This window comes from Hyperolius riggenbachi, chromosome 7 (genome assembly GCF_040937935.1).
Source record: "Hyperolius riggenbachi isolate aHypRig1 chromosome 7, aHypRig1.pri, whole genome shotgun sequence".
In the NCBI taxonomy this organism is placed as follows: domain Eukaryota; kingdom Metazoa; phylum Chordata; class Amphibia; order Anura; family Hyperoliidae; genus Hyperolius; species Hyperolius riggenbachi.
In genome coordinates, this window is record NC_090652.1 from 4,644,472 (window position 1) to 4,788,650 (window position 144,179).

Here is a 144,179-nt window from a genome sequence, read left to right on the forward strand (position 1 = left end):
CAATGCTATATAGTGTGGCTGAGCCGTGTACACAGAGTGGCATTAAACACAATGCTATATAGTCTGCTATATAGTCACCCCGAACAGGGTGATGTTCTGCAGAACCCAAACAGTGGCAAACACTGTTCGCCCAACACTACTGGGAGGGAACGCAGATTTTAGTACCTAAACACACGATACAACATGTTTTCCGGGGTCGGACTCTGAGGCACATACAGATGGTCCCGATCATCATCCTCATCATACAACTCTTCTCCTGAGTCTGACCCACCCACCACCTCTGCCACCCCAACATCCCCAGACACAGACCCCTCATCGTCCTCAACATTAACTTGGGATGCTGGCCTGAGCCAGACCTCCTCCTCCACATCAGGCCCCATCATCTCCTCAATGGCAGCCCTCATTAATCGCTCTGGCGACGGACTGATGGACACAACGTTCTCCTCCGGGGAGGGCTGCTGCTGACCACTGGCTGCTGGGGTGGATGTTATAGCTTGCGTGGGGCGTTGGCTGTTGCTGTTGTTGGGAGTGCTGCTCACAGCGGAGGTCTCTGGGGAACTCATGTTGAGCTCATATAGTGGTTGACGGTGAGTGGAGTATTACTGATCCCAGCAATATACACACTGACTGGCAGAGTACGCAATGCTATATAGTGTGGCTGAGCGGTGTACACAGAGTGGCAGTAAACACAATGCTATATAGTCTGGCTGAGCGAGCGGTGTACTACTGTTCCCAGCAGAATCAGAGTGGCAGTAAACAATGGTATATAGTCTGGCTGAGCGGTGTACACAGAGTGTCAGTAAACAATGGTATATAGTCTGGCTGAGCGAGCGGTGTACTACTGTTCCCAGCAGAATCAGAGTGGCAGTAAACAATGGTATATAGTCTGGCTGAGCGAGCGGTGTACTACTGTTCCCAGCAGAATCAGAGTGGCAGTAAACAATGGTATATAGTCTGGCTGAGCGGTGTACACAGAGTGTCAGTAAACAATGGTATATAGTCTGGCTGAGCGAGCGGTGTACTACTGTTCCCAGCAGAATCAGAGTGGCAGTAAACAATGGTATATAGTCTGGCTGAGCGGTGTACACAGAGTGTCAGTAAACAATGGTATATAGTCTGGCTGAGCGGTGTACACACAATGCTATATAGTCTGCTATATAGTGTCAGTAAACAATGGTATATAGTCTGGCTGAGCGAGCGGTGTACTACTGTTCCCAGCAGAATCAGAGTGGCAGTAAACAATGGTATATAGTCTGGCTGAGCGGTGTACACAGAGTTTCAGTAAACAATGGTATATAGTCTGGCTGAGCGGTGTACACAGAGTGTCAGTAAACAATGGTATATAGTCTGGCTGAGCGGTGTACACAGAGTGGCAGTAAACACAATGCTATATAGTCTGGCTGAGCGAGCGGTGTACTACTGTTCCCAGCAGAATCAGAGTGGCAGTAAACAATGGTATATAGTCTGGCTGAGCGGTGTACACAGAGTGTCAGTAAACAATGGTATATAGTCTGGCTGAGCGGTGTACACAGAGTGTCAGTAAACAATGGTATATAGTCTGGCTGAGCGGTGTACACAGAGTGGCAGTAAACACAATGCTATATACTCTGGCTGAGCGAGCGGTGTACTACTGTTCCCAGCAGACACAGAACAGTAAACAGAATGCTATATAGTGTGGCTGAGCGAGCGGTGTACCACTATTCCCAGCAGACACAGAACAGTAAACAGAATGCTATATAGTGTGGCTGAGCGAGCGGTGTACCACTATTCCCAGCAGACACAGAACAGTAAACAGAATGCTATATAGTGTGGCTGAGCGAGCGGTGTACCACTATTCCAAACAGACACAGAACAGTGAACAGAATGCTATATAGTGTGGCTGAGCGAGCGGTGTACCACTATTCCCAGCAGACACAGAGTGGCAGTAAACAGAATGCTATATAGTGTGGCTGAGCGAGGTACACAGAGTGGCAGTAAACAGAATGCTATATAGTGTGGCTGAGCAAGCGGTGTACTACTATTCCCAGCAGACACAGAGTGGCAGTAAACAGAATGCTATATAGTGTGGCTGAGCGAGGTACACAGAGTGGCAGTAAACAGAATGCTATATAGTGTGGCTGAGCAAGCGGTGTACTACTGTTCCCAGCAGTGACACAATGACAGGGGGGACCCTGGCTAGCGTGGCTGGAGCGCGAACTACCCTGCCTGCCTACCCAAAGCTAAACCCACAGACAAATGGCGGAGATATGACGTGGTTCGGGTATTTATTTACCCGAACCACGTGACCGTTCGGCCAATCAGAGCGCGTTCGGGTCCGAACCACGTGACCCGTTCGGCCAATCACAGCGCTAGCCGAACGTTCGGGGAACGTTCGGCCATGCGCTCTTAGTTCGGCCATGTGGCCGAACGGTTTGGCCGAGCACCGTCAGGTGTTCGGCCGAACTCGAACATCACCCGAACAGGGTGATGTTCTGCAGAACCCGAACAGTGGCGAACACTGTTCGCCCAACACTAGCCAGAACTAGGCTGACTCCCGGGTGTACATTTCAGTGGTACGGAGGCCAGAACTAGGCTGACTCCCGGGTGTACATTTCAGTGGTACGGAGGCCAGAACTAGGCTGACTCCCGGATGTACATTTCAGTGGTACGGAGGCCAGAACTAGGCTGACTCCTGGATTTACATTTCAGTGGTACTGGAGACCAGAACTAGGCTGACTCCCAGATGTACATTTCAGTGGTACGGAGACCAGAACTAGGCTGACTCCCGGATGTACATTTCAGTGGTACTGGAGACCAGAACTAGGCTGACTCCCAGATGTACATTTCAGTGGTACGGAGGCCAGAACTAGGCTGACTCATGGATGTACATTTCAGTGGTACGGAGGCCAGAACTAGGCTGACTCCCGGATGTACATTTCAGTGGTGCGGAGATCAGAACTAGGCTGACTCCCGGGTGTACATTTCAGTGGTACGGAGACCAGAACTAGGCTGACTCCCGGATGTACATTTCAGTGGTACTGGATACCAGAACTAGGCTGACTCCCGGATGTACATTTCAGTGGTACGGAGGCCAGAACTAGGCTGACTCATGGATGTACATTTCAGTGGTACGGAGGCCAGAACTAGGCTGACTCCCGGATGTACATTTCAGTGGTACTGGCGACCAGAACTAGGCTGACTCCCGGGTGTACATTTCAGTGGTATGGAGGCCAGAACTAGGCTGACTCATGGATGTACATTTCAGTGGTATGGAGGCCAGAACTAGGCTGACTCCCGGATGTACATTTCAGTGGTATGGAGGCCAGAACTAGGCTGACTCCCGGGTGTACATTTCAGTGGTACTGGAGACCAGAACTAGGCTGACTTCTGGGTGTACATTTCAGTGGTATGGAGGCCAGAACTAGGCTGACTCCCAGGTGTACATTTTAGTGGTACTGGAGACCAGAACTAGGCTGACTTCTGGGTGTACATTTCAGTGGTACTGGAGACCAAAACTAGGCTGACTCCTGGATGTACATTTCAGTGGTACTGGAGACCAGAACTAGGCTGACTCCCGGATGTACATTTCAGTGGTACGGAGGCCAGAACTAGGCTGACTCATGGATGTACATTTCAGTGGTACGGAGGCCAGAACTAGGCTGACTCCCGGATGTACATTTCAGTGGTACGGAGATCAGAACTAGGCTGACTCCCGGGTGTACATTTCAGTGGTACGGAGACCAGAACTAGGCTGACTCCCGGATGTACATTTTAGTGGTACTGGAGACCAGAACTAGGCTGACTCCCGGATGTACATTTCAGTGGTACGGAGGCCAGAACTAGGCTGACTCATGGATGTACATTTCAGTGGTACGGAGGCCAGAACTAGGCTGACTCCTGGATGTACATTTCAGTGGTACTGGCGACCAGAACTAGGCTGACTCCCGGGTGTACATTTCTGTGGTATTGAGGCCAGAACTAGGCTGACTCATGGATGTACATTTCAGTGGTATGGAGGCCAGAACTAGGCTGACTCCCGGATGTATATTTCAGTGGTATGGAGGCCAGAACTAGGCTGACTCCCAGGTGTACATTTCAGTGGTACTGGAGACCAGAACTAGGCTGACTTCTGGGTGTACATTTCAGTGGTATGGAGGCCAGAACTAGGCTGACTCATGGATGTACATTTCAGTTGTACGGAGGCCAGAACTAGGCTGACTCCCGGATGTACATTTCAGTGGTACGGAGATCAGAACTAGGCTGACTCCCGGGTGTACATTTCAGTGGTACGGAGACCAGAACTAGGCTGACTCCCGGATGTACATTTCAGTGGTACTGGAGACCAGAACTAGGCTGACTCCCGGATGTACATTTCAGTGGTACGGAGGCCAGAACTAGGCTGACTCATGGATGTACATTTCAGTGGTACGGAGGCCAGAACTAGGCTGACTCCCGGATGTACATTTCAGTGGTACTGGCGACCAGAACTAGGCTGACTCCCGGGTGTACATTTCAGTGGTATGGAGGCCAGAACTAGGCTGACTCATGGATGTACATTTCAGTGGTATGGAGGCCAGAACTAGGCTGACTCCCGGATGTACATTTCAGTGGTATGGAGGCCAGAACTAGGCTGACTCCCAGGTGTACATTTCAGTGGTACTGGAGACCAGAACTAGGCTGACTTCTGGGTGTACATTTCAGTGGTATGGAGGCCAGAACTAGGCTGACTCCCAGGTGTACATTTCAGTGGTACTGGAGACCAGAACTAAGCTGACTTCTGGGTGTACATTTCAGTGGTATGGAGGCCAGAACTAGGCTGACTCATGGATGTACATTTCAGTGGTATGGAGGCCAGAACTAGGCTGACTCATGGATGTACATTTCAGTGGTACTGGAGACCAGAACTAGGCTAACTCCCGGATGTACATTTCAGTGGTATGAAGGCCAGAACTAGGCTGACTCTCAGGTGTACATTTCAGTGGTACTGGCGACCAGAACTAGGCTGACTCCCGGATGTACATTTCAGTGGTACTGGAGACCAGAACTAGGCTGACTCCTGGATGTACATTTCAGTGGTACGGAGGCCAGAACTAGGCTGACTCCCGGGTGTACATTTCAATGGTATGGAGGCCAGAACTAGGCTGACTCCCGGGTGTACATTTCAGTGGTATGGAGGCCAGAACTAGGCTGACTCCCGGGTGTACATTTCAGTGGTATGGAGGCCAGAACTAGGCTGACTCATGGTTGTACATTTCAGTGGTACGGAGGCCAGAACTAGGCTGACTCATGGATGTACATTTCAGTGGTACGGAGGCCAGAACTAGGCTGACTCCCGGGTGTAAATTTCAGTGGTACGGAGACCAGAACTAGGCTGACTCCCGGATGTACATTTCAGTGGTACGGAGGCCAGAACTAGGCTGACTCATGGATGTACATTTCAGTGGTATGGAGGCCAGAACTAGGCTGACTCATGGATGTACATTTCAGTGGTACGGAGGCCAGAACTAGGCTGACTCATGGATGTACATTTCAGTGGTACGGAGGCCAGAACTAGGCTGACTCCTGGGTGTACATTTCAGTGATACGGAGACCAGAACTAGGCTGACTCCCGGATGTACATTTCAGTGGTACTGGAGACCAGAACTAGGCTGACTCCCGGATGTACATTTCAGTGGTATGGAGGCCAGAACTAGGCTGACTCATGGATGTGCATTTCAGTGGTATGGAGGCCAGAACTAGGCTGACTCATGAATGTACATTTCAGTGGTACTGGAGACCAGAACTAGGCTAACTCCCGGATGTACATTTCAGTGGTATGGAGGCCAGAACTAGGCTGACTCTCAGGTGTACATTTCAGTGGTACTGGCGACCAGAACTAGGCTGACTCCCGGTTGTACAGTTCAGTGGTACTGGAGACCAGAACTAGGCTGACTCCTGGATGTACATTTCAGTGGTACGGAGGCCAGAACTAGGCTGACTCCCGGGTGTACATTTCAGTGGTATGGAGGCCAGAACTAGGCTGACTTCCGTGTGTACATTTCAGTGGTATGGAGGCCAGAACTAGGCTGACTCCCGGGTGTACATTTTAGTGGTACGGAGGCCAGAACTAGGCTGACTCATGGATGTACATTTCAGTGGTACGGAGGCCAGAACTAGGCTGACTCCCGGGTGTACATTTCAGTGGTACGGAGACCAGAACTAGGCTGACTCCCGGATGTACATTTCAGTGGTACGGAGGCCAGAACTAGGCTGACTCATGGATGTACATTTCAGTGGTACGGAGGCCAGAACTAGGCTGACTCATGGATGTACATTTCAGTGGTACGGAGGCCAGAACGAGGCTGACTCATGGATGTACATTTCAGTGGTACGGAGGCCAGAACTAGGCTGACTCCCGGGTGTACATTTCAGTGATACGGAGACCAGAACTAGGTTGACTCCCGGATGTACATTTCAGTGGTACTGGAGACCAGAACTAGGCTGACTCCCGGATGTACATTTCAGTGGTACTGGAGGCCAGAACTAGGCTGACTCCCGGGTGTACATTTCAGTGGTACGGAGGCCAGAACTAGGCTGACTCCCGGGTGTACATTTCAGTGGTACGGAGGCCAGAACTAGGCTGACTCCCGGGTGTACATTTCAGTGGTACGGAGGCCAGAACTAGGCTGACTCCCGGATGTACATTTCAGTGGTACGGAGGCCAGAACTAGGCTGACTCCTGGATTTACATTTCAGTGGTACTGGAGACCAGAACTAGGCTGACTCCCGGGTGTACATTTCAGTGGTATGGAGGCCAGAACTAGGCTGACTCATGGATGTACATTTCAGTGGTACGGAGGCCAGAACTAGGCTGACTCCCGGATGTACATTTCAGTGGTACGGAGATCAGAACTAGGCTGACTCCCGGGTGTACATTTCAGTGGTACGGAGGCCAGAACTAGGCTGACTCCCGGATGTACATTTCAGTGGTACTGGCGACCAGAACTAGGCTGACTCCCGGATGTACATTTCAGTGGTATGGAGACCAGAACTAGGCTGACTCCCGGGTGTACATTTCAGTGGTATGGAGACCAGAACTAGGCTGACTCCCGGGTGTACATTTCAGTGGTATGGAGACCAGAACTAGGCTGACTCCTGGATGTACATTTCAGTGGTACTGGAGACCAGAACTAGGCTGACTCCCGGATGTACATTTCAGTGGTATGGAGACCAGAACTAGGCTGACTCCTGGATGTACATTTCAGTGGTATGGAGACCAGAACTAGGCTGACTCCTGGATGTACATTTCAGTGGTATGGAGACCAGAACTAGGCTGACTCCCGGATGTACATTTCAGTGGTACGGAGGCCAGAACTAGGCTGACTCATGGATGTACATTTCAGTGGTACGGAGGCCAGAACTAGGCTGACTCCCGGATGTACATTTCAGTGGTACGGAGCCCAGAAGTAGGCTGACTCCCGAATGTACATTTCAGTGGTACGGAGGCCAGAACTAGGCTGACTCCCGGATGTACATTTCAGTGGTACGGAGGCCAGAACTAGGCTGACTCCCGGATGTACATTTCAGTGGTACGGAGGCCAGAACTAGGCTGACTCCCGGATGTACATTTCAGTGGTACGGAGGCCAGAACTAGGCTGACTCCCGGATGTACATTTCAGTGGTACTGGAGACCAGAACTAGGCTGACTCCCGGATGTACATTTCAGTGGTACTGGAGACCAGAACTAGGCTGACTCCCGGATGTACATTTCAGTGGTACGGAGACCAGAACTAGGCTGACTCCCGGATGTACATTTCAGTGGTACTGGAGACCAGAACTAGGCTGACTCCCGGATGTACATTTCAGTGGTATGGAGACCAGAACTAGGCTGACTCCCGGGTGTACATTTCAGTGGTACGGAGGCCAGAACTATGCTGACTCCCGGGTGTACATTTCAGTGGTACGGAGGCCAGAACTAGGCTGACTCCCGGATGTACATTTCAGTGGTACGGAGGCCAGAACTAGGCTGACTCCTGGATTTACATTTCAGTGGTACTGGAGACCAGAACTAGGCTGACTCCCAGATGTACATTTCAGTGGTACGGAGACCAGAACTAGGCTGACTCCCGGATGTACATTTCAGTGGTACTGGAGACCAGAACTAGGCTGACTCCCGGATGTACATTTCAGTGGTACGGAGGCCAGAACTAGGCTGACTCATGGATGTACATTTCAGTGGTACGGAGGCCAGAACTAGGCTGACTCCCGGATGTACATTTCAGTGGTACGGAGATCAGAACTAGGCTGACTCCCGGGTGTACATTTCAGTGGTACGGAGACCAGAACTAGGCTGACTCCCGGATGTACATTTCAGTGGTACTGGCGACCAGAACTAGGCTGACTCCCGGGTGTACATTTCAGTGGTATGGAGGCCAGAACTAGGCTGACTCATGGATGTACATTTCAGTGGTACGGAGGCCAGAACTAGGCTGACTCCCGGATGTACATTTCAGTGGTACGGAGATCAGAACTAGGCTGACTCCCGGGTGTACATTTCAGTGGTACGGAGGCCAGAACTATGCTGACTCCCGGGTGTACATTTCAGTGGTACGGAGGCCAGAACTAGGCTGACTCCCGGATGTACATTTCAGTGGTACGGAGGCCAGAACTAGGCTGACTCCTGGATTTACATTTCAGTGGTACTGGAGACCAGAACTAGGCTGACTCCCAGATGTACATTTCAGTGGTACGGAGACCAGAACTAGGCTGACTCCCGGATGTACATTTCAGTGGTACTGGAGACCAGAACTAGGCTGACTCCCGGATGTACATTTCAGTGGTACTGGCGACCAGAACTAGGCTGACTCCCGGGTGTACATTTCAGTGGTATGGAGGCCAGAACTAGGCTGACTCATGGATGTACATTTCAGTGGTACGGAGGCCAGAACTAGGCTGACTCCCGGATGTACATTTCAGTGGTACGGAGATCAGAACTAGGCTGACTCCCGGGTGTACATTTCAGTGGTACGGAGGCCAGAACTAGGCTGACTCCCGGATGTACATTTCAGTGGTACTGGCGACCAGAACTAGGCTGACTCCCGGGTGTACATTTCAGTGGTATGGAGGCCAGAACTAGGCTGACTCATGGATGTAAATTTCAGTGGTATGGAGGCCAGAACTAGGCTGACTCATGGATGTACATTTCAGTGGTACTGGAGACCAGAACTAGGCTAACTCCTGGATGTACATTTCAGTGGTATGGAGGCCAGAACTAGGCTGACTCTCAGGTGTACATTTCAGTGGTACTGGTGACCAGAACTAGGCTGACTCCTGGATGTACATTTCAGTGGTACGGAGGCCAGAACTAGGCTGACTCCCGGGTGTACATTTCAGTGGTATGGAGGCCATAACTAGGCTGACTCCCGGGTGTACATTTCAGTGGTATGGAGGCCAGAACTAGGCTGACTCCCGGGTGTACATTTCAGTGGTATGGAGGCCAGAACTAGGCTGACTCATGGTTGTACATTTCAGTGGTACTGGAGACCAGAACTAGGCTAACTCCCGGATGTACATTTCAGTGGTACGGAGACCAGAACTAGGCTGACTCCCGGATGTACATTTCAGTGGTACTGGCGACCAGAACTAGGCTGACTCCCGGTTGTACATTTCAGTGGTACTGGAGACCAGAAATAGGCTGTGTCGAGATTTCCGTATGGCGGAATATCGTTTTTCCAATAAACTGAACCGTACATGATCAAATAGGAATAAAATCTAATATTTCCTTCCCCTAAGGTACAGAAGACAAAGACTTTCTGATGATCATGGTTATTATAGTTAACTTAGGTGCATTGAATATTTAGAAATATATATGGCTTATTTTAATATATCCCGTAATGCTGAATTGCACAATCTGGGTCTCTAAAGTGAGGTTAGCTATTAGTAACAGGCAGTCAGCTGATGTGCTATTTACAATAGGTAATCCCATTCACCTTACTTGAACAATGAAAGAGATAAATCTTAACTGGTTTTGTTTAAGGGTGGACTAATATCTGTATACAATGGCTCAAACCTGGCTACATTGAATGCATAAGAAGCCTTGAATGGGGGTTTGTGTTTCACAATGTTTGTGGTTCCAAAGGTTACTGAGTTTTAAAACAAAAACAAGACTTAGGAAAAATATACTGGGTTGCTGCCAATGATTTTCATATTAAAGAAGCATAAAGCTATCTTATAATTCTCCATCGATTCAGAATGCAGACAGCACATATATGTATTATGACATATCAATTGAGAATGTTACCTGTATTTTTCTTATAGCTGGACAAACCAGTCATAATATGAAAATGTGTATGTGTTAATATAAAGATTCTCGGAATGAATATATCCAGAACAGTATGGAAATGCTATATATGTTTATCCTTGTTGCATTTTAGACCATCATATTAATGGATAGAGATATAAAACTTTGCTAACATGCGCAATGTGTTATAATGAAAGATCTATGGTAATTTTAAATATGCCACTATAAATTATGTCTTTAATTTACATAGCACCTTAAAAATGCGATTAGTTATCCAACAGCACCTCCAGAGGATGAAATCCAGGATTACACTTGGGTTAAAGATTAGTTATAGGAAACTCCCACTGATCACTCCCACTGCCTTGTGATAGGTTGGAAGATTTAATCCCCTGGGCAGGACCATAGGTAGTGAGGGGAATAAGATGAGAGGGGGCATTCAATGAGGATCGACCATCAGCAGATCTGAGCAGACCAGAACATTAGGGATCCATGCCATCTGAATGATCGCAAGCAGCCACGCCTAAAGGAATACGCCCCAGAGGCCATCTTGGTGACTATACTTGAACCCAGTTATAAATTTTTCTTTTTAGTCATATGGCTTATCACAGCACGAATATCTGAACTTTTGATTTATTGACAATTGTCTTTCTTAGTTTATAGTCATTTATAGCCAAAGGGAGTGGGCTCTTCCAGTGCACAGGAATTGCCCTTTCCATATATTTGATAAAACCCATTCAGTGGGAATCTTTTCTTTAGATAAACACAATCAATCGTTCAAGAATCGCTGACTGTGAATACCATAACTTGTTTTGGATAAAAGCGCTAGATATTTCAAGCTACCTCCTCTAAGTATTGATATTTTGATATTTTGCCGCAGTATGTGCAGGCCACGCCTAGCAAGGTCTAGGATGACTCAATAGATATTTTATTCCAAAATTATATATATGTTACCCGCTCGCTTTGTGTAGTAACACAGACCAGCGGAGGTTAAAGTGAAGACAGAAGTAAAATTCCTGTCATTTATAGTTTATTGCATATCAATTGTGGGGCAACGCCCAGTCGTTATATCCACTGAGTCATCCTAAATTTGTCACAGTGAATGGTATAGCTGACATCAGTCATTTTATTTTGGATAGCGCATTTTGATTTTGACTGCGCAATTTTGATTTTTGATAGCGCCATTTTGATTTTAATAGCAGCCATTTTGTTTTTGATAGCCACCATCTTTTTTTTGATAGCCGCCATCTTGTTTTTAGTAACCACCATTTTGTTTTCGATCAATTCAGCCATCTTGTCTGCACAAATTCTGTGGTAACATGGCCGGCAGCCATATTTGATGAATCATAGCTCTGCATTGCATTTGAATTGACTGCTAATGGTTTAAGTCTTTTGCTTATTGGTAAATGCGTATAACCTTTTGATTGTTTTACTGAAATTGTATGATCCAGCTCATGGCTCATTATAAGGATAATCTTATGAGTCTTGTTTTAAATCAATAATGCAATTTTATATTGTTTTGATATTGTAATATTTATTTGATATTAAATTAATATTTTTACAAATTGGTCTACGTTTACATGTTTAAACCAGTACTTGGAAAAACCTCGAAAAACGAGCTCACACAGTTAGGCGTGTGTTTGTATTTTTAGCTCCTCCCATTTTTTTTCCAGGAGCATTACATTTTTTTTTATATTTATTTTTAACGATTAATACAAACATTGACAAAACGCCCGACAGCTGACTCCTGGATGTACATTTCAGTGGTATGGAGGCCAGAACTAGGCTGACTCCCGGGTGTACATTTCAGTGGTATGGAGGCCAGAACTAGGCTGACTCCCGGGTGTACATTTCAGTGGTATGGAGGCCAGAACTAGGCTGACTCATGGATGTACATTTCAGTGGTACGGAGGCCAGAACTAGGCTGACTCCCGGGTGTACATTTCAGTGGTACGGAGACCAGAACTAGGCTGACTCCCGGATGTACATTTCAGTGGTACGGAGGCCAGAACTAGGCTGACTCATGGATGTACATTTCAGTGGTACGGAGGCCAGAACTAGGCTGACCCATGGATGTACATTTCAGTGGTACGGAGGCCAGAACTAGGCTGACTCATGGATGTACATTTCAGTGGTACGGAGGCCAGAACTAGGCTGACTCCCGGGTGTACATTTCAGTGATACGGAGACCAGAACTAGGCTGACTCCCGGATGTACATTTCAGTGGTACTGGAGACCAGAACTAGGCTGACTCCCGGATGTACATTTCAGTGGTACTAGAGGCCAGAACTAGGCTGACTCCCGGGTTTACATTTCAGTGGTACGGAGGCCAGAACTAGGCTGACTCCCGGGTGTACATTTCAGTGGTACGGAGGCCAGAACTAGGCTGACTCCCGGGTGTACATTTCAGTGGTACGGAGGCCAGAACTAGGCTGACTCCCGGATGTACATTTCAGTGGTACGGAGGCCAGAACTAGGCTGACTCCTGGATTTACATTTCAGTGGTACTGGAGACCAGAACTAGGCTGACTCCCAGATGTACATTTCAGTGGTACGGAGACCAGAACTAGGCTGACTCCCGGATGTACATTTCAGTGGTACTGGAGACCAGAACTAGGCTGACTCCCGGATGAACATTTCAGTGGTACGGAGGCCAGAACTAGGCTGACTCATGGATGTACATTTCAGTGGTATGGAGGCCAAAACTAGGCTGACTCCCGGATGTACATTTCAGTGGTATGGAGGCCAGAACTAGGCTGACTCCCAGGTGTACATTTCAGTGGTACTGGAGACCAGAACTAGGCTGACTTCTGGGTGTACATTTCAGTGGTATGGAGGCCAGAACTAGGCTGACTCCCAGGTGTACATTTCAGTGGTACTGGAGACCAGAACTAAGCTGACTTCTGGGTGTACATTTCAGTGGTATGGAGGCCAGAACTAGGCTGACTCATGGATGTACATTTCAGTGGTATGGAGGCCAGAACTAGGCTGACTCATGGATGTACATTTCAGTGGTACTGGAGACCAGAACTAGGCTAACTCCCGGATGTACATTTCAGTGGTATGAAGGCCAGAACTAGGCTGACTCTCAGGTGTACATTTCAGTGGTACTGGCGACCAGAACTAGGCTGACTCCCGGATGTACATTTCAGTGGTACTGGAGACCAGAACTAGGCTGACTCCTGGATGTACATTTCAGTGGTACAGAGGCCAGAACTAGGCTGACTCCCGGGTGTACATTTCAATGGTATGGAGGCCAGAACTAGGCTGACTCCCGGGTGTACATTTCAGTGGTATGGAGGCCAGAACTAGGCTGACTCCCGGGTGTACATTTCAGTGGTATGGAGGCCAGAACTAGGCTGACTCATGGTTGTACATTTCAGTGGTACGGAGGCCAGAACTAGGCTGACTCATGGATGTAGATTTCAGTGGTACGGAGGCCAGAACTAGGCTGACTCCCGGGTGTAAATTTCAGTGGTACGGAGACCAGAACTAGGCTGACTCCCGGATGTACATTTCAGTGGTACGGAGGCCAGAACTAGGCTGACTCATGGATGTACATTTCAGTGGTATGGAGGCCAGAACTAGGCTGACTCATGGATGTACATTTCAGTGGTACGGAGGCCAGAACTAGGCTGACTCATGGATGTACATTTCAGTGGTACGGAGGCCAGAACTAGGCTGACTCCCGGGTGTACATTTCAGTGATACGGAGACCAGAACTAGGCTGACTCCCGGATGTACATTTCAGTGGTACTGGAGACCAGAACTAGGCTGACTCCCGGATGTACATTTCAGTGGTATGGAGGCCAGAACTAGGCTGACTCATGGATGTGCATTTCAGTGGTATGGAGGCCAGAACTAGGCTGACTCATGGATGTACATTTCAGTGGTACTGGAGACCAGAACTAGGCTAACTCCCGGATGTACATTTCAGTGGTATGGAGGCCAGAACTAGGCTGACTCTCAGGTGTACATTTCAGTGGTACTGGCGACCAGAACTAGGCTGACTCCCGGTTGTACAGTTCAGTGGTACTGGAGACCAGAACTAGGCTGACTCCTGGATGTACATTTCAGTGGTACGGAGGCCAGAACTAGGCTGACTCCCGGGTGTACATTTCAGTGGTATGGAGGCCAGAACTAGGCTGACTCCCGTGTGTACATTTCAGTGGTATGGAGGCCAGAACTAGGCTGACTCCCGGGTGTACATTTTAGTGGTACGGAGGCCAGAACTAGGCTGACTCATGGATGTACATTTCAGTGGTACGGAGGCCAGAACTAGGCTGACTCCCGGGTGTACATTTCAGTGGTACGGAGACCAGAACTAGGCTGACTCCCGGATGTACATTTAAGTGGTACGGAGGCCAGAACTAGGCTGACTCATGGATGTACATTTCAGTGGTACGGAGGCCAGAACTAGGCTGACTCATGGATGTACATTTCAGTGGTACGGAGGCCAGAACGAGGCTGACTCATGGATGTACATTTCAGTGGTACGGAGGCCAGAACTAGGCTGACTCCCGGGTGTACATTTCAGTGATACGGAGACCAGAACTAGGTTGACTCCCGGATGTACATTTCAGTGGTACTGGAGGCCAGAACTAGGCTGACTCCCGGATGTACATTTCAGTGGTACTGGAGGCCAGAACTAGGCTGACTCCCGGGTGTACATTTCAGTGGTACGGAGGCCAGAACTAGGCTGACTCCCGGGTGTACATTTCAGTGGTACGGAGGCCAGAACTAGGCTGACTCCCGGATGTACATTTCAGTGGTACGGAGGCCAGAACTAGGCTGACTCCTGGATTTACATTTCAGTGGTACTGGAGACCAGAACTAGGCTGACTCCCAGATGTACATTTCAGTGGTACGGAGACCAGAACTAGGCTGACTCCCGGATGTACATTTCAGTGGTACTGGAGACCAGAACTAGGCTGACTCCCAGATGTACATTTCAGTGGTACGGAGGCCAGAACTAGGCTGACTCATGGATGTACATTTCAGTGGTACGGAGGCCAGAACTAGGCTGACTCCCGGATGTACATTTCAGTGGTACGGAGATCAGAACTAGGCTGACTCCCGGGTGTACATTTCAGTGGTACGGAGACCAGAACTAGGCTGACTACCGGATGTACATTTCAGTGGTACTGGATACCAGAACTAGGCTGACTCCCGGATGTACATTTCAGTGGTACGGAGGCCAGAACTAGGCTGACTCATGGATGTACATTTCAGTGGTACGGAGGCCAGAACTAGGCTGACTCCCGGATGTACATTTCAGTGGTACTGGCGACCAGAACTAGGCTGACTCCCGGGTGTACATTTCAGTGGTATGGAGGCCAGAACTAGGCTGACTCATGGATGTACATTTCAGTGGTATGGAGGCCAGAACTAGGCTGACTCCCGGATGTACATTTCAGTGGTATGGAGGCCAGAACTAGGCTGACTCCCGGGTGTACATTTCAGTGGTACTGGAGACCAGAACTAGGCTGACTTCTGGGTGTACATTTCAGTGGTATGGAGGCCAGAACTAGGCTGACTCCCAGGTGTACATTTTAGTGGTACTGGAGACCAGAACTAGGCTGACTTCTGGGTGTACATTTCAGTGGTACTGGAGACCAAAACTAGGCTGACTCCTGGATGTACATTTCAGTGGTACTGGAGACCAGAACTAGGCTGACTCCCGGATATACATTTCAGTGGTACGGAGGCCAGAACTAGGCTGACTCATGGATGTACATTTCAGTGGTACGGAGGCCAGAACTAGGCTGACTCCCGGATGTACATTTCAGTGGTACGGAGATCAGAACTAGGCTGACTCCCGGGTGTACATTTCAGTGGTACGGAGACCAGAACTAGGCTGACTCCCGGATGTACATTTTAGTGGTACTGGAGACCAGAACTAGGCTGACTCCCGGATGTACATTTCAGTGGTACGGAGGCCAGAACTAGGCTGACTCATGGATGTACATTTCAGTGGTACGGAGGCCAGAACTAGGCTGACTCCTGGATGTACATTTCAGTGGTACTGGCGACCAGAACTAGGCTGACTCCCGGGTGTACATTTCTGTGGTATTGAGGCCAGAACTAGGCTGACTCATGGATGTACATTTCAGTGGTATGGAGGCCAGAACTAGGCTGACTCCCGGATGTACATTTCAGTGGTATGGAGGCCAGAACTAGGCTGACTCCCAGGTGTACATTTCAGTGGTACTGGAGACCAGAACTAGGCTGACTTCTGGGTGTACATTTCAGTGGTATGGAGGCCAGAACTAGGCTGACTCATGGATGTACATTTCAGTTGTACGGAGGCCAGAACTAGGCTGACTCCCGGATGTACATTTCAGTGGTACGGAGATCAGAACTAGGCTGACTCCCGGGTGTACATTTCAGTGGTACGGAGACCAGAACTAGGCTGACTCCCGGATGTACATTTCAGTGGTACTGGAGACCAGAACTAGGCTGACTCCCGGATGTACATTTCAGTGGTACGGAGGCCAGAACTAGGCTGACTCATGGATGTACATTTCAGTGGTACGGAGGCCAGAACTAGGCTGACTCCCGGATGTACATTTCAGTGGTACTGGCGACCAGAACTAGGCTGACTCCCGGGTGTACATTTCAGTGGTATGGAGGCCAGAACTAGGCTGACTCATGGATGTACATTTCAGTGGTATGGAGGCCAGAACTAGGCTGACTCCCGGATGTACATTTCAGTGGTATGGAGGCCAGAACTAGGCTGACTCCCAGGTGTACATTTCAGTGGTACTGGAGACCAGAACTAGGCTGACTTCTGGGTGTACATTTCAGTGGTATGGAGGCCAGAACTAGGCTGACTCCCAGGTGTACATTTCAGTGGTACTGGAGACCAGAACTAAGCTGACTTCTGGGTGTACATTTCAGTGGTATGGAGGCCAGAACTAGGCTGACTCATGGATGTACATTTCAGTGGTATGGAGGCCAGAACTAGGCTGACTCATGGATGTACATTTCAGTGGTACTGGAGACCAGAACTAGGCTAACTCCCGGATGTACATTTCAGTGGTATGAAGGCCAGAACTAGGCTGACTCTCAGGTGTACATTTCAGTGGTACTGGCGACCAGAACTAGGCTGACTCCCGGATGTACATTTCAGTGGTACTGGAGACCAGAACTAGGCTGACTCCTGGATGTACATTTCAGTGGTACGGAGGCCAGAACTAGGCTGACTCCCGGGTGTACATTTCAATGGTATGGAGGCCAGAACTAGGCTGACTCCCGGGTGTACATTTCAGTGGTATGGAGGCCAGAACTAGGCTGACTCCCGGGTGTACATTTCAGTGGTATGGAGGCCAGAACTAGGCTGACTCATGGTTGTACATTTCAGTGGTACGGAGGCCAGAACTAGGCTGACTCATGGATGTACATTTCAGTGGTACGGAGGCCAGAACTAGGCTGACTCCCGGGTGTAAATTTCAGTGGTACGGAGACCAGAACTAGGCTGACTCCCGGATGTACATTTCAGTGGTACGGAGGCCAGAACTAGGCTGACTCATGGATGTACATTTCAGTGGTATGGAGGCCAGAACTAGGCTGACTCATGGATGTACATTTCAGTGGTACGGAGGCCAGAACTAGGCTGACTCATGGATGTACATTTCAGTGGTACGGAGGCCAGAACTAGGCTGACTCCTGGGTGTACATTTCAGTGATACGGAGACCAGAACTAGGCTGACTCCCGGATGTACATTTCAGTGGTACTGGAGACCAGAACTAGGCTGACTCCCGGATGTACATTTCAGTGGTATGGAGGCCAGAACTAGGCTGACTCATGGATGTGCATTTCAGTGGTATGGAGGCCAGAACTAGGCTGACTCATGGATGTACATTTCAGTGGTACTGGAGACCAGAACTAGGCTAACTCCCGGATGTACATTTCAGTGGTATGGAGGCCAGAACTAGGCTGACTCTCAGGTGTACATTTCAGTGGTACTGGCGACCAGAACTAGGCTGACTCCCGGTTGTACAGTTCAGTGGTACTGGAGACCAGAACTAGGCTGACTCCTGGATGTACATTTCAGTGGTACGGAGGCCAGAACTAGGCTGACTCCCGGGTGTACATTTCAGTGGTATGGAGGCCAGAACTAGGCTGACTTCCGTGTGTACATTTCAGTGGTATGGAGGCCAGAACTAGGCTGACTCCCGGGTGTACATTTTAGTGGTACGGAGGCCAGAACTAGGCTGACTCATGGATGTACATTTCAGTGGTACGGAGGCCAGAACTAGGCTGACTCCCGGGTGTACATTTCAGTGGTACGGAGACCAGAACTAGGCTGACTCCCGGATGTACATTTCAGTGGTACGGAGGCCAGAACTAGGCTGACTCATGGATGTACATTTCAGTGGTACGGAGGCCAGAACTAGGCTGACTCATGGATGTACATTTCAGTGGTACGGAGGCCAGAACGAGGCTGACTCATGGATGTACATTTCAGTGGTACGGAGGCCAGAACTAGGCTGACTCCCGGGTGTACATTTCAGTGATACGGAGACCAGAACTAGGTTGACTCCCGGATGTACATTTCAGTGGTACTGGAGACCAGAACTAGGCTGACTCCCGGATGTACATTTCAGTGGTACTGGAGGCCAGAACTAGGCTGACTCCCGGGTGTACATTTCAGTGGTACGGAGGCCAGAACTAGGCTGACTCCCGGGTGTACATTTCAGTGGTACGGAGGCCAGAACTAGGCTGACTCCCGGGTGTACATTTCAGTGGTACGGAGGCCAGAACTAGGCTGACTCCCGGATGTACATTTCAGTGGTACGGAGGCCAGAACTAGGCTGACTCCTGGATTTACATTTCAGTGGTACTGGAGACCAGAACTAGGCTGACTCCCGGGTGTACATTTCAGTGGTACGGAGGCCAGAACGAGGCTGACTCATGGATGTACATTTCAGTGGTACGGAGGCCAGAACTAGGCTGACTCCCGGGTGTACATTTCAGTGATACGGAGACCAGAACTAGGTTGACTCCCGGATGTACATTTCAGTGGTACTGGAGACCAGAACTAGGCTGACTCCCGGATGTACATTTCAGTGGTACTGGAGGCCAGAACTAGGCTGACTCCCGGGTGTACATTTCAGTGGTACGGAGGCCAGAACTAGGCTGACTCCCGGGTGTACATTTCAGTGGTACGGAGGCCAGAACTAGGCTGACTCCCGGGTGTACATTTCAGTGGTACGGAGGCCAGAACTAGGCTGACTCCCGGATGTACATTTCAGTGGTACGGAGGCCAGAACTAGGCTGACTCCTGGATTTACATTTCAGTGGTACTGGAGACCAGAACTAGGCTGACTCCCGGGTGTACATTTCAGTGGTATGGAGGCCAGAACTAGGCTGACTCATGGATGTACATTTCAGTGGTACGGAGGCCAGAACTAGGCTGACTCCCGGATGTACATTTCAGTGGTACGGAGATCAGAACTAGGCTGACTCCCGGGTGTACATTTCAGTGGTACGGAGGCCAGAACTAGGCTGACTCCCGGATGTACATTTCAGTGGTACTGGCGACCAGAACTAGGCTGACTCCCGGATGTACATTTCAGTGGTATGGAGACCAGAACTAGGCTGACTCCCGGGTGTACATTTCAGTGGTATGGAGACCAGAACTAGGCTGACTCCCGGGTGTACATTTCAGTGGTATGGAGACCAGAACTAGGCTGACTCCTGGATGTACATTTCAGTGGTACTGGAGACCAGAACTAGGCTGACTCCCGGATGTACATTTCAGTGGTATGGAGACCAGAACTAGGCTGACTCCTGGATGTACATTTCAGTGGTATGGAGACCAGAACTAGGCTGACTCCTGGATGTACATTTCAGTGGTATGGAGACCAGAACTAGGCTGACTCCCGGATGTACATTTCAGTGGTACGGAGGCCAGAACTAGGCTGACTCATGGATGTACATTTCAGTGGTACGGAGGCCAGAACTAGGCTGACTCCCGGATGTACATTTCAGTGGTACGGAGCCCAGAAGTAGGCTGACTCCCGAATGTACATTTCAGTGGTACGGAGGCCAGAACTAGGCTGACTCCCGGATGTACATTTCAGTGGTACGGAGGCCAGAACTAGGCTGACTCCCGGATGTACATTTCAGTGGTACGGAGGCCAGAACTAGGCTGACTCCCGGATGTACATTTCAGTGGTACGGAGGCCAGAACTAGGCTGACTCCCGGATGTACATTTCAGTGGTACTGGAGACCAGAACTAGGCTGACACCCGGATGTACATTTCAGTGGTACGGAGACCAGAACTAGGCTGACTCCCGGATGTACATTTCAGTGGTACTGGAGACCAGAACTAGGCTGACTCCCGGATGTACATTTCAGTGGTATGGAGACCAGAACTAGGCTGACTCCCGGGTGTACATTTCAGTGGTACGGAGGCCAGAACTAGGCTGACTCCCGGGTGTACATTTCAGTGGTACGGAGGCCAGAACTAGGCTGACTCCCGGATGTACATTTCAGTGGTACGGAGGCCAGAACTAGGCTGACTCCTGGATTTACATTTCAGTGGTACTGGAGACCAGAACTAGGCTGACTCCCAGATGTACATTTCAGTGGTACGGAGACCAGAACTAGGCTGACTCCCGGATGTACATTTCAGTGGTACTGGAGACCAGAACTAGGCTGACTCCCGGATGTACATTTCAGTGGTACGGAGGTCAGAACTAGGCTGACTCATGGATGTACATTTCAGTGGTACGGAGGCCAGAACTAGGCTGACTCCCGGATGTACATTTCAGTGGTACGGAGATCAGAACTAGGCTGACTCCCGGGTGTACATTTCAGTGGTATGGAGACCAGAACTAGGCTGACTCCCGGATGTACATTTCAGTGGTACTGGCGACCAGAACTAGGCTGACTCCCGGGTGTACATTTCAGTGGTATGGAGGCCAGAACTAGGCTGACTCATGGATGTACATTTCAGTGGTACGGAGGCCAGAACTAGGCTGACTCCCGGATGTACATTTCAGTGGTACGGAGATCAGAACTAGGCTGACTCCCGGGTGTACATTTCAGTGGTACGGAGGCCAGAACTAGGCTGACTCCCGGATGTACATTTCAGTGGTACTGGCGACCAGAACTAGGCTGACTCCCGGGTGTACATTTCAGTGGTATGGAGGCCAGAACTAGGCTGACTCATGGATGTACATTTCAGTGGTACTGGAGACCAGAACTAGGCTGACTCCCGGATGTACATTTCAGTGGTATGGAGACCAGAACTAGGCTGACTCCCGGGTGTACATTTCAGTGGTACGGAGGCCAGAACTAGGCTGACTCCCGGGTGTACATTTCAGTGGTACGGAGGCCAGAACTAGGCTGACTCCCGGATGTACATTTCAGTGGTACGGAGGCCAGAACTAGGCTGACTCCTGGATTTACATTTCAGTGGTACTGGAGACCAGAACTAGGCTGACTCCCAGATGTACATTTCAGTGGTACGGAGACCAGAACTAGGCTGACTCCCGGATGTACATTTCAGTGGTACTGGAGACCAGAACTAGGCTGACTCCCGGATGTACATTTCAGTGGTACGGAGGTCAGAACTAGGCTGACTCATGGATGTACATTTCAGTGGTACGGAGGCCAGAACTAGGCTGACTCCCGGATGTACATTTCAGTGGTACGGAGATCAGAACTAGGCTGACTCCCGGGTGTACATTTCAGTGGTATGGAGACCAGAACTAGGCTGACTCCCGGATGTACATTTCAGTGGTACTGGCGACCAGAACTAGGCTGACTCCCGGGTGTACATTTCAGTGGTATGGAGGCCAGAACTAGGCTGACTCATGGATGTACATTTCAGTGGTACGGAGGCCAGAACTAGGCTGACTCCCGGATGTACATTTCAGTGGTACGGAGATCAGAACTAGGCTGACTCCCGGGTGTACATTTCAGTGGTACGGAGGCCAGAACTAGGCTGACTCCCGGATGTACATTTCAGTGGTACTGGCGACCAGAACTAGGCTGACTCCCGGGTGTACATTTCAGTGGTATGGAGGCCAGAACTAGGCTGACTCATGGATGTAAATTTCAGTGGTATGGAGGCCAGAACTAGGCTGACTCATGGATGTACATTTCAGTGGTACTGGAGACCAGAACTAGGCTAACTCCTGGATGTACATTTCAGTGGTATGGAGGCCAGAACTAGGCTGACTCTCAGGTGTACATTTCAGTGGTACTGGTGACCAGAACTAGGCTGACTCCCGGATGTACATTTCAGTGGTACTGGAGACCAGAACTAGGCTGACTCCTGGATGTACATTTCAGTGGTACGGAGGCCAGAACTAGGCTGACTCCCGGGTGTACATTTCAGTGGTATGGAGGCCATAACTAGGCTGACTCCCGGGTGTACATTTCAGTGGTATGGAGGCCAGAACTAGGCTGACTCCCGGGTGTACATTTCAGTGGTATGGAGGCCAGAACTAGGCTGACTCATGGTTGTACATTTCAGTGGTACTGGAGACCAGAACTAGGCTAACTCCCGGATGTACATTTCAGTGGTACGGAGACCAGAACTAGGCTGACTCCCGGATGTACATTTCAGTGGTACGGAGGCCAGAACTAGGCTGACTCATGGATGTAAATTTCAGTGGTATGGAGGCCAGAACTAGGCTGACTCATGGATGTACATTTCAGTGGTACTGGAGACCAGAACTAGGCTAACTCCTGGATGTACATTTCAGTGGTATGGAGGCCAGAACTAGGCTGACTCTCAGGTGTACATTTCAGTGGTACTGGTGACCAGAACTAGGCTGACTCCCGGATGTACATTTCAGTGGTACTGGAGACCAGAACTAGGCTGACTCCTGGATGTACATTTCAGTGGTACGGAGGCCAGAACTAGGCTGACTCCCGGGTGTACATTTCAGTGGTATGGAGGCCATAACTAGGCTGACTCCCGGGTGTACATTTCAGTGGTATGGAGGCCAGAACTAGGCTGACTCCCGGGTGTACATTTCAGTGGTATGGAGGCCAGAACTAGGCTGACTCATGGTTGTACATTTCAGTGGTACTGGAGACCAGAACTAGGCTAACTCCCGGATGTACATTTCAGTGGTACGGAGACCAGAACTAGGCTGACTCCCGGATGTACATTTCAGTGGTACTGGCGACCAGAACTAGGCTGACTCCCGGTTGTACATTTCAGTGGTACTGGAGACCAGAAATAGGCTGTGTCGAGATTTCCGTATGGCGGAATATCGTTTTTCCAATAAACTGAACCGTACATGATCAAATAGGAATAAAATCTAATATTTCCTTCCCCTAAGGTACAGAAGACAAAGACTTTCTGATGATCATGGTTATTATAGTTAACATAGGTGCATTGAATATTTAGAAATATATATGGCTTATTTTAATATATCCCGTAATGCTGAATTGCACAATCTGGGTCTCTAAAGTGAGGTTAGCTATTAGTAACAGGCAGTCAGCTGATGTGCTATTTACAATAGGTAATCCCATTCACCTTACTTGAACAATGAAAGAGATAAATCTTAACTGGTTTTGTTTAAGGGTGGACTAATATCTGTATACAATGGCTCAAACCTGGCTACATTGAATGCATAAGAAGCCTTGAATGGGGGTTTGTGTTTCACAATGTTTGTGGTTCCAAAGGTTACTGAGTTTTAAAACAAAAACAAGACTTAGGAAAAATATACTGGGTTGCTGCCAATGATTTTCATATTAAAGAAGCATAAAGCTATCTCATAATTCTCCATCGATTCAGAATGCAGACAGCACATATATGTATTATGACATATCAATTGAGAATGTTACCTGTATTTTTCTTATAGCTGGACAAACCAGTCATAATATGAAAATGTGTATGTGTTAATATAAAGATTCTCGGAATGAATATATCCAGAACAGTATGGAAATGCTATATATGTTTATCCTTGTTGCATTTTAGACCATCATATTAATGGATAGAGATATAAAACTTTGCTAACATGCGCAATGTGTTATAATGAAAGATCTATGGTAATTTTAAATATGCCACTATAAATTATGTCTTTAATTTACATATCACCTTAAAAATGCGATTAGTTATCCAACAGCACCTCCAGAGGATGAAATCCAGGATTACACTTGGGTTAAAGATTAGTTATAGGAAACTCCCACTGATCACTCCCACTGCCTTGTGATAGGTTGGAAGATTTAATCCCCTGGGCAGGACCATAGGTAGTGAGGGGAATAAGATGAGAGGGGGCATTCAATGAGGATCGACCATCAGCAGATCTGAGCAGACCAGAACATTAGGGATCCATGCCATCTGAATGATCGCAAGCAGCCACGCCTAAAGGAATACGCCCCAGAGGCCATCTTGGTGACTATACTTGAACCCAGTTATAAATTTTTCTTTTTAGTCATATGGCTTATCACAGCACGAATATCTGAACTTTTGATTTATTGACAATTGTCTTTCTTAGTTTATAGTCATTTATAGCCAAAGGGAGTGGGCTCTTCCAGTGCACAGGAATTGCCCTTTCCATATATTTGATAAAACCCATTCAGTGGGAATCTTTTCTTTAGATAAACACAATCAATCGTTCAAGAATCGCTGACTGTGAATACCATAACTTGTTTTGGATAAAAGCGCTAGATATTTCAAGCTACCTCCTCTAAGTATTGATATTTTGATATTTTGCCGCAGTATGTGCAGGCCACGCCTAGCAAGGTCTAGGATGACTCAATAGATATTTTATTCCAAAATTATATATATGTTACCCGCTCGCTTTGTGTAGTAACACAGACCAGCGGAGGTTAAAGTGAAGACAGAAGTAAAATTCCTGTCATTTATAGTTTATTGCATATCAATTGTGGGGCAACGCCCAGTCGTTATATCCACTGAGTCATCCTAAATTTGTCACAGTGAATGGTATAGCTGACATCAGTCATTTTATTTTGGATAGCGCATTTTGATTTTGACTGCGCAATTTTGATTTTTGATAGCGCCATTTTGATTTTAATAGCAGCCATTTTGTTTTTGATAGCCACCATCTTTTTTTTGATAGCCGCCATCTTGTTTTTAGTAACCACCATTTTGTTTTCGATCAATTCAGCCATCTTGTCTCCACAAATTCTGTGGTAACATGGCCGGCAGCCATATTTGATGAATCATAGCTCTGCATTGCATTTGAATTGACTGCTAATGGTTTAAGTCTTTTGCTTATTGGTAAATGCGTATAACCTTTTGATTGTTTTACTGAAATTGTATGATCCAGCTCATGGCTCATTATAAGGATAATCTTATGAGTCTTGTTTTAAATCAATAATGCAATTTTATATTGTTTTGATATTGTAATATTTATTTGATATTAAATTAATATTTTTACAAATTGGTCTACGTTTACATGTTTAAACCAGTACTTGGAAAAACCTCGAAAAACGAGCTCACACAGTTAGGCGTGTGTTTGTATTTTTAGCTCCTCCCATTTTTTTCCCAGGAGCATTACATTTTTTTTTATATTTATTTTTAACGATTAATACAAACATTGACAAAACGCCCGACAGCTGACTCCTGGATGTACATTTCAGTGGTATGGAGGCCAGAACTAGGCTGACTCCCGGGTGTACATTTCAGTGGTATGGAGGCCAGAACTAGGCTGACTCCCGGGTGTACATTTCAGTGGTACGGAGGCCAGAACTAGGCTGACTCATGGATGTACATTTCAGTGGTACGGAGGCCAGAACTAGGCTGACTCCCGGGTGTACATTTCAGTGGTACGGAGACCAGAACTAGGCTGACTCCCGGATGTACATTTCAGTGGTACGGAGGCCAGAACTAGGCTGACTCATGGATGTACATTTCAGTGGTACGGAGGCCAGAACTAGGCTGACCCATGGATGTACATTTCAGTGGTACGGAGGCCAGAACTAGGCTGACTCATGGATGTACATTTCAGTGGTACGGAGGCCAGAACTAGGCTGACTCCCGGGTGTACATTTCAGTGATACGGAGACCAGAACTAGGCTGACTCCCGGATGTACATTTCAGTGGTACTGGAGACCAGAACTAGGCTGACTCCCGGATGTACATTTCAGTGGTACTAGAGGCCAGAACTAGGCTGACTCCCGGGTTTACATTTCAGTGGTACGGAGGCCAGAACTAGGCTGACTCCCGGGTGTACATTTCAGTGGTACGGAGGCCAGAACTAGGCTGACTCCCGGGTGTACATTTCAGTGGTACGGAGGCCAGAACTAGGCTGACTCCCGGATGTACATTTCAGTGGTACGGAGGCCAGAACTAGGCTGACTCCTGGATTTACATTTCAGTGGTACTGGAGACCAGAACTAGGCTGACTCCCAGATGTACATTTCAGTGGTACGGAGACCAGAACTAGGCTGACTCCCGGATGTACATTTCAGTGGTACTGGAGACCAGAACTAGGCTGACTCCCGGATGTACATTTCAGTGGTACGGAGGCCAGAACTAGGCTGACTCATGGATGTACATTTCAGTGGTACGGAGGCCAGAACTAGGCTGACTCCCGGATGTACATTTCAGTGGTACGGAGATCAGAACTAGGCTGACTCCCGGGTGTACATTTCAGTGGTACGGAGACCAGAACTAGGCTGACTCCCGGATGTACATTTCAGTGGTACTGGAGACCAGAACTAGGCTGACTCCCGGATGTACATTTCAGTGGTACGGAGGCCAGAACTAGGCTGACTCATGGATGTAAATTTCAGTGGTACGGAGGCCAAAACTAGGCTGACTCCCGGATGTACATTTCAGTGGTACTGGCGACCAGAACTAGGCTGACTCCCGGGTGTACATTTCAGTGGTATGGAGGCCAGAACTAGGCTGACTCATGGATGTACATTTCAGTGGTATGGAGGCCAGAACTAGGCTGACTCCCGGATGTACATTTCAGTGGTATGGAGGCCAGAACTAGGCTGACTCCCAGGTGTACATTTCAGTGGTACTGGAGACCAGAACTAGGCTGACTCCCGGATGTACATTTCAGTGGTACTGGCGACCAGAACTAGGCTGACTCCCGGGTGTACATTTCAGTGGTATGGAGGCCAGAACTAGGCTGACTCATGGATGTACATTTCAGTGGTACGGAGGCCAGAACTAGGCTGACTCCCGGATGTACATTTCAGTGGTACGGAGATCAGAACTAGGCTGACTCCCGGGTGTACATTTCAGTGGTACGGAGGCCAGAACTAGGCTGACTCCCGGATGTACATTTCAGTGGTACTGGCGACCAGAACTAGGCTGACTCCCGGGTGTACATTTCAGTGGTATGGAGGCCAGAACTAGGCTGACTCATGGATGTAAATTTCAGTGGTATGGAGGCCAGAACTAGGCTGACTCATGGATGTACATTTCAGTGGTACTGGAGACCAGAACTAGGCTAACTCCTGGATGTACATTTCAGTGGTATGGAGGCCAGAACTAGGCTGACTCTCAGGTGTACATTTCAGTGGTACTGGTGACCAGAACTAGGCTGACTCCCGGATGTACATTTCAGTGGTACTGGAGACCAGAACTAGGCTGACTCCTGGATGTACATTTCAGTGGTACGGAGGCCAGAACTAGGCTGACTCCCGGGTGTACATTTCAGTGGTATGGAGGCCATAACTAGGCTGACTCCCGGGTGTACATTTCAGTGGTATGGAGGCCAGAACTAGGCTGACTCCCGGGTGTACATTTCAGTGGTATGGAGGCCAGAACTAGGCTGACTCATGGTTGTACATTTCAGTGGTACTGGAGACCAGAACTAGGCTAACTCCCGGATGTACATTTCAGTGGTACGGAGACCAGAACTAGGCTGACTCCCGGATGTACATTTCAGTGGTACGGAGGCCAGAACTAGGCTGACTCATGGATGTAAATTTCAGTGGTATGGAGGCCAGAACTAGGCTGACTCATGGATGTACATTTCAGTGGTACTGGAGACCAGAACTAGGCTAACTCCTGGATGTACATTTCAGTGGTATGGAGGCCAGAACTAGGCTGACTCTCAGGTGTACATTTCAGTGGTACTGGTGACCAGAACTAGGCTGACTCCCGGATGTACATTTCAGTGGTACTGGAGACCAGAACTAGGCTGACTCCTGGATGTACATTTCAGTGGTACGGAGGCCAGAACTAGGCTGACTCCCGGGTGTACATTTCAGTGGTATGGAGGCCATAACTAGGCTGACTCCCGGGTGTACATTTCAGTGGTATGGAGGCCAGAACTAGGCTGACTCCCGGGTGTACATTTCAGTGGTATGGAGGCCAGAACTAGGCTGACTCATGGTTGTACATTTCAGTGGTACTGGAGACCAGAACTAGGCTAACTCCCGGATGTACATTTCAGTGGTACGGAGACCAGAACTAGGCTGACTCCCGGATGTACATTTCAGTGGTACTGGCGACCAGAACTAGGCTGACTCCCGGTTGTACATTTCAGTGGTACTGGAGACCAGAAATAGGCTGTGTCGAGATTTCCGTATGGCGGAATATCGTTTTTCCAATAAACTGAACCGTACATGATCAAATAGGAATAAAATCTAATATTTCCTTCCCCTAAGGTACAGAAGACAAAGACTTTCTGATGATCATGGTTATTATAGTTAACATAGGTGCATTGAATATTTAGAAATATATATGGCTTATTTTAATATATCCCGTAATGCTGAATTGCACAATCTGGGTCTCTAAAGTGAGGTTAGCTATTAGTAACAGGCAGTCAGCTGATGTGCTATTTACAATAGGTAATCCCATTCACCTTACTTGAACAATGAAAGAGATAAATCTTAACTGGTTTTGTTTAAGGGTGGACTAATATCTGTATACAATGGCTCAAACCTGGCTACATTGAATGCATAAGAAGCCTTGAATGGGGGTTTGTGTTTCACAATGTTTGTGGTTCCAAAGGTTACTGAGTTTTAAAACAAAAACAAGACTTAGGAAAAATATACTGGGTTGCTGCCAATGATTTTCATATTAAAGAAGCATAAAGCTATCTCATAATTCTCCATCGATTCAGAATGCAGACAGCACATATATGTATTATGACATATCAATTGAGAATGTTACCTGTATTTTTCTTATAGCTGGACAAACCAGTCATAATATGAAAATGTGTATGTGTTAATATAAAGATTCTCGGAATGAATATATCCAGAACAGTATGGAAATGCTATATATGTTTATCCTTGTTGCATTTTAGACCATCATATTAATGGATAGAGATATAAAACTTTGCTAACATGCGCAATGTGTTATAATGAAAGATCTATGGTAATTTTAAATATGCCACTATAAATTATGTCTTTAATTTACATATCACCTTAAAAATGCGATTAGTTATCCAACAGCACCTCCAGAGGATGAAATCCAGGATTACACTTGGGTTAAAGATTAGTTATAGGAAACTCCCACTGATCACTCCCACTGCCTTGTGATAGGTTGGAAGATTTAATCCCCTGGGCAGGACCATAGGTAGTGAGGGGAATAAGATGAGAGGGGGCATTCAATGAGGATCGACCATCAGCAGATCTGAGCAGACCAGAACATTAGGGATCCATGCCATCTGAATGATCGCAAGCAGCCACGCCTAAAGGAATACGCCCCAGAGGCCATCTTGGTGACTATACTTGAACCCAGTTATAAATTTTTCTTTTTAGTCATATGGCTTATCACAGCACGAATATCTGAACTTTTGATTTATTGACAATTGTCTTTCTTAGTTTATAGTCATTTATAGCCAAAGGGAGTGGGCTCTTCCAGTGCACAGGAATTGCCCTTTCCATATATTTGATAAAACCCATTCAGTGGGAATCTTTTCTTTAGATAAACACAATCAATCGTTCAAGAATCGCTGACTGTGAATACCATAACTTGTTTTGGATAAAAGCGCTAGATATTTCAAGCTACCTCCTCTAAGTATTGATATTTTGATATTTTGCCGCAGTATGTGCAGGCCACGCCTAGCAAGGTCTAGGATGACTCAATAGATATTTTATTCCAAAATTATATATATGTTACCCGCTCGCTTTGTGTAGTAACACAGACCAGCGGAGGTTAAAGTGAAGACAGAAGTAAAATTCCTGTCATTTATAGTTTATTGCATATCAATTGTGGGGCAACGCCCAGTCGTTATATCCACTGAGTCATCCTAAATTTGTCACAGTGAATGGTATAGCTGACATCAGTCATTTTATTTTGGATAGCGCATTTTGATTTTGACTGCGCAATTTTGATTTTTGATAGCGCCATTTTGATTTTAATAGCAGCCATTTTGTTTTTGATAGCCACCATCTTTTTTTTGATAGCCGCCATCTTGTTTTTAGTAACCACCATTTTGTTTTCGATCAATTCAGCCATCTTGTCTCCACAAATTCTGTGGTAACATGGCCGGCAGCCATATTTGATGAATCATAGCTCTGCATTGCATTTGAATTGACTGCTAATGGTTTAAGTCTTTTGCTTATTGGTAAATGCGTATAACCTTTTGATTGTTTTACTGAAATTGTATGATCCAGCTCATGGCTCATTATAAGGATAATCTTATGAGTCTTGTTTTAAATCAATAATGCAATTTTATATTGTTTTGATATTGTAATATTTATTTGATATTAAATTAATATTTTTACAAATTGGTCTACGTTTACATGTTTAAACCAGTACTTGGAAAAACCTCGAAAAACGAGCTCACACAGTTAGGCGTGTGTTTGTATTTTTAGCTCCTCCCATTTTTTTCCCAGGAGCATTACATTTTTTTTTATATTTATTTTTAACGATTAATACAAACATTGACAAAACGCCCGACAGCTGACTCCTGGATGTACATTTCAGTGGTATGGAGGCCAGAACTAGGCTGACTCCCGGGTGTACATTTCAGTGGTATGGAGGCCAGAACTAGGCTGACTCCCGGGTGTACATTTCAGTGGTACGGAGGCCAGAACTAGGCTGACTCATGGATGTACATTTCAGTGGTACGGAGGCCAGAACTAGGCTGACTCCCGGGTGTACATTTCAGTGGTACGGAGACCAGAACTAGGCTGACTCCCGGATGTACATTTCAGTGGTACGGAGGCCAGAACTAGGCTGACTCATGGATGTACATTTCAGTGGTACGGAGGCCAGAACTAGGCTGACCCATGGATGTACATTTCAGTGGTACGGAGGCCAGAACTAGGCTGACTCATGGATGTACATTTCAGTGGTACGGAGGCCAGAACTAGGCTGACTCCCGGGTGTACATTTCAGTGATACGGAGACCAGAACTAGGCTGACTCCCGGATGTACATTTCAGTGGTACTGGAGACCAGAACTAGGCTGACTCCCGGATGTACATTTCAGTGGTACTAGAGGCCAGAACTAGGCTGACTCCCGGGTTTACATTTCAGTGGTACGGAGGCCAGAACTAGGCTGACTCCCGGGTGTACATTTCAGTGGTACGGAGGCCAGAACTAGGCTGACTCCCGGGTGTACATTTCAGTGGTACGGAGGCCAGAACTAGGCTGACTCCCGGATGTACATTTCAGTGGTACGGAGGCCAGAACTAGGCTGACTCCTGGATTTACATTTCAGTGGTACTGGAGACCAGAACTAGGCTGACTCCCAGATGTACATTTCAGTGGTACGGAGACCAGAACTAGGCTGACTCCCGGATGTACATTTCAGTGGTACTGGAGACCAGAACTAGGCTGACTCCCGGATGTACATTTCAGTGGTACGGAGGCCAGAACTAGGCTGACTCATGGATGTACATTTCAGTGGTACGGAGGCCAGAACTAGGCTGACTCCCGGATGTACATTTCAGTGGTACGGAGATCAGAACTAGGCTGACTCCCGGGTGTACATTTCAGTGGTACGGAGACCAGAACTAGGCTGACTCCCGGATGTACATTTCAGTGGTACTGGAGACCAGAACTAGGCTGACTCCCGGATGTACATTTCAGTGGTACGGAGGCCAGAACTAGGCTGACTCATGGATGTAAATTTCAGTGGTACGGAGGCCAAAACTAGGCTGACTCCCGGATGTACATTTCAGTGGTACTGGCGACCAGAACTAGGCTGACTCCCGGGTGTACATTTCAGTGGTATGGAGGCCAGAACTAGGCTGACTCATGGATGTACATTTCAGTGGTATGGAGGCCAGAACTAGGCTGACTCCCGGATGTACATTTCAGTGGTATGGAGGCCAGAACTAGGCTGACTCCCAGGTGTACATTTCAGTGGTACTGGAGACCAGAACTAGGCTGACTTCTGGGTGTACATTTCAGTGGTATGGAGGCCAGAACTAGGCTGACTCCCAGGTGTACATTTCAGTGGTACTGAAGACCAGAACTAGGCTGACTTCTGGGTGTACATTTCAGTGGTACTGGAGACCAGAACTAGGCTGACTCCCGGATGTACATTTCAGTGGTACGGAGACCAGAACTAGGCTGACTCATGGATGTACATTTCAGTTGTACGGAGGCCAGAACTAGGCTGACTCCCGGATGTACATTTCAGTGGTACGGAGATCAGAACTAGGCTGACTCCCGGGTGTACATTTCAGTGGTACGGAGACCAGAACTAGGCTGACTCCCGGATGTACATTTCAGTGGTACTGGAGACCAGAACTAGGCTGACTCCCGGATGTACATTTCAGTGGTACGGAGGCCAGAACTAGGCTGACTCATGGATGTACATTTCAGTGGTACGGAGGCCAGAACTAGGCTGACTCCCGGATGTACATTTCAGTGGTACTGGCGACCAGAACTAGGCTGACTCCCGGGTGTACATTTCAGTGGTATGGAGGCCAGAACGAGGCTGACTCATGGATGTACATTTCAGTGGTATGGAGGCCAAAACTAGGCTGACTCCCGGATGTACATTTCAGTGGTATGGAGGCCAGAACTAGGCTGACTCCCAGGTGTACATTTCAGTGGTACTGGAGACCAGAACTAGGCTGACTTCTGGGTGTACATTTCAGTGGTATGGAGGCCAGAACTAGGCTGACTCCCAGGTGTACATTTCAGTGGTACTGGAGACCAGAACTAAGCTGACTTCTGGGTGTACATTTCAGTGGTATGGAGGCCAGAACTAGGCTGACTCATGGATGTACATTTCAGTGGTATGGAGGCCAGAACTAGGCTGACTCATGGATGTACATTTCAGTGGTACTGGAGACCAGAACTAGGCTAACTCCCGGATGTACATTTCAGTGGTATGAAGGCCAGAACTAGGCTGACTCTCAGGTGTACATTTCAGTGGTACTGGCGACCAGAACTAGGCTGACTCCCGGATGTACATTTCAGTGGTACTGGAGACCAGAACTAGGCTGACTCCTGGATGTACATTTCAGTGGTACAGAGGCCAGAACTAGGCTGACTCCCGGGTGTACATTTCAATGGTATGGAGGCCAGAACTAGGCTGACTCCCGGGTGTACATTTCAGTGGTATGGAGGCCAGAACTAGGCTGACTCCCGGGTGTACATTTCAGTGGTATGGAGGCCAGAACTAGGCTGACTCATGGTTGTACATTTCAGTGGTACGGAGGCCAGAACTAGGCTGACTCATGGATGTACATTTCAGTGGTACGGAGGCCAGAACTAGGCTGACTCCCGGGTGTAAATTTCAGTGGTACGGAGACCAGAACTAGGCTGACTCCCGGATGTACATTTCAGTGGTACGGAGGCCAGAACTAGGCTGACTCATGGATGTACATTTCAGTGGTATGGAGGCCAAAACTAGGCTGACTCATGGATGTACATTTCAGTGGTACGGAGGCCAGAACTAGGCTGACTCATGGATGTACATTTCAGTGGTACGGAGGCCAGAACTAGGCTGACTCCCGGGTGTACATTTCAGTGATACGGAGACCAGAACTAGGCTGACTCCCGGATGTACATTTCAGTGGTACTGGAGACCAGAACTAGGCTGACTCCCGGATGTACATTTCAGTGGTATGGAGGCCAGAACTAGGCTGACTCATGGATGTGCATTTCAGTGGTATGGAGGCCAGAACTAGGCTGACTCATGGATGTACATTTTAGTGGTACTGGAGACCAGAACTAGGCTAACTCCCGGATGTACATTTCAGTGGTATGGAGGCCAGAACTAGGCTGACTCTCAGGTGTACATTTCAGTGGTACTGGCGACCAGAACTAGGCTGACTCCCGGTTGTACAGTTCAGTGGTACTGGAGACCAGAACTAGGCTGACTCCTGGATGTACATTTCAGTGGTACGGAGGCCAGAACTAGGCTGACTCCCGGGTGTACATTTCAGTGGTATGGAGGCCAGAACTAGGCTGACTCCCGTGTGTACATTTCAGTGGTATGGAGGCCAGAACTAGGCTGACTCCCGGGTGTACATTTTAGTGGTACGGAGGCCAGAACTAGGCTGACTCATGGATGTACATTTCAGTGGTACGGAGGCCAGAACTAGGCTGACTCCCGGGTGTACATTTCAGTGGTACGGAGACCAGAACTAGGCTGACTCCCGGATGTACATTTCAGTGGTACGGAGGCCAGAACTAGGCTGACTCATGGATGTACATTTCAGTGGTACGGAGGCCAGAACTAGGCTGACTCATGGATGTACATTTCAGTGGTACGGAGGCCAGAACGAGGCTGACTCATGGATGTACATTTCAGTGGTACGGAGGCCAGAACTAGGCTGACTCCCGGGTGTACATTTCAGTGATACGGAGACCAGAACTAGGTTGACTCCCGGATGTACATTTCAGTGGTACTGGAGACCAGAACTAGGCTGACTCCCGGATGTACATTTCAGTGGTACTGGAGGCCAGAACTAGGCTGACTCCCGGGTGTACATTTCAGTGGTACGGAGGCCAGAACTAGGCTGACTCCCGGGTGTACATTTCAGTGGTACGGAGGCCAGAACTAGGCTGACTCCCGGGTGTACATTTCAGTGGTACGGAGGCCAGAACTAGGCTGACTCCCGGATGTACATTTCAGTGGTACGGAGGCCAGAACTAGGCTGACTCCTGGATTTACATTTCAGTGGTACTGGAGACCAGAACTAGGCTGACTCCCAGATGTACATTTCAGTGGTACGGAGACCAGAACTAGGCTGACTCCCGGATGTACATTTCAGTGGTACTGGAGACCAGAACTAGGCTGACTCCCAGATGTACATTTCAGTGGTACGGAGGCCAGAACTAGGCTGACTCATGGATGTACATTTCAGTGGTACGGAGGCCAGAACTAGGCTGACTCCCGGATGTACATTTCAGTGGTACGGAGATCAGAACTAGGCTGACTCCCGGGTGTACATTTCAGTGGTACGGAGACCAGAACTAGGCTGACTCCCGGATGTACATTTCAGTGGTACTGGATACCAGAACTAGGCTGACTCCCGGATGTACATTTCAGTGGTACGGAGGCCAGAACTAGGCTGACTCATGGATGTACATTTCAGTGGTACGGAGGCCAGAACTAGGCTGACTCCCGGATGTACATTTCAGTGGTACTGGCGACCAGAACTAGGCTGACTCCCGGGTGTACATTTCAGTGGTATGGAGGCCAGAACTAGGCTGACTCATGGATGTACATTTCAGTGGTATGGAGGCCAGAACTAGGCTGACTCCCGGATGTACATTTCAGTGGTATGGAGGCCAGAACTAGGCTGACTCCCGGGTGTACATTTCAGTGGTACTGGAGACCAGAACTAGGCTGACTTCTGGGTGTACATTTCAGTGGTATGGAGGCCAGAACTAGGCTGACTCCCAGGTGTACATTTTAGTGGTACTGGAGACCAGAACTAGGCTGACTTCTGGGTGTACATTTCAGTGGTACTGGAGACCAAAACTAGGCTGACTCCTGGATGTACATTTCAGTGGTACTGGAGACCAGAACTAGGCTGACTCCCGGATGTACATTTCAGTGGTACGGAGGCCAGAACTAGGCTGACTCATGGATGTACATTTCAGTGGTACGGAGGCCAGAACTAGGCTGACTCCCGGATGTACATTTCAGTGGTACGGAGATCAGAACTAGGCTGACTCCCGGGTGTACATTTCAGTGGTACGGAGACCAGAACTAGGCTGACTCCCGGATGGACATTTTAGTGGTACTGGAGACCAGAACTAGGCTGACTCCCGGATGTACATTTCAGTGGTACGGAGGCCAGAACTAGGCTGACTCATGGATGTACATTTCAGTGGTACGGAGGCCAGAACTAGGCTGACTCCTGGATGTACATTTCAGTGGTACTGGCGACCAGAACTAGGCTGACTCCCGGGTGTACATTTCTGTGGTATTGAGGCCAGAACTAGGCTGACTCATGGATGTACATTTCAGTGGTATGGAGGCCAGAACTAGGCTGACTCCCGGATGTACATTTCAGTGGTATGGAGGCCAGAACTAGGCTGACTCCCAGGTGTACATTTCAGTGGTACTGGAGACCAGAACTAGGCTGACTTCTGGGTGTACATTTCAGTGGTATGGAGGCCAGAACTAGGCTGACTCATGGATGTACATTTCAGTTGTACGGAGGCCAGAACTAGGCTGACTCCCGGATGTACATTTCAGTGGTACGGAGATCAGAACTAGGCTGACTCCCGGGTGTACATTTCAGTGGTACGGAGACCAGAACTAGGCTGACTCCCGGATGTACATTTCAGTGGTACTGGAGACCAGAACTAGGCTGACTCCCGGATGTACATTTCAGTGGTACGGAGGCCAGAACTAGGCTGACTCATGGATGTACATTTCAGTGGTACGGAGGCCAGAACTAGGCTGACTCCCGGATGTACATTTCAGTGGTACTGGCGACCAGAACTAGGCTGACTCCCGGGTGTACATTTCAGTGGTATGGAGGCCAGAACTAGGCTGACTCATGGATGTACATTTCAGTGGTATGGAGGCCAGAACTAGGCTGACTCCCGGATGTACATTTCAGTGGTATGGAGGCCAGAACTAGGCTTACTCCCAGGTGTACATTTCAGTGGTACTGGAGACCAGAACTAGGCTGACTTCTGGGTGTACATTTCAGTGGTATGGAGGCCAGAACTAGGCTGACTCCCAGGTGTACATTTCAGTGGTACTGGAGACCAGAACTAAGCTGACTTCTGGGTGTACATTTCAGTGGTATGGAGGCCAGAACTAGGCTGACTCATGGATGTACATTTCAGTGGTATGGAGGCCAGAACTAGGCTGACTCATGGATGTACATTTCAGTGGTACTGGAGACCAGAACTAGGCTAACTCCCGGATGTACATTTCAGTGGTATGAAGGCCAGAACTAGGCTGACTCTCAGGTGTACATTTCAGTGGTACTGGCGACCAGAACTAGGCTGACTCCCGGATGTACATTTCAGTGGTACTGGAGACCAGAACTAGGCTGACTCCTGGATGTACATTTCAGTGGTACGGAGGCCAGAACTAGGCTGACTCCCCGGTGTACATTTCAATGGTATGGAGGCCAGAACTAGGCTGACTCCAGGGTGTACATTTCAGTGGTATGGAGGCCAGAACTAGGCTGACTCCCGGGTGTACATTTCAGTGGTATGGAGGCCAGAACTAGGCTGACTCATGGTTGTACATTTCAGTGGTACGGAGGCCAGAACTAGGCTGACTCATGGATGTACATTTCAGTGGTACGGAGGCCAGAACTAGGCTGACTCCCGGGTGTAAATTTCAGTGGTACGGAGACCAGAACTAGGCTGACTCCCGGATGTACATTTCAGTGGTACGGAGGCCAGAACTAGGCTGACTCATGGATGTACATTTCAGTGGTATGGAGGCCAGAACTAGGCTGACTCATGGATGTACATTTCAGTGGTACGGAGGCCAGAACTAGGCTGACTCATGGATGTACATTTCAGTGGTACGGAGGCCAGAACTAGGCTGACTCCTGGGTGTACATTTCAGTGATACGGAGACCAGAACTAGGCTGACTCCCGGATGTACATTTCAGTGGTACTGGAGACCAGAACTAGGCTGACTCCCGGATGTACATTTCAGTGGTATGGAGGCCAGAACTAGGCTGACTCATGGATGTGCATTTCAGTGGTATGGAGGCCAGAACTAGGCTGACTCATGGATGTACATTTCAGTGGTACTGGAGACCAGAACTAGGCTAACTCCCGGATGTACATTTCAGTGGTATGGAGGCCAGAACTAGGCTGACTCTCAGGTGTACATTTCAGTGGTACTGGCGACCAGAACTAGGCTGACTCCCGGTTGTACAGTTCAGTGGTACTGGAGACCAGAACTAGGCTGACTCCTGGATGTACATTTCAGTGGTACGGAGGCCAGAACTAGGCTGACTCATGGATGTACATTTCAGTGGTACGGAGGCCAGAACTAGGCTGACTCCCGGGTGTACATTTCAGTGGTACGGAGACCAGAACTAGGCTGACTCCCGGATGTACATTTCAGTGGTACGGAGGCCAGAACTAGGCTGACTCATGGATGTACATTTCAGTGGTACGGAGGCCAGAACTAGGCTGACTCATGGATGTACATTTCAGTGGTACGGAGGCCAGAACGAGGCTGACTCATGGATGTACATTTCAGTGGTACGGAGGCCAGAACTAGGCTGACTCCCGGGTGTACATTTCAGTGGTACGGAGGCCAGAACTAGGCTGACTCCCGGGTGTACATTTCAGTGGTACGGAGGCCAGAACTAGGCTGACTCCCGGATGTACATTTCAGTGGTACGGAGGCCAGAACTAGGCTGACTCCTGGATTTACATTTCAGTGGTACTGGAGACCAGAACTAGGCTGACTCCCGGGTGTACATTTCAGTGGTATGGAGGCCAGAACTAGGCTGACTCATGGATGTACATTTCAGTGGTACGGAGGCCAGAACTAGGCTGACTCCCGGATGTACATTTCAGTGGTACGGAGATCAGAACTAGGCTGACTCCCGGGTGTACATTTCAGTGGTACGGAGGCCAGAACTAGGCTGACTCCCGGATGTACATTTCAGTGGTACTGGCGACCAGAACTAGGCTGACTCCCGGATGTACATTTCAGTGGTATGGAGACCAGAACTAGGCTGACTCCCGGGTGTACATTTCAGTGGTATGGAGACCAGAACTAGGCTGACTCCCGGGTGTACATTTCAGTGGTATGGAGACCAGAACTAGGCTGACTCCTGGATGTACATTTCAGTGGTACTGGAGACCAGAACTAGGCTGACTCCCGGATGTACATTTCAGTGGTATGGAGACCAGAACTAGGCTGACTCCTGGATGTACATTTCAGTGGTATGGAGACCAGAACTAGGCTGACTCCTGGATGTACATTTCAGTGGTATGGAGACCAGAACTAGGCTGACTCCGGGATGTACATTTCAGTGGTACGGAGGCCAGAACTAGGCTGACTCATGGATGTACATTTCAGTGGTACGGAGGCCAGAACTAGGCTGACTCCCGGATGTACATTTCAGTGGTACGGAGCCCAGAAGTAGGCTGACTCCCGAATGTACATTTCAGTGGTACGGAGGCCAGAACTAGGCTGACTCCCGGATGTACATTTCAGTGGTACGGAGGCCAGAACTAGGCTGACTCCCGGATGTACATTTCAGTGGTACGGAGGCCAGAACTAGGCTGACTCCCGGATGTACATTTCAGTGGTACGGAGGCCAGAACTAGGCTGACTCCCGGATGTACATTTCAGTGGTACTGGAGACCAGAACTAGGCTGACTCCCGGATGTACATTTCAGTGGTACGGAGACCAGAACTAGGCTGACTCCCGGATGTACATTTCAGTGGTACTGGAGACCAGAACTAGGCTGACTCCCGGATGTACATTTCAGTGGTATGGAGACCAGAACTAGGCTGACTCCCGGGTGTACATTTCAGTGGTACGGAGGCCAGAACTAGGCTGACTCCCGGGTGTACATTTCAGTGGTACGGAGGCCAGAACTAGGCTGACTCCCGGATGTACATTTCAGTGGTACGGAGGCCAGAACTAGGCTGACTCCTGGATTTACATTTCAGTGGTACTGGAGACCAGAACTAGGCTGACTCCCAGATGTACATTTCAGTGGTACGGAGACCAGAACTAGGCTGACTCCCGGATGTACATTTCAGTGGTACTGGAGACCAGAACTAGGCTGACTCCCGGATGTACATTTCAGTGGTACGGAGGCCAGAACTAGGCTGACTCATGGATGTACATTTCAGTGGTACGGAGGCCAGAACTAGGCTGACTCCCGGATGTACATTTCAGTGGTACGGAGATCAGAACTAGGCTGACTCCCGGGTGTACATTTCAGTGGTACGGAGACCAGAACTAGGCTGACTCCCGGATGTACATTTCAGTGGTACTGGCGACCAGAACTAGGCTGACTCCCGGGTGTACATTTCAGTGGTATGGAGGCCAGAACTAGGCTGACTCATGGATGTACATTTCAGTGGTACGGAGGCCAGAACTAGGCTGACTCCCGGATGTACATTTCAGTGGTACGGAGATCAGAACTAGGCTGACTCCCGGGTGTACATTTCAGTGGTACGGAGGCCAGAACTAGGCTGACTCCCGGATGTACATTTCAGTGGTACTGGCGACCAGAACTAGGCTGACTCCCGGGTGTACATTTCAGTGGTATGGAGGCCAGAACTAGGCTGACTCATGGATGTAAATTTCAGTGGTATGGAGGCCAGAACTAGGCTGACTCATGGATGTACATTTCAGTGGTACTGGAGACCAGAACTAGGCTAACTCCTGGATGTACATTTCAGTGGTATGGAGGCCAGAACTAGGCTGACTCTCAGGTGTACATTTCAGTGGTACTGGTGACCAGAACTAGGCTGACTCCCGGATGTACATTTCAGTGGTACTGGAGACCAGAACTAGGCTGACTCCTGGATGTACATTTCAGTGGTACGGAGGCCAGAACTAGGCTGACTCCCGGGTGTACATTTCAGTGGTATGGAGGCCATAACTAGGCTGACTCCCGGGTGTACATTTCAGTGGTATGGAGGCCAGAACTAGGCTGACTCCCGGGTGTACATTTCAGTGGTATGGAGGCCAGAACTAGGCTGACTCATGGTTGTACATTTCAGTGGTACTGGAGACCAGAACTAGGCTAACTCCCGGATGTACATTTCAGTGGTACGGAGACCAGAACTAGGCTGACTCCCGGATGTACATTTCAGTGGTACTGGCGACCAGAACTAGGCTGACTCCCGGTTGTACATTTCAGTGGTACTGGAGACCAGAAATAGGCTGTGTCGAGATTTCCGTATGGCGGAATATCGTTTTTCCAATAAACTGAACCGTACATGATCAAATAGGAATAAAATCTAATATTTCCTTCCCCTAAGGTACAGAAGACAAAGACTTTCTGATGATCATGGTTATTATAGTTAACATAGGTGCATTGAATATTTAGAAATATATATGGCTTATTTTAATATATCCCGTAATGCTGAATTGCACAATCTGGGTCTCTAAAGTGAGGTTAGCTATTAGTAACAGGCAGTCAGCTGATGTGCTATTTACAATAGGTAATCCCATTCACCTTACTTGAACAATGAAAGAGATAAATCTTAACTGGTTTTGTTTAAGGGTGGACTAATATCTGTATACAATGGCTCAAACCTGGCTACATTGAATGCATAAGAAGCCTTGAATGGGGGTTTGTGTTTCACAATGTTTGTGGTTCCAAAGGTTACTGAGTTTTAAAACAAAAACAAGACTTAGGAAAAATATACTGGGTTGCTGCCAATGATTTTCATATTAAAGAAGCATAAAGCTATCTTATAATTCTCCATCGATTCAGAATGCAGACAGCACATATATGTATTATGACATATCAATTGAGAATGTTACCTGTATTTTTCTTATAGCTGGACAAACCAGTCATAATATGAAAATGTGTATGTGTTAATATAAAGATTCTCGGAATGAATATATCCAGAACAGTATGGAAATGCTATATATGTTTATCCTTGTTGCATTTTAGACCATCATATTAATGGATAGAGATATAAAACTTTGCTAACATGCGCAATGTGTTATAATGAAAGATCTATGGTAATTTTAAATATGCCACTATAAATTATGTCTTTAATTTACATATCACCTTAAAAATGCGATTAGTTATCCAACAGCACCTCCAGAGGATGAAATCCAGGATTACACTTGGGTTAAAGATTAGTTATAGGAAACTCCCACTGATCACTCCCACTGCCTTGTGATAGGTTGGAAGATTTAATCCCCTGGGCAGGACCATAGGTAGTGAGGGGAATAAGATGAGAGGGGGCATTCAATGAGGATCGACCATCAGCAGATCTGAGCAGACCAGAACATTAGGGATCCATGCCATCTAAATGATCGCAAGCAGCCACGCCTAAAGGAATACGCCCCAGAGGCCATCTTGGTGACTATACTTGAACCCAGTTATAAATTTTTCTTTTTAGTCATATGGCTTATCACAGCACGAATATCTGAACTTTTGATTTATTGACAATTGTCTTTCTTAGTTTATAGTCATTTATAGCCAAAGGGAGTGGGCTCTTCCAGTGCACAGGAATTGCCCTTTCCATATATTTGATAAAACCCATTCAGTGGGAATCTTTTCTTTAGATAAACACAATCAATCGTTCAAGAATCGCTGACTGTGAATACCATAACTTGTTTTGGATAAAAGCGCTAGATATTTCAAGCTACCTCCTCTAAGTATTGATATTTTGATATTTTGCCGCAGTATGTGCAGGCCACGCCTAGCAAGGTCTAGGATGACTCAATAGATATTTTATTCCAAAATTATATATATGTTACCCGCTCGCTTTGTGTAGTAACACAGACCAGCGGAGGTTAAAGTGAAGACAGAAGTAAAATTCCTGTCATTTATAGTTTATTGCATATCAATTGTGGGGCAACGCCCAGTCGTTATATCCACTGAGTCATCCTAAATTTGTCACAGTGAATGGTATAGCTGACATCAGTCATTTTATTTTGGATAGCGCATTTTGATTTTGACTGCGCAATTTTGATTTTTGATAGCGCCATTTTGATTTTAATAGCAGCCATTTTGTTTTTGATAGCCACCATCTTTTTTTTTGATAGCCGCCATCTTGTTTTTAGTAACCACCATTTTGTTTTCGATCAATTCAGCCATCTTGTCTCCACAAATTCTGTGGTAACATGGCCGGCAGCCATATTTGATGAATCATAGCTCTGCATTGCATTTGAATTGACTGCTAATGGTTTAAGTCTTTTGCTTATTGGTAAATGCGTATAACCTTTTGATTGTTTTACTGAAATTGTATGATCCAGCTCATGGCTCATTATAAGGATAATCTTATGAGTCTTGTTTTAAATCAATAATGCAATTTTATATTGTTTTGATATTGTAATATTTATTTGATATTAAATTAATATTTTTACAAATTGGTCTACGTTTACATGTTTAAACCAGTACTTGGAAAAACCTCGAAAAACGAGCTCACACAGTTAGGCGTGTGTTTGTATTTTTAGCTCCTCCCATTTTTTTTCCAGGAGCATTACATTTTTTTTTATATTTATTTTTAACGATTAATACAAACATTGACAAAACGCCCGACAGCTGACTCCTGGATGTACATTTCAGTGGTATGGAGGCCAGAACTAGGCTGACTCCCGGGTGTACATTTCAGTGGTATGGAGGCCAGAACTAGGCTGACTCCCGGGTGTACATTTCAGTGGTACGGAGGCCAGAACTAGGCTGACTCATGGATGTACATTTCAGTGGTACGGAGGCCAGAACTAGGCTGACTCCCGGGTGTACATTTCAGTGGTACGGAGACCAGAACTAGGCTGACTCCCGGATGTACATTTCAGTGGTACGGAGGCCAGAACTAGGCTGACTCATGGATGTACATTTCAGTGGTACGGAGGCCAGAACTAGGCTGACCCATGGATGTACATTTCAGTGGTACGGAGGCCAGAACTAGGCTGACTCATGGATGTACATTTCAGTGGTACGGAGGCCAGAACTAGGCTGACTCCCGGGTGTACATTTCAGTGATACGGAGACCAGAACTAGGCTGACTCCCGGATGTACATTTCAGTGGTACTGGAGACCAGAACTAGGCTGACTCCCGGATGTACATTTCAGTGGTACTAGAGGCCAGAACTAGGCTGACTCCCGGGTTTACATTTCAGTGGTACGGAGGCCAGAACTAGGCTGACTCCCGGGTGTACATTTCAGTGGTACGGAGGCCAGAACTAGGCTGACTCCCGGGTGTACATTTCAGTGGTACGGAGGCCAGAACTAGGCTGACTCCCGGATGTACATTTCAGTGGTACGGAGGCCAGAACTAGGCTGACTCCTGGATTTACATTTCAGTGGTACTGGAGACCAGAACTAGGCTGACTCCCAGATGTACATTTCAGTGGTACGGAGACCAGAACTAGGCTGACTCCCGGATGTACATTTCAGTGGTACTGGAGACCAGAACTAGGCTGACTCCCGGATGTACATTTCAGTGGTACGGAGGCCAGAACTAGGCTGACTCATGGATGTACATTTCAGTGGTATGGAGGCCAAAACTAGGCTGACTCCCGGATGTACATTTCAGTGGTATGGAGGCCAGAACTAGGCTGACTCCCAGGTGTACATTTCAGTGGTACTGGAGACCAGAACTAGGCTGACTTCTGGGTGTACATTTCAGTGGTATGGAGGCCAGAACTAGGCTGACTCCCAGGTGTACATTTCAGTGGTACTGGAGACCAGAACTAAGCTGACTTCTGGGTGTACATTTCAGTGGTATGGAGGCCAGAACTAGGCTGACTCATGGATGTACATTTCAGTGGTATGGAGGCCAGAACTAGGCTGACTCATGGATGTACATTTCAGTGGTACTGGAGACCAGAACTAGGCTAACTCCCGGATGTACATTTCAGTGGTATGAAGGCCAGAACTAGGCTGACTCTCAGGTGTACATTTCAGTGGTACTGGCGACCAGAACTAGGCTGACTCCCGGATGTACATTTCAGTGGTACTGGAGACCAGAACTAGGCTGACTCCTGGATGTACATTTCAGTGGTACAGAGGCCAGAACTAGGCTGACTCCCGGGTGTACATTTCAATGGTATGGAGGCCAGAACTAGGCTGACTCCCGGGTGTACATTTCAGTGGTATGGAGGCCAGAACTAGGCTGACTCCCGGGTGTACATTTCAGTGGTATGGAGGCCAGAACTAGGCTGACTCATGGTTGTACATTTCAGTGGTACGGAGGCCAGAACTAGGCTGACTCATGGATGTACATTTCAGTGGTACGGAGGCCAGAACTAGGCTGACTCCCGGGTGTAAATTTCAGTGGTACGGAGACCAGAACTAGGCTGACTCCCGGATGTACATTTCTGTGGTACGGAGGCCAGAACTAGGCTGACTCATGGATGTACATTTCAGTGGTATGGAGGCCAGAACTAGGCTGACTCATGGATGTACATTTCAGTGGTACGGAGGCCAGAACTAGGCTGACTCATGGATGTACATTTCAGTGGTACGGAGGCCAGAACTAGGCTGACTCCCGGGTGTAAATTTCAGTGGTACGGAGACCAGAACTAGGCTGACTCCCGGATGTACATTTCTGTGGTACGGAGGCCAGAACTAGGCTGACTCATGGATGTACATTTCAGTGGTATGGAGGCCAGAACTAGGCTGACTCATGGATGTACATTTCAGTGGTACGGAGGCCAGAACTAGGCTGACTCATGGATGTACATTTCAGTGGTACGGAGGCCAGAACTAGGCTGACTCCCGGATGTACATTTCAGTGGTATGGAGGCCAGAACTAGGCTGACTCCCAGGTGTACATTTCAGTGGTACTGGAGACCAGAACTAGGCTGACTTCTGGGTGTACATTTCAGTGGTATGGAGGCCAGAACTAGGCTGACTCATGGATGTACATTTCAGTTGTACGGAGGCCAGAACTAGGCTGACTCCTGGATGTACATTTCAGTGGTACGGAGATCAGAACTAGGCTGACTCCCGGATGTACATTTCAGTGGTATGGAGGCCAGAACTAGGCTGACTCCCAGGTGTACATTTCAGTGGTACTGGAGACCAGAACTAGGCTGACTTCTGGGTGTACATTTCAGTGGTATGGAGGCCAGAACTAGGCTGACTCCCAGGTGTACATTTCAGTGGTACTGGAGACCAGAACTAAGCTGACTTCTGGGTGTACATTTCAGTGGTATGGAGGCCAGAACTAGGCTGACTCATGGATGTACATTTCAGTGGTATGGAGGCCAGAACTAGGCTGACTCATGGATGTACATTTCAGTGGTACTGGAGACCAGAACTAGGCTAACTCCCGGATGTACATTTCAGTGGTATGAAGGCCAGAACTAGGCTGACTCTCAGGTGTACATTTCAGTGGTACTGGCGACCAGAACTAGGCTGACTCCCGGATGTACATTTCAGTGGTACTGGAGACCAGAACTAGGCTGACTCCTGGATGTACATTTCAGTGGTACAGAGGCCAGAACTAGGCTGACTCCCGGGTGTACATTTCAATGGTATGGAGGCCAGAACTAGGCTGACTCCCGGGTGTACATTTCAGTGGTATGGAGGCCAGAACTAGGCTGACTCCCGGGTGTACATTTCAGTGGTATGGAGGCCAGAACTAGGCTGACTCATGGTTGTACATTTCAGTGGTACGGAGGCCAGAACTAGGCTGACTCATGGATGTACATTTCAGTGGTACGGAGGCCAGAACTAGGCTGACTCCCGGGTGTAAATTTCAGTGGTACGGAGACCAGAACTAGGCTGACTCCCGGATGTACATTTCTGTGGTACGGAGGCCAGAACTAGGCTGACTCATGGATGTACATTTCAGTGGTATGGAGGCCAGAACTAGGCTGACTCATGGATGTACATTTCAGTGGTACGGAGGCCAGAACTAGGCTGACTCATGGATGTACATTTCAGTGGTACGGAGGCCAGAACTAGGCTGACTCCCGGGTGTACATTTCAGTGATACGGAGACCAGAACTAGGCTGACTCCCGGATGTACATTTCAGTGGTACTGGAGACCAGAACTAGGCTGACTCCCGGATGTACATTTCAGTGGTATGGAGGCCAGAACTAGGCTGACTCATGGATGTGCATTTCAGTGGTATGGAGGCCAGAACTAGGCTGACTCATGGATGTACATTTCAGTGGTACTGGAGACCAGAACTAGGCTAACTCCCGGATGTACATTTCAGTAGTATGGAGGCCAGAACTAGGCTGACTCTCAGGTGTACATTTCAGTGGTACTGGCGACCAGAACTAGGCTGACTCCCGGTTGTACAGTTCAGTGGTACTGGAGACCAGAACTAGGCTGACTCCTGGATGTACATTTCAGTGGTACGGAGGCCAGAACTAGGCTGACTCCCGGGTGTACATTTCAGTGGTATGGAGGCCAGAACTAGGCTGACTCCCGTGTGTACATTTCAGTGGTATGGAGGCCAGAACTAGGCTGACTCCCGGGTGTACATTTTAGTGGTACGGAGGCCAGAACTAGGCTGACTCATGGATGTACATTTCAGTGGTACGGAGGCCAGAACTAGGCTGACTCCCGGGTGTACATTTCAGTGGTACGGAGACCAGAACTAGGCTGACTCCCGGATGTACAATTTAAGTGGTACGGAGGCCAGAACTAGGCTGACTCATGGATGTACATTTCAGTGGTATGGAGGCCAGAACTAGGCTGACTCATGGATGTACATTTCAGTGGTACGGAGGCCAGAACGAGGCTGACTCATGGATGTACATTTCAGTGGTACGGAGGCCAGAACTAGGCTGACTCCCGGGTGTACATTTCAGTGATACGGAGACCAGAACTAGGTTGACTCCCGGATGTACATTTCAGTGGTACTGGAGACCAGAACTAGGCTGACTCCCGGATGTACATTTCAGTGGTACTGGAGGCCAGAACTAGGCTGACTCCCGGGTGTACATTTCAGTGGTACGGAGGCCAGAACTAGGCTGACTCCCGGGTGTACATTTCAGTGGTACGGAGGCCAGAACTAGGCTGACTCCCGGGTGTACATTTCAGTGGTACGGAGGCCAGAACTAGGCTGACTCCCGGATGTACATTTCAGTGGTACGGAGGCCAGAACTAGGCTGACTCCTGGATTTACATTTCAGTGGTACTGGAGACCAGAACTAGGCTGACTCCCAGATGTACATTTCAGTGGTACGGAGACCAGAACTAGGCTGACTCCCGGATGTACATTTCAGTGGTACTGGAGACCAGAACTAGGCTGACTCCCAGATGTACATTTCAGTGGTACGGAGGCCAGAACTAGGCTGACTCATGGATGTACATTTCAGTGGTACGGAGGCCAGAACTAGGCTGACTCCCGGATGTACATTTCAGTGGTACGGAGATCAGAACTAGGCTGACTCCCGGGTGTACATTTCAGTGGTACGGAGACCAGAACTAGGCTGACTCCCGGATGTACATTTCAGTGGTACTGGATACCAGAACTAGGCTGACTCCCGGATGTACATTTCAGTGGTACGGAGGCCAGAACTAGGCTGACTCATGGATGTACATTTCAGTGGTACGGAGGCCAGAACTAGGCTGACTCCCGGATGTACATTTCAGTGGTACTGGCGACCAGAACTAGGCTGACTCCCGGGTGTACATTTCAGTGGTATGGAGGCCAGAACTAGGCTGACTCATGGATGTACATTTCAGTGGTATGGAGGCCAGAACTAGGCTGACTCCCAGATGTACATTTCAGTGGTATGGAGGCCAGAACTAGGCTGACTCCCGGGTGTACATTTCAGTGGTACTGGAGACCAGAACTAGGCTGACTTCTGGGTGTACATTTCAGTGGTATGGAGGCCAGAACTAGGCTGACTCCCAGGTGTACATTTTAGTGGTACTGGAGACCAGAACTAGGCTGACTTCTGGGTGTACATTTCAGTGGTACTGGAGACCAAAACTAGGCTGACTCCTGGATGTACATTTCAGTGGTACTGGAGACCAGAACTAGGCTGACTCCCGGATATACATTTCAGTGGTACGGAGGCCAGAACTAGGCTGACTCATGGATGTACATTTCAGTGGTACGGAGGCCAGAACTAGGCTGACTCCCGGATGTACATTTCAGTGGTACGGAGATCAGAACTAGGCTGACTCCCGGGTGTACATTTCAGTGGTACGGAGACCAGAACTAGGCTGACTCCCGGATGTACATTTTAGTGGTACTGGAGACCAGAACTAGGCTGACTCCCGGATGTACATTTCAGTGGTACGGAGGCCAGAACTAGGCTGACTCATGGATGTACATTTCAGTGGTACGGAGGCCAGAACTAGGCTGACTCCTGGATGTACATTTCAGTGGTACTGGCGACCAGAGCCGGCCTTTGGGGGGGGCAAGTGGGGCGGTCGCCCCAGGCCCCGCGCTTGAGGAGGCCCCGCGCACCGCCATTCAGAGCCGGCCTAATTTAATATTTATTGCTGGCTGCTGCGGCGGCAGCAGACGCCGATCGCACTGACCTGATGCGCTTCCTTCCTGTATAGGCTGGAGCGCATCGGCATTTCCTCCTCTGCCCGGCTGCTGGCACCCAGCGAGTGACGTCACGAATGACGTCATATCCATGCGCAGAGAGAGCGCTCCCCGTGGCAGCTGCAGCCCGACCTAGAGCCGACCAGGACTGAGAGTCTGAGAGACTCACTGAGCGAGCCACTGTCTGCAGCAGCCGCCGGACGTATTGCAGAGCAGAGGCCAGGGGACTCAGCTGAGGCACAGCAGATACTGTCCGGTAGGTAGGATTATTTGAGGGGTACATGATTTGGGCGGGGCACTGGGGCTGGCTGGGGGAGCATTATTGTTATTAGTTATGCACTGGGAACTATTTATACTAACTATATACTGGGCGCTGTACTAGCTATATACTAGGCACTGTACTAACTATATACCGGGCACTGTACTAGCTATATACCGGGCACTGTACTAACTTTATACCGGGCACTGTACTAGCTATATACCGGGCACTGTACTAGCTATATACCAGGCACTGTACTAGCTATATACCGGGCACTGTACTAGCTATATACCGGGCACTGTACTAGCTATATACCGGGCACTGTACTAGCTATATACCGGGCACTGTACTAGCTATATACTAGGCACTGTACTAGCTATATACCGGGTACTATACTAGCTATATACCGGGCACTGTACTAGCTATATACCGGGCACTGTACTAGCTATATACTGGGTGCTGTGCTAGCTATATACTGGGCGCTATACTAGCTATATACTGGGCACTATACTAGCTATATACTAGGCGCTGTACTAGCTATATAGTGGGCGCTATACTAGCTATATACTAGGCACTATACTAGCTATATACTGGGTGCTGTACTAGCTATATACTAGGCGCTGTACTAGCTATATACTAGGCGCTGTACTAGCTATATACTGGGCGCTATACTAGCTATATACTGGGCGCTATACTAGCTATATACTGGGCACTATACTAGCTATATACTGGGCGCTGTACTAGCTATATACTGGGCGCTATACTAGCTATATACTGGGCACTATACTAGCTATATACTGGGCGCTGTACTAGCTATATAGAATAATTAAAATATGTAATGTAATCAAATAGCGAATGGTAGTACCATTGTTTTTTATATTGGTTGGCTTAGTGGCCTTTACCGAACGTAATTGTTTTCAAACAATAATAGTAAGGCGTACTGCATTAAAGGCGGACAAGCCCATGAACGTGGCGATACGGTATATGGCCTACACTTATGGCTCTAGGCCCCGCATGTGACACTCGCCCCAGGCCCCGCATACTCTAAGGCCGCCTCTGCTGGCGACCAGAACTAGGCTGACTCCCGGCTGTACATTTCTGTGGTATTGAGGCCAGAACTAGGCTGACTCATGGATGTACATTTCAGTGGTATGGAGGCCAGAACTAGGCTGACTCCCGGATGTACATTTCAGTGGTATGGAGGCCAGAACTAGGCTGACTCCCAGGTGTACATTTCAGTGGTACTGGAGACCAGAACTAGGCTGACTTCTGGGTGTACATTTCAGTGGTATGGAGGCCAGAACTAGGCTGACTCATGGATGTACATTTCAGTTGTACGGAGGCCAGAACTAGGCTGACTCCTGGATGTACATTTCAGTGGTACGGAGATCAGAACTAGGCTGACTCCCGGGTGTACATTTCAGTGGTACGGAGACCAGAACTAGGCTGACTCCCGGATGTACATTTCAGTGGTACTGGAGACCAGAACTAGGCTGACTCCCGGATGTACATTTCAGTGGTACGGAGGCCAGAACTAGGCTGACTCATGGATGTACATTTCAGTGGTACGGAGGCCAGAACTAGGCTGACTCCTGGATGTACATTTCAGTGGTACTGGCGACCAGAACTAGGCTGACTCCCGGGTGTACATTTCAGTGGTATGGAGGCCAGAACTAGGCTGACTCATGGATGTACATTTCAGTGGTATGGAGGCCAGAACTAGGCTGACTCCCGGATGTACATTTCAGTGGTATGGAGGCCAGAACTAGGCTGACTCCCAGGTGTACATTTCAGTGGTACTGGAGACCAGAACTAGGCTGACTTCTGGGTGTACATTTCAGTGGTATGGAGGCCAGAACTAGGCTGACTCCCAGGTGTACATTTCAGTGGTACTGGAGACCAGAACTAAGCTGACTTCTGGGTGTACATTTCAGTGGTATGGAGGCCAGAACTAGGCTGACTCATGGATGTACATTTCAGTGGTATGGAGGCCAGAACTAGGCTGACTCATGGATGTACATTTCAGTGGTACTGGAGACCAGAACTAGGCTAACTCCCGGATGTACATTTCAGTGGTATGAAGGCCAGAACTAGGCTGACTCTCAGGTGTACATTTCAGTGGTACTGGCGACCAGAACTAGGCTGACTCCCGGATGTACATTTCAGTGGTACTGGAGACCAGAACTAGGCTGACTCCTGGATGTACATTTCAGTGGTACGGAGGCCAGAACTAGGCTGACTCCCGGGTGTACATTTCAATGGTATGGAGGCCAGAACTAGGCTGACTCCCGGGTGTACATTTCAGTGGTATGGAGGCCAGAACTAGGCTGACTCCCGGGTGTACATTTCAGTGGTATGGAGGCCAGAACTAGGCTGACTCATGGTTGTACATTTCAGTGGTACGGAGGCCAGAACTAGGCTGACTCATGGATGTACATTTCAGTGGTACGGAGGCCAGAACTAGGCTGACTCATGGATGTACATTTCAGTGGTATGGAGGCCAGAACTAGGCTGACTCCTGGGTGTACATTTCAGTGATACGGAGACCAGAACTAGGCTGACTCCCGGATGTACATTTCAGTGGTACTGGAGACCAGAACTAGGCTGACTCCCGGATGTACATTTCAGTGGTATGGAGGCCAGAACTAGGCTGACTCATGGATGTGCATTTCAGTGGTATGGAGGCCAGAACTAGGCTGACTCATGGATGTACATTTCAGTGGTACTGGAGACCAGAACTAGGCTAACTCCCGGATGTACATTTCAGTGGTATGGAGGCCAGAACTAGGCTGACTCTCAGGTGTACATTTCAGTGGTACTGGCGACCAGAACTAGGCTGACTCCCGGTTGTACAGTTCAGTGGTACTGGAGACCAGAACTAGGCTGACTCCTGGATGTACATTTCAGTGGTACGGAGGCCAGAACTAGGCTGACTCCCGGGTGTACATTTCAGTGGTATGGAGGCCAGAACTAGGCTGACTTCCGTGTGTACATTTCAGTGGTATGGAGGCCAGAACTAGGCTGACTCCCGGGTGTACATTTTAGTGGTACGGAGGCCAGAACTAGGCTGACTCATGGATGTACATTTCAGTGGTACGGAGGCCAGAACTAGGCTGACTCCCGGGTGTACATTTCAGTGGTACGGAGACCAGAACTAGGCTGACTCCCGGATGTACATTTCAGTGGTACGGAGGCCAGAACTAGGCTGACTCATGGATGTACATTTCAGTGGTACGGAGGCCAGAACTAGGCTGACTCATGGATGTACATTTCAGTGGTACGGAGGCCAGAACGAGGCTGACTCATGGATGTACATTTCAGTGGTACGGAGGCCAGAACTAGGCTGACTCCCGGGTGTACATTTCAGTGATACGGAGACCAGAACTAGGTTGACTCTCGGATGTACATTTCAGTGGTACTGGAGACCAGAACTAGGCTGACTCCCGGATGTACATTTCAGTGGTACTGGAGGCCAGAACTAGGCTGACTCCCGGGTGTACATTTCAGTGGTACGGAGGCCAGAACTAGGCTGACTCCCGGGTGTACATTTCAGTGGTACGGAGGCCAGAACTAGGCTGACTCCCGGGTGTACATTTCAGTGGTACGGAGGCCAGAACTAGGCTGACTCCCGGATGTACATTTCAGTGGTACGGAGGCCAGAACTAGGCTGACTCCTGGATTTACATTTCAGTGGTACTGGAGACCAGAACCAGGCTGACTCCCGGGTGTACATTTCAGTGGTATGGAGGCCAGAACTAGGCTGACTCATGGATGTACATTTCAGTGGTACGGAGGCCAGAACTAGGCTGACTCCCGGATGTACATTTCAGTGGTACGGAGATCAGAACTAGGCTGACTCCCGGGTGTACATTTCAGTGGTACGGAGGCCAGAACTAGGCTGACTCCCGGATGTACATTTCAGTGGTACTGGCGACCAGAACTAGGCTGACTCCCGGATGTACATTTCAGTGGTATGGAGACCAGAACTAGGCTGACTCCCGGGTGTACATTTCAGTGGTATGGAGACCAGAACTAGGCTGACTCCCGGGTGTACATTTCAGTGGTATGGAGACCAGAACTAGGCTGACTCCTGGATGTACATTTCAGTGGTACTGGAGACCAGAACTAGGCTGACTCCCGGATGTACATTTCAGTGGTATGGAGACCAGAACTAGGCTGACTCCTGGATGTACATTTCAGTGGTATGGAGACCAGAACTAGGCTGACTCCTGGATGTACATTTCAGTGGTATGGAGACCAGAACTAGGCTGACTCCCGGATGTACATTTCAGTGGTACGGAGGCCAGAACTAGGCTGACTCATGGATGTACATTTCAGTGGTACGGAGGCCAGAACTAGGCTGACTCCCGGATGTACATTTCAGTGGTACGGAGCCCAGAAGTAGGCTGACTCCCGAATGTACATTTCAGTGGTACGGAGGCCAGAACTAGGCTGACTCCCGGATGTACATTTCAGTGGTACGGAGGCCAGAACTAGGCTGACTCCCGGATGTACATTTCAGTGGTACGGAGGCCAGAACTAGGCTGACTCCCGGATGTACATTTCAGTGGTACGGAGGCCAGAACTAGGCTGACTCCCGGATGTACATTTCAGTGGTACTGGAGACCAGAACTAGGCTGACTCCCGGATGTACATTTCAGTGGTACGGAGACCAGAACTAGGCTGACTCCCGGATGTACATTTCAGTGGTACTGGAGACCAGAACTAGGCTGACTCCCGGATGTACATTTCAGTGGTATGGAGACCAGAACTAGGCTGACTCCCGGGTGTACATTTCAGTGGTACGGAGGCCAGAACTAGGCTGACTCCCGGGTGTACATTTCAGTGGTACGGAGGCCAGAACTAGGCTGACTCCTGGATTTACATTTCAGTGGTACGGAGGCCAGAACTAGGCTGACTCCTGGATTTACATTTCAGTGGTACTGGAGACCAGAACTAGGCTGACTCCCAGATGTACATTTCAGTGGTACGGAGACCAGAACTAGGCTGACTCCCGGATGTACATTTCAGTGGTACTGGAGACCAGAACTAGGCTGACTCCCGGATGTACATTTCAGTGGTACGGAGGCCAGAACTAGGCTGACTCATGGATGTACATTTCAGTGGTACGGAGGCCAGAACTAGGCTGACTCCCGGATGTACATTTCAGTGGTACGGAGATCAGAACTAGGCTGACTCCCGGGTGTACATTTCAGTGGTACGGAGACCAGAACTAGGCTGACTCCCGGATGTACATTTCAGTGGTACTGGCGACCAGAACTAGGCTGACTCCCGGGTGTACATTTCAGTGGTATGGAGGCCAGAACTAGGCTGACTCATGGATGTACATTTCAGTGGTACGGAGGCCAGAACTAGGCTGACTCCCGGATGTACATTTCAGTGGTACGGAGATCAGAACTAGGCTGACTCCCGGGTGTACATTTCAGTGGTACGGAGGCCAGAACTAGGCTGACTCCCGGATGTACATTTCAGTGGTACTGGCGACCAGAACTAGGCTGACTCCCGGGTGTACATTTCAGTGGTATGGAGGCCAGAACTAGGCTGACTCATGGATGTAAATTTCAGTGGTATGGAGGCCAGAACTAGGCTGACTCATGGATGTACATTTCAGTGGTACTGGAGACCAGAACTAGGCTAACTCCTGGATGTACATTTCAGTGGTATGGAGGCCAGAACTAGGCTGACTCCCGGATGTACATTTCAGTGGTACTGGAGACCAGAACTAGGCTGACTCCTGGATGTACATTTCAGTGGTACGGAGGCCAGAACTAGGCTGACTCCCGGGTGTACATTTCAGTGGTATGGAGGCCATAACTAGGCTGACTCCCGGGTGTACATTTCAGTGGTATGGAGGCCAGAACTAGGCTGACTCCCGGGTGTACATTTCAGTGGTATGGAGGCCAGAACTAGGCTGACTCATGGTTGTACATTTCAGTGGTACTGGAGACCAGAACTAGGCTAACTCCCGGATGTACATTTCAGTGGTACGGAGACCAGAACTAGGCTGACTCCCGGATGTACATTTCAGTGGTACTGGCGACCAGAACTAGGCTGACTCCCGGTTGTACATTTCAGTGGTACTGGAGACCAGAAATAGGCTGTGTCGAGATTTCCGTATGGCGGAATATCGTTTTTCCAATAAACTGAACCGTACATGATCAAATAGGAATAAAATCTAATATTTCCTTCCCCTAAGGTACAGAAGACAAAGACTTTCTGATGATCATGGTTATTATAGTTAACATAGGTGCATTGAATATTTAGAAATATATATGGCTTATTTTAATATATCCCGTAATGCTGAATTGCACAATCTGGGTCTCTAAAGTGAGGTTAGCTATTAGTAACAGGCAGTCAGCTGATGTGCTATTTACAATAGGTAATCCCATTCACCTTACTTGAACAATGAAAGAGATAAATCTTAACTGGTTTTGTTTAAGGGTGGACTAATATCTGTATACAATGGCTCAAACCTGGCTACATTGAATGCATAAGAAGCCTTGAATGGGGGTTTGTGTTTCACAATGTTTGTGGTTCCAAAGGTTACTGAGTTTTAAAACAAAAACAAGACTTAGGAAAAATATACTGGGTTGCTGCCAATGATTTTCATATTAAAGAAGCATAAAGCTATCTTATAATTCTCCATCGATTCAGAATGCAGACAGCACATATATGTATTATGACATATCAATTGAGAATGTTACCTGTATTTTTCTTATAGCTGGACAAACCAGTCATAATATGAAAATGTGTATGTGTTAATATAAAGATTCTCGGAATGAATATATCCAGAACAGTATGGAAATGCTATATATGTTTATCCTTGTTGCATTTTAGACCATCATATTAATGGATAGAGATATAAAACTTTGCTAACATGCGCAATGTGTTATAATGAAAGATCTATGGTAATTTTAAATATGCCACTATAAATTATGTCTTTAATTTACATATCACCTTAAAAATGCGATTAGTTATCCAACAGCACCTCCAGAGGATGAAATCCAGGATTACACTTGGGTTAAAGATTAGTTATAGGAAACTCCCACTGCCTTGTGATAGGTTGGAAGATTTAATCCCCTGGGCAGGACCATAGGTAGTGAGGGGAATAAGATGAGAGGGGGCATTCAATGAGGATCGACCATCAGCAGATCTGAGCAGACCAGAACATTAGGGATCCATGCCATCTGAATGATCGCAAGCAGCCACGCCTAAAGGAATACGCCCCAGAGGCCATCTTGGTGACTATACTTGAACCCAGTTATAAATTTTTCTTTTTAGTCATATGGCTTATCACAGCACGAATATCTGAACTTTTGATTTATTGACAATTGTCTTTCTTAGTTTATAGTCATTTATAGCCAAAGGGAGTGGGCTCTTCCAGTGCACAGGAATTGCCCTTTCCATATATTTGATAAAACCCATTCAGTGGGAATCTTTTCTTTAGATAAACACAATCAATCGTTCAAGAATCGCTGACTGTGAATACCATAACTTGTTTTGGATAAAAGCGCTAGATATTTCAAGCTACCTCCTCTAAGTATTGATATTTTGATATTTTGCCGCAGTATGTGCAGGCCACGCCTAGCAAGGTCTAGGATGACTCAATAGATATTTTATTCCAAAATTATATATATGTTACCCGCTCGCTTTGTGTAGTAACACAGACCAGCGGAGGTTAAAGTGAAGACAGAAGTAAAATTCCTGTCATTTATAGTTTATTGCATATCAATTGTGGGGCAACGCCCAGTCGTTATATCCACTGAGTCATCCTAAATTTGTCACAGTGAATGGTATAGCTGACATCAGTCATTTTATTTTGGATAGCGCATTTTGATTTTGACTGCGCAATTTTGATTTTTGATAGCGCCATTTTGATTTTAATAGCAGCCATTTTGTTTTTGATAGCCACCATCTTTTTTTTGATAGCCGCCATCTTGTTTTTAGTAACCACCATTTTGTTTTCGATCAATTCAGCCATCTTGTCTCCACAAATTCTGTGGTAACATGGCCGGCAGCCATATTTGATGAATCATAGCTCTGCATTGCATTTGAATTGACTGCTAATGGTTTAAGTCTTTTGCTTATTGGTAAATGCGTATAACCTTTTGATTGTTTTACTGAAATTGTATGATCCAGCTCATGGCTCATTATAAGGATAATCTTATGAGTCTTGTTTTAAATCAATAATGCAATTTTATATTGTTTTGATATTGTAATATTTATTTGATATTAAATTAATATTTTTACAAATTGGTCTACGTTTACATGTTTAAACCAGTACTTGGAAAAACCTCGAAAAACGAGCTCACACAGTTAGGCGTGTGTTTGTATTTTTAGCTCCTCCCATTTTTTTTCCAGGAGCATTACATTTTTTTTTATATTTATTTTTAACGATTAATACAAACATTGACAAAACGCCCGACAGCTGACTCCTGGATGTACATTTCAGTGGTATGGAGGCCAGAACTAGGCTGACTCCCGGGTGTACATTTCAGTGGTATGGAGGCCAGAACTAGGCTGACTCCCGGGTGTACATTTCAGTGGTACGGAGGCCAGAACTAGGCTGACTCATGGATGTACATTTCAGTGGTACGGAGGCCAGAACTAGGCTGACTCCCGGGTGTACATTTCAGTGGTACGGAGACCAGAACTAGGCTGACTCCCGGATGTACATTTCAGTGGTACGGAGGCCAGAACTAGGCTGACTCATGGATGTACATTTCAGTGGTACGGAGGCCAGAACTAGGCTGACCCATGGATGTAAATTTCAGTGGTACGGAGGCCAGAACTAGGCTGACTCATGGATGAACATTTCAGTGGTACGGAGGCCAGAACTAGGCTGACTCCCGGGTGTACATTTCAGTGATACGGAGACCAGAACTAGGCTGACTCCCGGATGTACATTTCAGTGGTACTGGAGACCAGAACTAGGCTGACTCCCGGATGTACATTTCAGTGGTACTAGAGGCCAGAACTAGGCTGACTCCCGGGTTTACATTTCAGTGGTACGGAGGCCAGAACTAGGCTGACTCCCGGGTGTACATTTCAGTGGTACGGAGGCCAGAACTAGGCTGACTCCCGGGTGTACATTTCAGTGGTACGGAGGCCAGAACTAGGCTGACTCCCGGATGTACATTTCAGTGGTACGGAGGCCAGAACTAGGCTGACTCCTGGATTTACATTTCAGTGGTACTGGAGACCAGAACTAGGCTGACTCCCAGATGTACATTTCAGTGGTACGGAGACCAGAACTAGGCTGACTCCCGGATGTACATTTCAGTGGTACTGGAGACCAGAACTAGGCTGACTCCCGGATGTACATTTCAGTGGTACGGAGGCCAGAACTAGGCTGACTCATGGATGTACATTTCAGTGGTACGGAGGCCAGAACTAGGCTGACTCCCGGATGTACATTTCAGTGGTACGGAGATCAGAACTAGGCTGACTCCCGGGTGTACATTTCAGTGGTACGGAGACCAGAACTAGGCTGACTCCCGGATGTACATTTCAGTGGTACTGGAGACCAGAACTAGGCTGACTCCCGGATGTACATTTCAGTGGTACGGAGGCCAGAACTAGGCTGACTCATGGATGTAAATTTCAGTGGTACGGAGGCCAAAACTAGGCTGACTCCCGGATGTACATTTCAGTGGTACTGGCGACCAGAACTAGGCTGACTCCCGGGTGTACATTTCAGTGGTATGGAGGCCAGAACTAGGCTGACTCATGGATGTACATTTCAGTGGTATGGAGGCCAGAACTAGGCTGACTCCCGGATGTACATTTCAGTGGTATGGAGGCCAGAACTAGGCTGACTCCCAGGTGTACATTTCAGTGGTACTGGAGACCAGAACTAGGCTGACTTCTGGGTGTACATTTCAGTGGTATGGAGGCCAGAACTAGGCTGACTCCCAGGTGTACATTTCAGTGGTACTGAAGACCAGAACTAGGCTGACTTCTGGGTGTACATTTCAGTGGTACTGGAGACCAGAACTAGGCTGACTCCCGGATGTACATTTCAGTGGTACGGAGACCAGAACTAGGCTGACTCATGGATGTACATTTCAGTTGTACGGAGGCCAGAACTAGGCTGACTCCCGGATGTACATTTCAGTGGTACGGAGATCAGAACTAGGCTGACTCCCGGGTGTACATTTCAGTGGTACGGAGACCAGAACTAGGCTGACTCCCGGATGTACATTTCAGTGGTACTGGAGACCAGAACTAGGCTGACTCCCGGATGTACATTTCAGTGGTACGGAGGCCAGAACTAGGCTGACTCATGGATGTACATTTCAGTGGTACGGAGGCCAGAACTAGGCTGACTCCCGGATGTACATTTCAGTGGTACTGGCGACCAGAACTAGGCTGACTCCCGGGTGTACATTTCAGTGGTATGGAGGCCAGAACTAGGCTGACTCATGGATGTACATTTCAGTGGTATGGAGGCCAAAACTAGGCTGACTCCCGGATGTACATTTCAGTGGTATGGAGGCCAGAACTAGGCTGACTCCCAGGTGTACATTTCAGTGGTACTGGAGACCAGAACTAGGCTGACTTCTGGGTGTACATTTCAGTGGTATGGAGGCCAGAACTAGGCTGACTCCCAGGTGTACATTTCAGTGGTACTGGAGACCAGAACTAAGCTGACTTCTGGGTGTACATTTCAGTGGTATGGAGGCCAGAACTAGGCTGACTCATGGATGTACATTTCAGTGGTATGGAGGCCAGAACTAGGCTGACTCATGGATGTACATTTCAGTGGTACTGGAGACCAGAACTAGGCTAACTCCCGGATGTACATTTCAGTGGTATGAAGGCCAGAACTAGGCTGACTCTCAGGTGTACATTTCAGTGGTACTGGCGACCAGAACTAGGCTGACTCCCGGATGTACATTTCAGTGGTACTGGAGACCAGAACTAGGCTGACTCCTGGATGTACATTTCAGTGGTACAGAGGCCAGAACTAGGCTGACTCCCGGGTGTACATTTCAATGGTATGGAGGCCAGAACTAGGCTGACTCCCGGGTGTACATTTCAGTGGTATGGAGGCCAGAACTAGGCTGACTCCCGGGTGTACATTTCAGTGGTATGGAGGCCAGAACTAGGCTGACTCATGGTTGTACATTTCAGTGGTACGGAGGCCAGAACTAGGCTGACTCATGGATGTACATTTCAGTGGTACGGAGGCCAGAACTAGGCTGACTCCCGGGTGTAAATTTCAGTGGTACGGAGACCAGAACTAGGCTGACTCCCGGATGTACATTTCAGTGGTACGGAGGCCAGAACTAGGCTGACTCATGGATGTACATTTCAGTGGTATGGAGGCCAGAACTAGGCTGACTCATGGATGTACATTTCAGTGGTACGGAGGCCAGAACTAGGCTGACTCATGGATGTACATTTCAGTGGTACGGAGGCCAGAACTAGGCTGACTCCCGGGTGTACATTTCAGTGATACGGAGACCAGAACTAGGCTGACTCATGGATGTACATTTCAGTGGTATGGAGGCCAGAACTAGGCTGACTCATGGATGTACATTTCAGTGGTACGGAGGCCAGAACTAGGCTGACTCATGGATGTACATTTCAGTGGTACGGAGGCCAGAACTAGGCTGACTCCCGGGTGTACATTTCAGTGATACGGAGACCAGAACTAGGCTGACTCCCGGATGTACATTTCAGTGGTACTGGAGACCAGAACTAGGCTGACTCCCGGATGTACATTTCAGTGGTATGGAGGCCAGAACTAGGCTGACTCATGGATGTGCATTTCAGTGGTACTGGAGACCAGAACTAGGCTGACTCCTGGATGTACATTTCAGTGGTACGGAGGCCAGAACTAGGCTGACTCCCGGGTGTACATTTCAGTGGTATGGAGGCCAGAACTAGGCTGACTCCCGTGTGTACATTTCAGTGGTATGGAGGCCAGAACTAGGCTGACTCCCGGGTGTACATTTTAGTGGTACGGAGGCCAGAACTAGGCTGACTCATGGATGTACATTTCAGTGGTACGGAGGCCAGAACTAGGCTGACTCCCGGATGTACATTTAAGTGGTACGGAGGCCAGAACTAGGCTGACTCATGGATGTACATTTCAGTGGTACGGAGGCCAGAACTAGGCTGACTCATGGATGTACATTTCAGTGGTACGGAGGCCAGAACGAGGCTGACTCATGGATGTACATTTCAGTGGTACGGAGGCCAGAACTAGGCTGACTCCCGGGTGTACATTTCAGTGATACGGAGACCAGAACTAGGTTGACTCCCGGATGTACATTTCAGTGGTACTGGAGACCAGAACTAGGCTGACTCCCGGATGTACATTTCAGTGGTACTGGAGGCCAGAACTAGGCTGACTCCCGGGTGTACATTTCAGTGGTACGGAGGCCAGAACTAGGCTGACTCCCGGGTGTACATTTCAGTGGTACGGAGGCCAGAACTAGGCTGACTCCCGGGTGTACATTTCAGTGGTACGGAGGCCAGAACTAGGCTGACTCCCGGATGTACATTTCAGTGGTACGGAGGCCAGAACTAGGCTGACTCCTGGATTTACATTTCAGTGGTACTGGAGACCAGAACTAGGCTGACTCCTGGATTTACATTTCAGTGGTACTGGAGACCAGAACTAGGCTGACTCCCAGATGTACATTTCAGTGGTACGGAGACCAGAACTAGGCTGACTCCCGGATGTACATTTCAGTGGTACTGGAGACCAGAACTAGGCTGACTCCCAGATGTACATTTCAGTGGTACGGAGGCCAGAACTAGGCTGACTCATGGATGTACATTTCAGTGGTACGGAGGCCAGAACTAGGCTGACTCCCGGATGTACATTTCAGTGGTACGGAGATCAGAACTAGGCTGACTCCCGGGTGTACATTTCAGTGGTACGGAGACCAGAACTAGGCTGACTCCCGGATGTACATTTCAGTGGTACTGGATACCAGAACTAGGCTGACTCCCGGATGTACATTTCAGTGGTACGGAGGCCAGAACTAGGCTGACTCATGGATGTACATTTCAGTGGTACGGAGGCCAGAACTAGGCTGACTCCCGGATGTACATTTCAGTGGTACTGGCGACCAGAACTAGGCTGACTCCCGGGTGTACATTTCAGTGGTATGGAGGCCAGAACTAGGCTGACTCATGGATGTACATTTCAGTGGTATGGAGGCCAGAACTAGGCTGACTCCCGGATGTACATTTCAGTGGTATGGAGGCCAGAACTAGGCTGACTCCCGGGTGTACATTTCAGTGGTACTGGAGACCAGAACTAGGCTGACTTCTGGGTGTACATTTCAGTGGTATGGAGGCCAGAACTAGGCTGACTCCCAGGTGTACATTTTAGTGGTACTGGAGACCAGAACTAGGCTGACTTCTGGGTGTACATTTCAGTGGTACTGGAGACCAAAACTAGGCTGACTCCTGGATGTACATTTCAGTGGTACTGGAGACCAGAACTAGGCTGACTCCCGGATGTACATTTCAGTGGTACGGAGGCCAGAACTAGGCTGACTCATGGATGTACCTTTCAGTGGTACGGAGGCCAGAACTAGGCTGACTCCCGGATGTACATTTCAGTGGTACGGAGATCAGAACTAGGCTGACTCCCGGGTGTACATTTCAGTGGTACGGAGACCAGAACTAGGCTGACTCCCGGATGTACATTTTAGTGGTACTGGAGACCAGAACTAGGCTGACTCCCGGATGTACATTTCAGTGGTACGGAGGCCAGAACTAGGCTGACTCATGGATGTACATTTCAGTGGTACGGAGGCCAGAACTAGGCTGACTCCTGGATGTACATTTCAGTGGTACTGGCGACCAGAACTAGGCTGACTCCCGGGTGTACATTTCTGTGGTATTGAGGCCAGAACTAGGCTGACTCATGGATGTACATTTCAGTGGTATGGAGGCCAGAACTAGGCTGACTCCCGGATGTACATTTCAGTGGTATGGAGGCCAGAACTAGGCTGACTCCCAGGTGTACATTTCAGTGGTACTGGAGACCAGAACTAGGCTGACTTCTGGGTGTACATTTCAGTGGTATGGAGGCCAGAACTATGCTGACTCATGGATGTACATTTCAGTTGTACGGAGGCCAGAACTAGGCTGACTCCCGGATGTACATTTCAGTGGTACGGAGATCAGAACTAGGCTGACTCCCGGGTGTACATTTCAGTGGTACGGAGACCAGAACTAGGCTGACTCCCGGATGTACATTTCAGTGGTACTGGAGACCAGAACTAGGCTGACTCCCGGATGTACATTTCAGTGGTACGGAGGCCAGAACTAGGCTGACTCATGGATGTACATTTCAGTGGTACGGAGGCCAGAACTAGGCTGACTCCCGGATGTACATTTCAGTGGTACTGGCGACCAGAACTAGGCTGACTCCCGGGTGTACATTTCAGTGGTATGGAGGCCAGAACTAGGCTGACTCATGGATGTACATTTCAGTGGTATGGAGGCCAGAACTAGGCTGACTCCCGGATGTACATTTCAGTGGTATGGAGGCCAGAACTAGGCTGACTCCCAGGTGTACATTTCAGTGGTACTGGAGACCAGAACTAGGCTGACTTCTGGGTGTACATTTCAGTGGTATGGAGGCCAGAACTAGGCTGACTCCCAGGTGTACATTTCAGTGGTACTGGAGACCAGAACTAAGCTGACTTCTGGGTGTACATTTCAGTGGTATGGAGGCCAGAACTAGGCTGACTCATGGATGTACATTTCAGTGGTATGGAGGCCAGAACTAGGCTGACTCATGGATGTACATTTCAGTGGTACTGGAGACCAGAACTAGGCTAACTCCCGGATGTACATTTCAGTGGTATGAAGGCCAGAACTAGGCTGACTCTCAGGTGTACATTTCAGTGGTACTGGCGACCAGAACTAGGCTGACTCCCGGATGTACATTTCAGTGGTACTGGAGACCAGAACTAGGCTGACTCCTGGATGTACATTTCAGTGGTACGGAGGCCAGAACTAGGCTGACTCCCGGGTGTACATTTCAATGGTATGGAGGCCAGAACTAGGCTGACTCCCGGGTGTACATTTCAGTGGTATGGAGGCCAGAACTAGGCTGACTCCCGGGTGTACATTTCAGTGGTATGGAGGCCAGAACTAGGCTGACTCATGGTTGTACATTTCAGTGGTACGGAGGCCAGAACTAGGCTGACTCATGGATGTACATTTCAGTGGTACGGAGGCCAGAACTAGGCTGACTCCCGGGTGTAAATTTCAGTGGTACGGAGACCAGAACTAGGCTGACTCCCGGATGTACATTTCAGTGGTACGGAGGCCAGAACTAGGCTGACTCATGGATGTACATTTCAGTGGTATGGAGGCCAGAACTAGGCTGACTCATGGATGTACATTTCAGTGGTACGGAGGCCAGAACTAGGCTGACTCATGGATGTACATTTCAGTGGTACGGAGGCCAGAACTAGGCTGACTCCTGGGTGTACATTTCAGTGATACGGAGACCAGAACTAGGCTGACTCCCGGATGTACATTTCACTGGTACTGGAGACCAGAACTAGGCTGACTCCCGGATATACATTTCAGTGGTATGGAGGCCAGAACTAGGCTGACTCATGGATGTGCATTTCAGTGGTATGGAGGCCAGAACTAGGCTGACTCATGGATGTACATTTCAGTGGTACTGGAGACCAGAACTAGGCTAACTCCCGGATGTACATTTCAGTGGTATGGAGGCCAGAACTAGGCTGACTCTCAGGTGTACATTTCAGTGGTACTGGCGACCAGAACTAGGCTGACTCCCGGTTGTACAGTTCAGTGGTACTGGAGACCAGAACTAGGCTGACTCCTGGATGTACATTTCAGTGGTACGGAGGCCAGAACTAGGCTGACTCCCGGGTGTACATTTCAGTGGTATGGAGGCCAGAACTAGGCTGACTTCCGTGTGTACATTTCAGTGGTATGGAGGCCAGAACTAGGCTGACTCCCGGGTGTACATTTTAGTGGTACGGAGGCCAGAACTAGGCTGACTCATGGATGTACATTTCAGTGGTACGGAGGCCAGAACTAGGCTGACTCCCGGGTGTACATTTCAGTGGTACGGAGACCAGAACTAGGCTGACTCCCGGATGTACATTTCAGTGGTACGGAGGCCAGAACTAGGCTGACTCATGGATGTACATTTCAGTGGTACGGAGGCCAGAACTAGGCTGACTCATGGATGTACATTTCAGTGGTACGGAGGCCAGAACGAGGCTGACTCATGGATGTACATTTCAGTGGTACGGAGGCCAGAACTAGGCTGACTCCCGGGTGTACATTTCAGTGATACGGAGACCAGAACTAGGTTGACTCCCGGATGTACATTTCAGTGGTACTGGAGACCAGAACTAGGCTGACTCCCGGATGTACATTTCAGTGGTACTGGAGGCCAGAACTAGGCTGACTCCCGGGTGTACATTTCAGTGGTACGGAGGCCAGAACTAGGCTGACTCCCGGGTGTACATTTCAGTGGTATGGAGGCCAGAACTAGGCTGACTCCCGGGTGTACATTTCAGTGGTATGGAGGCCAGAACTAGGCTGACTCATGGTTGTACATTTCAGTGGTACGGAGGCCAGAACTAGGCTGACTCATGGATGTACATTTCAGTGGTACGGAGGCCAGAACTAGGCTGACTCCCGGGTGTAAATTTCAGTGGTACGGAGACCAGAACTAGGCTGACTCCCGGATGTACATTTCAGTGGTACGGAGGCCAGAACTAGGCTGACTCATGGATGTACATTTCAGTGGTATGGAGGCCAGAACTAGGCTGACTCATGGATGTACATTTCAGTGGTACGGAGGCCAGAACTAGGCTGACTCATGGATGTACATTTCAGTGGTACGGAGGCCAGAACTAGGCTGACTCCTGGGTGTACATTTCAGTGATACGGAGACCAGAACTAGGCTGACTCCCGGATGTACATTTCAGTGGTACTGGAGACCAGAACTAGGCTGACTCCCGGATGTACATTTCAGTGGTATGGAGGCCAGAACTAGGCTGACTCATGGATGTGCATTTCAGTGGTATGGAGGCCAGAACTAGGCTGACTCATGGATGTACATTTCAGTGGTACTGGAGACCAGAACTAGGCTAACTCCCGGATGTACATTTCAGTGGTATGGAGGCCAGAACTAGGCTGACTCTCAGGTGTACATTTCAGTGGTACTGGCGACCAGAACTAGGCTGACTCCCGGTTGTACAGTTCAGTGGTACTGGAGACCAGAACTAGGCTGACTCCTGGATGTACATTTCAGTGGTACGGAGGCCAGAACTAGGCTGACTCCCGGGTGTACATTTCAGTGGTATGGAGGCCAGAACTAGGCTGACTTCCGTGTGTACATTTCAGTGGTATGGAGGCCAGAACTAGGCTGACTCCCGGGTGTACATTTTAGTGGTACGGAGGCCAGAACTAGGCTGACTCATGGATGTACATTTCAGTGGTACGGAGGCCAGAACTAGGCTGACTCCCGGGTGTACATTTCAGTGGTACGGAGACCAGAACTAGGCTGACTCCCGGATGTACATTTCAGTGGTACGGAGGCCAGAACTAGGCTGACTCATGGATGTACATTTCAGTGGTACGGAGGCCAGAACTAGGCTGACTCATGGATGTACATTTCAGTGGTACGGAGGCCAGAACGAGGCTGACTCATGGATGTACATTTCAGTGGTACGGAGGCCAGAACTAGGCTGACTCCCGGGTGTACATTTCAGTGATACGGAGACCAGAACTAGGTTGACTCCCGGATGTACATTTCAGTGGTACTGGAGACCAGAACTAGGCTGACTCCCGGATGTACATTTCAGTGGTACTGGAGGCCAGAACTAGGCTGACTCCCGGGTGTACATTTCAGTGGTACGGAGGCCAGAACTAGGCTGACTCCCGGGTGTACATTTCAGTGGTACGGAGGCCAGAACTAGGCTGACTCCTGGGTGTACATTTCAGTGGTACGGAGGCCAGAACTAGGCTGACTCCCGGATGTACATTTCAGTGGTACGGAGGCCAGAACTAGGCTGACTCCTGGATTTACATTTCAGTGGTACTGGAGACCAGAACTAGGCTGACTCCCAGATGTACATTTCAGTGGTACGGAGACCAGAACTAGGCTGACTCCCGGATGTACATTTCAGTGGTACTGGAGACCAGAACTAGGCTGACTCCCAGATGTACATTTCAGTGGTACGGAGGCCAGAACTAGGCTGACTCATGGATGTACATTTCAGTGGTACGGAGGCCAGAACTAGGCTGACTCCCGGATGTACATTTCAGTGGTACGGAGATCAGAACTAGGCTGACTCCCGGGTGTACATTTCAGTGGTACGGAGACCAGAACTAGGCTGACTCCCGGATGTACATTTCAGTGGTACTGGATACCAGAACTAGGCTGACTCCCGGATGTACATTTCAGTGGTACGGAGGCCAGAACTAGGCTGACTCATGGATGTACATTTCAGTGGTACGGAGGCCAGAACTAGGCTGACTCCCGGATGTACATTTCAGTGGTACTGGCGACCAGAACTAGGCTGACTCCCGGGTGTACATTTCAGTGGTATGGAGGCCAGAACTAGGCTGACTCATGGATGTACATTTCAGTGGTATGGAGGCCAGAACTAGGCTGACTCCCGGATGTACATTTCAGTGGTATGGAGGCCAGAACTAGGCTGACTCCCGGATGTACATTTCAGTGGTACTGGAGACCAGAACTAGGCTGACTTCTGGGTGTACATTTCAGTGGTATGGAGGCCAGAACTAGGCTGACTCCCAGGTGTACATTTTAGTGGTACTGGAGACCAGAACTAGGCTGACTCCCGGGTGTACATTTCAGTGGTACGGAGACCAGAACTAGGCTGACTCCCGGATGTACATTTTAGTGGTACTGGAGACCAGAACTAGGCTGACTCCCGGATGTACATTTCAGTGGTACGGAGGCCAGAACTAGGCTGACTCATGGATGTACATTTCAGTGGTACGGAGGCCAGAACTAGGCTGACTCCTGGATGTACATTTCAGTGGTACTGGCGACCAGAACTAGGCTGACTCCCGGATGTACATTTCTGTGGTATTGAGGCCAGAACTAGGCTGACTCATGGATGTACATTTCAGTGGTATGGAGGCCAGAACTAGGCTGACTCCCGGATGTACATTTCAGTGGTATGGAGGCCAGAACTAGGCTGACTCCCAGGTGTACATTTCAGTGGTACTGGAGACCAGAACTAGGCTAACTTCTGGGTGTACATTTCAGTGGTATGGAGGCCAGAACTAGGCTGACTCCCAGGTGTACATTTCAGTGGTACTGGAGACCAGAACTAAGCTGACTTCTGGGTGTACATTTCAGTGGCACTGGAGACCAGAACTTGGCTGACTCCTCCTGGATAGAGGTGTACCGAACGGTTCGCCGGCGAACGGTTCCAGGCAAACATTGGGGGTTCGCGTTCGCCTGCGCCAGGCGAACTTTTCCGGAAGTTCGATTCGCCCCATAATGCACTATGAGGGTCAACTTTGACCCTCTGCATCACAGTCAGCAGGCACATTGTAGCCATTCAGGCTACAGTAAGCCCTGGAGCCCCACCCCCCCTTATATAAGGCAGCCTCCGGCGGCCATTACAGTCACTCGTGTGCCTGCTAGAGAGAGGAAAGGGACAGCTGCTGCAGACTTTTTCTCTTAGGGACAGATTAGTTAGGTTCTAGGCTGCTTTGCTTGTTCCTGACTGATTAATATTGCTTTAAAGCACCCAGCAACAGCTCTTTTCAGAGCTCAACCTGTACATTTTTTTTTCTGACACTTTTGTTGCATGCACAGCCTTGCTAATTGATAGTGTGTGTGCCACTGCCAGCAGCCCAGCACATTCAGTGACTGACTGCCTGTGTGTGTGACAGGGAGCTGCACATTGTACTACCCAGTACTGCATATACCCCAGTACCTGTTGTGAACCCAGCTCACTGCATCTAACTACCCAGTACCTGTTGTGTTTACTTAACCCACCTCATCACTGCATATACCTAGCTTTGTGTTGAGTGAACCCAGCTCACTGCATCTAAGTCTAACTACCTGTTGTGTTGAGTGAGAACCCACCTCACTGCATCTTAAGTACCTTTACTGTATACTGTTCAGTGAACCCAGCTCACTGCATCTAACTACCCAGTACCTGTTGTTTACTTAACCCACATCATCACTGCATATACCTAGCGTGGTGTTGAGTGAACCCAGCTCACTGCATCTAACTACCTGTTGTGTTGAGTGTGAACCCACCTGGCCACCTCACTGCATCTAACTACCTGTTGTGTTGAGTGAGAACCCACCTCACTGCATCTTAAGTACCTTTACTGTTGAGTGAACCCAGCTCACTGCATCTAACTACCTGTTGTGTTGAGTGTGAACCCACCTGGCCACCTCACTGCATCTAACTACCTGTTGTGTTGAGTGAGAACCCACCTCACTGCATCTTAAGTACCTTTACTGTTGAGTGAACCCAGCTCACTGCATCTAACTACCTGTTGTGTTGAGTGAGAACCCACCTCACTGCATATAGCTAGCATACCCCCGAGATGGACAAAATGGACAAACCAGGTAGAGGAAGAGGTAGAGGCAGACCCAGAGGAAGGCCACCAGGCACCGGCAGGTCTGTGGCTGTGCGAGGTGGTGTTGCTGTGATTTCATGCGGACCTGCCCCAAAATACAGTGCTCAGAAGAAGGCACGTGCCATCACTTCCCAAAATCGTGAGGAGGTGATTGAGTATTTAACACAGAACACCTCATCTCCCGCAGCCACCAGCGCTGCAACAAGCACCACATCCGCTGCATTTGACACTTCGCAGGAGTTATTTGGTGGTGGTGGTGAAATCACTGATTCCCAGCCACTACTGCAACAACAACAAGAAGGTGCAGGTACACCACCTCATACGTCTGAGTTAGGTGGCGATAGTATGGACGTAACGTGTGTGGATGGGGATGATGGTGGACCACCTGAAGTTGGTGCACTTGAGGAGGTGTCTGAGGAAAGCGCAGCTGGCCAGGAGGATTATGATGACGATTATACGGATACCACATATGTTCCCGGTAGAGGAGATGACCAGGGGGACAGTTCAGAGGAGGAGTCAGAGAGGAGTAGGAGGAGACGACTCCATGATAGAAGCAGAGGGAGCTCGTCCTCAGAAACAGCTGGGGGCAGTGTCCGGTGCCATGTATCGCCAGCTATGGCCAGGGAGCACACATGCCCTTCAACGTCAGCTGCTGCTGATGCCACCGTAGCGCCATCACCCCAGGGGGCCTCAGCGGTTTGGAAATTTTTTCACGTGTGTGTCTCAGATCGGAGCAAAGCCATCTGTTGTCTCTGCCAGCAAAAATTGAGCCGTGGAAAGGCCAACTCTCACGTAGGGACAAGTGCCTTACGAAGGCACCTGGAGAGAAGGCACAAACAGCTATGGCAAGAACACCTGAGTAAAAGCAGCACTCCTCAAAAGACAAGCCAAACTCCTTCTCCTCTTCCTCCTTCAGGTGCATCGTCTTCATCCACTTTCTCCCTTGCACCTTCACAGCCACCCTCCTCCACACCGCCTCTTCCCTTGAGCGGTTCCTTCTCCTCTGCCCACAGCAGTACCCAGCTGTCCGTGAAGGAAGTATTTGAGCGGAAGAAGCAAATGTCTGCCAGTCACCCTCTTGCCCGGCGTCTGACAGCTGGCGTGGCGGAACTATTAGCTCGCCAGCTATTACCATACAAGCTGGTGGAGTCGGAGGCTTTCCGTAAGTTTGTGGCCATTGGTACACCGCAGTGGAAGATACCAGGCCGCAATTATTTTTCTCAAAAGGCCATACCCAAACTGTACCGTGCAGTTGAGAGGCAAGTGGTGTCATCTCTGGCACACAGCGTTAGGTCAAGGGTCCACCTGACCACGGATGCCTGGTCTGCCAAGCACGGGCAGGGCCACTACATTACATACACAGCCCATTGGGTCAACCTGGTGACCGATGGCAGCAAGCAGGGAGTACGTGGCTGCGCAGAGGACCGACTTGTCACACCTCCACGGCTTGCAGGCAGGCCTCCAGCCACCTCCTCTCCACCTGCTATCACCGCTTCGCTGTCGTCATCCTCCTCCTCCTTGGCTGGTGCCGCCATCTCCTCCCCAGCTACACAGCCCCAGCACCCCAGGGCCTATGCTGCATGCCAGGTGTGACGGTGTCATGCAGTGTTAGACATGTCTTGCCTGAAAGTGGAGAGTCACACTGGAGCAGCTCTCCTGGCTGCTCTTAACAAACAGGTGGAGCAATGGTTGACCCCGCACAAGCTTGAGATCGGCAACGTGGTGTGTGACAACGGCAGCAATCTCATTGCTGCGTTGAATTTGGGAAAGCTGACACACATACCCTGCATGGCACATGTGCTTAATCTGGTTGTGCAAAGATTTGTGTCCAAGTACCCAGGCTTAGAGGACGTCCTGAAGCAGGCCAGGAAGTTGTGTGGGCATTTCAGGCACTCTTACAAGGCCATGGCACGCTTTGCAGAGATTCAGCGTAGAAACAACTTGCCGGTGAGACGCCTGATTTGCGATAGCCCGACTCGCTGGAATTCCACCCTGCTGATGTTCTCTCGCCTGCTAGACCAGGAGAAAGCCGTCACCCACTACCTGTATCATTACAGTACAAGGACACAATCTGGGAGGATGGGGATGTTGTGGCCCAACAACTGGACACTGATGCGAAATGCATGCAGGGTCATGGAGCCCTTTGAGGAGGTGACCAAACTGGTGAGTCGCGATGAGGGCACCATCAGCGACTTGATCCCCTACGCCTACTTCCTGGAGCGTGCCGTGCGTAGAGTGGTGGATACAGCTGTGGAGGAGCGTGAACAAGAAGAGTTAGGGCAGCAGGATTCATTGGAGCCATTTACACACGAACCCGATGTTTCCACAACACCGGCGGCAGCACAGAGGGGGGAGGAGGAGGAAGAAGAGGAGTCGTGTGGGGAAGGAGAGGAGTCAGACTCTAATGATGGTGATGATGAAGAAGGTGTTTCTGTGGAGGAGGAAGAGGCGGCGGAAGGAGAACAACCGCGGCAGCCATCACAGGGGGCTTCTGCTGCTCCACGTTCCCGTGGTATTGTTCGTGGCTGGGGGGAGGAAGAGGAGTTGCGTCCCGTCACTGAGGAAGAGCATGAGGAGATGGAGAGTACCTCTGCATCCAGCTTTGTGCAGATGTCCTCTTTCATGTTGTCCAGCCTGTTGAGGGACCCCCGTATCAAAAAACTCAAGACGAATGACCTGTACTGGGTGGCCATGCTACTAGACCCTCGGTACAGGCACAAAGTGGCGGACCTCTTACCAACTCAACAAAAGGCGGAAATGATGCAGCACTTGCAGAACAAGCTGTCGATGATGCTTTACAATGCGTTTAAGGGTGATGTGGCTGCACAACGCAATCAAGGTACCACTGGCAGTAACCCTCCTATACCAAGTCCACGCAGGCAAGAACAGGACGCTCCAGCGATCTCAGGGTGATGTCGGACATGCGGACGTTCTTTAGTCCAACTCCTCACCATAGTCCTTCCGGATCCACCCTCCACCAACACCTGGACCGGCAGGTAGCCGACTACCTGGCCTTGAGTGTGGATGTAGACTCTGCGAAAAGCGACGATGAACCCTTGGACTACTGGTTGCGCAGACTTGACCTGTGGCCAGAGCTGTCCCAATTTGCCATACAACTCCTCTCTTGCCCTGCCGCAAGCGTCCTGTCAGAAAGGACCTTCAGTGCAGCTGGAGGCATAGTTACTGAGAAGAGAAGTCGCCTAAGTCACGACAGTGTTCAGTACCTGACCTTTATCAAAATGAATGAGGAATGGATCACGGAGGGCTACTGCACGACCGAAGACTAAGTCAGTCCACTCCCCACACACAGCATCTCTGCCTGCAGGCCGCTTGACTGCCTTCTCCGCCACTACCAACAGGGTCCAGGACTCTAGGCGGATTCCTGAATTTTTAAGGCCGCTGCTAGCAGCGGCCGCTACACTAATTTTTCTGGTGCGTGTACATGTGCCCATCCCCCTTCGTGATCATTACCTTGCCGCGGTGAAGGGGCTTGCGCATCACAATGAAGCAATGACCGCCGGCTATTTGAGTGTCTCGGGTGGGGGTGGCACACAAAAGATATTAAGGTCGTTGCTTCATTGTGGTCAGACCAAATTTGATCAGCTGGAAAGTCACTGTTCTGTCATTCAGCTACATCAGCCGGGCAAGCATATGGGCTGAAAAGCCACCATCACCTGCACTCTCGTCACGGTGCGCACCAGTCCAGCACGGCCGTCACTACACAAACGGCTGTTTGCAGTCACTGCATACCTTTCACTGCATCTGTGACTGCACATTATACCTGGCAGTCAGTGCATAACTTGCACTTGAATGGATACACTTTCAAACAATTTAAAAATACAACCATCTAAACTTTCAAACAATTTAAAAATACAACCATCTAAACTTTCAAACAATTTAAAAATACAACCATCTATCATTTTCAAAAAATTTAAAAAAAAGGGCAAAAAAACTTGCCCTCCGTAAAACATTCCTGGCAAATGCTTTCGACTTGGTTTGTCTTCCGCTGGCTCAAGGGTCCATCTGACCACAGATGCCTGGTCGGCAAAGCACGGTCAGGGCAGCTACAGCATGGGTCTCAGCAGGCTCCCACTTCTGGTCGGAATCCAACCTTCATTCCCCGCAGTGACAATGGCAGACTTGCCCTCCATAACGGATTCCCGTTAAAGGATTTAAAGTTAGTTCATTTCAATTAGGGCCGCAAAAGGTCCTCCTGAGTCCTGTATTGTTATTTTTGGTCACTACCTCGGGGCGGGCGTGCATGCCTGCCTGCTTCCCTCCTTGCCTGGATGTGTGGTGGTAGACGTTGATCAGGCTCCAACTCCGGAACGCAATACAAGAGGGAGCTCGTCCTCAGAATCAGCTGGGGGCAGTGTCCGGCGCCATGTATCGCCAGCTATGGCCAGACAGCCAACATGCCCTTCAACGTCAGCTGCTGATGCCACCGTAGCGCCATCAGCCCAGGGGGGCTCAGCGGTTTGGAATTTTTTTCACGTGTGTGTCTCAGATCGGAGCAACGCCATCTGTTGTCTCTGCCAGCAAAAATTGAGCCGTGGAAAGGCCAACTGTCACGTAGGGACAAGTGCTTTACGAAGGCACCTGGAGAGAAGGCACAAACAGCTATGGCAAGAACACCTGAGGAAAAGAAGCACCCCTCAAAAGACAAGCAGCGGAGAACAACCGTGGCAGCCGTCACAGGGGGCTTCTGCTGCTCCACGTTCCCATGGTATTGTTCGTGGCTGGGGGGGAGGAAGAATGGATACACTTTTAAACAATTTAAAAATACAACCATCTAAACTTTCAAACAATTATACAACCATCTAAACTTTCAAACAATTTAAATATACAACCATCTATCATTTTCAAAAAATTTAAAAAAAAGGGCAAAAAAACTTGCCCTCCGTAAAACATTCTTGGCAAATGCTTTCGACTTGGTTTGTCTTCCGCTGGCTCAAGGGTCCATCTGACCACAGATGCCTGGTCGGCAAAGCACGGTCAGGGCAGCTACAGCATGGGTCTCAGCAGGCTCCCACTTCGGGCCGCAATCCAACCTTCATTCCCCGCGGTGACAATAGCAGACTTGCCCTCCATAACGGATTCCCGTTAAAGGATTTAAAGTTAATTCATTTCAAATACACAGCAGGGCCTCGAAAGTCCGCCTCCTGTATTGTTATTTTTGATCACTACCTCGGGGCGGGCGTGCATGCCTACCTGCTGCCCTCCTTGGATGTGTAGTGGTAGCCGTTTCTCAGGCTCCACACCGGATTCCATCCCTCATTTCCCGGCCATTACCCGAGGTCACAAATGACAGACTTGCCCGCCTCCATATGATTCTCGTGAAAGGAATGTGGTGTCATCTTTGCCCGCCATAACTGGTTCTCGTTAAAGGATTTAAAGTACATTCATTTCAAATACACAGCAGGGCCTCGAAAGTCCGCCTCCTGTATTGTTATTTTTGGTCACTACCTCGGGGCGGGCGTGCATGCCTACCTGCTGCCCTCCTTGGATGTGTGGTGGTAGCCGTTTCTCAGGCTCCACACCGGATTCCATCCCTCATTCCCCGGCCATTACCCGGGGTCACAAATGACAGACTTGCCCGCCTCCATATGATTCTCGTGAAAGGAATGTGGTGTCATCTTTGCCCGCCATAACTGGTTCTCGTTAAAGGATTTAAAGTACATTCATTTCAAATACACAGCAGGGCCTCGAAAGTCCTCCTCCTGTATTGTTATTTTTGGTCACTACCTCGGGGCGGGCGGGCGTGCATGCCTGCCCGCTGCCCTCCTTGGATGTGTAGTGGTAGCCGTTGCTCAGGCTCCACACCGGATTCAAACCTCTCATTCCCCGGCCATTACCCGGGGTCACAATGGCAGACTTGCCCGCCTCCACAGGATTCTCATTGTAGCGGTACTGAACAAGTACACAGCAAGTAGAAAATGTAAATTAAAAACAAAACGTAAGCTTTTTAACAATGCCATGGAAAGTTGAGAAGGAAGTCACACATTACCTGACATCACTGAGTGAGGAAGAGCAATCACGCCATGTTGCGCAGTAGTCCAGCATGGCCGTCACTACACAAACAGCTGTTTGCGGTGCGTTACACAGTGAGTCTGGTCTGTGAAGTGTGAAGCAGTACTCTAATTACACTACCTGATTGATGTATACACATGCAAGATGTTGTAAAGCACTTTAGGCCTGCAATTTAGCATTCAATGTGATTTCTGCCCTTAAAACGCTGCTTTGCGTCACATCCAGATTTTTCACCGGGACTTTTTGTCATGTATCCCACTCCGCCATGCCCCCCTCCAGGTGTTAGACCCCTTGAAACATCTTTTCCATCACTTTTGTGGCCAACATAATTTTTTCTATTTTTCAAAGTTCGCCTCCCCATTGAAGTCTATTGCGGTTCGCGAATTTTTCCGCGAACCGAACCTTCTGCGGAAGTTCGCGAACCCGGTTCACGAACCGAAAATCGGAGGTTCGCGACATCTCTACTCCTGGATGTACATTTCAGTGGTACGGCAGCTCAGGTGACGTAGAGTGACTAAGCAATTTGTCAAAAACAGAGACGGATGAAGATGTAATAGGGCCTTCGGGTAGGTAGTTGATATTAGGCCTCCTTGTGGTCTTTTTGGTAAGATGAAGTGGAGAGGGGATAGAGAAGGTGTCAGGTGGGCCCCTTGACACCCACTAGGCCCCAGGCACCTACCTAGGTTGCCTGGTGGATGATCTTTCTCTGGTTAAAAACCTGTTTTGTGCAAAAACCTGTTAGAATTAGAAACAAGAGAAAGGGTTTTATGAACCAGAAAAAAATGACTGTGTAAAAGGGATGATGACCAGTTCCCCTGGAAATAATTAAAAAGGAACTGTAGTGAAAATAACAAAAAGAACATTTTCTTTTTCTTTTTCTTTTTACTACATTAATTTATAAAATATTTAGTCAGTGTTTGGTGCCTCATAGATGCCAATGTAAATACTGGCTAAAGGGCACCTACTCTGTGATTTGGGTGCATGGTGCACCTGATAGCATGGTCGGCGGTAAATAGGGTAAAAAGGAGTTTCAGTATACGATCAGCTACTGTAATTATGGTGAAGAAAACATTCTCTTCTCTGCTTACAGTCACACTGAATCCTGCTTAAAATCCTTTCTGCTGCCCTTGCTCCCTTAATATGGATTGAAAGACAATTTATGAAGCTAGCTATGCCAATGGGCATGTAACTGATAACCTTCCCAGAAAAGTGTAACTAGAGATGGCCCGAACCTCCGATTTTCAGTTTACGAAAGGGTTCGTGAACCTACCGCGACAGTTCGGTTCGCGCGAACTTTTGCGAACCGCCATAGACTTCAATAGGGAGGCAAACTTTGAAAACTACTGAGGCGAACTTTGAAGCCGACTGAGTGTTAAGTGGGGTGCCAGAATCAGAGCAGGAGGAGGAAGATATGTCATGCTTCCGTGTGGAAGCTGAGAAAGATGAGGTGTTCTGTGTTAAATAGTCAACTACATCCTGACAATATTGGGGGTTGATGGCACGGGCCTTCTTCTGAACACTGTACTTTGGTTGAGGGCCGAACGAAATCCAGACAGCGCGATCTCGAACAGACCTGCCAGGTGGCCTGCCTCTGCCTTTTGTTTTGTCCATATTGAAGGGGGGGGGGGGTGAAGTGAAAGGTATGCACTGACTTGACTAATACAATGTGCAGTCACACAGGTGCAGTTAACAGGTATGCACAGAGTGGTATGTCACACTGCGTGCACTCACGTAGGTAGGTGGGTGCACTGTAAACAACAGGTAGGTAGGTATATGCAGTACTGGGTAGTACAATGTGCACCTGTCACACACACAGGTAGTCACTGAATGTGCTGGGCCTGGCAGTGGCACACACACAGTATGAATTATCAAGGCTGTCTATGCAACACAAGTGTCAGTGGGACACACAGAACAAAAAACATAGATCACAAGAACAAGATTAGCTCTCAAAAGAGCTGCAGAGGGGTGCTATTTTCGCGTACGTACGAAAAGGGCGTCGGGAAAAAAGGGCGCGTGGTATAAACGATAAATGGAAATATCGTTTATAGAAATTATTGTGTAGAATTTCGTTTATAAATAGTGATTTAAAAATGTATAAATCACTAAATAATGTGTATGAGATCGGCAATTCTTAAAACGTTAATCTTCCCTGTTTGTAAAGTGAAACTTATATTTTCGTTTATTAAAAACCCTCCCTGTACCTATCCCTAACCCCTAGACCCCCTGTTGGTGCCTAAACCTAAGACCCCCCTGTTGGTGCCTAACCCTAAGACCCCCCTGTTGGTGCCTAACCCTAAGACCCCCCTGTTGGTGCCTAACCCTAAGACCCCCCTGTTGGTGCCTAACCCTAAGACCCCCCTGTTAGTGCCTAAACCTAAGACCCCCCTGTTAGTGCCTAAACCTAAGACCCCCCTGTAGGTGCCTAACCCTAAGACCCCCCTGTAGGTGCCTAACCCTAAGACCCCCCTGTTGGTGCCTAAACCTAAGACCCCCCTGTTAGTGCCTAAACCTAAGACCCCCCTGTAGGTGCCTAAACCTAAGACCCCCCTGTTGGTGCCTAAACCTAAAACCCCCTATGGATAATAATGTTTTACAGACATGAATAAATAAAGAATGTAAAGAAAAAAAATGTAAATTATTTTTTTGGGTGGATAATAATGTGTTAGAAATGTTTTAGAAATAGTGATTTATTATCTTCATAAACGTTATTCGTGACGGGCTCATTTTGTAAACTTAAATCATCACAAACATAGTTATAAATCCTTAAAAATCTCCGGGCGCCGTTATAAATCCTTAAAAATCTCCGGCGCCTTATTTTCCCCGTTCAGCGCCCATTAAACGATATTTATAATGAAAGTGAATGGGGCGCCCTTTTTGTCCACTTGTCTCATGCGCCCAAATCTACTGCTTCCGCTATTTTCGCAATAAGAATCAGCAAGGAGCAAGCTAACAAGTCTACAAGAGCCTAAGTAATCTTTCCCTATGAGAGTCTGCAGCATCAGCAGCTGTCCCTTCTCTATTTACTGCAGGCACACGAGTGAGTAAAATGGGCGGCGATGCCTGCCTTTTATAAGGGGGGAGTGGCTCCAGGAGAGAGTGTAGCCTGATTGGCTACAATGTGCCTGCTGACTGTGATGTAGAGGGTCAAAGTTGACTCTAATGGTGCATTATGGGGGCGAACCGAACTTCCAGAAAAGTTTGTGGTTCTCCACAAACGCGAACCACGGAAGTTCGCCGGGAACCGTTCGGGCCATCTCTAAGTGTAACACAGTCTATTAACGTTTTCAGCAGCTATCCAGCAAATAATTATTTGGCCTGATTAGCAGTGATGAGAAAAAATGCCAATATTCTTTTAGCATAAATTTTAGTGAAAAAAATGTTAAATTCAAAATTTTCAATTTTTGTTTTTCACACTTTTCCTGAATTTTTCACTGAAAAAATATTGATTTTTCTCATTTTTGCTGTAAAAATTTGCACAGTAAAAATATCGCTTTCCAGCATTTTCATGCTTCTTGCGCATTTTCACAGTAAAAAATATATTTTTTTTTTGCGTATTTGTGAAAAACAGGAAATCGTGAAAATACAAGCTATTATCGCTAAATTTGTTGTGAAATCGGAAATAGCTTTTCGATGCAAAAATGACTTTGGCTTAAAGAGACTCCGAGCAGTGAGCGAATTTAAAAGAATACACTTACCTGGGGCTTCTTCCAGCTCAGGGTAGGCGGCGAGGTCCCGCGGCATCCTCCTGGCTCCTCTCCTTCAGCCTCCACCGCCCCCCGTTAACGGCATCACACGGCGACACCCGGGCCTGGTGTCGGCCCTCTCTTCCTGGTTAATGACGCATTGAGTCATCACGCCGGCCGCTTCACGTCACCACAAGCCACACACTGTCGATAAGTTCTTGTGGTGTTGCTAATCTATTAGTGCAGACTGGACATTCTGACAAAGTTCCACTTTTAAAATCTGAGTTCCGAACTTTTAAGTATCTGATCGAATTTACATTTTTATTCTGTAGAATGAAATCACGTTGGATTGTAATTCCTCCTTAGGATGGTGATTGTGATTAGAGACGTGACGCTATACGCCTGGGGAACAATGTAAGGGATTTGGTATTTTTGGTGAGGCCGTTTTTCATTCATAGATAAGAATAGATTTCTGCATTTCTAATGTGGAACTTTGATTGTAGGTCTGTAAATGATAATATATCATTTTGGTTCATTATATCATTTAGGTGAAGTATTCCAGCCAGGAGGACACGGGGATCTAAATTTGGATTTTATGAAAAAAGGGATATTTGCTCTTAAACTGCATTTTAACCACTTAAGGTCTGTGTCTATTGAGATAGCAGGAGGGTCGTGGTTTTAGTGCGTGAGGCAGGGACGTGGAAGTGACATGGTGGCTTCTGTGATGTGGCACCAAATAAAAGCCAATCAGAAGCGAGGAAACTCACTACAAGGTAGACACCCCATACAGCCTTTGTGTGATCTCGTTCCACCGCTGTTCAGAACAGCTTAAAAGGGCGTAAACCGCGTCCTTTTGAAAAGGGCACCTGCGCTGCTATTTGGAGCCGTAGTCCCCACAGCGGGCTCCCACTATCAGTGGCGTAGCTGAGGAGCTACGGGCCCCGGTGGAGTTTCACATTGGGCCCCCCAAGCACTCTATACATAACTCTTGATACGGCGCACCAAAACCTGCCAAGCAAAACCAAAGGTGCAAGAAGGGGAACAGCTTGTTAATGATTACTACTATTCAAAGCTTCTATAGAAGTGATAATTACTAGCATAGGACCAGTAAGGAGCTAATACTGCGGTTGAGGGAGGGCTCAATGGGGCCCCTCTGGCCCAAGGGCCCCGATGCAGTTGCAACCTCTGCAACCCCTATTGCAACGCCACTGCCACTACAACAGGTGCATTTTTCAACAAGATGACTACAGTTAAGGTTATGCAGTGGGGTAAGGTTAGGTGCCTGTGGGGAGGGGTTAAGGTTAGGCACACCTGGCGAGGATGTTAAGATTAGGCACCAGGGAGGGGCATTTAAGGTTAGGCACCACTAGGCAGGGGTATTAAGATTAGCCACTGGGAGAGGGGTTTAAGGTTAGGTACTAGCAGATGGGGGTGTTATGGTTAGGCACCAGGGGGGGGGGGGTTCGAGGCTAGACACCCACAAGGGGGGGTCAAGGTTAGGCAAAGCAGGGATTAAACTTAGGCAGCACCACAGGCAGGGGTGTTAGGGTTAGGCACTGGGGGGTTAAGGCTAGACACCCACAAGGGGGGGGGGTTAAGGTTAGGCACCGGGGAGATTAAGGCTAGGCACCCACAAGAGGAGGTTAAGGTTAGGCAAAGCGGGGATTAAAGTTAGGCAGCACCAGGCAGGGGTGTTCGGTCAGGCACTATCAGGTGGGGAACGGGTCTCTGTGTGAGAGGTTGGGTCATAGTAAAATATCGGTAAATATTACTGATATTGTACTACATGAATGAGGTAGTAGAATACTGGTAAATTTACTGACCCTCCCCCCCGTCCCCTCCGGCACTGAGTCAGCTATGCTCTGGTCAAGCGCTCATTGTGACTGACGAACCCCCAGAGCCGAGCAGTATTTGGCTATGCTACATATGAAGCCCCGCTGGTACACAATAGCCTGAGTTCATCCACACCCATTTCCACCTCCCCCACCCCCACAGACTCATTGGTCAGGGGCCATTTAACAAGTGCAGTGATCATGAGACCCAAACTTGGAACAAGGAGGGGGGGGGGGCACAACAACATTTGGAGGACAGGGTGGACCACTGTGTTGGAGACAGTATGTAGTCAAGGACTGATCACCACCAGTAAATGGCTCAGTTACGTCAGTCTGAGTCTACTGCACATGCTCCGGAGGTCCAATTATATGCACAGAAGACCCAGACTGAGGAAACAGAAGACCCTGACTGCATTAGCAACACGGTGTATTGTCAGCTACACAACTGACACGCGTGTCTGCTGCCAGGTGCAGTAATGTCACCCAAGAGGATCAGGTCCTGATCCCCGACGGGCAACATCTGTCATAGATGTGTACGTTCCTTTATACTGTGGATGTCCTTGGCAGGTTTTGTGGCGCAATATGAATTGTTATGTATAAAATGCTTCGGGGGCCCAATGTAATACTTGCACTGGGGCCCACAGCTCCTTAGCTATGCCATTTAGAGTTGGGCCGAACGGTTCGCCGGCGAACGTGGTTCGCGCGAACGTAGGTGGTTCGCGTGCGGGTACCGCACGCAAACCTTTTGCGGAAGAAGTTCGGTTCGCCCCATAATGCACTGAGGGTCAACTTTGACCCTCTACATCACAGTCAGCAGGCCCAGTGTAGCCAATTAGGCTACACTAGCCCCTGGAGCCCCACCCCCCCTTATATAAGGCAGGCAGCGGCGGCCATTACGGCCACTCGTGTGCCTGCATTAGTGAGAGTAGGGCGAGCTGCTGCAGTCTCTCATATAGGGAAAGATTAGTTAGGCTTAACTTCTTCCTGGCTGCATACCTGTTCTGTTCAGTGAGCCCTCAGCCTACTGCATACCTGTACTGTGATCCTGCCACTGCATACCTGTTCAGTGATCCTGCCACTGCATACCTGTTCTGTTCAGTGAGCCCTCAGCCCACTGCATACCTGTACTGTGATCCTGCCACTGCATACCTGTTCAGTGATCCTGCCACTGCATACCTGTTCTGTTCAGTGAGCCCTCAGCCCACTGCATACCTGTACTGTGATCCTGCCACTGCATACCTGTTCAGTGATCCTGCCACTGCATACCTGTTCTGTTCAGTGAGCCCTCAGCCCACTGCATACCTGTACTGTGATCCTGCCACTCCATACCTGTTCAGTGATCCTGCCACTGCATACTTGTTCAGTGATCCTGCCACTGCATACCTGTTCTGTGAACCCGCCACTGTATACCTGTTCTGTTCAGTGGACCCGCCACTGTATACCTGTTCAGTGAACCCGCCACTGTATACCTGTTCTGTTCAGTGGACCCGCCACTGTATACCTGTTTAGTGAACACGCCACTGCATACCTATTGTGTTCAGTGATCCTGCCACTGCATACCTGTTCTGTGAACCCGCCACTGTATACCTGTTCTGTTCAGTGGACCCGGCACTGTATACCTGTTCTGTGAACCCGCCACTGTATACCTGTTCTGTTCAGTGGACCCGCCACTGTATACCTGTTCTGTGAACCCGCCACTGTATACCTGTTCTGTTCAGTGGACCCGCCACTGTATACCTGTTCTGTTCAGTGGACCCGCCACTGTATACCTGTTCTGTTCAGTGGACCCGCCACTGTATACCTGTTCTGTGAACCCGCCACTGTATACCTGTTCTGTTCAGTGGACCCGCCACTGTATACCTGTTCTGTTCAGTGGACCCGCCACTGTATACCTGTTCTGTTCAGTGGACCCGCCACTGTATACCTGTTCAGTGAACCCGCCACTGCATACCTGTTGTGTTCAGTGAACCTGCCACTGCATACCTGTTCTGTGAACCCGCCACTGTATACCTGTTCTGTTCAGTGGACCCGCCACTGTATACCTGTTCAGTGAACCCGCCACTGTATACCTGTTCTGTTCAGTGGACCCGCCACTGTATACCTGTTAAGTGAACACGCCACTGCATACCTATTGTGTTCAGTGAACCTGCCACTGCATACCTGTTCTGTTCAGTGAACAGTTTGGTGTGTCAGTGTGAAGCAGTACCTTAATTACACTACCTGATTGATGTATACACATGCAAGATGTTTTAAAGCACTTTAGGCCTGTCATTTAGCATTCAATGTGATTTCTGCCCTTAAACCGCTGCTTTGCGTCAAATCCAGATTTTTCCCGGGGACTTTTGGCGTGTATCCCACTCCGCCATGCCCCCCTCCAGGTGTTAGACCCCTTGAAACATCTTTTCCATCACTTTTGTGGCCAGCATAATTATTTTTTTTTTCAAAGTTCGCATCCCCATTGAAGTCTATTGCGGTTCGCGAACTTTAACGCGAACCGAACGTTCCGCGAAAGTTCGCGAACCCGGTTCGCGAACCTAAAATCGGAGGTTTGGCCCAACTCTAATGCCATTGCCCTGCATGTTATTGCATCATCTCAGCCCACATCCCCCGAGCCTCCAATATGCCTGCATGACTGGTGTGATTTGAGGAGGTTTAGTAACATCAACAAAATGGCTGATGTGGCGTATCTTGTTATTTCAGTTTTGCAGGATGTAGATATTCTTCTTTTCTCTTTCCCACACTTCATTTCTAGAAATGCAGACAGATATGCAGTCAGACAAGCTGTTTCAAAAGGTCATTTTGCATTCCATGGCCTCTCCCAGTTTCACATTCTGCACATATCGTCTCGCCGGCGGTTCTGCACAGACCATAGAATGGCTTCGTCACCAATATGGAGGTCAGGCAGGCAACGTTCAGGAACGCATTCGCTAACACGAAATCGCAGTGTTCAACCATCCTGATTATAATTTATTGTACTTGTCCAAACATTTACTAGGTTGGTATCTTTGCAGTCACCAGTTTTATCCTGTGATGGTTTTATTCTCATTGACGGTGTTACATGGGTTAGTTCAGAGCAGAGAAATAAAGGACACACCTAAACACCTTTCTCGTGGCTCAGAATCAGAATCAGAATCAGAATAGTTTTATTTCGCCAAGCATGACTGGGTCGTGCTCGGAATTGGGTTTGGCACAATACATAGCTCCAAGAGGTGCATAGGCAGAAAGCAGGGAAGAGCATTACAATACAGTAGGGACATGGCAGTAAAAAACATCGTACTCAAAAACATATTGCACTCAGGAAAGAGGAAATGTATGTACACAAATATACAATCAGAAGTATACATTCAGCGGCCGTATGCATATTTCCAGTGTGCTGCTGGAGTCAGGCCAGGGTGCAGGGACAAAGTCCAGTCCGTTAGGGGTGGTGGCAGGTTGCTTCGAGAAGCGTATTTAATTCCAGTCCGCTACTGTGTCGGTGGTAAGGCACAGGTAGAGGGTGGGAGAATGCTAAGGGAGTTCAGGAGGCTGACGGCTGCAGGGAAGAAGGAGTTCTTGTGTCTGGTGGTCTTAGTTAGGATGGCTCGAAGTCTCCGGCCCAGTGGCAGTGGGGTGAAGAAGCAGTGGCCTGGGTGTGAGGGGTCACTTGCGATCTTCAGTGCCCTAGCGCGCAGTCTTGTGTTATGCAGGAGGTCAAGTGAAGGCAGGGGTCTCCCAATGATCCTCTCAGCCGACCTGATGGTCCTCTGTAGTTTGTGTCGATCCCTGGCAGTGGCTCCCGCGTACCAGACCAGGATGGAGGAGCAGAGGATCGATTCAATGGTGGCGGAATAGAAACATGTTAGGATCTCCTGTGGCATGCCGAACTTCCGCAGTTGGCGGAGGAAGAAAAGCCTCTGCTGGGCCTTCCGCTGGGTTGCCATAATGTTGGCCTTCCAATTGAGATCGCCGGAGATGGTGGTGCCCAGGAGGCGAGCACAGGGCACTCTGGCCACCTCAGCACTGTCAATGTGGATGGGAGGCGGAGTGGGAGCAGACTTTCTAAAGTCAATTATTAGTTCAACAGTTTTGGCTGTGTTGAGCACCAGCCTGTTCTCTGTGCACCAGTGGCATATACTCTCGACCTGCTGCTGATACTCCTGGATATTGTCCTTGGTGACGAGGCCAACAATGGTGGTATCGTCGGCAAATTTTATGGCTTTGACAGAGTCCGCCGTGGATCTACAGTTATTTGTGTAGAGGGAGAACAGCAGCGGGGACAGGACGCAGCCCTGGGGTGCCCCAGTGTTGGTTGTCATTTCTCTGGAGTAGATGTCCCCCAGTCTGACAACTTGGGATCTCTTGGTAAGAAAGTCCGTGATCCATAAGCGTAGGGTGGGGTGAACCCCAAGTGTAGCCAGGACATTCTGAAGGATGCGTGAGCATATAGTGTTAAAAGCTGAGCTGAAGTCCAGTAGCAGAACTCTGGCATACGCATCTGGTCTGTCGAGGTGTATTCCAGACAGATGTTAAGGGCGTCATCAGTAGACCTGTTTGCCCTGTAGGCGAACTGGAGTGGGTCCAGAAGGGGCAGGGTGGATAGCTTGAGGATGGATAAGACCACTCTCTCTAGTGACTTCATGATGACAGACGTCAGGGCCACAGGCCTGAAGTTGTTGAGGTCAGAGATGCCCTGTTTCTTTGGCACGGGTATGATGGTGGACCTCTTGTAGCACGCAGGGACTCTGCCCTCTGTCAGTGATTTTCTGAAGATTGCAGAGAGAATGGGAGCAAGTTGCCACAAACAGGTCTTGAGGCAGGCTGGAGACACACCGTCAGGGCCCGAGGCTTTCCTGGCATTTAGCTTAGAAAGGAGGCGCCGGATGTCTGCCTCCAGATGGAGTGGGTCCACGCTACTAGGGTCGCTATTCGCGTGGAGTGCTGGGATGGTGGGAGGTGCTAGGTGTCCCCCGGGCTCATCCTGTCTCTCGAACCTGCAGTAGAATTTACTTAGTTCTTCGGCTAACTCGGAGCTGGGTGGTGCGTGTTGCGGTGGGGGCTTGTAGTTGGTGGCGGTCTTGAGGCCTAGCCACACTGCTCGTGAGTCGTTCGAGCGCAGGTTCTGTTTCATCCTCTCAGCGAACTCCTTTTTTGCGGCTCTCAGCTCTCGTTTCAGAGTGTTCCTTGCCTTCCTGAAGTCCTCCTGGTTGCCCTCCTTATGTGCCGCCTCCTTGCTTTGGGGGTTGACCCAACTGGTCAACCCCAACAATGCATACACCATCCAATATACCTTAACCTAGTATACACCAGATGTGGTCTTTTTACTATTAATGTTTAGGTTTGTTTTAAATCACCATTTTTAGCACCCAGGGTATCTCAATAGCACATTGAAGATGCATGCCAACAATGTGGCTCTTTATTTGAAAAAAAATAAATATTTTACTTCTTCTTTTCGCAATTAAAAGTTCAGAAGAGGCCCTTATTAGCCTACTTCTGAGGCCTGCCAGACTGCAGAAATTTCAGGCAGATAAGGACTGATGTAATTATTTTATTGCACACATTAGCAGAGAGCAAACAAAAGCTTTCATCAGCGTGAAGGCAGAGCAATAGGACACTGTGCTTCAAAAAGTTTAGAGAAGTCACAGATGCTAACGTCACACCTTCCCCTGGATAAAAAATGGGCAGCTAGAAGGGGAGGGGGGACATGGCAGCTCCTAGAGCTATTAGAATCCAGGACGAGCTACCAAAAAAAGTGGTGCTTTGGTTCCTTTAGGACTTTTCTACAGCCCAGTAATTCAATGTAATGTCAAGCTTGATCATTCGTTATTATCACATTGAAAATGCTGTTTTCAGTTTTGAAAATATATTTGCGAACATGCATTGTATTTTCGAGCTATGGTCACTGAAAACGAGTGCATACTGGAAATCTGCTTGCTAATGCCAACTGGAACTAATTTCCTTTCACTCCATCAACCAGTCAGACAACCGACAGCCCCCCGGAGTAGAAAAACTTGCTTTGTGCGGCTGTATGCGAACTTATTTCACATTGTGCTGCTTCTACCAAAATACATTAGCACAATCTGCAAGCTTTTTTGTTTTTAGATTTCGCAAAATGATTTAGGATTTGATTTTCACTTGGAAATCTAATGTTTCATTATTTTTGTGACACTTCGTGTGATAAGGATATTGGCATTTTTGCTCACCTCTGGTTCAATGTCATCTTTGGAAAGTTCTTAATAAGTCATGTTTCTTTAAGGTAAGGTACAAAAGGTATTTTTGCTTTATGTAATGCGTTTAGCTGTTGGTTTCTATTTACAGATTAGCCTTGGGAACAATTGTTATGATGTTTACTGATAACTCAGAATCTGTTTTGGCAACACCAGCCACGTTCCTATGGGTGCCTCGCAGGCCTTGACCACCAGCGGTGACTGGAGAAGTGAGTAGAAGGTTAAATACATAAAGTAGCAAAGCTGCTAGCTTTGCAGGCATTTTGACACACACAGGGAAAGGAACAACTCCTCACTCATAATTAAAGCCAATGGACCATTCGAGAATCACAGTTCTTATGCTTCTGTCCGCTTTCCATTTTGACGTTCTTTTTCCATGATTAAAGAAGCAGACAACCTATCACACACGGGATCAGTGAATAATGGCGCACAGCGCCTATGCATAAAAATAGCGCCGCATTAAAAAGATACTTATCGCTATTTATCGTTAGTGCTGCATAATAATGGCGCACAGGGAAAAAAGAAGAAAAACGGCACACAGTAACATTATTTATCAATAGTGGCACACAGTAACGTTATTTATCAATAGTGGCACACAGTAACGTTATTTATCAATAGTGGCACACAGTAACGTTATTTATCAATAGTGGCACACAGTAACGTTATTTATCAATAGTGGCACACAGTAACGTTATTTATCAATAGTGGCACACACTAACGTTATTTATCAATAGTGGCACACACTAACGTTATTTATCAATAGTGGCACACAGTAACGTTATTTATCAATAGTGGCACACACTATTGTTATTTATCAATAGTGCCGTTCATTTACCAAACAGCAGACGTTATTTAACTGCAAAGTGGTGGATGGATTTAATGTAACACTGTCAAGGTTAGGGTTGGGCACCACTGGGGGGTCTTAGGGTTAGGCACCATCAGGGGGGTCTTAGGGTTAGGCACCACCAAGGGGGTGGTTAGGGTTAGGTACAGGGAGGGTTCTGTGTGAGAGTAGGGTTAGGTATAGTTACAGTACAATATACACCACCAGGGGGGTGGTTAGGGTTAGGCAGCACCAGGGGGGTGGTTAGGCACCACCAGGGGGGTGGTTAGGGTTAGGTACAGGGAGGGTTCTGTGTGAGAGTAGGGTTAGGTATAGTTACAGTACAATATACACCACCAGGGGGGTGGTTAGGGTTAGGCAGCACCAGGGGGGTGGTTAGGGTTAGGTACAGGGAGGGTTCTGTGTGAGAGTAGGGTTAGGTATAGTTACAGTACAATATACACCACCAGGGGGGTGGTTAGGGTTAGGCAGCACCAGGGGGGTGGTTAGGCACCACCAGGGGGGTGGTTAGGGTTAGGCACCACCGGGGGGGGGGGGGGGTTTAGGGATAGGTACAGAGAGGGTTGTGTTAACGCTAAATAACGATAAGGCTTTAACGCTAAATACCAATAAGGCTTTAACGTTAAATAGCGATAAGCGGCAAATGGATTAGCGGCAACACTGTGCGCCATTATTCACAGGCTCCATTTTCAGATGGATGCATCACACACATTTGTAATTCTAATGCATTTTGAAACACAATGATGAATTACACTGCTGGGATAGCACGCATTAGTGGTGCTTGTCACAAGTATGTTGTGGTCACGAGTCGTTTTTGCAGATCACAAGGTCGTAATCGTCAATGCACTCGTGATTGCACTCGTTACCCGACTCGTAATCACCTTAATTAAAAGTGATATCCGTGATCACGGCCGTGATCACAATTTGAGTTTAACGGTTAATAGCAAACAGGGGCGTCGCTAGCCCCAAAGATCAGTGGCATGTGCCCCAGATCTTTTCTGGGGTGCCCCGGATGCCTTAATGGTGGGCATGTTGGGAGCTGTGGTGCATAAATAGGGGTATGCTGGGCACTGTGATGCCTTTATGGGGGCAAGCAGGGAGCTGTGGTTTTCTATGGAGGTATGCTGGGAGTTGTGGTGCCTCAATGAGAGGCCTGTGGGAGCATGGGAGGGGAGGGGGTCCACTATAAGGTCAGGGAATGATATGGGGGAACTCTATATAACCTGGCAGCAGGCGGCCCGCCCAGCAGAAAACCAGACCAGCCAGCACAGAAGTCAGGTAACTCTGCCTAGTTATGTTTAAAGAGAACCAGAGATGAAGCACCCTCATGTATTTTACCTTATAAATCAGTGGGAACATGACAGTAAACACCTAATCTGCTCTTTGTTTCATTGTTCTCTGTGTAATCTGACTGTTATCACCTCTGATAAGAATCCCCGACTGAACAGTCAGGCTGCTCCGTCTAGCTTTGCTACAGAAAGATTATAGCTAAGTCTGTCTTCTGTGGTGTTATTTCAAGCCCAAGCCTGCCCCCTTGTGGCTTTGCTATAATGACTCAGCAATAATCATTCCCAGCAAAGCCAGATTTAATTGCTCAGTCTGGGATTCTTGTGACTGCTGATAACAGACACTTTTAGCAGTGAGGGTGAAACAGACAGCATGGTAAGTGTTTTCTCTAATGTTCTTACTGATATACATGGTAAAATACACAAGGGTGCTTCGTCTCTGGTTCCCTTTAAGTGACACTGCCTATTCATGTGATATGCTGCATTTTTGGGGGTTTCTTTTGTATTAATGGAGTGGGGGCTTCATCCGAGAAGGGGCTTCATTAACAGACCGCCGTTAAGTTCATATAAATTTGGCTCCACCCATAACCCGACTCACATTCTGGTTGCGTGGCCACACCCATTTTTCAGCTGGAGTGCCCAAAAGTGCCCCAGATCTCTTAGGATCCTAGCAACACCCCTGATAGCAAAGCCCCCTTTACATGCTAGAAACACCAAATTTGCCAGATGTGTTAAGAAGAACAGTGGAAACAAGAGGACATTTTTTTTTTTCAAAAAGCCCTTATAGTTTTTGAGAAAATCGATTTTAAAGTTTCAAAGGAAAAAAGTATACATTTTAATGCGGTAAATACATTAACTGTCATTTACCGCATTTAAATGTATACTTTTTTCCTTTGAAACTTTAAAATTATTTTTCTCAAAAACTATAAGGTCTTTTTGATAAATGTGTTTCCCTCTTGTTCCCACTGTTCTTCTTAACATATCTGGCACATTTGGTGTCTCTAGCATGTAAGGGGGCTTTGCTGTTAACTGTTAAAGTCAAATCGTGATCACAGATATCACTTTTAATCATGGCTAAAATCCGAGTCGTATTCGGAATTGGGCATCAAGTCCGGATCACGATCACGCTGTATCCAGATTTTGATACTGTCGTATTTACTCGAACCCGTGATTGGGGTATCCGAGCACCACTGGCATGCATTACACAATTAGTACAACCCACATTACTTACGTAATGCGAGTATTGCTACGGTAACCCTCGCCAGGCATGAGCTTCCGAATTCCGCGGAAGCTAAAATACTGAAATTCTGCCGGAATTGGGGTTTCCGCATTGTTCCGCGGAATCCGGAAACGTCAAACCAGAATGCGGAATAATGCAGAATTCCGGCAAAATCGGAATCGGAATGAATTGACAAATCAGGAGATGCGGAATAAGTTGACCAATCATGACAACAAGCTCATGGACGCGAAATTCCGCTTGGGCACCACCCCCCAAACAGTGCGCATATAAAAAAACAGCATTTCCATAATAAAAGGCTGAAATTTATGAAAGTACACTTTTCAATCACGTTTCCTTAATATACAACAACTTTATTGACAATAGACAACATAGACACAATCATTCGAAAATTACGGAAGCCCGGATAAAAATTACGGAAAATACATGCGGAATACCGCGGAATACCACGGAATACCGCCGGAATGTGCCGGTATGCGGAATTTCGGTAGGACGGTATGCGGAATTGTCCCGGAAACGGAAATGGGCTCTTCCGACCATGCCTGACCCTCGCTACGCTACTTTGGGTAGCATGTCTTACTTAGGTGACATTGGTCCCACTAATGGCACAAAGGGGCTGATTTACAAAGCTTTTCTATTCCAATTACTTATTAACTTAGAGACTCCTTATTCGGTTTAACTCAGAGTTTATTTCTCTTTATCTAATTTCACCCATGATTTACCCCTACTTGTCTGAACCCATGGCTTATCTCTCTTTATCTAACTTATTTCATAACTAGCTGGTCGCCCGGCGTTGCCCGGGTATGTAATTGGCTAGTGTTAGCTCTGCCCACTTTTTCTAATCCTAACACACAATTACTCAATGATGACCTAGTTTGTGAGCTTTGCAGTCTTTGGCATCAATAATTGGCATTGAAATGAAATAAATCTAATTGGCTGTGGCTCCACTCCTTTGAAAAGCAATTGGTGAATTTTGATTAGCTTTTGTAGGCTCCACCCACTTTTCTGAATATTAATCCCAGTCACCCACTGTGCAAAGTTTAAGAACCCTGCCATTGACAGACAGTGTAAGAATGGCTGCAGTTTACATTCTGGCAGTGAAATTTGTATTTTTCTCCACCCACTGATGTCCTAATGTTTCCCAGGTATGTATTTGGCTGCTGTTGGCTGTGGCCACTTTTTCTAACCCTAACACACAATTGTCAATAGTCAATGACCAAGTTTATGAGATTTGTGGTCTTTGGCATGAATAATTTTCATTGAAATGAAACACATCTGATTCGCTGTTTGTGGCCCCACCCCTTTTCTAAATATTTAACCCCAGTCACCCAATGATCAATTGTACCAGGTTTGTGGCTTGTGCCATTAACAGTGCAAAAATGGCAGCAATTAAATATTTGCCTTGAAAATCAATAGGTGAATTGTAATTGGTTTTTGTAGGCTCCACCCACTTTTCTGAATATTAATCCCAGTCACCCAGTGACCAACTGTGCAAAGTTTTAGAACCCTACAATTAATAGTGTAAGAATGGCTGCAATTTACATTTTCCCAGTGAAATTTGTGTTTGTCTCCGCCCACTGAAGACTCAGCATTGCCCAGGTATGTATTTGGTTGGCTCCGCCCACTTTTTCTAACCCTAACACAAAATTACTTAATGACCAAGTTTGTGAGCTTTGCGGTCTTTGGCATCAATAATTTGCATTGAAATAAAATAAATCTGATTGGCTGTGGCTCCACCCCTTTTCTGACTTTGAACCCCAATCACCCAATGGCCAACTGTACCACGTACAGGTGATTAACAGTGCAAGAGGCTTGTGCCATTAACAGTGCAAGAATGGCATCAATTAAATATTCCCCTTATAGATTAATAGGTGGATTTTGATTGGCTTTTGTAGGTTCCACCCACTTTTCTGAATATTAATCTCAGTCACCCAGTGACCAACTGTGCAAAGTTTGAGAACCCTGCCATTAACAGTGTAAGAATTGCTGCAGTTTACATTTTCTCAGTGAAATTTGTATTTGTCTCCGCCTACTGATGACCCAGCATTGCCTGATTATTTATTTGGCTGGTGTTGGCTGCGCCCACTTTTCCTAACCCTAACACACAATTACTCAATTACTCAATGACCAAGTTTGTGAGCTTTGCGGTCTTTGGCATCAATAACCTGCATTAAAATTAAACAAATCAGATTGGCTGCTTGGGGCTCCACCCCCTTATATAAATTTAAACCCTAGTCACGCAATGACCAACTGTACCAGGTTTGAGGCTTGTGCCATTAACAGTGCAAGAATGGCAGCAATTAAATATTCCCCTGAAAAATCAATAGGTAATTTTTGATTGTTTTTTGTAGGCTCCACCCACTGTTCTGAATTATAACCCCAGTCACCCAGTAACCAACTGTGCAAAGTTTGAGAACCCTACCATTAACAGTGTAAGAATGGCTGCTGTTTACATTTTCCCAGTAAAATTTGTATTTGTCTCCACCCACTTATGACCCTGCGTTGCCCGCTTATGTATTTGGCTGGTGTTGGCTGTGCCCACTTTCCTAACCCTAACACACAATTAATCAATTACTCAATTACCAAGTTTGTGAGCTTTGCAGTGTTTGGCAAGAATAATTTGCATTGGAATGAAACAAATCTGATTGGCTATTTGTGGCTCCACCCCCTTTCTGAAATTGAACCCCAGTCACCCAATGATCAACTATACCAGGTTTGAGGCTTGTGCCATTAACAGTGCAAGAATGGCAGAAATGTAAATATTCCCCTTGAAAATCAATAGGTGATTTTTGATTGGCTTTTATAGGCTCCAACCACTTTTCTGAATAATAATCCTAGTCACCCAACGACCAACTGTTCAAAGTTTGAGAACCCTACCATTAACAAGAAAAACAAAAGTTTGCTTTCTTATAACAGAAAGAATTTGCGATAATACAGGTTGGAGTGAGCTTGAGATGTCTCCCAGTGCATCACTGCTGAATATATGTAAATTAACCATTATTACCCTTAGAAGCTAAACACACCTCCAGAACTGCTGGAATGCAATGATGTGTCAGCTTGTTAATTTGTACAGAGCCATAATAATCCAACATGCATACAGACTGTTTTGGATTGTTTGATCCTCAGCAGTGCATGGCATAGATTAATTTGGCTCTACGCAGTCGGGCTTGTAACACAGAGAGGTACAGACTACCCAGCCAGCTCATGATGACCCAGAACTCATTGGAGTGTGTAAGGGACTACTATGGTCCTAAAAGCCCCCTTACTAAGATGTTAAGAAAAACAAAAGTTTGCTTTCTTAAAACAGAAAGAATTTGCGATAATTCAGCTTGGAGTGAGCTTGAGATGTCTCCCAGTGCATCACTGCTGAATATATGCAAATTAACCATTCTACCCATAGACGCTAAACACACCTCCAGTGTAACAGTGTAAGAATGGCTGCAGTTTACATTTTCCAGTGAAATTTGTATTTGTCTCCGCCCCCTTTTTGGTTATGGGAATAAAAAGTATCCTATACTTTATTCCAGGTAATGTACTATGTGTGTGCCAAATTTCATTCAAATCCGTTCAGCCGTTTTTGCGTGATCGAGTAACAAACATCCAAACATCCAAACATCCGAACTTTCCCATTTATTATATTAGTAGGATTTACCTTTCCTTATTTGGCTTAACTCATGGTTTATGTCTCCTTATCTAACTTACTTAACTCATGATTTATCTCTCCTTGGCCCATATGCAATTCCCCTTTTCTCTTGAATTTTCTCCTAGGTGATATTAAGGACTAGGGGTGTTTTGCCTGATCTGTGCTGTGTGTACTCTCCAGCCCGCAGCACAGATCAGGATTATGCCAGGGGGATCAGACTTCCCCCCTTTTTTCCCCACTAGGGGGATGTCCTGCTGGGGGGGTCTGATCGCCGCCGGCTTGCTGCGCTTTGCGGGGGGGCTCTTCAAAGCCCCCCTCCACAGCGTTTTCGGCGCTCCCTTCCTCTCCATCCCTCCCTCCCTGTCTGAGCGGCGCAGGACGGATATCAGTCCTGCGCATTGTAGGATAGGCTTCAGCCTATCATATGCCGGCGATCCCCGGCCAATCAGAGGCTGGAGATCGCCGATCTGCCTTACGGCGCTGCTGCGCTGCAGCGCCGTATGATGTAAACAGCGGGGATTTCTTCCCCGCGTGTTTACATTTTGCCGGCGAGCCGCGATTGGCGGCTCTCCGGCTTTTCACGGAGACACCCTCCGTGAAGTGACATGGAAAGGCCGCTTCCATGGAAAACCACTTAAGACCTGCCGACGCCTATCGGCGTTAGGCGGTCGTTAAGTGGTTAAAGCTAGTGGGATCTAAGCTCAAAAAAAAAAAGAAACCAGATACTTACCTAAGGAGAGGAAAGGCTCTGGGTCCTAATGAGGCATCCCTCTCCTCTCCCGGTGCTCTCATTCAGGCAGCAGCTCCTCCATTCAAATCCCCCACCGCGGGGTACTTCGGAAGTCTTCGGGAGCCGAGTCCTCCCAAAGACAGGTGGCTCCATACAGCGTACGCGCGATCGCGCGAGAGAGGACGCAAGCTCGTGCGCAGTATGGAGCGGCCTATCTTCGGTGGTACTCGGGCTCCCCGAAGACTGTCTGAAGTCATCTTCATCTGGCGGAAGGAGCAGTATTTGACCAATTTAGTCAAATACTGCTCCCGGGGACAGCACTGCACTGAGGATACTGGGAGAGGAGAGGGAAGGCTCATTAGGACATCTGGTTCTTCTTAATAGTATCTGGCTTTTTATTTTAACCCCATTCACTTTAACAATAAAATGCTTTTTAAACCAACAACAAGCAAGGAAATGCTCCAGATAATTTTGGTAGGACCTTTTCAGTTACTTTTTGGATTTTTTTTTTATTGGAAAGTGCTGAAAAGGCATTTTAAAGAGAAGATAAAAAAAAATATCTCTTAGGAGAAAACTCAGGAGAAAGAAGTGAATTGCATTATCTGTTTATCTCATTCATTACACAATTAAAGGTAAAGAGGCGCCCTGGTTGAAATAAAAGCATCTAAAAACAGCTTAAAATCGAGGAAATAATATGAGGTGACTTACCTTAATAATGAAATCCTTGTATATGACAAAAGATTTTTATTTAGCACAGGCAACGCGTTTCGCAAGTCCAAGCCCGCTTCATCAGGCCAATAAAAGTGCCAAATGAACAAGTCGGTATGGCAAAGGGAGCCAATCTCAAAAAATCTCAAAAATCTCATTCATTAGCTCTCCTTACAGTTAAGGTGAAAAAATAAGTAAGCTTTGTGAATCAAGTCCAATGTGTGCATCAATGTAATTAATGGTAAAATTGCCTTGTGCTCCTCACACAAAAATGTACAGCAATTTGCCTTGTGAACATTCCTCATAGGCATCTATTTTAGATTCAGGAAGAATTAGAATCTCTGTGGAATTTCTATTAAGGTTCCCAATTTCCTCAAGACAAACAGTTTCCTGAAACAGGATTTGCCTTCCTACCCACTAGCCGCATTTAGGGCAGTATATCTATGCCCCGCGGTAAGACTGTTTCCGTCCCAGGGGCTTAGATAGACGCTTCCTGATGCTGCTCTATCCCGCTCGCTCCCACACACGTTCTCGGCGCCGATCGTTAGAGGGGTGATCAGTGAATGAGAATGCTGTTCCCATTTATTGATCTAAGTCCCCGTGTCAATGATCGCTGGCATCAATGAGATACAGGCGATCATTGTAACAAACTTGATTACACATGCACATATTACTTCTGGTTTGCGTACTATTAGTACGGGACAGGAAGAAAATGTGTGAGGACATCTTGTGGCCAAACGGTACATACATTTATTTCAATAAAAAGACCTACACAATTTAAAATTAACACCTAACCTCCCACATTCTCCCATAAATACCCAAATAAAACTTTTACATTTTAAAAAAAAGAGAATTAAAAATAAATGCATAAATAGTTACCTTAGGCACTAATCTTTTTTAATATATGTGTCAAGAGGGTATATTTATGTTATTTTTTGAAAATATAGGCTTGTAAATAGTGATGGAGACAAAACTGAAAAGCACCTTTATTTCCAAATAAAATATTGGCACCATACATTGAGATAAGGAGATAATTTAAATGGTGTAATAACCGAGAAAAATGGGCAAATAAAATATGTGAGTTTTCATTATGGTAGCTTGTATTATTTTAAAACTACAATGTCCGAAAACGGAGAAATAATGATTTTTTTCCCATTTTATTCTTATTATTCCCATTAAAATGCATTTAGAGTAAATAAAATAATTCTTAGCAAAATGTACCACTCAAATAAAGCTTGAAGAGGAACTCCAGTGAAATAATGTAATAAAAAAGTGCTTAATTTTTACAATAATTATGCATAAATGATTTAGTCAGTGTTTGCCCATTGTAAAATCTTTTCTTTTTACATTCTGACATTTATTACATGGTGACATTGTTACTGCTGGCAGGTGATGTCACTGGAAAGAGATGGTGCTTGCTTTTTTGGCAGTTGTAAACAGCTGATATTTCCCACAATGCAACAAGGCTCCCACAGTGTGATGTCAGTACCTCAGAGCTGTGAGGTGCTGGCAACATTTGTGGGAGGGGTTTCACCACAAAATCCGCCATACAGCGCCCCCTGATGATCCGTTTGAGAAAAGGAATACATTTCTCATGTAAAAGGGGGTATCAGCTACTGATTGGGATGAAGTTCAATTCTTGGTTACAGTTTCTCTTTAAGTGGTGGCGAAAAAAACAAAAAAAATGTTGTTGTGATAAGTAGTGATAAAGTTATTGGCAAATGAAAGGGAGGAGTGCTGAAAGGTGAAAATTACTCTGGTCCATAAGGGAAAAAAACCCTCAGTGGTAAAAACAGAAGATATTTGCAATAATTCAGCAACCTTGATGCATCACTACTGCCATGCACTGAAGAGGACCCAAAATTCAGGAACAGGTTGTCTACATCATGTTGGATTGATATGGGTATAGGTTGTAGGCTCATTGTATATGAGCAGTTCTGGATGCGAGCCTGGCTTTCAGGGGCATTTAGGAGGCGCTGTAGGACACATGCAGCCCGGCCAACGCCTGCGCACTGGTCATCAACCCGAATGACCAGAAGAGGATACTGGGGGGCTTTTACGTGAGTTACAGGGGGCTGAAAAAAGAACAGGGGAGCAGTAGGCATCTGCACAGGTAACAATATATGCCTGCTCCCCCTCGTTTCTCAAAAAGATTTGACCTCTGGTATCCTTTAATGCAGAAGCATGGCCGTTTCTAGCCCCGTGTGGGGCGTGCCACCGCCCGGGGCGCTGTTGGGAGGGGGCGCTGTAATGGAGGGGGGAGCCGGAGCCGCGGGGAGGGCAACCCGACCTCTCCCTCCCTCTCCCGGGCCGCCCTCCGTGCTCCCCCCTCAGATGTATAGTGAGCAGCAGCCAGGGAGGGAGCGCTGTATACAACATACCTCCCTGGCTCCAAGCGCTGTTCTGTCACCGCCGGTCTTCTCCTCTCTGCCTACATGCTTATACACACGCTGCTTCCTGTTTAGCCGGAAGCAGCGTATGTATACGCGTGTAGGCATGGCCGTTTCTAGCCCCGTGCGGGGCGTGCCACCGCCCGGGGCGCTGTTGGGAGGGGGGCGCTGTAATGGAGGGGGGAGCCGGAGCCGCGGGGAGGGCAACCCGACCTCTCCCTCCCTCTCCCGGGCCGACCTCCGTGCTCCCCCCTCAGATGTATAGTGAGCAGCAGCCAGGGAGGGAGCGCTGTATACAACATACCTCCCTGGCTCCAAGCGCTGCTCTGTCACCGCCGGTCTTCTCCTCTCTGCCTACATGCTTATACACACGCGGCTTCCTGTTTAGCCGGAAGCAGCGTATGTATACGCGTGTAGGCAGATGGGAGAAGACCGGCGACGAGAGAGCAGCGCTTGGAGCCAGGGAGGTGAGTTGTATACAGCGCTCCCTCCCTGGCTGCTGCTGCTCACTATACATCTGAGGGGGGAGCACGGAGGGCGGACCGGGAGAGGGAGGGAGAGGTCAGGTGGCCCTCCCCGCGGCTCCGGATCCCCCCTCCATTATGGGGGACAGCTACCTATCTAACCTATCCTGGGGGGCACCTACCTAATCTAACCTACACTGGGGGACAGCTACCTATCTAACCTATCCTGGGGGGCACCTACCTAATCTAACCTACGCTGGGGGGCAACTACCTATCTAACCTATACTGGGGGGCACCTACCTAATCTAACCTACACTGGGGGGCAGCTACCTATCTAACCAACACTGGGGGGCAGCTATCTATCCTGGGAGGCAGCTACCTAATCTAACCTACGCTGGGGGGCAGCTACCTAATCTAACCTACGCTGGGGGGCAGCTACCTAATCTAACCTATACTGGGGGGCACTTACCTAATCTAACCTACACTGGGGGGCAACTACCTATCTAACCTATACTGGGGGGCACCTACCTAATCTAACCTACACTGGGGGGCACCTACCTAATCTAACCTACACTGGGGGGCAGCTACCTATCTAACCTACACTGGGGGGCAGCTATCTATCTAACCTATACTGGGGGGCACCTACCTAATCTAACCTATGCTGGGGGGCAGCTACCTATCTAACCTATACTGGGGGGCACCTGTCTAATCTAGCCTATACTGGAAGGGGGGGGGGGCAGCTACCTAATCTAACCTATACTGGGGGGCACCTACCTATCTAACGTATACTGGAGGGCACCTACCTATGTAACCTATACTGGGGGGCAGCTACCTATCTAACCTATACAGCTTGGTGTAATTGCCTTCTTAAAACAGAAGGAAATTTGCAATAATTCAGTTATAAATGAACATTTGTGGTTACCCACAATGCACACCTACTAAATATGCAAATTATCCCTTTCCGCCCTTGTTAAGCCAAGCAAGCATCCAGAACCGCTGGTTCATAGCAAGCCTATAGCTTTAAGTTTTACACAGCCATACCAAACCCACACCTATACAGGGGGGGGGGGGGGGCAGCTACTTATCTAACCTATACTGGGGGCACTTATCTAACCTGTATTGGGGGCACCTACCTACCTAGCTAGCCTATACAGGTGACAACTATACTGGCTACCTATATTGGAGACACCTACCTAAATGACCTATACTGGGGGCACCTACCTATCTAACCTATGCTGAGGGCAACTATTCTGGCTACCTATATTAGAGGCACCCACCTAGCTAACCTGTACTGGGGCACCTACCTATCTAACTTATACCGGGGGCGCCTGCCTATCTAACCTATACTGGGGGCAACTATACTGGCTACCTATACTGGAGGCACCTACCTGGCTAACCTATAGTGGGGGCAACTATACTGGCTCACCTATGCCTGGCTACCTATACTGGGGTACCTATTCTTGGCTACCTATACTGGGGGGACCTATACTAAGTGAAACTAGACCTGGCTAACCTATACTGCGGGCACCCATACCTTGCTCCGGGGGGGGGGGGGGGGGGCGCAATTTTTACGCCCTCGCCCTGGGTGCATTTTAGCCTAGAAACTGCACTGTGCAGAAGTATTGCGAGAATACCTCCTGTTTTAAGAAGTTAAATTACACTCACTGAAACAGGAAGTGAGGCGATGTATTATCATCATCATAGGAATAGACAGCAGAAAAACTCCCAAAGAGGCTATGTTTTCTGTAATGGCGGTATTTAGCTTGGAGAGGACAAGTACACTGTATTTTATGCAAAACTTGACCTTAAACTTGACCTTAAACTTGAGCTTATTTGCCATTCCACACATTTTTCCACAACAACTTCTATTTGTTGCACGGTGAGCATGAAAGATTTAGCTATTTTTATTTGTAAAATAACAATTTTGAAGATACACAGGTACCAGAATATCCAGTTCTAAATCATTTGTTAACGTCTCAGTTACCATTTAGAAGTGATCTTTTGTTATTTGAGGGTAAAATTCACCTTTGTATTTATACAAAACCTGTTCCTCTTCATTATTTTCATACTCTTTATTGTGACTGATCATCAAAGCTTGCAGTTGTGTCACATCAGCCTTGCCTCACCTGTATCGGTTACCGCTCTTGTGCCAGCTTCCTCCGGGGTAGTAAGTATTTCCATCAATGTCAGGGGTTCCAGCTTCCTCAAGTAATGTTCCGGGTTCCCATTAGTGATGGAGATTGGAGAACTAGAAGGTCACAAATGGGGTCATCAGATGGTTCAGACTCATCTAGGGATTAGGGTCCAAATGACACCTGCTCCTCATCAGGGAAATCTATAGTTATATAGTTATTTAGGTTGAAAAAAGACATACGTCCATCGAGTTCAATCATAAGATAAGGTACAACACCAGCCTGCTCCTTCACATATCCCTGCTGATCCAGAGGAAGGTACAACACCAGCCTGCTCCCTCACATATCCCTGCTGATCCAGAGGAAGGCACAGCACCAGCCCGCTCCCTCACATATCCCTGCTGATCCAGAGGAAGGCACACCACCAGCCTGCTCCCTCACATATCCCTGCTGATCCAGAGGAAGGTACAACACCAGCCTGCACCCTCACATATCCCTGCTGATCCAGAGGAAGGTACAACACCAGCCTGCTCCCTCACATATCCCTGCTGATCCAGAGGAAGGCACAGCACCAGCCCGCTCCCTCACATATCCCTGCTGATCCAGAGGAAGGCACAACACCAGCCTGCACCCTCACATATCCCTGCTGATCCAGAGGAAGGTACAACACCAGCCTGCACCCTCACATATCCCTGCTGATCCAGAGGAAGGCACAACACCAGCCTGCACCCTCACATATCCCTGCTGATCCAGAGTAAGGCACAACACCAGCCTGCTCCCTCACATATCCCTGCTGATCCAGAGGAAGGCACAACACCAGCCTGCACCCTCACATATCGCTGCTGATCCAGAGGAAGGCACGACACCAGCCTGCTCCCTCACATATCCCTGCTGATCCAGAGGAAGGCACAACACCAGCCTGCTCCCTCACATATCCCTGCTGATCCAGAGGGAGGCACACCAGCCTGCACCCTCACATATCTCTGCTGATCCAGAGGAAGGCACAACACCAGCCTGCACCCTCACATATCCCTGCTGATCCAGAGGAAGGCACAACACCAGCCTGCTCCCTCACATATCCCTGCTGATCCAGAGGAAGGTACAACACCAGCCTGCACCCTCACATATCCCTGCTGATCCAGAGGAAGGCACAACACCAGCCTGCTCCCTCACATATCCCTGCTGATCCAGAGGAAGGTACAACACCAGCCTGCTCCCTCACATATCCCTGCTGATCCAGAGGAAGGCACAACACCAGCCTGCTCCCTCACATATCCCTGCTGATCCAGAGGAAGGCACAACACCAGCCTGCTCCCTCACATATCCCTGCTGATCCAGAGGAAGGTACAACACCAGTCTGCTCTCTCACATATCCCTGCTGATCCAGAGGAAGGTACAACACCAGCCTGCTCCCTCACATATCCCTGCTGATCCAGAGGAAGGTACACCAGCCTGCTAGTGTTGGGCGAACATCTAGATGTTCGGGTTCGGGCCGAACAGGCCGAACATGGCCGCGATGTTCGGGTGTTCGACCCGAACTCCGAACATAATGGAAGTCAATGGGGACCCGAACTTTTGTGCTTTGTAAAGCCTCCTTACATGCTACATACCCCAAATTTACAGGGTATGTGCACCTTGGGAGTGGGTACAAGAGGAAAAAAAATTAGCAAAAAGAGCTTATACTTTTTGAGAAAATCGATTTTAAAGTTTCAAAGGGAAAACTGTCTTTTAAATGCGGGAAATGTCTGTCTTCTTTGCACAGGTAACATGCTTTTTGTCGGCATGCAGTCATAAATGTAATACATATAAGAGGTTACAGGAAAAGGGACCGGTAACGCTAACCCAGCAGCAGCACACGTGATGGAACAGGAGGAGGGTGGCGCAGGAGGAGAAGGCCACGCTTTGTGAGACACAACAACCCAGGCCTTGCATGAGGACAAGAAGCGTGCGGATAGCATGCTTTGTACCGCCATGCAGTCATAAATGTAATAAAGATAAGTGGTTCAATAAACAGGGACCACGCGGCAACGCTAACCCAGCAGCAGCAGACGTGATGGAACAGGAGGAGGCGCAGGAGGAGAAGGCCACGCTTTGTGAGACACAACAACCCAGGCCTTGCATGAGGACAAGAAGCATGCGGATAGCATGCTTTGTACCGCCATGCAGTCATAAATGTAATAAAGATAAGTGGTTCAATAAACAGGGACCACGCGGCAACGCTAACCCAGCAGCAGCAGACGTGATGGAACAGGAGGAGGCGCAGGAGGAGAAGGCCACGCTTTGTGAGACACAACAACCCTGGCCTTGCATGAGGTACCGCCATGCAGTCATAAATGTAATAAAGATAAGTGGTTCAATAAACAGGGACCACGCAGCAACGCTAACCCAGCAGCAGCAGACGTGATGGAACAGGAGGAGGTGCAGGAGGAGAAGGCCACGCTTTGTGAGACACAACAACCCAGGCCTTGCATGAGGTACCGCCATGCAGTCATAAATGTAATAAAGATAAGTGGTTCAATAAACAGGGACCACGCGGCAACGCTAACCCAGCAGCAGCAGACGTGATGGAACAGGAGGAGGCGCAGGAGGAGAAGGCCACGCTTTGTGAGACACAACAACCCAGGCCTTGCATGAGGTACTGCCATGCAGTCATAAATGTAATAAAGATAAGTGGTTCAATAAACAGGGACCACGCGGCAACGCTAACCCAGCAGCAGCAGACGTGATGGAACAGGAGGAGGCGCAGGAGGAGAAGGCCACGCTTTGTGAGACACAACAACCCAGGCCTTGCATGAGGTACCGCCATGCAGTCATAAATGTAATAAAGATAAGTGGTTCAATAAACAGGGACCACGCGGCAACGCTAACCCAGCAGCAGCAGACGTGATGGAACAGGAGGAGGCGCAGGAGGAGAAGGCCACGCTTTGTGAGACACAACAACCCAGGCCTTGCATGAGGACAAGAAGCGTGCGGATAGCATGCTTTGTACCGCCATGCAGTCATAAATGTAATAAAGATAAGAGGTTCCATAAACAGGGACCGGCAACGCTAACCCAGCAGCAGCAGCAGCACACGTGATGGAACAGGAGCAGGCGCAGGAGGAGAAGGCCATGCTTTTTGAGACACAACAACCCAGGCCTTGCATGAGGACAAAAAGCGTGCGGATATAGCAGCAATGCTTTTTGCCGCCATGCAGTCATAAATGTAATACAGATGAGAGGTTCAATAAACAGGGACCGGAAACGCTACACCATCCCAGATGTTCATTGGTCATGTTACTTGGTTGGGGTCCTGGAGTGTTGCGTAGTCATTTCCAATCCAGGATTGATTCATTTTAATTTGAGTCAGACGGTCTGCATTTTCTGTAGAGAGGCGGATACGCCGATCTGTGACGATGCCTCCGGCAGCACTGAAACAGCGTTCCGACATAACGCTGGCTGCCGGGCAAGCCAGCACCTCTATTGCGTACATTGCCAGTTCGTGCCAGGTGTCTAGCTTCGATACCCAATAGTTGAAGGGTGCAGATGGATTGTTCGACACAGCTACGTCATCTGACATGTATTCCTTGACCATCTTCTCCAGGCGATCGGTGTTGGAGGTGGATCTGCACGCTTGCTGTTCAGTGGGCTGCTGCTGCATGGGTGTCAGAAAATTTTCCCACTCCAAGGACACTGCCGATACCATTCCCTTTTGGGCACTAGCTGCGGCTTGCGTTGTTTGCTGCCCTCCTGGTCATCCTGGGTTTGCGGAAGTCAGTCTGTCGGCGTACAACTGGCTAGAGGAGGGGGAGGATGTCAATCTCCTCTCTAAAGTCTCCACAAGGGCCTGCTGGTATTCTTCCATTTTGACCTGTCTGACTCTTTCTTCAAGCAGTTTTGGAACATTGTGTTTGTACCGTGGATCCAGAAGGGTATAAACCCAGTAATTGGTGTTGTCCAGAATGCGCACAATGCGTGGGTCGCGTTCAATGCAGTCTAGCATGAATTGAGCCATGTGTGCCAGAGTCCTACCAGAATCCTCATCATCCTCTTGTGAGCGTTGTGATAGTTGTTGTGATGCATCATAGTCGTCACCTTCCTCCTGGTCTGCTTCTGCTGACCATTCGCGCTGAATTGTGGAAGTCCAACGTGCACCGCTCTGGCCCTCGTCAGTGGTGGCATGAAATTCCTGCTCCAACTCCAGCTGTTCCTCCTCCTCTTCTTCGTCATAGCTGCTGGGGCCAGCGTTCCCTGAGGCGGATGGCCTGATGTTGGTACCATCACGCAGATCGTTTTCTCCTTCAGATTCCCCCAGTTGCATCATGACAGCTGTTTCCTTGATTTTCAACATTGACCTCTTCAGTAAACATAGCAGTGGTATGGTAATGCTGACTGAAGAGTTGTCACTGCTCACAAGCAACGTGGATTGCTCAAAATTTTGGAGGACTTGGCAGAGGTCCAACATGTTGGCCCAATCGGATCCACAGAAGCTTGGCAGCTGTCCGGATGCGCCTCGGTACTGCGCCGTCATGTACTGGACCACTGCACTCTTCTGCTCACAAAAGCGTGCTAGCATGTGCAGCGTAGAATTCCAGCGCGTAGGGACATCACACAGCAAGCGATGGTGGGGGAGATTGAAGCGCTCCTGCATCTTGGCGAGTGCCCCCGAAGCAGTACTGGAATTTCTACAATGTTTGGCCACTCGACGCACCTTCAACAGAAGATCGGCCACGCCTGGGTATGTCCTCAGGAACCGCTGAACTACTAGGTTCATCACGTGCGCCAGGCAAGGGATGTGTGTCAGCTTAGCCAACCTTAAAGCGCGAATGAGATTACTCCCATTATCACACACAACCATGCCCGGTTTCAGGTCCAGCGGTGCCAGCCACAAATCCGTCTGTTCCTTTATTCCCTTCCAAATGTCCTCCCCTGTGTGCTGCTTATCCCCAAGGCAGATCAGCTTCAGCAACGCTTGCTGACGCATGCCAACAGCTGTGCTGCACTGCTTCCACGATCCTACTGCTGCTGGGTTAGCGTTTCCGGATGAGGTACAGCTTTGAGATGCGTTGGAGGAGAAGGAGTCAGAGAGGTAGGTGCTGCTGTTGTTATCCAGTGGGAGGGACGGCGGTGCAGCTGTTTGCGGCGTGGGCAACACCCGCGCCGTAGCAGGTGAGGAATCGCTGCCAGGCTCCACAAGGTTCACCCAGTGCGTGGTAAGGGAGATGTATCGACCCTGTCCGAACGCACTCGTCCAAGTGTCAGTGGTGAGGTGAACCTTGCAGGCAACGGCATTCTTCAAGCTTCGGGTTATTTTGCTGACCACGTGCTCATGCAACTCAGGCACTGCAGAGCGCGCAAAGTGGTAGCGGCTGGGAACCACGTAACGTGGGATGGCCACTGACATCATGCCCTTGAAGCTGTTTGTCTCCACCACTCGATATGGCAGCATTTCGCAGGCCAGAAGCTTGGCTATGCTGGCTGTTACTGCTACGGCCCGGGGGTCATTTGCTGGCAATTTCCTCTTGCGCTCAAACATCTCCGACACAGACAACTGAACCGTAGCGCTGCACACGGAAGGGCTGTTGGTTGTTGTGTTTGATGAACACTGGGAGACCTCAAGAGCACTACTCCGGAAAGTGACAGTGTCAGCGTCGTCTGATGTTTGTGAATGTTGTGAACCACGCAATGGCTGGGCTACTGCTGCTGCTGAGGCGGGTCTGGTGGTGAGTCTGGTGAACCCAAGGGAGGCAGTGTTGCTGGTACCCTGTCCTGCCGCGTTTGCCCACAGAGTGGGATGTTTGGATAGCATGTGGCGGCTCATGCTGGTGGTGGAGAGGTTGTTAATACTTTTCCCCCTGCTCAGGCGGGTCTTGCACACCTTGCAAATCGCCATGGTAACATCCTCAGTGCAGTCTTCAAAGAAAGCCCAGACTTTGGAGCACCTGCCTCCTTGCTGGCGATTTCTGTTTGCTCCTCTTTTGCCTCTCACTTGAACTTCCAAGCTTGTGGTGCCTGAAATTGCGCGCCGCCTACCTTGTGGCACAAGGCGAACTCGTGCAGCAGTGGGTTCTTCAACAGACTCATCTGTGCTGCTGCTACGACGGCGATGTTCTCGTTCAGAAACAAAATCTGGGTCTATGTCCACATTGTCCATACCCTCCTCTTCCATCTCCTCAAACTCGTCATATGTCATTGTGGGGGGCCGCCGCCGTGGAGTAGAGCTCCCCAGAACAACCTCTGCGCAGCTCACTCCAACGTCGTCTTCCAGATCTTGTCGGCCGACCTCCTGCAATTGCAACCCCTCCTGCCCAAATTGCTCTGGGATTTGGGTTTCCGAGTCCTCCTCGGACTCGCCTTGTATTTCAGTGCGCTGTGCATTTCCCACAGTTAATGGTTGTGAATCCGGGCACAACATTTCTGGCTGTTCCTCCATTGACCTTTGAAAGGTGGAAGTTTGTTGGGCTGGGAATAGCTCCTGCGAATACCCCATTGTGTCCTGAGGTAATTCATCGGACTGGTTATCTGGCAGTTGTGTGCGTGGTGTCGCTGCCGGTTGTGTCAGCTTTGTGCCCACTGGCTCCTTGTAACTGGCTGAGGACTCGGACCTCGTGCGTGATGTGCTGGTGCTGCTTAACCCACTGCTGGACGCTTGAGAGGTCATCCAAGTAATTATCTGGTCCTGTTCTTTTGGATCTGTGAGGGTTGTTGTCCTGGACAACATGGGCGGTATTGAGTGGGTTTTCTTGGGTGCTCCCCTGTGGCCTGTACGTGAACCGTCAGGGGAAACACCTCTTCAATGCCCCTTCCTCTTTCACCGGATTTCTTCCTCATTTCACTTATCCTTACAGTACACGCTGACTGGCAGCAGTACAGTGGCAGTACAGAAATGCTATACAGTACCACTATTCCCAGCAGCGAAACAGAGCACAATGCTATACAGTGGCGGGTGAGCGGTGTACCACTATTCCCAGCAGCGACACAGAGCACAATGCTATACAGTGGCAGGTGAGCGGTGTACTACTGTTCCCAGGCCCAGCAGACACAGAGTGGAAGTAAACACAATGCTATATAGTCTGGCTGAGCGGTGTACACAGAGTGGCAGTACACACAATGCTATATAGTCTGGCTGAGCGGTGTACACAGAGTGGCAGTACACACAATGCTATATAGTCTGGCTGAGCCGTGTACACAGAGTGTCAGTAAACAATGCTATATATAGCGTGGCTGAGCGAGGTACACAGTGGCAGTACACACAATGCTATTTAGTCAGGCTGAGCCGTGTACACAGAGTGTCAGTAAACAATGGTATATAGTCTGGGTGAGCGGTGTACACAGAGTGTCAGTAAACAATGGTATATAGTCTGGCTGAGCGGTGTACACAGAGTGGCAGTAAACACAATGCTATATATAGCGTGGCTGAGCGAGGTGCACAGTGGCAGTACACACAATGCTATATAGTCAGGCTAAGCCGTGTACACAAAGTGTCAGAAAACACAATGCTATATATAGCGTGGCTGAGCGAGGTGCACAGTGGCAGTACACACAATGCTATATAGCCAGGCTAAGCCGTGTACACAGAGTGTCAGAAAACACAATGCTATATATAGCGTGGCTGAGCGAGGTACACAGTGGCAGTAAACAATGCTATATATATAGTGTGGCTGAGCGAGCGGTGTACTACTGTTCCCAGCAGCGACACACAATGACTGGGGGGGACCCTGGCTAGCGTGGCTGGAGAGCGAACTACCCTGCCTGCCTACCCAAAGCTAAACCCACAGAGAAATGGCGGAGATATGACGTGGTTCGGGTATTTATTTACCCGAACCACGTGACCGTTCGGCCAATCAGAGCGCGTTCGGGCCCGAACCACGTGACCCGTTCGGCCAATCACAGCGCTAGCCGAACGTTCGGGGAACGTTCGGCCATGCGCTCTTAGTTCGGCCATGTGGCCGAACGGTTTGGCCGAGCACCGTCAGGTGTTCGGCCGAACTCGAACATCACCCGAACAGGGTGATGTTCTGCAGAACCCGAACAGTGGCGAACACTGTTCGCCCAACACTACAGCCTGCACCCTCACATATCCCTGCTGATCCAGAGGAAGGCACACCACCATCCTACTCCCTCACATATCCCTGCTGATCCAGAGGAAGCCACAACACCAGCCTGCACCCTCACATATCCCTGCTGATCCAGAGGAAGGCACAACACCAGCCTGCACCCTCACATATCCCTGCTGATCCAAAGGAAGCTACAACACCAGCCTGCTCCCTCACATATCCCTGCTGATCCAGAGGAAGGCACAACACCAGCCTGCACCCTCACATATCCCTGCTGATCCAGAGGAAGGTACAACACCAGCCTGCACCCTCACATATCCCTGCTGATCCAGAGGAAGGTACAACACCAGCCTGCACCCTCACATATCCCTGCTGATCCAGAGGAAGGCACAACACCAGCCTGCTCCCTCACATATCCCTGCTGATCCAGAGGAAGGTACAACACCAGCCTGCACCCTCACATATCCCTGCTGATCCAGAGGAAGGCACAACACCAGCCTGCTCCCTCACATATCCCTGCTGATCCAGAGGAAGGTACAACACCAGCCTGCACCCTCACATATCCCTGCTGATCCAGATGAAGGCACAACACCAGCCTGCTCCCTCACATATCCCTGCTGATCCAGAGGAAGGCACAACACCAGCCTGCACCCTCACATATCCCTGCTGATCCAGAGGAAGGTACAGCACCAGCCTGTACCCTCACATATCCCTGCTGATCCAGAGGAAGACACAACCCCAGCCTGCTCCCTCACATATCCCTGCTGATCCAGAGGAAGGTACAGCACCAGCCTGTACCCTCACATATCCCTGCTGATCCAGAGGAAGACACAGCACCAGCCTGCACCCTCACATATTCCTGCTGATCCAGAGGAAGGCACAACACCAGCCTGCACCCTCACATATCCCTGCTGATCCAGAGGAAGGCACAACATCAGCCTGCTCCCTCACATATCCCTGCTGATCCAGAGGAAGGCAAAACACCAGCCTGCTCCCTCACATATCCCTGCTGATCCAGAGGAAGGCACAACACCAGCCTGCTCCCTCACATATCCCTGCTGATCCAGAGGAAGGTACAGCACCGGCCTGTACCCTCACATATCCCTGCTGATCCAGAGGAAGGTACAACACCAGCCTGCCCCCTCACATATCCCTGCTGATCCAGAGGAAGGCACAACACCACCCTGCTCCCTCACATATCCCTGCTGATCCAGAGGAAGGCACAACACCAGCCTGCACTCTCACATATCCCTGCTGATCCAGAGGAAGGCACAACACCAGCCTGCACCCTCACATATCCCTGCTGATCCAGAGGAAGCCACAACACCAGCCTGCACCCTCACATATCCCTGCTGATCCAGAGGAAGGTACAACACCAGCCTGCTCCCTCACATATCCGTGCTGATCCAGAGGAAGGCACAACACCAGCCTGCACCCTCACATATCCCCGCTGATCCAGAGGAAGGTACAACACCAGCCTGCTCCCTCACATATCCCTGCTGATCCAGAGGAAGGCACAACACCAGCCTGCACCCTCACATATCCGTGCTGATCCAGAGGAAGGCACAACACCAGCCTGCACCCTCACATATCCCCGCTGATCCAGAGGAAGGTACAACACCAGCCTGCTCCCTCACATATCCCTGCTGATCCAGAGGAAGGCACAACACCAGCCTGCACCCTCACATATCCCTGCTGATCCAGAGGAAGGCACAACACCAGCCTGCTCCCTCACATATCCCTGCTGATCCAGAGGAAGGCACAACACCGGCCTGCTCCCTCACATATCCCTGCTGATCCAGAGGAAGGCACAACACCAGCCTGCTCCCTCACATATCCCTGCTGATCCAGAGGAAGGCAAAAAAAACCCTTACAAGGCATGGTCCAATTAGCCCCAAAAAGGAAAAAAAATGAGATGGCAATCAGAAAAAATCCCTGGATCAACACCACCGGGCATTGCCTAGTAATTATAACCAACAACAACACAGAACATCTGTATTGCGCTTTTCTCCTGGTGGAGTCCAAGCGTCAGAGCTGCAGCCACTTAAAGTGAACCCGAGCCAAAGCTCGGGGGTCAAAATCTGAACTTTCTATGAAGAGAGGGAAGCCTCAGGATCCAATTGAGACTTCCCTCAGCTGTCACAAGCCCTATGTTGCTGAGTACGGCCCTCCTTCATATCATTGCTGCACAGCTCCTCTCCCTGGACCAAATTCCATGCTACTGCTACTGCAAATGCATGGGCGGGCTTGGTCGGCTATTGCACGCACTTGATCCAGGACCAGGAAGAGGAGCTGTGCAGCTTCGATGTGATTAGCAACAATGCATTTTCACTAATCTTCCAGGGGGCCGCGCTCAGCAGCGGGGGACCACGGAGTAGAAGGGAAGCCTCAATAGGATCCTGAAGCTTCCCTCTCTTAAAGCAAACCTGAGCTGAAGCTCAGGTTCAAAATCTAGCAGTTACTACTAGAGAGGGAAGCCTCAGGGTCCCTCTGTTGTTCCAAGCCCCTGTTACTTCACATTGGGGCCACGCAGCTCCTCTTCCTGGTTTAAGAGCGCAATGGCCACACAAGCCCGCCCGCGCATGCGCAGAAGCATGAAACCCACGGCTCCTTCAGCCATTGCAGCCATCCAGAGGGCCGCTCTCAGTGATAGGGGACAATGGAGTAGTGAGGGATGCCTCATTACGATCCTGAGGCTTACCTCTCTTAAGAAAAGTATATGATTTTGTACCCAAGCTTTGGCTCGGGTACTCTTTAACACTCCACTGGCACCAGGATCACTAGTGAGCCTTGCCCAAAGACTCCTTACTAATTTACACACAGGCTTGAGCCAGGATTCGCACCCTGGTCAAAGGCTCAAATCCCACATCAAAGTCAACAGCCTTAGTACGCTATCCAGCTGCACCTGGATGTCTTTACTTGCGAGGAAAGCATCTACAGTAAGCCCGGTTAAATATAGATATAGAATTTTCCATAACTACTTCCTGTGGCAACGCATTTCACATTTTAATAACTTTTACCATAAAGATCCCTTTTCTAAAATAAATGGCTAAAACGTTTTTCCTCCATGCGCAGATCATGTCCTCTAGTCCTTTGAGAAGGCCTAGGGATAAAAAGCTCATCTGCCAAGCTATTATATTGCCCTCTGATGTATTTATACATATTAATTAGATCTCCTCTAAGGCGTCTTTTCTCTAGACTAAATAAACCCAGTTTTTCTAACCTTTCTTGGTAAGTGGGACCTTCCATCCCACGTATCAATTTTGTTGCTCGTCTCTGCACCTGCTCTAAAACTGCAATATCTTTCCTGTAATGTGGTGCCCGGAACTGAATTCCATATTCCAGGTGTGGCCTTACTAGAGAGTTTTTTTAAATATCTGTTCAATTCAATTTTTCTGACTGATTGTAACATTTCAAAAATCTGACCAATGTACCCCACACACCAGGGCCGAGCCTGGGCGGGTGCTGCGGGTGCAAGGCACCCAGGCGCCTGCCTCTGAGAGGCGCCGCCCGGCCCCGCTCTCCCCCTGTAACCGCCGCCGCCGCTTCAAGCTCCCTCCCTCTAGCCGCCGCGTCAGACCTCGATCAGGCGGGCGGGCGCTAGGACCTAGCACGCCGCACTGATATGCGGAAGTGACATCACTTCCGCATATAGAGCGGGTGCGTCCGGCGCCCTTTTCCTGGTCGGGTCGCCCGCTGATTGAGGTCTGAAGGGCTGCTGAAGGGTGAGGGGGGAGCGGAGGAGGGAGCGGCGGCGGCGGGGCGCGCTCCTGTCACTCACTACCTATCCTGGGCGCACATACCCCCTGGCTACCTATCCTGGGCACAGATATCACCTGGCCACCTATCCTGGGCACAGATACCACCTGGCTACCTATCCTGGGCGCACATACCCCCTGGCTACCTATCCTGGGCACAGATATCACCTGGCCACCTATCCTGGGCACAGATACCACCTGGCTACCTATCCTGGGCACAGATACCCCCTGGCTACCTATCCTGGGCGCACATACCCCCTGGCTACCTATCCTGGGCGCACATACCCCCTGGCTACCTATCCTGGGCGCACATACCCCCTGGCTACCTATCCTGGGCACAGATACCACCTGGCTACCTATCCTGGGCACAGATATCACCTGGCCACCTATCCTGGGCACAGATATCACCTGGCCACCTATCCTGGGCACAGATACCACCAGGCTACCTATCCTGGGCACAGATACCACCTGGCTACCTATCCTGGGCACAGATACCACCTGGCTACCTATCCTGGGCACAGATACCACCTGGCTACCTATCCTGGGCACAGATACCACCTGGCTACCTATCCTGGGCACAGATACCCCCTGGCTACCTATCCTGGGCGCGCATACCCCCTGGCTACCTATCCTGGGCGCGCATACCCCCTGGCTACCTATCCTGGGCGCACATACCCCCTGGCTACCTATCCTGGGCGCGCATACCCCCTGGCTACCTATCCTGGGCGCGCATACCCCCTGGCTACCTATCCTGGGCGCGCATACCCCCTGGCTACCTATCCTCGGCGCGCATACCCCCTGGCTACCTATCCTGGGCGCGCATACCCCCTGGCTACCTATCCTGGGCGCACATACCCCCTGGCTACCTATCCTGGGCGCACATACCCCCTGGCTACCTATCCTGGGCGCGCATACCCCCTGGCTACCTATCCTGGGCGCATATACCGCCTGGCTACCTATCCTGGGCGCATATACCCCCTGGCTACCTATCCTGGGGACATATATCCCTGGCTATATATTCTGGGGACACTGTCTGTTTGTCATTATGTGCATTTACTGGTGAAAATCTCTCTTATGTGCATTTGCTGGTGAAAAGCTGTCTTATTATGTGCATTTGCTGGTGAAAAGCGGTCTCTTGTTATGTGCATTTGCTGGTGAAAAGCGGTCTCTTGTTATGTACATTTGCTGGTGAAAAGCGGTCTCTTGTTATGTACATTTGCTGGTGAAAAGCGGTCTCTTGTTATGTGCATTTGCTGGTGAAAAGCGGTCTCTTGTTATGTGCATTTGCTGGTGAAAAGCGGTCTCTTGTTATGTGCATTTGCTGGTGAAAAGCGGTCTCTTGTTATGTGCATTTGCTGGTGAAAAGCGGTCTCTTATGTGCATTTACATGGGGGAAAAGCTGTCTCTTATGTGCATTTAGTGGGGAAATTTTGTCAGTAAAAATAATCTTTTGTCAGTAAATTTTTAGGTATTTGTCAGTAAAAAAATAACGTGAAAGGTTGGCAACACTGGCAGGCTGCGCGGCGCAACGGGAAAGATACAGGCAGCCCACCTCACGCTTGGGCTTGGCGGGGGGAGGAGCCTACGACAGCGAGAGTAGGGTGGCCGCAGGCAGCCATAAATATGCAGTGTGTGACTGCGTCGCACTCGCAGAGCCTCTCAGCCTGAGTCAATCCAGAGACTAGCAGACTCGCAGGAAGCCAAAGCCAGCCAGGAGCAAGCCCATGGAAGAGGGGTAGGAATGGGGTATCACATGCATGCGGAAAGAGGTGGAAGGTGTGGGTGTGATTAGGCAAGACATGGGTGTGGTTATGTGGTTGGGCGTGGTTAATTTAACCACTCCCATAGGCGCCAGAGAAAATCTTGCACCCAGGTGCCAGGCACCCCAGGCTCGCCCCTGCCACACACACACACACACACACGTGTTTAATTTTTCCTCAATTATGATAAAAATGATCGGAAACTGAGAAAAATGGCTGTACCATTCAATTTTTATACAAATTGATCAGATTCCCGATCAACTTTTATCATATAAAAAGGGGAAATCGATCAGATTTCTTGCTCGAATAAAAAAAAAAAAAGCTTGTGATTTTTCGGGGAAATCTGATCTTTTGAATTGCCATAAAATCAGATCTTTTTATTGTATCATGTGTGGCCACTTTTAACCACCCTGGCGTTCTGATTAAATCGCCAGGGTGGCTGCGGGAGGGTTTTTTTTAAATAAAAAAAAAACTATTTCATGCAGCCAACTGAAAGTTGGCTGCATGAAAGCCCACTAGAGGGCGCTCCAGAGGCGATCTTCCGATCGCCTCCGGCGGCAAGAGATAACACGGAAGGCCGCAATGAGCGGCCCTCCGTGTTTCGCTTCCCTCGTCGCCATGGCGACGAGCGGAGTGACGTCATGGACGTCAGCCGACGTCCTGACGTCAGCCACCTCCGATCCAGCCCTTAGCGCTGGCCGGAACTGTTTGTTCCGGCTACGCTGGGCTCGGGCGGCTGGGGGGACCCTCTTTCGCCGCTGCACGCGGCGGATCGCCGCGCTGCAGCGGCGATCAGGCAGCACACGCGGCTGGCAAAGTGCCGGCTGCATGTGCTGCTTTTTATTTGGTTGAAATCGGCCCAGCAGGGCCTGAGCGGCAGCCTCTAGCGGTGTTGGACGAGCTGAGCTCGTCCAGACCGCTCAGCAGGTTAAACAGAAGCAGTATTATGCTAGCATCCTCAGTTTTTATTTCCTTTTTAATGCATCCAAAATTTTGTTAGCTTTAGCTGCAGCGGCTTGGCATTGAGTACGATTATTTAACTTGTTGTCGATGAGTACACCTAAGTCCTTCTCCAAGTTTGATGTCCCCAACTGTATCCCATTTATTTTGTATGGTGCTAGACCATTGGTACGAGTCAGAGCCGGGACAAGGTCCTCCAGCACCCGAGGCTGAGACACCAAAGTGCGCCCCTCCATCCCTCCCACCCCAGCCGTCACACACTGATTGCTATTAGACTAAGAGGCGCCACAGGGCCCACAACCTCCCCAACACCTTAATATCTAGTTATCTGGCTTGCAGTCACTGCCATGTATCCCCTTTTCCTATTTCTTTCTGCTTCAAACACAATTAGGAATGACAGTTGAATGAATTATGCGCCCCCTCCTACACTGCGCCCTGAGGCTGGAGCCTCTCCAGCCTATGCCTCGGCCCGGCCCTGGGTACGACCAAAATGCATGACTTTACCTTTTTCAACACTGAATTTCATCTGCCATGTATGTGCCCATATAGCCATCCTATCCAGATCCTGTTGCAATATGACACTATCTTCCTGAGAGTTGATGATTCTGCACAATTTTGTATCATCTGCAAAAATAGCAACATTGCTCACTACTGCATCTACTAGGTCATTAATAAATAAATTGAAGAGCACTGGACCCAGTACGGACCCCTGTGGTACCCCACTGCTAACAGTCTCCCATTTTGAGTATGATCCATTGACCACAACTCTTTGTTTTCTGTCCATTAGCCAGTTCCCTATCCATGAACACAGACTCTTCCCCAGTCCTTGCATCCTCAACTTTTGCACCAGACTTTTGTGGGGAACAGTGTCGAGGGCCTTAGCAAAGTCCAAGTATATCACATCTACAGCATTCCCAATATCCATATTAGCATTCACTACCTCATAAAAGCTGAGCATGTTAGTCAAACAGGACCTGTCTTGTATGTGCACATATTGACTCTAAACTTTTGGTAACTGTCCTTTTGCCGATTGCAGTGGTGTTCAGCAGAGCTCGAATATTCGAGTAGCTCGAATATTCAAGCTCTTTTTCAGCTATTCGAGCTCGGTATTCGAGCTCCGAATAGCTGGAGCTATTCGAATGGGCTATTCGAGTGAACTCGAATAGCCCATTCACTATTCGCGCTATTCGAGCTAACAGCGCTATTCGAGCTCGAATACTGAGCTCGAATAGCGTCATAGCCCAGATTGATGTCCTTAGAGCCAATCAGAGGGCTCCCTATAAATAGCGGCCGCCATGTTCCGTTTCTCCGTCTTTGCCTGACTTTGCACAGAGAGAGATCTGCTCCTTTGTGCGTTGGCTTAGCAAGAGCTTTATTGTGGTCATTTACCTAGCGTTTTTGCTCACATACACCTCCTATATACACCTATATTGTTGTTAGTTAGATAGACATTGTATTTTAGTTAGTAGCTTTTGTGTTACATAGAGAGAGACAGCTGCTGCAGGCTTACAGCTTTAGGCCTCAGGGCCTGCCTGTGTGGGCAGCTGTTCTCTCCTGTCCTCTGTTTATTTCTCATCTATACCAGTATTTCTGCTGTCCTTTACTACTGATTGATTGTATTTTGTATTGTAGTTATATACTGTAACTGTACTAGGACACTCACTGTCACTGTTCATAGGCTACTAGCTCCTGCGTGTGCGTGCACTCACTGTCTGTGTACTGTAGTGTACACACACTCTATTTCCTTCTGAATAGTTATATACTGTAACTGTACTAGGACACTCACTGTCACTGTTCATAGGCTACTAGCTCCTGCGTGTGTGTGCACTCACTGTCTGTGTACTGTAGTGTACACACACTCTATTTCCTTCTGAATAGTTATATACTGTAACTGTACTAGGACACTCACTGTCACTGTTCATAGGCTACTAGCTCCTGCGTGTGCGTGCACTCACTGTCTGTGTACTGTACACACACTCTATTTCCTTCTGAATAGTTATATACTGTAACTGTACTAGGACACTCACTGACTGTCACTGTTCATAGGCTACTAGCTCCTGCGTGTGCGTGCACTCACTGTCTGTGTACTGTACACACACTCTATTTCCTTCTGAATAGTTACATACTGTAACTGTACTAGGGCACTCACTGTCACTGTTCATAGGCTACTAGCTCCTGCGTGTGCGTGCACTCACTGTCTGTGTACTGTAGTGTACACACACTCTATTTCCTTCTGAATAGTTATATACTGTAACTGTACTAGGACACTCACTGTCACTGTTCATAGGCTACTAGCTCCTGCGTGTGCGTGCACTCACTGTCTGTGTACTGTAGTGTACACACACTCTATTTCCTTCTGAATAGTTATATACTGTAACTGTACTAGGACACTCACTGTCACTGTTCATAGGCTACTAGCTCCTGTGTGTGCGTGCACTCACTGTCTGTGTACTGTAGTGTACACACACTCTATTTCCTTCTGAATAGTTATATACTGTAACTGTACTAGGACACTCACTGTCACTGTTCATAGGCTACTAGCTCCTGCGTGTGCGTGCACTCACTGTCTGTGTACTGTACACACACTCTATTTCCTTCTGAATAGTTATATACTGTAACTGTACTAGGACACTCACTGACTGTCACTGTTCATAGGCTAGCTCCTGCGTGTGCGTGCACTCACTGTCTGTGTACTGTACACACACTCTATTTCCTTCTGAATAGTTATATACTGAAACTGTACTAGGACACTCACTGACTGTCACTGTTCATAGGCTACTAGCTCCTGCGTGTGCGTGCACTCACTGTCTGTGTACTGTACACACACTCTATTTCCTTCTGAATAGTTATATACTGTAACTGTACTAGGACACTCACTGACTGTCACTGTTCATAGGCTACTAGCCCCTGCGTGTGCGTGCACTCACTGTCTGTGTACTGTACACACACTCTATTTCCTTCTGAATAGTTATATACTGTAACTGTACTAGGACACTCACTGTCACTGTTCATAGGCTACTAGCTCCTGTGTGTGCGTGCACTCACTGTCTGTGTACTGTAGTGTACACACACTCTATTTCCTTCTGAATAGTTATATACTGTAACTGTACTAGGACACTCACTGTCACTGTTCATAGGCTACTAGCTCCTGCGTGTGCGTGCACTCACTGTCTGTGTACTGTAGTGTACACACACTCTATTTCCTTCTGAATAGTTATATACTGTAACTGTACTAGGACACTCACTGTCACTGTTCATAGGCTACTAGCTCCTGCGTGTGCGTGCACTCACTGTCTGTGTACTGTACACACACTCTATTTCCTTCTGAATAGTTATATACTGTAACTGTACTAGGACACTCACTGTCACTGTTCATAGGCTACTAGCTCCTGCGTGTGCGTGCACTCACTGTCTGTGTACTGTACACACACTCTATTTCCTTCTGAATAGTTATATACTGTAACTGTACTAGGACACTCACTGTCACTGTTCATAGGCTACTAGCTCCTGCGTGTGCGTGCACTCACTGTCTGTGTACTGTACACACACTCTATTTCCTTCTGAATAGTTATATACTGTAACTGTACTAGGACACTCACTGTCACTGTTCATAGGCTACTAGCTCCTGCGTGTGCGTGCACTCACTGTCTGTGTACTGTACACACACTCCATTTCCTTCTGAATAGTTATATACTGTAACTGTACTAGGACACTCACTGTCACTGTTCATAGGCTACTAGCTCCTGCGTGTGCGTGCACTCACTGTCTGTGTACTGTAGTGTACACACACTCTATTTCCTTCTGAATAGTTATATACTGTAACTGTACTAGGACACTCACTGTCACTGTTCATAGGCTACTAGCTCCTGCGTGTGCGTGCACTCACTGTCTGTGTACTGTACACACACTCTATTTCCTTCTGAATAGTTATATACTGTAACTGTACTAGGACACTCACTGTCACTGTTCATAGGCTACTAGCTCCTGCGTGTGCGTGCACTCACTGTCTGTGTACTGTACACACACTCTATTTCCTTCTGATTACTGATTGATTATTGTAATTTCTAGTTGTACTTACTGTTACTACTTACTGTACTAGTAGGGACACACTCTATTTCCTTGTGATTATTACTACTGATTATTGTAACTTCTAGTTGTACTTCCTGACTCTGTTACTACTTACTTACTGTACTAGACACTCACTCAGTCACTGTTCATAGGCTAGCTCCTGCGCGTGTTTGCGCGTGCGTGCACTCACTGTCTGTAGTGTACACACACTCTATTTCCTTGTGATTACTACTGATTATTGTAACTGCTAGTTGTACTTCCCGACTGTTACTACTTACTTACTGTACTAGGGACACTCACTCAGTCTCTGTTCATAGGCCAGCTCCTGCGCGTGTGTGCGCGTGCGTGCACTCACTGTCTGTAGTGTACACACACTCTATTTCCTTGTGATTACTACTGATTATTGTAACTGCTAGTTGTACTTCCTGACTGTTACTACTTACTTGCTGTACTAGGGACACTCACTCAGTCTCTGTTCATAGGCCAGCTCCTGCGCGTGTTTGCGCGTGCGTGCACTCACTGTCTGTAGTGTACACACACTCTATTTCCTTGTGATTATTACTACTGATTATTGTAACTTCTAGTTGTACTTCCTGACTGTTACTACTTACTTACTGTACTAGACACTCACTCAGTCACCTCGCCCACCAACCCACTCCATTAAAGTACCCCACTTTTCACCCGCCCTTTTAAAAAACTTTTGTGTTTACGCCCAAAACATCGAAGATGTCTGGAAGTGGCAGCCAGCGCGGTTTGGGCAAGGGGAAGGGCAGCAAGGGAATCAGGAGGAGAGGGAGCAGCATTGTGGCAAGCCGCGGGCGCGGCCGCGCCACCATGCACAGTTCCGCAGCAGCAGCAGCAGCGTCAGTGGCTAACATTCCTCCTATAGCCACTGGCCGTGGACGCCTTGGGCGCCGCCCAGCAGGAGCATCTGCAACTCACGCTGCAGAGACACAGCAGCAGCAGCGTGTAGCACCTGCTCCGATTTTCCTCCAGCCGGGTCGGAAACGTCCCATTGAGGAAAAGGATGCAGACACTGTGGTGCAACTGATGACGGAGGATGAGCAGCCCGCCATCAGCTCTGCATCCGAGGCCTCCACCCTCACCACCACCACCACCACCCCTGTTCGCAGCAGCCGCCCAGCAGGGCCTGGGGAGGAGGCCAGTTCACCGTCAGTCGCCGACCTGTCACTCAGCAGTCTTTTTACCCCAGGCACCATCAGGTTATTGTCTGCTGCTGTTGGCGATTTGGAGGAGGAGATGCTGATGGGCACTTTGGGGGATGAGGGATTGGACAGCAAGACTGTGGCGACAGTCAAGCAGCCCATCCATGCATCAGGAGAGGAGTTTGGGGGGTCATCATCCCAGCAGGACATGTTTCAGGAGGGGGAGGATGATGATGACACGGTGACAGACAGAGACTGGGTGCCACCAGCTCCAGGGGATGTCGTAATCAGCAGCTCTGAGGAGGAGGAGGAGGATGCGCTTGTGGGCCTTGCAAGGAGGCGCATCATTGCAAGCATTGGCAGCAGTAGGCAGGTCCCACAGCCTGCTGGTGTCTCAGGCTCAGCAGCAGCAGCAGCAGCAGAGGTGCAGACCCCTTAAAGTTCAGCACCAGCTCGCTCATCAACCACCTTGCTGCGAAACATTTCCACCAGCATGAGGAGTTCCAGAGGCTGAAGGCATCTGGTGCTGGCAGTGGCACCACACCCATCACTGCACAGCCTTCAGCAGCAGCAGCAACAGCAGCCACCCGCCCTCCTGCTCCTCCAGCAGCACCAGCAGGAGTGCGGAAACGCACTGCTCCTCCCCCCTCTGCAACTCCTGCCGCCGACACTGAGGCCTGTTCTGGCAGCCAGTCCTCAGTGGCCTCCTCTGCTGTGTCTGCTGATTCCCGTGCCAGCAAAAGGCCACGCCAGAGCCTTTTGAGCGAGTCCTTCCAGGGGGTGGTTAGGGCTCTGCCTCCCAGCAGCCGTCGCGTGCGGCAGCTGAACGGCTTGCTGGCACGGGCCATGTGCTCCCAACTCCTGCCGTACACGCTCGTGCAGGAGGGAAGCGACATGCGTGCGCTGCTTGCTTGCGCAGCCCCAGACTGGCAGCTCCCCAGCAGACACTTCTTCGCCCGCAAGGCCATTCCTGCACTGCACCGCTTTGTGATGGCCAATGTGGAGCGAGGGCTGGAGCACGCGGTTGGTGAAAGGGTCCACGTCACCATGGACTCCTGGAGCAGCCGCTTCGGGACAGGCCGCTACCTGTCCTTCACTGTCCACTGGGTCAGCTTGGTGGAAGGGGGTGAGGATGGGAGAGCAGCAGCGGGCACAGCAGCAGCAGCAGCAACACAGTGGGTGGTGCCACCCCGCAGGGTCGGGGGAACTGCAGCAGGTTCCTCCGATCCTCTGCCATCCTCCGGCACACCTGGCCAAACCCCCCGCCTCAGCAGCAGCGTGAGGGCCCGCCACTGCCAAGCGCTGCTGCAGTTGGTCAGCCTTGGGAAGACCAAGCTGACGGCAACCCATGTGTTGGCCAAACTCCAGGAGCAGGAGAGGATTTGGCTGACCCCCAGAGGCCTCAGAGTCGGAGAGGTGGTGGCCGACAATGGGGCCAATCTGGTTGCCGCAATAGACAGGGGAAACCTGACCCACATCCCCTGTCTTGCCCACGTGCTGAACCTGGTGGTGCAGAAGTTCTTGCGCACCTACCAGGGGATGGGCGAACTGCTGGAAACGGCAAGGAACGTTGTGCGTCACTTCCGGCGCTCGGCTGCAGCCTGTGCGAGCCTGGAAGACGTGAAAAAGGAGCTGGAGCTGCCACGCCATCGGCTGATCCTTGACGTTCCGACTCGCTGGAACTCCACCCTGGCGATGTTGGAGCGTCTGGTTGAACAGAAGCACGCTGTCAACCAGTACCTTGCCCTGGCCACTGTTTCCGCCGCTCAGAGAAGGGACAAGACCAGCAACATCCCGTCCATCGTCTCCGATGATGACTGGAGGCACATGCAGCAGGTGTGCTTAGTGCTGGCACCCTTTCTGCAGGCCACTAACATGGTGAGCAGGGACCATGCTATGGTCTGCGAGTGGGTGCCCCTGGTTTGTCTGCTGAACAGGGCCCTCGATGCTTTGCTGGAACAGGGAGCGGCAGCCTTGGACCAGCAGGAGCGGCAAGCAGCTGCACAGTCCACCTCTGAGGGGGAGGAGGAGGAGGACTTGGTGGAGGTCCCTGACCTTGCTGCTGATGAGGGGGATCAGCACAGCGCAGCTGAGTTGGTGCGGGGGTGGAGAGAGGATGAGGCGGCAGAGGAGGAGGATGAGGAGGACAGCACTGCCGTCGATGTGCCAGCAGACAAGGCCCGCCTCTTCCCAATGGCAGCGCACATGCTGACGTGCCTGCGCAGGGACCCCAGGGTGATCCAGATGAAGCAGAGGGAGGACATCTGGATCAGCATGATGTTGGACCCGCGCCTCAAGGGGAAGTTGAGCCAGTTCCTGCCGCCTGCAGGAGGAGACCCAGCGCAACAAATAAGGAGCTTGCAGCAGGCCCTTGTTGAGCGCTTGGAGGAAGCCTTCCCCCAGCCTTCCACCCCCACTGTCCAGCCAGCTCAGAGGCAGCAGCAGGTGCCTGCATCCAGCAGCAAGCGCCTCACAGACCTGCTGTCTCTCAGCCACGAGCTCTACAGGACTGTAGAGGCTCCGGCAGCAGTGACTAGAGAGGAGGTGCATGCAGCAGCATCCTCCTCCGGTCACAGCCAGCGCCTGACCCGCATGGTGGCTGACTACATGGGATCCTACAGCGGGCTTGACAGCGATGCCCCTGTTGATCCCATGGAGTATTGGGTCAAGCGCCTGGAGATCTGGAGCGAGCTGGCGCAGTACGCCCTGGAAGTGCTGTCCTGCCCCCCTTCCAGCGTGCTGTCCGAGCGCTGCTTCAGTGCAGCTGGTGGCGTGGTCACCGAGAAACGCTCACGTCTGTCTCACAAGTCTGTGGACAGACTGACGTTTCTCAAGATGAACCAGGCGTGGGTGGAAGGCGAGTTCCTGGCCCCTGTTGTCGGCGAGAGGGGGACATGAACTGGCTGCCGGAACTTAGAACCATCGTTAATGTGCCTTACCACCCTTTACCACCTCCTGGCTCCTGCTCACTAAGCCAGCCTGGTTCACTTTGACTATTACGTCGCCTGCAGCCACACATTTTACAACTACAGTGGGCTGCTGTGTACTGCCCTTCTGCTGTCTGTCTGTGTTTCCCACTGCCAGGGTACACACAGATTTACCTTCTGCTGCCACTCTGCCACCAGCTATTACGTCAAAAAATAGCTATATCTGTGTAATTGGTTGTAAAACCAAAACTACAAAACCATAAAAAAAAAAAAAAGGTTTAATTTTTCTGAGGTGCCCGGGTTGAAAACTGTGTTGTCCTAGTTGTGTATTGGACACGATGTGGGCTGCACGACCGCTGTCTGGGACCTCCTGTTGTGTTTATTTACAGCCCTGGTATCACCCGCTAGGTACCAGGGCTATTATGTCACGCTGCCTGCCTGCTGCCACACTCACACTACTCCTCCATTCCTCCTGCTGCTGCTGCTGTCGGTCTGTGTTTCCCACTGCCAGGGTACACAGAATTACATTCTGCTGCCACTCTGCCACCAGCTATTACGTCAAAAAATAGCTATATCTGTGTAATTGGTTGTAAAACCAAAACTACAAAACCATTAAAAAAAAAAAGGTTTAATTTTTCTGAGGTGCCCGGGTTGAAAACTGTGTTGTCCCAGTTGTGTATTGGACACGATGTGGGCTGCACGACCGCTGTCTGGGACCTCCTGCTGTGTTTATTTACAGCCCTGGTATCACCCGCTAGGTACCAGGGCTATTATGTCACGCTGCCTGCCTGCTGCCACACTCACACTACTCCTCCATTCCTCCTGCTGCTGCTGCTGTCGGTCTGTGTTTCCCACTGCCAGGGTACACAGAATTACATTCTGCTGCCACTCTGCCACCAGCTATTACCTCAAAAAATAGCTATATCTGTGTAATTGGTTGTAAAACCAAAACTACAAAACCATAAAAAAAAAAGGTTTAATTTTTCTGAGGTGCCCGGGTTGAAAACTGTGTTGTCCCAGTTGTGTATTGGACACGATGTGGGCTGCACGACCACTGTCTGGGACCTCCTGTTGTGTTTATTTACGCCCTGGTATCACCGCTAGGTACCAGGGCTATTATGTCACGCTGCCTGCCTGCTGCCACACTCACACTACTCCTCCATTCCTCCTGCTGCTGCTGCTGTCTGTCTGTGTCTCCCACTGCCAGGGTACACAGAATTACCTTTTGCTGCCACTCTGCCACCAGCTATTACGTCAAACAATAGCTGCTCACATTACTCCTCCATTCCTCCTACTGCTGCTGCTGTCGGTCTGTGTTTCCCACTGCCAGGGTACACACAGATTTACCTTCTGCTGCCACTCTGCCACCAGCTATTATGTCAAAAAATAGCTATATCTGTGTAATTGGTTGTAAAACCAAAACTACAAAACCATAAAAAAAAAAAAAGGTTTAATTTTTCTGAGGTGCCCGGGTTGAAAACTGTGTTGTCCCAGTTGTGTATTGGACACGATGTGGGCTGCACGACCGCTGTCTGGGACCTCCTGCCTGCTGTGTTTATTTACAGCCCTGGTATCACCGCTAGGTACCAGGGCTATTATGTCACGCTGCCTGCCTGCTGCCACACTCACACTACTCCTCCATTCCTCCTGCTGCTGCTGCTGTCTGTCTGTGTTTCCCACTGCCAGGGTACACAGAATTACCTTCTGCTGCCACTCTGCCACCAGCTATTACGTCAAACAATAGCTGCTCACATTACTCCTCCATTCCTCCTGCTGCTGCTGCTGTCGGTCTGTATTTCCCACTGCCAGGGTACACACAGATTTACCTTCTGCTGCCACTCTGCCACTAGCTATTATGTCAAAAAATAGCTATATCTGTGTAATTGGTTGTAAAACCAAAACTACAAAACCATAAAAAAAAAGGTTTAATTTTTCTGAGGTGCCCGGGTTGAAAACTGTGTTGTCCCAGTTGTGTATTGGACATGATGTGGGCTGCACGACCGCTGTCTGGGACCTCCTGTTGTGTTTATTTACGCCCTGGTATCACCGCTAGGTACCAGGGCTATTATGTCACGCTGCCTGCCTGCTGCCACACTCACACTACTCCTCCATTCCTCCTGCTGCTGCAGCTGTCTGTCTGTGTTTCCCACTGCCAGGGTACACAGAATTACCTTCTGCTGCCACTCTGCCACCAGCTATTACGTCAAACAATAGCTGCTCACATTACTCCTCCATTCCTCCTGCTGCTGCTGCTGTCGGTCTGTGTTTCCCACTGCCAGGGTACACACAGATTTACCTTCTGCTGCCACTCTGCCACCAGCTATTACGTCAAAAAATAGCTATATCTGTGTAATTGGTTGTAAAACCAAAACTACAAAATCATAAAAAAAATAAAAGGTTTAATTTTTCTGAGGTGCCCGGGTTGAAAACTGTTTTGTCCCAGTTGTATATTGGACACGATGTGGGCTGCACGACCGCTGTCTGGGACCTCCTGCCTGCTGTGTTTATTTACAGCCCTGGTATCACCGCTAGGTACCAGGGCTATTATGTCACCCTGCCTGCCTCATTGACTGCCTGCTGCCACACACTCATCCTCCTCCTCCTGCTGCTGAATTTACCTCCTGCTGTCTGTGTGATTCCACTGCCAGGGAGCACATACAATGGCGCTTCCAACATGCGTGCGCCACCAGCTATTTGTTACGCTCAAAAATAGCTGCATTTCTTTAAAAAAAAAATTGAAAAGAGAAATAAGTGAAGAAGAAGAAGACGATATAGAAAAAGAAGGAGAAGAAGAAGAAGGAGAAGAAGAAGAAGAAGAAGAAGAAGAAGAAGAAGAAGAAGAAGAAGAAGAAGAAGAAGAAGAAGAAGAAGAAGAAGAAGAAGAAGAAGAAGAAGAAGAAGAAGAAGAAGAAGAAGAAGAAGAAGAAGAAGAAGAAGAAGAAGAAGAAGAAGAAGATGAAGAAGAAGAAGAAGAAGAAGAAGATGAAGAAGAAGATGAAAAAGATGAAGAAGAAGAAGATGGAGAAGATGAAGAAGAAGAAGAAGATAAAGAAGATGAAGAAGATGAAGAAGAAGAAGATGAAGAAGAAGAAGATGAAGAAGATGAAGAAGAAGAAGATGAAGAAGAAGAAGAAGAAGATGATGATGAAGAAGATGAAGAAGATGAAGAAGAAGAAGATGAAGAAGAAGAAGAAGAAGATGATGATGAAGAAGATGAAGAAGATGAAGAAGAAGAAGAAGATATAGAAGAAGATATAGAAGAAGATATAGAAGAAGAAGATATAGAAGAAGATATAGAAGAAGAAAAAGAAGATATAGAAGATAAAGAAGAAGAAGAAGAAGAAGTACTGAACAAAATTCTGGACACAACTTCTCTTTCCACCTTTTTTTTTTAAAGGAACATCCCCACATAATCACTTGCTGTTGTTACTTGGAAAAAAAGATGTTTCTTGCATCATTCACCCTCAAAACAAGTGTTGGAAGCTATTTAAGGCCAATTCGAATAGTCAGCTCGAATAATGAGCTCGAATACCGACTCAAATAGTGAGCTCGAAGTCCGAGGTCGAATTGAATAGTAAAAATTATTCGACTCGAATATTCGACTGACCTCGAATAATTTACTATTCGAATTTGACCAAACTCGAATTTTAAAAAGGGGTATTTGAGCACCACTGGCCGATTGATCTACTGGATTGTCACTACTTTGAATTGCATTTATATAAACTTTCTGGATAAAGTAAAAGTTACTTTTTTTCATTCATGTTGTTTTGAGTGTGCTGGTCATTATACAATAAAGATATCTAGCCTGCCTGTGCACTGGTGCGACTCACACTAATGCCATGGATTTTGGGTGTACCTGATTCATGTGTTGTGCAATCGGTGTGGCGTTCCTGTGTTTTATGTCACCAATGTGTTCTAATACTCGCTTCTTGAGTGCTCTCGTGGTTTTACCCACATACAGAAGTTCACATTTGCACTTGGCCGCATATACGACCCCCTTTGTATTGCATGTGATAAATGAGCGAATGTCAAAAACTGTACCATTTACTGGGGAGACAAATTGTTTGATTGTGGGCATACATTTGCATGCTTTGCACTTCCCACAATGGAACGATCCTTGTGGTTTAGTAGGTAACCAGGTATTTTTTTGTTGTTCTGGATTTTTGGAAAATGCGCTGTGGAATGTCCCTCAGGTTGGATGCCCTTCTATATATTATTGAGGGTGTTGGGGGTAAAATGCTAGCTAGATCTTTATCTTTTTTTTATCTTATTCTACCATAGTTATAGTCTAATGTCCTACCATATGATTAGTATGTATTTATATAGCACTGACATCTTCTGCAGCACCTTACAGAGTACATAGTCATGTCACTGACTGTCCTCAGAGGGGCTCACACTCTAACCCTACCATAGTGATAGTCTAATGTCCTACTATATTATTATTATGTATTTATTTAGCACTGACATCTTCTGCAGCACATTACAGAGTACATAGCCATGTCACTGACTGTCCTCAGAGGGGCTCACAATCTAATCCTGTCATAGTCTAATGTCCTACCATATTATTATTATGTATTTATATAGCACTGACATCTTCTGCAGCACATTACAGAGTACATAGTCATGTCACTGACTGTCCTCAGAGGAGCTCACAATCTAATCCTACCATAGTCCTAGTCTAATGTCCTACCATATTATTATTATGTATTTATATAGCACTGACATCTCCTGCAGCACATTACAGAGTACATAGTCATGTCACTGACTGTCCTCAGAGGAGCTCCCAATCTAATCCTACCATAGTCATAGTCTAATGTCCTACCATAATATTATTATGTATTTATATAGCACTGACATCTCCTGCAGCACTGTACAGAGTACATAGTCATGTCACTGACTGTCCTCAGAGGAGCTCACACTCTAATCCTACCATAGTCATAGTCTAATGTCCTACCATATTATTATTATTATGTATTTATATAGCACTGACATCTCCTGCAGCACATTACAGAGTACATAGTCATGTCACTGACTGTCCTCAGAGGAGCTCACACTCTAATCCTACCATAGTCATAGTCTAATGTCCTACCATATTATTATTATGTATTTATATAGCACTGACATCTTCTGCAGCACATTACAGAGTACATAGTCATGTCACTGACTGTCCTCAGAGGAGCTCACACTCTAATCCTACCATAGTTATAGTCTAATGTCCTACCATATGATTAGTATGTATTTATATAGCACTGACATCTTCTGCAGCACATTACAGAGTGCATAGTCATGTCACTGACTGTCCTCAGAGGAGCTCACACTCTAATCCTACCATAGTCATAGTCTAATGTCCTACCATATTATTATTATGTATTTATATAGCACTGACATCTTCTGCAGTACATTACAGAGTACATAGTCATGTCACTGACTGTCCTCAGAGGAGCTCACAATCTAATCCTACCATAGTCATGGTGTAATGTCCTACCATATTATTATTATGTATTTATATAGCACTGACATCTTCTGCAGCACATTACAGAGTACATAGTCATGTCACTGGCTGTCCTCAGAGAAGCTCACACTCTAATCCTACCATAGTCATAGTGTAATGTCCTACTATATTATTATTATGTATTTATATAGCACTGACATCTTCTGCAGCACCTTACAGAGTACATAGTCATGTCACTGGCTGTCCTCAGAGGAACTCACAATCTAATTCTACCATAGTCACAGTGTAATGTCCTACCCTATTATTATTAAGTACTAGCTGATTGCCCGGCGTTGCCCGGGTATGTATTTGGCTGGTGTTGGCTCCGCCTACTTTTTCTAACCCTAACACACAATTACTCACTGACCAAGTTTGTGAGCTTTGTGGTCTTTGGTATCAATAATCTGCATTGAAATGAAACAAATCTGATAGGCTGTGTGAGGCTCCACCCACTTTTCTGAATTTGAACCCCAGTCACCCATTAACCAACTGTAAGGTTTGAGGCCTGTGCCATTAACAGTTCAAGAATGGTAGCAATTAAATATTCCCCTTGAAAAGCAACAGGTGACGTTTGATTCACTTTTGTAGGCTCCACCCACTTTTATGAATATCAATCCCAGTCACCCAGTGACCAACTGTGCAAAGTTTAAAAACCCTGCCATTAACAGTGTAAGAATGGCTGCAGTTTACATTTTCCCAGTGAAATTTGTATTTGTCTCCACCCACTGATGACCCGGCATTGCCCGGGTATGTATTTGACTGGTGTTGGCTCCGCCCACTGTCTAACACTAACACACAAACACTCAATGACCAAGTTTGTGAGCTTTGGGGTCCTTGGCATCCATAATTTGTATATTCCCATAGAAATTAAACAAATCAGATTGGCTGTTTGAGGCTTCACCCCTCTCCAGCATTTGGACCCCAGTCACCCAATGACCAACTGTAGCAGGTTTGAGGCATCTGCCATTAACAGTGTAAAAATGGCAGCAATTTAAATATTCCCCTTGAAAATCAACAGGTGAATTTTGATAGTCTATTATAGGCTCCACCCACTTCCCTGAATATTAATCTCAGTCACCCAGTGAGCATCTGGGCAAAGTTTGGGAACCCTTCCATAAACAGTGTAAGAAGGACTGCAGTCTACATTTTCCCAGTGAAATTTGTTTTTGGCTCCGCCCACTTTTTGTAACCTGGACACTCAGTCACCCAATGACCAAGTTTGTGAGCTTTGGGGTCCTTGGCATCAATAATTTGTATATTCCCATAGAAATGAAACAAATTAGATAGGCTGTTTGTGGCTCCGCCCCTCTCCAGCATTTGAACCCCAGTCACCCAATGATCAACTGTAGCAGGTTTGAGGCATCTGCTATTACCAGTGTAAAAATGGCAGCAATGTAAATATTCCACTTGAAAATCAACAGGTGAATTTTAATTGGCTATTATAGGCTCCACCCACTTCCCTGAATATTAATCTCAGTCACTCAGTGACCATCTGGGCAAAGTTTGGGAACCCTGAAATAAACAGTGTAAGAAGGGCTGCAGTTTACACTTTCCCAGTGAAATTTGTTTTTGGCTCCGCCCACTTTTTGTAACCTGGACACAAAGTCACTCAATGCCCAAGTTTATGAGTTTTGGGGTCCTTGGCATCAATAATTTGTATTTTGCCATGAAATGAAACAAATCTGATTCACTGTTTGTGGCTCTGTCCCCTTTTCTGAATTTGAACTTCAGTGACCCAATGACCGACTGTACCAGGTTTGAGGCTTGTGCCATTAACAGTGCAAGAATGGCAGCAATTTTAATATTCTCCTTGAAAAGTGACATGCGATTTTTTTGGCTCCACCCACTTTTCTGAATATTAATCCCAGTCACCCAGTAACCAGCTATGCTAAGTTTGAGAACCCTGCCATTAACAGTGAAGAAGGGCTGCAGTTTACAATTTCCCAGATAAATCTGTTTTTAACTCCACCCACATTTTGTAAGCTTGACACACAGTCACTACACAATGACCAAGTTTGTGAGCTTTTGGGTTCCTGGCATCAAAATTGTGCTAATGGAAGCAGTTTATCCAGCAAAGAAATCTGGCTGTTTTTAGCTCCACCCCCTTTACTGAATTTGAACCTCATACACTTTAAAGGGAACCAGAGACGAAGCACCCTTGTGTATTTTACCATGTATATCAGTAAGACCATTAGAGAAAACACTTACCATGCTGTCTGTTTCATCCTCACTGCTAAAAGTGTCTGTTAGCAGCAGTCACAAGAATCCCAGACTGAGCAATTAAATCTGGCTTTGCTGGGAATGATTATTGCTGAGTCATTATAGCAAAGCCACAAGGGGGCAGGCTTGGGCTTGAAATAACACCACAGAAGACAGACTTAGCTATAATCTTTCTGTAGCAAAGCTAGACGGAGCAGCCTGACTGTTCAGTCGGGGATTCTTATCAGAGGTAATAACAGTCAGATTACACAGAGAACAATGAAACAAAGGGCAGATTAGGTGTTTACTGTCATGTTCCCACTGATTTATAAGGTAAAATACAAGATGGTGCTTCATCTCTGGTTCTCTTTAAAGAGAAACTCCAACCAAGAATTGAACTTTATTCCAATCAGTAGCTGATACCCCCTTTTACATGAGAAATAGAATGATTTTCACAAACAGACCATCAGGGGGTGCTGTGTGACTGATTTTGTGCTGAAACCCTTCCCACAAGAAGCTCTGAATACTGCGTTACTCCTGGCAAACTGCCACAATGTAAAAATGTTCACAGACAGAAAATGGCTGTTTACAGCTGTCTGTAACAGTCAGAACAGCTAGAAACTGCTACATAACCTGCCCACAGTAACAATGTCACCATGTAATAAATGTCAGAATGTGAATCTGGGAGAGGAAAAATTTTACAATGAGCAAACACTGACTAAATCATTTATACATAATTATGGTAAAAATGAAGCATTTTTTTTATTACATTATTTTCACTGGAGTTCCTCTTTAACGACCGACTGTAGCAGGTTTGAGGCCTCTGCTATTAACAGTTTGAGAATGGCTGCAGTTTCAATATTCCCCTTGAAAATTAATAGGTGCATTTTGATTGGCTCTTGTAGGCTCCACCTACTTTTCCAAATATTAATCCTAGTCACCCAGTGACCAACTGTGTGAAGTTTGAGAACCCTGTCATTAACAGTGTAAGAAAAGCTGCAGTTTACATTTCCCCATGTAAAAAGTTAGTTGTTTTTGGCTCCGCCCACTATTTCTAATCTTGACATACAGTCACTTAATGACCAAGTTTATGAGCTTTGGGGTCTTTGGCATCAATAAGTTGCATTTTACCATTGTGTCCTCCACCTTTGAGACCATTGCTCCTCTGCGCACCAAATATCTTACTCCACACCATCATGCACAGTGGTTTGATAACGCTATAAAAGAGCTGAAAAGACAAGGCCGAAAACTTGAGAGACTGTGGCGCAAATCTCAGTCCCCAGAAGACAAACATGCCTTAATCCTCCACTTGAAGAGCTACCAAAAGGTAATCACGGGAAAAAAATCATCCTTTCTATCACAAGAGATTGCAAATGCAGTTAACAAACCAGCCCAACTGTTCCGCACTGAGATAACAGAGGCGCCAACAGGATAAAAATGAAGCCGAATTAAAACCAAATAAAAATGTAGGTGGCACTGGTGGATTTGCCTACCCTACAAAAATAATAAAACACCACTATATATGGTAATAGACGTAAATTTTTAATCAATTTCAAACTCCCAAAAGAGAAACAATTAATCTGCAACGCGTTTCACGGGTCACAAGCCCGCTTCCTCAGGCAAAACACATAAAAGCAGGAGCAACCAAGTAGTGGTGAGTACTAGCTTAGCGCCTCCGTACGGAGGACCTCTGTGACCAATTTGCCCATTTCTTCACAGACAAAGTCTCCGCTATAAGGTCCGCCATCCAACTTACAGCATCTGAGCCTAATATAGCGCCGAAGACCATTAGCAGAGACAATGTAACACCTTGGTCAAACTTCAAAGAAATTGATGAAGAAGTCACATCAAGCATCCTCCTTCACGTCCGCCTAACTACCTGTGACCTAGATCCTGGCCCAACACAGTTCATGTTGAACTGCCCCGACCTGTTCGTACCGGTATTCCTAAAAATTGTTAACTGTTCCTTAAAATCAGGGATATTTCCTGCTTTACTGAAGGAAGCAATCATCAGGCCTCTCCTCAAAAAACCCTCCCTGGACCCAGATGCAATGACCAGCTACAGACCTGTCTCTAACCTCCCCTTTCTGAGCAAGCTAATTGAAAAAGCTGTTTACCTCCAGCTAGAAGCCAAAATCCTACAAAACAACAGTTATGACCCATTCCAGTCTGGCTTCAGGAAACACCACAGCACTGAAGCTGCCCTCATCCAAATATGCAACCACCTGCTCATGGCAAGAGACAGAGGAGAGTGCTCGATCCTCATACTGCTAGACCTTTCTGCAGCCTTTGATACAGTTGACCATGACATCTTGATAAACAGGCTACAGGAATACTGCGGCATTGATGGCATAGTTCTTCAGTGGTTCCAATCCTTCTTGAGTGGCAGAACCCACAAAGTGTCTATGGGGCCCTTCCTGTCCAACCCTGTATCACTTAAGTATGGGGTGCCCCAGGGCTCAATCCTCTCTCCCCTGCTTTTCACGATTTACATGTTACCGCTGGGAAAACTAATCCAAAAACATGGCCTGACATACCACTGCTATGCAGACGACACCCAACTATATCTTTCCTTCAAGCCTGGTGTGACAGACCCAACTCTAACTATAAACGCCTGCTTACGTGAACTACAGCAATGGATGAATGACAACTGGCTGAAACTAAATGCAGACAAAACTGAAGTCCTTCTGATAGGAGGGCAGAGCATGATAACAAAACAACTTAACTTGCAGTCTTCATCACTGGGAATAGGAGGCACGGATCTGCGCAGCTCTGATCATGTGCGTAGCCTGGGAGTTCTAATTTATTGGGATTTAAACTTCAGAACTCAAATCTCTGCTGTGGTGAAATCATCCTATTTTCACCTGAAGATCATTGCAAAAATCAAGCACCTCATACCCCCAGAAGATCTGCCAACCTTGGTCCACGCCTTCATCACATCCCGACTGGACTACTGCAATGCTCTCTACACTGGCCTTCCAAAAAAGGTCTTGTATCGACTACAGCTGATACAGAATACTGCTGCCAGACTGCTAACCAACCAACCCCGTCACTGCCACATAACGCCAGTCCTGCACTCCCTTCACTGGCTACCTATAGAATGGAGGGTCCTATTCAAGATCGGCCTACTGACATTTAAATCCCTGAATAATCTAGGTCCTGAATTCATGAAAGATATGTTGCAGCTGCGTAGTAATCCCCGCATTCTCAGATCAACAGGTTCTAATAATCTAGTCATACCCAGAGTCCACTTGGAAACTTTTGGTCCCAGAGCCTTCTGTCATGCTGCCCCTACGTTTTGGAACTCCTTACCTCAACAGATCAGGACAGCTCCATCCCTGGACGTGTTTAAATCCAGACTGAAAACCCACCTGTTCAGTTTGGCATTTGCAGAAATATAACTTTTGTTGTGTGAATACTTCATCCTACTAATTACTGAATCTGAGAGAGCCTAAGCGCTTTGAGTCCTATGGGAGAAAAGCGCTATAGAAATGTTACTGTATTGTATTGTATTGTATTGAAATTAAACAAATCTGATTGGCTGTTTTTGGCCCGCTCCTTTCAGAATTTAAACCCCAGTCTCCCAGTGACTGACTGTAGCAGATTTTAGGCCTCTGCCATTAAGAGTGCATGAATGGCAGCAATGTAAATATTCCCCTTGAAAATCAAAAGGTGAATTTTGATTGGCTGCTGTAGGCTCCACCCACTTTTCTGAATATTAGTCCCAGTCACCCAGTGGCCAACTGTGTCACGTTTGAGAACCCTGCCAACAACAGAATGGCTGAAATCAATCTAACAAATCTGATTGGCTGTTTGTGGCTCCACCCCTTTAGTGAATTTGGACCTCAGTCACCCAATGACTGACTGTATCAGGTTTGAGGCCTCTGCCACTAACAGTGTAAGAATGGTAGCAATGTGAATATTCCTCTTGAAAATCAATAGGTACATTTTGATTGGCTGTTGTAGGCTCCACCCACATTTCTGAATATTCATCCCAGTCACCCAGTGGCCAATTGTGTAAAGTTTGGGAACCCTGCAATGTAGAAAATGAAGTTGTTGGCACCGCCCACTTTTTCTAACCTTGAGATACAGTCACTCAATTATCAAGTTTATCCGCTTTGGGGTCCTTGGTATCAATACTTTGTATATTCCCATTGAAAAATAAACAAATCTGGCTGTTTTTGGCTCCGCCCCCTTCCTGAATTTGGACCCCAGTCACCCAGTGACCAACTGTACCAGGTTTGAGGCATCTGCTATTAACAGTATAAGAGAATGGTAGCAGATTAAATTTCCCTTTGAAAAGCAAAAGGTGAATTTTTATTGGCTGTTGTAGGCTCCACCCACCTTCCAAAATCTTAATCTGTCACCCAATGACCAACTGTGCAAAGTTTGAGAACCCTGCCATTAACGGTGTAAGAATGGCTGCAGTTTATATTTTCCCAGTAAAAGTTGTTTTGGCTCCACCCACTTTTTGTAACCTTGACACACAGTCATTTAATGACCAAGTTTGTGAGCTGTTAGGTTCCTGGCATCAAAAATGTGTGAATGGAAGCAGTTTATCCACCAAGGAAATCTGATTGGCTGTATGTGGCCCCGCCCCTTTAGTGAATTTGGACCCCAGTCACCCAATCACCGACTGTAGCAAGTTTGAAGCCTCTGCCATTAAAAGTGTAAGAATAGCAAAAGTTTTAATATTCCCCTTGAAAATCAACAGGTGAATTTTGATTGGCTGTTGTAGGCTCCACCCATTTTCTTGAATTTTAATCACATTCACCCAGTGACCAACTGTGTCAAGTTTGAGAACCCTGCGATTAACAGTCTAAGAATGGCTGCAGTTTACATTTTCTCATTTAAAATGAACGGCTGAAATTTGATTGGCTGTTTTATGCTCTGCCCACTTTTCCTGGATTTGTAATCTCGGTCACCAAGTGACCAACTGTGCCAAGTGTGGGGACTCTGGCTTGATTACTGTGAGAATGGCAGCCTTTTACATTTTTTCCATTGACTTGAATGGGTGGAATCTGATTTGCTGTTTGTAGCTCCGCCCAACTGTGCAGGGGGGACACGAGACCCCTAGAACATATCATCCCAGGTAGTAAGGGATCTGTGTACCAAGTTTCGTTCAAATCGGTCAAGCCGTTTTCGCGTGATCGCGGCACACACACACACACACACACACACACACACACACACACACACACACACACACACACACACACACACACACACACACACACACACACACACACACACACACACACACACACACACACACACACACACACACACACACACACACACACACACACACACACACACACACACACACACACACACACACACACACACACACATACATACATACATACGATTTTATATATATAGATTTATATAGCAGTGAAATCTTCTGCAGCACATTACAGAGTACATAGTCATGTCACTGACTGTCCTCAGAGGAGCTCACAATCTAATCCTACCATAGTCATAGTCTAATGCCCTACCATATTATTATTATGTATTTATATAGCACTGACATCTTCTGCAGAACATTACAGAGTACATAGTCATGTCACTGACTGTCCTCAGAGGAGCTCACACTCTAATCCTACCATAGTCATAGTCTAATGTCCTGCCATATTATTATTATGTATTTATATAGCACTGACCTCTCCTGCAGCACATTACAGAGTACATAGTCATGTCACTGACTGTCCTCAGAGGAGCTCACACTCTAATCCTACCATAGTCATAGTGTAATGTCCTACCATATTATTATTATGTATTTATATAGCACTGACATCTCCTGCAGCACTGTACAGAGTACATAGTCATGTCACTGACTGTCCTCAGAGGAGCTCACACTCTAATCCTACCATAGTCATAGTCTAATGCCCTACCATATTATTATTATGTATTTATATAACACGGACATCTTCTGCTGCACTTTACAGAGTACATAGTCATGTTACTGACTGTCCTCAGATGAGCTCACAATCTAATCCTACCATAGTCATAGTCCAATGTCCTACCATATTAATATTATGCATTTATATAGCACTGACCTCTTCTGCAGCACATTACAGAGTACATAGTCATGTCACTGACTGTCCTCAGAGGAGCTCACAATCTAATTCTACCATAGTCATAGTGTAATGTCCTACCCTATTATTATTATGTATTTATATAGCAGTGACATCTTCTGCAGCACATTACAGAGTACATAGTCATGTCACTGACTGTCCTCAGAGGAGCTCACACTCTAATCCTACCATAGTCATAGTCTAATGCCCTACCATATTATTATTATGTATTTATATAGCACTGACATCTCCTGCAGCACATTACAGAGTACATAGTCATGTCACTGACTGTCCTCAGAGGAGCTCACAATCTAATTCTACCATAGTCATAGTGTAATGTCCTACCCTATTATTATTATGTATTTATATAGCAGTGACATCTTCTGCAGCACATTACAGAGTACATAGTCATGTCACTGACTGTCCTCAGAGGAGCTCACACTCTAATCCTACCATAGTCATAGTCTAATGCCCTACCATATTATTATTATGTATTTATATAGCACTGACATCTTCTGCAGCACATTACAGAGTACATGGTCATGTCACTGACTGTCCTCAGAGGAGCTCACAATCCAATCCTACCATAGTCATAGTCTAATGTCCTACCATATTATTATTATGTATTTATATAGCACTGACTTCTCCTGCAGCACATTACAGAGTACATAGTCATGTCACTGACTGTCCTCAGAGGAGCTCACAATCTAATCCTACCATAGTCATAGCCTAATGTCCTGCCATATTATTATTATGTATTTATATAGCACTGACATCTTCTGCAGCACATTACAGAGTACATAGTCATGTCACTGACTGTCCTCAGAGGAGCTCACAATCTAATCCTACCATAGTCCTAGTCTAATGTCCTACCATATTATTATTATGTATTTATATAGCACTGACATCTCCTGCAGCAATGTACATAGTACATAGTAATGTCACTGACTGTCCTCAGAGGAGCTCACACTCTAATCCTACCATAGCCATAGTCTAATGCCCTACCATATTATTATTATGTATTTATATAGCACAGACATCTTCTGCAGCACATTACAGAGTACATAGTCATGTCACTGACTGTCCTCAGAGGAGCTCACAATCTAATCCTACCATAGTCCTAGTCTAATGTCCTACCATATTATTATTATGTATTTATATATCATTGACATCTTCTGCAGCACTTTACAGAGTACATAGTCATGTCACTGACTGTCCTCAGAGGAGCTCACACTCTAATCCTACCATAGTCCTAGTCTAATGTCCTACCATATTATTATTATGTATTTATATAGCAGTGACATCTTCTGCAGCACATTACAGAGTACATAGTCATGTCACTGACTGTCCTCAGAGGAGCTCACACTCTAATCCTACCATAGTCATAGTCTAATGCCCTACCATATTATTATTATGTATTTATATAGCACTGACATCTCCTGCAGCACATTACAGAGTACATAGTCAGGGCCGAGCCTGGGCGGGTGCTGCGGGTTCAAGGCACCCAGGCGCCTGCCTCTGAGAGGCGCCGCCCGGCCGCCGCTCTCCCCCTGTGGCCGCCGCTCGCTCGCTCCCTTCCTCCCTCTAGCCGCCGGCGCTGCGTCAGACCTCGATCAGGCGGGCGGGCGCTAGGACCTAGCACGCCGCACTGATATGCGGAAGTGACATCACTTCCGCATATAGAGCGGGTGCGCCTGGCGCCTTCTTACTGGTCGGGTCGCCCGCTGATTGAGGTCTGAAGCTGCTGCAAGGTGAGGAGGGAGCGGCGGCGGCAGAGGCAGCAGCGGCGGGAGGGGAGGGTGGGGTGCGCTCCTGTCACTACCTAAACGGGGACCCTATACCCCTGGCTACCTATCCTGGGCACATATTACCCCCTGGCTACCTATCCTGGGCACATATTACCCCCTGGCTACCTATCCTGGGCACATAATAACCCCTGGCTACCTATCCTGGGCACATATACCCCCTGGCTACCTATCCTGGGCACATATACCCCCTGGCTACCTATCCTGGGCACATATACCCCCTGGCTACCTATCCTGGGCACATATACCCCCTGGCTACCTATCCTGGGCACATATACCCCCTGGCTACCTATCCTGGGCACATATACCCCCTGGCTACCTATCCTGGGCACATATACCCCCTGGCTACCTATCCTGGGCACATATACCCCCTGGCTACCTATCCTGGGCATATATTACCCCCTGGCTACCTATCCTGGGCACATATTACCCCCTGGCTACCTATCCTGGGCACATATTACCCTCTGGCTACCTATCCTGGGCACATATACCCCCTGGCTACCTATCCTGGGCACATATACCCCCTGGCTACCTATCCTGGGCACATATACCCCCTGGCTACCTATCCCGGGCACATATACCCCCTGGCTACCTATCCCGGGCACATATACCCCCTGGCTACATATCCTGGGGACACTGGCTGTTTGTCATTATGTGCATTTGCTGGTGAAAAGCAGTCTCTTGTTATGTGAATTTGCTGGTGAAAAGCAGTCTCTTGTTATGTGCATTTGCTGGTGAAAAGCAGTCTCTTGTTATGTGCATTTGCTGGTGAAAAGCAGTCTCTTGTTATGTGCATTTGCTGGTGAAAAGCAGTCTCTTGTTATGTGCATTTGCTGGTGAAAAGCAGTCTCTTGTTATGTGCATTTGCTGGTGAAAAGCAGTCTCTTGTTATGTGCATTTGCTGGTGAAAAGCAGTCTCTTGTTATGTGCATTTGCTGGTGAAAAGCAGTCTCTCGTTATGTGCATTTACATGGGGAAAAGCAGTCTCTCGTTATGTGCATTTACATGGGGAAAAGCAGTCTCTCGTTATGTGCATTTACATGGGGAAAAGCTGTCTCTTATGTGCATTTAGTGGGGAATTTTTGTCAGTAAAAATCTTTTGTCAGTAAATTTTTAGGTATTTGTCAGTAAAAAATAACGTGAAAGGTTGGCAACACTGGCAGGCTGTGTGGTGCAACGGGAAAGATACAGGCAGCCCACCTTGGGCTTGGCAGGGGGGAGGAGCCGACGTCAGCGAGCGAGAGTAGGGTGGCCGCAGGCAGCCATAAATACGCAGTGTGTGACTGCGTCGCACTCGCAGAGCCTCTCAGCCTGAGTCAGTCCAGAGACTAGCAGACTGTCACTCGCAGGAAGCCAAAGCCAGCCAGGAGCAAGCCCATGGAAGAGGGGTAGGAATGGGGTATCACATGCATGCGTAAAGAGGTGGAAGGTGTGGGTGTGATTAGGAAGGACATGGGTGTGGTTATGTGGTTGGGCGTGGTTAATTTAACCACTCCCATAGGCGCCAGAGAAAATCTTGCACCCAGGTGCCAGGCACCCCAGGCTCACCCCTGTACATAGTCATGTCACTGACTGTCCTCAGAGGAGCTCACAATCTAATTCTACCATAGTCATAGTGTAATGTCCTACCCTATTATTATTATGTATTTATATAGCAGTGACATCTTCTGCAGCACATTACAGAGTACATAGTCATGTCACTGACTGTCCTCAGAGGAGCTCACACTCTAATCCTACCATAGTGATAGTCTAATGCCCTACCATATTATTATTATGTATTTATATAGCACTGACATCTTCTGCAGCACATTACAGAGTACATAGTCATGTCACTGACTGTCCTCAGAGGAGCTCACAATCTAATCCTACCATAGTCCTAGTCTAATGTCCTACCATATTATTATTATGTATTTATATATCATTGACATCTTCTGCAGCACTTTACAGAGTACATAGTCATGTCACTGACTGTCCTCAGAGGAGCTCACACTCTAATCCTACCATAGTCCTAGTCTAATGTCCTACCATATTATTATTATGTATTTATATATCATTGACATCTTCTGCAGCACTTTACAGAGTACATAGTCATGTCACTGACTGTCCTCAGAGGAGCTCACACTCTAATCCTACCATAGTCATAGTGTAATGTCCTACCATATTATTATTATGTATTTATATAGCACTGACATCTTCTGCAGCACATTACAGAGTACATAGTCATGTCACTGACTGTCCTCAGAGGAGCTCACAATCTAATCCTACCATAGTCCTAGTCTTATGTCCTACCATATTATTATTATGTATTTATATAGCACTGACATCTTCTGCAGCATATTACAGAGTATATAGTCATGTCACTGACTGTCCTCAGAGGAGCTCACACTCTAATCCTACCATAGCCATAGTCTAATGCCCTACCATATTATTATTATGGCTCCTGATCAGATGACCCTCATGGGCCGAGTCCGTCTCTGCTCCCCTAGTGTATAACTGTACCCCCGTGTGTGCATTTTTACATTTCCTGTCTTGCATTGCCCACCATGCGGTGCTAATCCATCTTTGGAATTCTTGGCAGGTTATTGTATTGAATTCAATAAAAAAAATAGTTTGCCACCAGATGTTGATGATGCTGTATGACTCTTGCATCATCCGCACCTATCGCAGGGGAATGTCCCTATGTGAGGTACACGATGAGGGATTATCACGCCAATGGGAAATATAAGTGTCCCCACTTTTGGTAGCCAATTGTAGATGCCCCAGTATAGGTAGCCTGGTATAGGTGCCTCCAGTACAGGTTAGCTAGCTATAGGTGCCCCAGTATAGGTTATCTAGGTATAGGTGCCCCAGTATAGGTTATCTAGGTATAGGTGCCCCAGTATAGGTTAGCCAGGTGTAGGTGCCCCAGTATAGGTGGCCAGCTATATGTGCCGTAGTATAGGTAGTCAGCTACAGGTGCCACAATACAGGTTAGCCAGGTATACGTGCCCTACAGGTTAGCTAGCTATAGGTGCCCCAGTACAGGTTAGCTAGCTATAGGTGCCCCAGTACAGGTTAGCTAGCTATAGGTGCCCCAGTACAGGTTAGCTAGCTATAGGTGCCCCAGGACAGGATAGCTAGCTATAGGTACCCGAGTACAGGTTAGCTAGCTATAGGTACCCGAGTACAGGTTAGCTAGTTATAGGTACCCGAGTACAGGGTAGCTAGCTATAGGTACCCGAGTACAGGTTAGCTAGTTATAGGTACCCGAGTACAGGGTAGCTAGCTATAGGTACCCGAGTACAGGTTAGCTAGTTATAGGTACCCGAGTACAGGTTAGCTAGTTATAGGTGCCCCAGTACAGGTTAGCTAGCTATAGGTGCACCAGGACAGGTTAGCTAACTATAGGTGCCCCAGGACAGGTTAGCTAACTATAGGTGCCCCAGGACAGGTTAGCTAGCTATAGGTACCCGAGTACAGGTTAGCTAGCTATAGGTGCCCCATGACAGGATAGCTAGCTATAGGTGCTGCAGTACAGGTTAGCTAGCTATAGGTGCCCCGAGTACAGGTTAACTAACCTATAGGTGCCCCAGTACAGGTTAGCTAGCTATAGGGGCCCCAGTACAGGTTAGCTAGCTATAGGTGCCCCAGTACAGGTTAGCTGGCTATAGGTGCTCCAGTACAGGTTACTTAGCTATAGGTACCCCAGTACAGGTTAGTTGGCTATAGGTGCCCCAGTATACTATCCCCATCCTGCAATGGTACCCCCTCCCGCTGTTACTCACCATGCACCTCTCCCACTCCTGTCAAATATCTTATCGATATCTGCCTGAAATGATTGTTGACTACTTAAAGGACCAGTCCCAAAAGTCAACATAATCAAGATTAGGAAAAAGTTAATTTGTAGCTCACTTTAAAGAGACTCCAAGCTAAAAAAAAAAAATTAAAATTGCACTCACCTTGGACTTTCTGCCGCCCAGTGTAGGTCGGGAGGTCCCACGACGGCGTCCTGGCTCTTCTCCCAGGTCTTCTCCCAGAGATGGCTGGCCGGCGGCTTCCGGGCGGCTCCAGGCAACACTGGCCCGAGTGTCTCTCTTCCGCATATGACACAATACGATTAAACCGCGCATGCACCGTACTGTCACACCGGCCGCCGTGATGACGCGAAGC